This window comes from Python bivittatus, unplaced genomic scaffold (assembly GCF_059951505.1).
Source record: "Python bivittatus isolate LINGU-HERP-01145 unplaced genomic scaffold, Pbiv_v1 ctg000740_np1212, whole genome shotgun sequence".
In the NCBI taxonomy this organism is placed as follows: domain Eukaryota; kingdom Metazoa; phylum Chordata; class Lepidosauria; order Squamata; family Pythonidae; genus Python; species Python bivittatus.
In genome coordinates, this window is record NW_028277106.1 from 492,023 (window position 1) to 619,983 (window position 127,961).

A 127,961-nucleotide genomic window follows, 5' to 3' on the forward strand; every position below is an offset into this window, starting at 1 on the left:
TTCACGCATATCCGTTTTCTTCTTATGTTCCCTGGAATTTGAAAAGGCTCTTCCCTCCATCCATTCCCTTCCCCGTCCAGGGAACAGCTTCTGCTGGAAGTTCAGGTTGGACCGCTGGTCCAGGCGGCCTTCATCCAAGACAGGCCCCGGCAATGGAGCCCCAGGGACTGGAGACCACCGCCTGAGAAGGAGGAGAAGGAGAAGGAAAAACAGAAGGAGAAATAGTTGTGGTGGAGAAGGAGAAGGAGAAGGAGAAGGAGAAGGAGAAGGAGAAGGAGAAGGAGAAGGAGAAGGAGAAGGAGAAGGAGAAGGAGAAGGAGGAGCAGGCCTCCCGGAAGCACCCGAAGTGGAGGGGTGGGGAAGACGCGCAGCGCAGCCCTTGCGCCCTTCCCTGCCTTTCCCCCCTTTCCATGTGAAATTCCTGCCCCTTTGTCGCGGAGCTCGTCTAACCCCGTGATTGGGGTGAAGCAGCAGAAAAAAAATCGTTCAAATGCGAGGAGGGTGTTTGTCCCCCGCCCCTGCCCTTCCCCCTTGGGGGTTTTGCCCTTATAACTTCCAAACGTTTTGGAAATTTTCCCCATGCTTCCTTGCACACGCCCAAGCTTCGCAAGGTGGCCAGAACCCTACCCTCAGGGACTATTTATTTGTGTGAATGCCCACTTCTTTCCTCCCCTCTCCCACCACCTGTTCGCTGCTTTCTCCTTATTTCCACGCCCGGCTGCGTGAAGGGTTTGGCTTGGGGTCAGCCAAGAATCGCTCCTGGATGCTTTTGAGAGTCCGACACGCTTGTGTAAATAGAAGACGGAGGCACCAACGGGAGTGGGCGAAGAGGCGTCCGGGGTGGGGGAGAGGGCCGCGGGCCGGAGCCTCCTTCACTGCCGGAAAGGCCAAGGAAGTTTCGGACAGTCGGAGGCAACTCCCACCAGCCGGAGGGAGCGCAGGTGGAAAGAGACGACAACCCATATCCTGAGCACGCAGGGCTTCTGAAGGCCGATCCGACCAAACGCACCGACCGGAGCCAGTCTGACTCCGGAGCGCAGAGGAAAGAAGGAAAAGGGAAGCGAGCGACTGGAGCGAGTTCCTCCGGGGCACACGCTTGCTCTGGGGCAGGGTGGCCCCTTCGGTCTAGGCCGCCGATGATGCGGGAAGGCCGGCTCCGGAGCCAGAGGAGAGGAGGGGCTGAGCGCCGCAGGGTTCTAGACGGCAGGCTGGCACACCAGGCCAGCGCCCCCCAGGGCCTTGGTGCCCTTTCCTGGTGGCCTCGAGGTGGAGCGGGGCCTGGGGCTCCTGCTCAGCGCCCAGGCCTCGGGGCGGGAGGACTCCCCGGCATTGCGGCTGCCTTGAGAGCTTCGGCGTCCTGGGGTTCCTGCGCCTGGGAGACTCGCCCACCGCTTGCTTCGAGCCCCCCGAAAGTCCGGTCTGGGCAGCCCAGCGCCTAGAGCAGAAAGAGGAGGCTCCGCTCCTTCGCCGGTTCCGGCCGGTCCCCTCGGCGTGGACCAGATGCTCTGCGGGTTCGCCTCTGCGCGCGATCCAACCCCCCGCCGAGCGCCTGGACTGACCTTCCCTCCCCCACCGTGGGGTTCTCTCAGTCTTAACCTGGTGACCTACAGGTACTGGGTAGGGGATTATGGGAATTGAAGTCCCATGCCTGCAGCAAGCTGGAGAGGCGTTCTGGGTCAGCAAGAGCAAACGCAAACTCCTATATTTGGGCAGGAAGAGGAAAAGTCAACGGTATGAGCATAGAAGGGGCGGGGAGGCGGGTCCCGGCACCATATTTTAGAAAGGCCATTGGCACGCTGGAGCAGGTCCAGCGGAGAGCACCCACGACGACCGGGGGTCTGGAAATGAAGGACGTGCAAATGGCTGGAGCCCCCCCCCCCGTGGGTTTAGCTTGAAGAGGAGGCCACGGGGAGACGCGAGAGCTGTTTTCAGTACTTGAAGGGGTCCCAGGTACGAGGCACGGCGGGGGAGGGATTCTTCCGGGGCTTAAATTACAAGCGCTCCGAAGGGCCCCGCGCTGGAGTCAAAGCGGAACGAGATGCCTGGGTCGGCGTGGGGCCATTTCGCGCCGGGTCTGCCTCGGCCTCTGGCCCGGGGGTGACTTCCACGAGGCCTTCTGCCTGCCCCCGCCCCCCACAGTCAGCCGCCGAGGCAAGGCGCTTTCCAGCCCGCCCCTCCGTGCCCCGGAGCGGCCCGCCGCGCTTCCTCTGGCCCGGGTCGGAGACCGGAGGCGGCCGCTGACCCGCCTTGGCTTCTCGGCTCCTGGAAGCCCCGCGAAGGCACCGGCGCAGGCGGCCCGGGGAAAGGGAGGCAGGGCGCTCCGGCTGCTCTTCCCCGCCTCGGGGCTCCAGGTCCGCCTTCTCCAGAACCGAAGCCGCGGCACGGAGCGGCAGCTTCGCGGAAGGAGACCGGGGAACTCGCTGCTGGTGGATGGAGGCGATTTCAAGTGGGCCGGAGAGCCGCCCGCGCTCTGGCCCCGGCCAGCTGCCTTACAGAGGCGGGCAAGAGACGATTCCCCGGGAGCGAGTCCCCTTTGCAACCGGGGCTCCCGGGCTGTCAATCCCAGCCGCGGCGGCGGCGGCGGCCCGAAGAGAGCGCTGGTTGCGGGCAGACGAGCCGGCCGAAGCGGGGCCTTCGGTGAAGCAAGGCCCGAAGGGAGAGCAGGAGGAGGCGGGCCTCGGCCTCGCCTCCTGGCCGCAGGTGGAGGGAAAGGAGCAAGTGGGCGAGGATGGGACGCGGAGCTCCGCGCCCGGCTTTGGCGTAAGCGGGGCGGGAGAAAGCGTTCGCTTGCAACCATTTAAACGGAGCGCCGAACGGCTTGAGCTAATTTCTCTCATAGGGGTTTCTACTACTCTTCCCGCCGCCCCCCCGCTCTATTTTTTTCTTTTATTGTTTTTAACCTTGCTTTATTTGTATGCGTAGCAGGTGATTAACCGTCCCGACGGCCGCATCTGCCCAGGGACGCCTCGGGGACTCGATCCGCCTTGTTCTCCCCTCGCCCCAAATGCCGCATCAGGCAGGGCGCTTCGCCTTTCCTCCTCTGGAAGAGGGCCCGATCCCCGACTCGGGCGGCTCGGCAAGTCTAGCTCCCGCCCGCAGCCCCGGTGTGCTCGCCGGCACTCGCGTCTTCCAGGCTCCGGTGTTTCTCCGTTCAGCCCCGCGGAGCTTCGGCCCAGAGCGCCGCCGGGCGGGCGCCCCCACGCCCGAGAGTCCCCGCATCCTGGGCTGCCTCTCAGCTCTGGCGCTTTATCGCTCTTTCGTGGTGCTCGGTCGGCCGGGAGGATTTGGACCTGAAACGGGCCCGGAGCCTTGAAAGCACGCTCCTGGCCGAACCGGTTCCCGGGCGAGAAAAGCCTTTCGCGGGGTTGGGGGTGCAGATCCGCTTGGGCTGGGGACGTCCCTGGAAGACGCCCCTATCCACCTGTAGCCTGGTGGGGCTGACCCCCTTGGGGAGGGGGCAGACTGGGCAAGCAGGATCTTTCGTGGGGGCCAGAAGGGACGATGGGGGGGGAGCTGCCTGCTGGCTGATAAGAACTTATTACATTTATATCATTTATTACTGCATTTATATTGCACCTTTCTGTTCAGAGAAACCCTTAAGCCGGCCTCCCGGCCTTGTCTTCTCCACAAGGGCTTCATTTTGACCAGCTTCGAAATAAAACAAAGGCATTTTTGTTTTATTAAATAAAACATTAAAAAAATATTTGGTTTAAAATTCTGACAACCACTCCTTTGGGATGGCTGAAAAAGTGATGATTTTTAAAAAGTGAGGAAAAGAATAAAACACCTTTCTTTAGATGCGATGGCCTCCGTACCATTCACTGGGAAAATTAAAGACGTGTTGTTGCTCTGGTCAAAATGGCAAGAAGGTCTCGCTTGGTTAGTCCTGGGATGGGAGACCACGGGGAAGGCTAAGAAGTCGAAAAAGCATCCCAGTCCGGAAGAAGACAATGGCAAATCTTCTTTATTATTGCAAAAAAAAAAAAAAAAAAGCAGTTGGAGGTTGCCAGGAGAATCCAGGCTCCAAAGAGACTCTGCTAGACACAAGAACAGAGCAGCGCGAAGCAGCAAGAGAAGCAGGCAGGCAAATTTTGCCGTTTTGTGGAAGTGATACCCCACCCCCACCCCTTATAGTTTTGGGCACAGTAATATAATTTCTACAAGATTGGTTCTCCAAGCAGGTTCCCATCTTGGAAATTTAGTGCACAAATTTGGTCGGCATCACGATCGATCCGCATTTAGGGAAGCGGATGTGAAGTAACCGACCAGAATGGAAAAAGATGAAATGTTGATCTCCAGCAACAAAGTGGCTTCTCTAAATTCGTGTTTCTCGCCTTTTTCTTTTTTTAACCCCTTTTGAAAGGGTTTTGTTTATGCCTCTGCATTTTTCCTAACTAATAAAATCTGACCCCTGGCTAAACTCATTTTTGGATCTTTTTTTGAGGCTTCCCTTTTCTTGTCCTAGATATGCAACAGGGCTTTTTTGCAAGGGGAGCGAGTTAAAACAAGTCAATGGGAAGGTGAAGCTGAACAAACGAATCCAGAATTCTGTTCGATTTTGGAAGCATTTTAATGGGAAGAATTCTTTCCCCCATTTGGGTTTCAAGTGCGTCTCTCGGCCAGCAGCCCGCATAAAGACAGATATTATTCCACAGGATAAAGACAGATATTATTCCACAGGATAGCGGGGAGGGCCGTGCTAGCTTTCCTTCCCTTTGAACAGTGGCAAGTGGAAGTGCAAAGGAAAAAACCACCCCTGAGCAGAAGGCGCAGGGAGCCCCAGGCCCAGGCGAGTGGAGAGGGGCTTCTCCGCCTCAGAGGTGACCGAGAGGAGGCCAGTTTCCCCAAACCTTCCCAAGAAATCAACAGCTGGAAAGCTGCCTGGGACAAACGGATGACAACACCCCCCCCCACCAGGCCCCCAGCTGGTTGGGAAATGCCCGGGCAGGGGGGCTCCGCCATCTAGAAAGGCATCTGTGCAAAAAACAGAAAACTGAGGCTACCTCTGGCCTGCTTAGAAGGCACGAAGCCCTGCGTCTGCAGAACCAGCCTTCAGGAGAGGCTCTGCTTTTGACTCAAATACGTTAGTGGGAAAAGGGGCCACCGCCCGCCTGATGTTTTGAATCCCTGCGAGCCATCCACAGGATCCTGCGTTTCCCCAGGCAGAAGAGCACAGCAAAGCTCCTTTGAATGTTTTTCTTTGTACGTTTTTCGGACAAAAGCTTCTGCCTTTGGATAAAGTTGGTTAGTCGGAAAAGGTGCTCCCCGACTCCTCCGGATTTTTTGGCAGCCAGGAACTAACACGATTCTCCTCCCACAAGCACGAGGAGCAAGGAGGCCACGAGTTCTAGTTCTCCCTTCCGGCACGGAAAACGGCTGGGCGTCCCTGTCTCTTTGGAGCAGCGGGGAAGGGGCTGTGCTAGAGCGGGGAGACCCAGGATCGAGCCCTCGCTTAGGCGCGGAAACCAGTCGGGGGACTTTGGGCCAGTCCCTCTGGGAAGCCGAAAAGCATTCATCTGCCAACCCGCGCAGGGCCGGCGTGTTCATGAGGGTCCATCCCCTTCTCACGAGCCGGGTTGGTTGGGCCTGCGTAGACCAAGAAGGGGCTTGAGCAGGGGAAGACGCGGGCGAAGGGACCGGTAGGCTCCGTTGCGCCGTTCCAGGACCCTGAAGGAACTCGTTCGCGTGGCATTCTCCCGGCTCAGCCGCGCCGTGGAAGGAAGGGGAGAAAGAGCCCCCATCCGCTTCGGTCTGGGAAGAGGCGTCCTGAGGCCTGGATCCCCGAATAGCGGAAAACGGGGCAGCGGGGAGGGAGGAACCAGAGCGCTCGGCCAGGGCTGCTCCGACGGGCCCTGAATCTCGGAACGGCCACCGGGAACGCTCCGGCTCCCAGCCGCCCGTTCTTCCAGCCCGGCGAAGCAGCGCCGGTTAACGCGGCCGCGGCGGCAGAGCGGCTTTTCCCAAGCGGGCGAAGCTGACTGGCTTCGGCGAAGGACCCCGCCGGTCCCGGGGGGCAACAGGGAGAACGGAAGGCCACCGGTCGCCCTCTTCTTCCGCGCGGGGGAGGGGGGAGGTGTGCGGGAGCAGGACGGCGGTTCTTTGTTCGCCAATGAATGAACGACCAAGGCCCCGCGAGCAGGAAATTACGTGCGGGGGTGTAGCCGCCCGCCTGGCTCTGCTCCTTACCCGCATCTCGCTTCCCCCCTCCCCCAAGCTTCAGGGCGGGGGAGGCTTTCTTAGGCAGGGGCGGGCCGAGCGCAAGGGGCGGGCCGCGGTGGGCTGCTAGCCGCGAGTCCCCCCCCCCGCCCCCAGTCCCCCCCTCCCACGCCGCGGCCGGAGTCGCCTGGAGCTGGGGATCGTCCAGCCTGGACGGCTCGGCTGTGACGGGGGCGGGGAGGGAGGCGTCGCGGGGGAGGCAGGGCTTGCTCGCCTGCGCTCGGCTGCTCGGCCCTTCGCTCATCAGAGGGAGACGGCGCGGAGGCGGGCGGGAGGCAGGGGCGCAGCGCCGGGATGGAAGCGGAAGGAGCGCGCCGGCCGGCCGGCCGAACCGGAGAAGTTTGACTCGCGGAACCGGCGGGGGGAAGAAATGGCCGGGGGGCGCGCAGAAGTTTGGATCCCTGGGGCGTCTCGGTCTCCCGCCTCGGGTTCTACAGCTCCGCAATCGAGCAGAGGCTTCTAGGAGAACCCGGACCCTGAGACTTTGGCGGGGGCGGTGGTTAAACAAATCTAAGGGGGAGCCGGAGGCCTCCAGAGCGGGAAAGCTGGCAGAGGTTCGCCTGGCACCATGCCGCCCCCCTGGGCTTCCCGGTCCCCCATTGGCGACCCAAACTAGCGGGGAGGGGAAAGGGGGTCTGCAGCGAAAGCGCCCATGTCCCATCCCGGCATGAGCGATGCGGGTGGCGGCTCTGGCAGACGCGCCCCCTTCCTGGGCGACCCCGGCGGCGCCTCCGAGCGGGCGCGGGACAAGGGGCGCGGCGGCGGCGGCAGCGAGATCAGGGACCTGGCGGCAGGGACGTCGGCTTCCAGCGGCCCATCCAAAGACTGCGCCCCGGAGACCGGCAACCAGTCCCCCGCGGGCGAAACGGATTTCTGCCGCCGGATCCTGGTGCGAGGTAAGGGCCGGGAGCGTTGGCCAAGTCCGCGTCTGCCTTCGCTCCAGAGATTCCCAACCTGACAACTCCAGAGGTAGCCGGGAATTTTTAGACACCCCCCCCCCTTCAGAAGAAGCTCGTTCTCTATTTATCCCCTTTCCTGCCCCCATCTCGCCAAAAGCCCGTCCAAAATCTGCCCCGAGGTTTTTCACTGCCTCGCAGCCCCAGCAAAGCCCCTTTCTGCAAAACGAGGATTGGCTGTCCCCCCCCCCCGCCCCCCAGCCTTCTTCCTCTCCAAACTCGGCCGGTCTCTGCGACCCCCAGGCTCCCCTCTGAGAGACCCCCCAGCTCGTGCCCCTCCTTCTGCCCCGTCCGAGTCTGAGTTCCCCCTCCGGGCTGCCGCTGTCCGGTAGCCTTCCGTCCCCCGTCCCCCGTCCCCCGTCCCGCCCCGGCAGTTGCGGGCCTCTAGCTGGCTGCCCTCCCTACTCCAGGACCGCAGCCCTTTCTGACCGCGGCTGGGCACCTCCGACCTTCCTCCCGGCTCCTGCCTCGCGGGCGCCTGTCCCAAGCCGGTTAGGCTGCTCCCGCCATGGTCCCTTTTCAGTTGCCCTCCCCACCCCATTTCACACAGCGGCCGAAGAGCAGCCAGCCCAGGCGGGTTTTCTGCTGGTGCATCTTTCAGGGGGGAGTGGAGAGGGAGGACGGTGAGGGGGGGAATACTTCTCAGGCGAAGATTTTCCCGTGGGGGGGGGGCTGGAACCTCTCCAGCAGCTGATGGGGCGCCGTGCGTTGGGTTGTCTTTGCAGTCCGGCAAGGAAGGGGCGATCTGGGGAAAGCTCCCTCACCTGCATCTGCTCTCCCCACCCCGCCCTGGCTTTGGGGCAGGGGGCCTGGACGCGAGCGCGTCCCCGAGGGGCTTCCAAAGCAGCCTCGTCGCAGGGAAACCGCGTCACCGCAGCCTCAGCGAGTCCAGCGCGGGGTTCCTTGTTCCCACCTCTCTCGGACTCTTCCCCCACTTGCTTGGGATTCATCAAGAGAAGTGCCCCCCGCCCAGGTCATATGCCCCCCCCGGGCACAAACCGCCTTCCCAACGCGCAGCCTTTCGAAAACTCTTGCACCCCCTCCCCATCATCCTCAGCAGAGACGCCCTTGGCTCTGCTGGCTGGGAAGGATGGAAACGGGAGTCCGGCCCCCCAGCTTGCGGAGGGTGGGTGGGAGAGAGGGTGGTGCTGGCCGAATTCTTAACGGCCTGGCCGAAGGGGCTTTGCGAGGCACCTGGCAGTCGGTTCGGGCAGAGGATGCGCCTCAGAGAAAGGGAGGCGCTCCAGATCCAGCAAGGGGGAGGGGGGGCGCGGACAGGTCTCCTCGAGAAAAACGGCTTGGATCTGGCGGCGGCGGAGGGAGGTCTCTGGGCAGGGGGTCTTGGTCCCCTCGCGATCTTCTTCCCAGGCCCAGGTCGGTTCCTCCACCTGGGACTGTTCTCGCCACCTTTCATCCAGCCGCCCTTGAGAAGACAGATCTGCACTTCGCTCGGCCTGGCTGGCCCGCGGCCATTGTGCCCTTCTCCTTACCGGCTCCGGTGGTTTGTCTGGGCGTCCCTTGTGACCGACACCTGCCGCCTTCCCGAGATCGTCTGGCCGATGTTGTGCGCTGCGGGGTTAGGCTATTTGCTGGACAATGGAGGGATTACCGTGGACTGGCTGCCGTTTTGAAAGCGGGGCCCTCGGTCTCACGTTGCCCCCCAAAGCAGATGAAGGCCCTCTTCAGACAACGTCCTTGGAGGAGGGGGCTGACGCAGCCCTTTGCGCGCCGGGGTCACCCGGCCCCGCGGCGCTGGACTAACGTCTGTCTTTCGCCTCTTCGGTCGGGAACGGGTTGCCGTCGCGCTGCTCCTCCTTCGGCTCTGAAGTGAAATTCCGGGGGGCAGCGGCGGTCGGAGGGGCTCCTGGCTGGGCCCGGGCAGTTGCTAAAGGCGACGCGAAGGGCTGCGGAGACCGCGGCAGCGGGACCAGCCGAAGGGCGGAGGACGGCTCTGCGCTTCTCGGGCCGAGAAGTCCCTGCGTTGTCCTTCTCGGATGCCGCCACTTTCAAGCTCCATTTAAGTGGGATATTTAGCAAGCGGTTTCACTTAGAAATGCGAGTGCGTAGTGGGGAGGCTCTTAATTTTCTTCCCCGAACGTTACACCCAGTGGGGAAAGAAATCGGGGAGAACAGCGGGCTGAAAACACGCCCTTTGTGTATGGAGTACTGCCCGGGTGCTGAAAGGCAAGGAGGCGCCAGAAAGAAGGGATGATGATGATGATGATGAAGATGAGATGATGTATTAGCTGCTCAACTATAATGGGAAGGGAAGGGAAGGGAAGGGAAGGGAAGGGAAGGGAAGGGAAGGGAAGGGAAGGGAAGGGAAGGGAAGGGAAGGGACATGGAATTTCTTTTGGAGCGGCCCGTACGTGTCCTTTTGTATCTCGAACTGTTGCCCGCTGTTGCTTGTGCAAAGCAAAGGCGGCCGAAACAGTTGCTGCTCCGCGGTTTCCCAGAGCAAAAGGCCTCCTCCTTTCTATTCCGCTTCCCCCTCGGAATAGGGGAAAACTATACGGGGAAATAGATGGGCTCCCCTCAGAGGTTTTTTAGACCGACCTTCGGGTCTTCCCCTTCTCCTCCCCTCCCCCCGGCGATCCTGGTTTGTCCGGGAGCCGACAGAAAGGCTGGCGGGCTGGAGAGCGGAGCGGCGAAGGACAGCTCCGAGGCAGGCCCGCCCGCGCTGCTTCCGACGAGCAACTGACGACCGAGAGTCGGCGAGGGCCTTTTCCGCGCCAGCCTCTTCCCGGCCCTTCGGGCACCGACAGGCAGGATTCTGCAGAATTGCCTCGGCCGCCGCCTCGGCTGAGTCGCCGCTATTAGGCCTCGACCTCTCCCTTTCCGCCGCATTCCGCTCAATGTGCTTACTTGGAAGCAAGGGGCCTCGACTTCCGAGCGCCCTTCTGATTAAGGAGGCCTACGATTTCAGCGCCCGACCCCATTACCTCCAACGCCGGGGCGAGCCTTGGGGCAGGCGAGAGGAAGGCAGCGTTGCTAGGATCACCGTGAGAACGTCCTTGGTTTCTCAATCAAGCCCAAAGTGTGTCGTCTGGGCTAGATTCTGCTCTCTGCAATTTCCCCAGCTGTGCCTGATGTCCCCTACCTGATCGTTATCTAATTATTCTATGCCTCCCCTCGAAAACAATTGGTTTCTTTGATAATTTTAAAAACGTTCAGTCGACAATTCCGTGTTCTCGTTTCGCAGCGCTTCGGAGCCCATTCGTGGCTGAAATCTTGCAGCCGTTTACCTTGGAGGAAGCCCTCAGGCAGCCTCCGGGAATCCGTTCAGGGATCGGGCGGTTCAGCCCTTCGATCGATCTTCTCCTTGGTTTGGGTGGGACAGATCCCAGTCGTCGCTGGATCCAGGGGCAGCGCTGGCCCTCGGAGAGCGCGGCACTCCTGCGGGGGATCTCCTGGGCCGAGTCCTTGGATCGCCAGAACGGGGCTTCCTGGACTAGCAGGCCGCTGACGCGCAGGCACGGATCGGGCCCGGCAGTCTGGGCAGACGCCGCGCGCGAGTGTGTGTCTACAGCCGTCCCTTCCCTCCGTCGGTAGCGTCCTTGAGGTGCGCGGGCGTCGGCCTGTCGTGGCACAATTTCTTTTCGCATTAGCAGCTCCAGTCTGGTGCCAGGCTCTCCTTTCTGCAGCGTCAAGACTCCTCGGTTTTCCCCCCAAAAGGCCTCCAGCCCCGCTTCTTCCTTCCTCTTTCAAAATCCGGCCTTCCTCGCCTCCACTGCCCGCCTTCTTTCCCGGAAGAGAAGGCCGCAGCGCTGCCCCTTCTCGGCAAAGCAGCCGGCCGCCCCCACCGGCCCTCCAGCACTGCCCGCTTCTAAGCTGAGGCCGTGCCTTCCTTGCTCAGCAGGGTCCCCCTCTTGCTGGGCCCGTGGTTGGGGTTTTTTTTCCTTTTTTTTTTTTTGACTTTACATCTTTATGATTGGGTTATTATGAAAATAAAAATGACTTCATTTTTCATTCCATAAAATGTAGCAGTGTCCTATTACAGTTGCATCAATAAGGTTGTGTTTTGTTTATTTTTAATATAATTTTTACTAAGTTTTAAGAACAATAATACAACAAACTAAATTAGAACAAAAAAAAGTGAAAAAGAAAGAATAGAAAAAGCTAAAAGTGCAATAAGAAAAGAAAAGAGAAAAAAGAGAAAAAAGAGCAAGATATAAAGGAAGATATAAACACATGAAGAAGTGGCTTCCAGTATTCTTCACACCAGTTATAAGTACAATTATATTTTAGCCTCTCTCTCTAAAGTTACGCTCATAACTCTCTTCTTTCTATAATCTATCCTGTCTAATCATCAGAACATAAATCACAAGTTCCTTTTTTTCCTTCTTACACAAAAAGTCCATAAGGGGTTTCCAGTCACCAATAAGTGTAGATATTGTTTTTTTTCTAATCAAAGAAGTCAGTTTATCTATCTCAGCAAAATCTGTCAATTTCACCAACCATTCCTCCATAGTAAGTAATGCCGAATCTTTCCATCTTGTGCATATAATAATCTCGCTGCAGTAATCATATATTGAAATAATCTTCCATGGCTTTTTTCCTGTTTATTCATTAGTCCTAAACGGAAAAGTTCTGGCTTCAACTGAATATTAATCTTTAAAATCCTTTGTATCAATGTATGTATTTGAATCCAATTTTTAAAAAGTGTTTTCACATGTCCACCAAGCATGATAGAATGTCCCTTCAAGTTGTTCACATTTCCAACATACATTTGAAGTGCCTTAATACATTCTAATAATTTCTCTAGCATCATGTACCAATGCTACATTGTTTTATAAAAATTATCTTTAAAATCATAACATAATGTAAATTTAAACTCTTTTAACCACATATTTTTGCATTGCTCCATCTGTATGTTATAACCAGAATTATAGCCCACTTTATCACACATTCTTTAACCTGTTCTTCCTGTTTCAAATTAAGAAAAGTGTTCATATTTTAGCAATTACATGTTCATCATCAGTGCACAATTGTACCTCAAATTCTGCCTCACTCTGCTCCATACCATAAGTCTTTTTATCCATTTTGAATCTTTTTGATAACTGTAAATAGGAAAAACATTGACAGCTATATCCTTCTGCTATTAGCTGCTCTCTTGATTTAATCTTCAATCCTCCTTGTTGGTTTTCCAATAATTCCTGGTACGTCAACCATTTGTCTTTGCCTGCTGTTTCTCTTCTGTGGAAAGCTTCTTGAGCTGAGATCCACAGAGGTGTTTTCAGGCACAACCTGGGTTTGTATCTATTCCATATTTTCAATATGGCACATTGAATAAAATGATTTTCCAGATTAATTTTAACTTTATTGTATCGTAAGTTTCCATGCCATCCAAACCTCAGGTCGTGATCTTCTAACTCTAAAAGTCTCTTGTTTCTCAGCAACACCCACTCTTTCATCCAGACCAAACAACAAGCTGCAAAATACAATTTCAGATCCGATAAACCCAGCCCCCTCTTTCCTTTGCATCTTGTAACATTTTATATTTAACTCGTGATTTTTTTCCCCTTACCATACAAATTTAGATATATCTTTTTGCCATTATTTGAATGGTACATCCATTGTCAAAAGAGGTATTGTCTGAAACAAGAACATCATTCTAGGCAAAACATTCATTTTTATCACAGAGATTCTCCCCAACAGTGACTGTTTTACTTTCTCCCATCTTAATATGTCCTTCTTAATTTCATTCCATGTCTTAACATAATTATTTTGAAATAACATACAATTCATATTTGTCATAGCAATACCCAAGTGTTTCACTTTTTTCTCAATCTTAAAACCAGTTTCCTCCAACAGTTCTATTTGATCTGCTAATTTCATATTTTTGTTAGCATCTTCATCTTCTGATTATTAATCTTAAAACCTGCTAACATACAAAAGTCCTTTAATTTTCCCATTAAAGTTTCTACTCCCTCTAGTGGATCTCCCAAAACTAACACCAAATGCCCTTATCAGTTTCTTTTTTAATCTTAACTTGCATGATTTTCTCATCTTGTCTTGTATCTCTGTTCAGTACCTCAAGAACTAAAATGAACAAAAGTGGAGATGGTGAACATCCTTGTCTTGTCCCTTTTTGAATCTCACAAGGTTTTGTTAGTTCTCCATTAACAATTATTTGTGCTTTCTGTGAAGTATAAATTGATCTTACCTGTTTAATAAAATTATCTCCAAGGTTCCTCTGTTCCAGAACTCTAAACAAGAAAATCCAGTTCAAATTGTCAAAGGCCTTCTCTGCATCTAAGAAGATCAATGCAGCTTCTTTTTCATTATGTTGCTCCAAGTACTCCAGAATATCCAAAACATTTCTAGTATCTCGTCATTGTCTTTTAGGTAAAAACTGCATTGATCTTCATGAATAAAGCCCTGTAAAATATCTTCAACCTTTCAGCCAAAATCGCGATAAACAGTTAAGGGAGTTAAGATTAAAAAAGAAACTTGCCAGGGAACGAACCAGCCGACCCAGTCAAAGCCGTGCCATGGATCTTCGGCGGGTGTCATTGCGTGTAAATATGGGTGCTGTGAGATCTACGCACAAATGTGTGGGTTGGGGAAAATACATACTTTCAGTGTGTTTTTTCATTGCTGACACCGTTCAGAGAAGGGCAGTACCAAGGGGCTTTGCTTTGGGTTCTGCTGTATTCAATTTTTTAAAAATTTAGGCTCCTTTATTTTAGCTGCAAGAACCCGCAGAAAACGAGACGACAACCCGAGCTGGCCCTGGGCGCCGCCGAAAACGGCAACACTTTCCCCCAGAAAATAGACGTCGTGGGGTGGGGTGGGGTGGCCTGGCCTGGCCTTCCTTCTCGCTGACCGACACCCCAAGAAATGAGCGCTGAAGATTGTTGCTGGGCCCCCAGCCCAGCCCCCGCGGCTTTCGAGGCTGCGCTGGATCGGGGCTCCGGCCCTCGGCAGAAGGCTCGGCGGGGGGGCCCCTTCGATCCGAAGCCCACCTTATCTCCTCCGTTTTCCCGCAAAGGCTCGGCAGGGAAAAAGGCGATGCGGCGTGACCGGGGAGGGGCGGCTGTCGCAGCGAGGGTCGCCCATCGGCGCCCCTTCCTTGCGGCGGCCTCGGCTGGCCCTCCCGGGCCGAGTTCCAAGCTGTCCTCCCTCCCCGCGGGCCTCTCAGCCCTTCTGGGCGACCCCTTCTCGTGGTGGGAGGGTTCGTGGATGCCGAAGCCACTCGGAGTCTCCCCGGGCTCCTGAGAGAACCAGAAGGGCATTTCCGTTGCAGAAATCCGCGGCGGCATTTCCTTCTGGGCCAAGCACGCTTCCGCCTTGGCGTTTCTGGCAAACTTTAATTCCGTCTTGAGGTCCTCCCCCCCTCCCCCCTCCCCCCTCCCTATTCCGGGGAGAATCGATCGAGGCGCGGTGCCTGGGTTTTCCACCACTCGCGCGCCGGTTCTTCCGCCCCGCGTACGGCCCATCCAGCTCTTCCCAGCCGAGCCCCGTTCCTGGGGCCATTCTCTCGCGCAGCCGCCTCGAGGCTCGTGCGGGAGACCCCGCCGCTGCGCCGTTCCCAAGCGGCGAGATCCGCTTCCTTTCATATCCCGGCGCCATCGGCCGCCCTGGCCTGCAGCAGCGAAACGGGTGTCCTGCAGAGGGGCGGCTCTCAGTCGAGGAGGCCCCGCTCAGACTCGCAGTCCAGGTCCCAGTGAGCATTTGGGAACGGCCTTTTTTCTCTGGGAGGATGCTCGCAATTCTAAGGAACCTTTCATTTTTTGGACTCGTAATCCCCGCACTGAATATTTCCTGTCGACGGCTGGCGGAACGACGTCGGCGCTGGAAGGGTTTCAGCTGCGGCGGCGTTTTCTTTAAAAAGCGGGAGTCGACCCAAAACTGCGGGCGGCGCGCGGAGTGTGTGTGTGTGTGTGTGTCTTTTCATTTGGTACAAACAGTTGGTCCTTCCCCCACCCCTTTTTTTTTCTCGTGTTCTTTATTTCTTGTCTTGATATATCAATATATACGTACACACACGGTTAGAAAGATAGACTATTTATTTCTTTTATTTAGCGAGGAAATATGGCAGGGTGAAGAGAGGGCGGGAGGGGGGGGACTCTTTTCAGCCCCTCGCCCCGCCCTTGGGCGATTTGGAACTCTTCGATCGCTCATTTAGTTCTGATCGCTAATAAATGACGGCGGTGTCGCTAGATCGCGGATGCAGCGACCGGAAACGGGGCTGTCGCCCACCTCCCCGGTGGAATGAAAACAAAGGCAAGCTTATTACCCCGACCGTGCGCGCGGGTGTCGGTACCTGTCACCCGGGGCAGATGTGAGTGGGAGAGATTTTCCTGCCGAGGGTATTTCGGTGCGAAAGGCGCTCTTTTGAAAATCGATTGATTACATGCAAGGAATTGTCTGGTGTTTTTCAGATACGCAGATTCACGCACACCCACGAAAGATGTATACGTATCTGTGTACGTGGGTGTGTAAGATACGCCATTTACAAAGTGGCGTCTCGCGCACACATACAGAAGAGGCTCAAAATCGAGCGCCGGCTGTGAATCCGTCCGACGCGCCTCTCTCGCCGCTGCGTGCAACGGGCCTCGCTCCGGGTCTGCTTCGCGCTTTTGGCCTGGGGAAACCCGCCTCTCTGCCCGGCCGCCCGAGCCTTCGGAGGCCAAGATGGGCAGACTGCCGCACTCGGGTCTGAAATGGGTAAGCGGGATGCTCCGCTGCAGCCCGGGGCGGGTCGCGTGAAGCTGGTGGGCTCCGGTACTTCCGCTCAGAGAGAGAAGCAGCTGCAACCTGGGGCCAGGCTTGGTTAGTCCTTGGATGGGAGACCACGAGGAAAGTCAATTCCCAAGCCTACTTACTGTACAAGGGGCACTGGTCGCCCTCGGCCGATCTCTCCGTAGTGAAACGGGGCGCCTTTGACTGGCCCTTCCTGCTGGGCGGTCTCAGAAAAACCAGCCCCGGCGCCCTCTTCAGCGAGACGGCGCAGGACGGCAAGAGCCGCCCCGCGGAGCGGTTCCCTCCCGCCGTTAGTTACTGGCTTGAGGAGGAGTTTCTTACCTTGTTGGGACCGGCGGAGTCACAAACGGCTGCGTCTCGCTTCCTGGCTAACTGGTTCCACTTCTCCCTTGGCTCTAACGGGCCTTCAGCAAAGGCCCCCGGATGGGCCCGCAAGGCCAGAGGGCCACGGGGAGGGGCTGAGGCCAACCCCGTTCCTGCAGCGCCCCTTCACCCAGAGTCTCCCCGCTTTAGTCGGTCTGATTGGCCGCGCCTGACACGGGACTTCGGCGGCCCGGACGAGGAGACCCACTCGAGGGAAGTCCACTTGCCTTCGAAACTCCGGCGGAAGCTCCGCGCTGAGGAGCCTCTGGCCTCGGGCCCGCCTCCGTCCCGGACGCGCTGCCTCTCCGTGGCGGGAAGGCGGCTGTCAGCACCCAAGTCGGAATTATAGCTAGTTAATAACGGTTGTTAACAAGGATGGATTGATTACGTGCCATCAAGCCAGTGTCGACTCTTCGAGGCCACGTAGGTATAATACAGTACCAAACAGTTAATAATTGTAGATAATAACACCAGATAATGAATAACGTTTTATTCAATGATATTATAATATATAATAAAATAATAGTTTGAAGTAAATTATAGTATAGTACAGTAACCGGATAATTAATAAGAAGAAGAATCACTTCTATGGTGAGATGGGCGGCATATATAAATTTGAAAAATAAATAAATAAATAAAAATAACACCAGATAGTTTATAGTAATAATAACAACATATACTCAATAATAATAACATATAATTAATAATGACAACATATAGTTAATAATGCCAAATAGTTCTGGCTGGATTTGGTACTTTTGACTATCCGATCCTTCCAGCAGTCAAAAATATCAATCCAACGAGAACTATCTGTATGTAAATAACAACAGAAACAACAACAGCAGTAATAATAATACCAGTGTCAGGGAAAAACCACGTTAAACATGGGAGACGGACACACCAGAACGTAAGTCAGTTCAAAGTTCTAAAAGCTTTATTAAAAGTTAGTTCAATAAGCGAGTAAAATTTAATCAATAACATACAAGGTACTTACTCAGATGCAGCGCCAGGAAGGCCACCACCCCTTTCGGGATCCCGGCAGCGGCTGGTGGCTTCCAGGCCTGGGGCTGCTCCAAAAGGTGACCTGGGCTGTTTCCCCCGGACAGGTGTGCCCGGCCAACCTGCGTCACTGGGGGGGGGGGGTGGCAGGAAGAGGAATAGTTGCGCAGTGACAGGAAAGAGCAATTGGTGGGTTAGCTTCAATCTGCCCCACTCAAAGGACCCAGGGGGGTAGTTTGAGGGGCCTCTTTCAAAGGATATACGGAGCTCTACCACAGAACCAGCAAACTTTTAACTTTTTCCAGAAAGGTTCCTCAGGCAGCCCAACCTACCTCACAGGGCTGTTGCTGGGGGAGGGGAATGGAGAAGGACGCACTATGTACATCGCCTTGAAACCCTCAATGAAAGGCAGGGTATGAATCTAAGAAATTTAAAAAAAAATACAAACTCGGAGCCATGCACATCTGACAGCCAAGCTTCACCCTTGCACATTTCTTCTCCGTGCAAATGATGGCCTTTTTAAATCTGGTTGGATGGGGAACCACCAGGAAACCCAGCGCTGGGCAAAACTGAAAAGTGCAAAATAATTCCGTAAGGAAACAATGACAAGAAAACTGATGTCAAGAAAACATTGTGGCCATGAAGATCCCGGGAGTTGACTCGTCCAAGGTGACTTCAGATTCAGCTTCTCCCTGCCACGTTTCTGAGCCAAACTTTCCCCAAAAAGAGAAGACCACGAAGGGGAGAGAAAGGGGGTTGCAACTGGAAGGCAACATTTCTTCAGTCTGCTTCTTCGTTCTGTCCTTGGGGCACCTTGGTTTGAAACACCGCCTACGGCTGCTGTCTTGGAGAGCGTGAATCCGCACATGCAGCACTGGGGGCCGTGCAGGAGGAAGGTGTCCCTCAAAGGTGGCCTTTGGTTGGACTGGACAACAAGACCTCACACTTTAGTTCAGTGTTTCTCAACCTTGGCAGCTCGAAGATGTGTGGACGTCAACTCCCAGAATTCCCCAGCCAGCTTTGCTGGCTGGGGAATTCTGGGAGTTGAAGTCCACACATCTTTGAGTTGCCAAGGTTGAGAAACACTGATATACACTAACAGTGCTCTGCTGTGAAGGTATAATATCCGATGTAAACGATTCAATCTTCCACTCTGCTTCAAAATGCTTAGGTGCCCCCTTCTTCTTCCTCCCGCACAGTCTAACTACGTGCTAGATAGTTTAGGAACGCTAACAGATTTTCCTACAAGAGTTCACTCATTTTCCTCTTGCTTCCTCTCCCTGGCTCCGGAAGTTGGGTTCCTGGCTCTCTCTGGTGCGTCTCCCTCCGATCCGCATCCTGTCCTGTCACCTCTCCCTGAAGGAGCATCTCCAGCCGACTCCAGAAGAAACTACCCCCCCCATCTGCTCTGAGTTCTTTTAGCCTTTGTCCCTACAAAGCCCAGATGCCACGGCTACTTATTCCTCCCTTTGTTCTGTAACTGCCCGGGGGCCTAAGGTTGCATTTGACAGTCAGACCGGCCGAAGAAGAGAAAAAAGTTCTTGTTTTTTGCAGGTAGCATTTTTTTGTCTTCGTTTTAGGGCGGCTCATCCTTCCACGCGCCCCTTATTGCTTTACTCTGTTACGCAGAACGGAGCTTCGTGGGTGTAGGATTTTGCACAACGTGAATTGGCAGGTGAGGATTTGGTCACTCCTCCCAGGGAGACTGAGGACAATATTTCATTCTTCCTAAAAAAAAAACAAAAAAAACCTATGAACAATCTGGAATCATAAAACTGGGACCTATGAAAAATAGGCAAATGTGTTTCTAGCCCGCAAGAAGATTGTCCGCCATTTCTCGCAAACACAGCTGGAAAGCTACAACACGCCTGAGACGTAGTCCCTGTCATTCTTTCAGCCGTTCTGTGCTAAATGGCCAAATTAGCCCATATTCCAGTGGCCACTTTTGAATGACGGTCAGAGGAATTTATTTTGCAATTTTGAAAAGACCAACTGAGAAAACGTACAACTGTTTTTCCCCCCTTGTGGCCCAAGGAGATGGTTTGACGTCTTCAGCTGGGGCAAAAGGCTATTGCTCCTGCTGTCAATAACTGGGAAGTAAGAACAGACTTTTAAGTTTGATTTATACCCTGCCTTTCATTCAGAAGATAAAGGCAGTGAACACGCATAGTCCCTCTTCCTATTTTCCCCACAACAACCCTGTTGGGTACTTTGGGCTGTGAGAACCACTCAACAAGCTTCCATAGGATTAGAGCAGTGTTTCTCAACCTTGGCAACTTTAAGCTGTATGGACTTCAACTCCCAGAATTCTTGGAGTTGAAGTCCATAAAGCTTAAAGTCACCAAGGTTGAGAAACACTGGATCAGAGCTTGGGTTTACTGCTTAAACACTACTTCACCCTTGCTCTCCTAGCTGCTTAATAGGAGAAGCACAGTTGAGTTCAGTGGGACCAGCTACTACATAGAGGACGCCACTATGAGGTTCTTCTTCGCTTTGGAACTGCTTATCTCGCCCGACAGATCTTATGGGAGATTTGGAGAAGCTGCTGAAAAGACACGTTCCTTTGGCAGAACAAGGACTTTGGCCAATAGGAAGGTAATCCTTCCGCTCCTTGCGTAGCCGTGTGGCAAAGTCCTTCCAGGTGAGCTTTCATGCCAGAGTAAGGCTACTTGACCTTCACAGCCTCTTGTTGGCTTCTCTTGCTGGCAGTACTAATATATGTCTTTTAGGCATTTTATCTTTAAAAGGCTTGTGGCAACACCACAATTACCTCTTACCAGTGTTGCATTTGTATTGTATGAGTCAGTCTTCCCATTTTGGCTAGATGTTTCAGTAACTGGAGAAGGAGAGAGGCTGCGTTGTAAATCTGTTGCTGGACAATTAAAGCCAGGCTGAGCATCCGTGTTAATTGATGTGAATTAAAATGTTTTGTTTTGTTTTTATGCACACCAATTTACATATAAGCTGGGCATCTGTACAACAGTGCCTTCCAAATGGGTTGAAAGCAGTTTTCATTATCCTCAGGCAGCATCGCCAAAAGCTGGGTATCAGCCAGTAATTTAAGGCAAGGAGATGGGGGTGAGAATATCCTAGGAGTTTCCAGGTGAGGTGTAGTGCAGTGGGGTGATTGGGAATCCAGGCTATTTGGATGTTGGGAAAGGAATACACAGGAATACCTTCACAGCAGAGCACTGTTAGTGTATATCAGTGTTTCTCAACCTTGGCAACTCGAAGATGTGTGGACTTCAACTCCTGAGAGGGTTAGGGTTAGGGACAGAAGTGTTTCTGTCACTCCGCCCCCGGCCTCCCCTTGTTGTATAAGGGGGGGGGGCACTCCAAATCAGAGCATTTGTTTAATAGCCATGTGGCAAAGCTTGACCCTGACAGGGGATCCTAGAGCGAGTGGGGAACCGAGCAGTGGGTCTCTCCTCCCAAGCGTGGCGGGGGATGCGGCTGGGGCCCAGGACTGTATTGCTGGGTACGTTGGAGAATCGAGGCACCAGGTTTTGGCTTTATGGTTTCTTTGGTTTTTATTATTGTTGTGAGGCACCCAGAGTTGTATTACATAAGATGGGTGGCCATATAAGTCAGATAGAGAGATAGAGAGAGATAGGTGGTAGATAGATAGATAGATAGAGAGAGAGAGAGAGAGAGAGAGAGAGAGAGAGAGAGAGATGTGGAGGCCATGTCAGCTAATCTGTGGGCCAAAGTGTTTCTGCAATGCAGGATCCAGGGTGCCCCTGCGATGGTGGATCAGCCACGCAAACGGCGGCACGGGTGGGATGACTCTTGCTCCGGCTGCAGATGACGATTCACAGGCCCACGCTGCAGGGTGACCTAAAGTGCACATTTTTTTAGAAGCTGCTGCGAAAAGCTTCAGGTCGCCAAATGGGGTCCTTCGGAATCCCTTTTGTTGTTGAACTCGCAATGTGCTATTCCTGCCAGCAGATGTCTCTTTGGGCGAGGTGGGGAGCAGATTCGCCCCACACATCTGCCTGCCTCTTTCTTCCCTCTCCAAGGGCCGAGGCTGGAACCATAACCAGCTTCACGACTTAGCTGAAGACCCACCCTGAGACACACCCCGGGCCAAGTCTCTGTGCTGCTTCCAATGCCTTTTTGGGTAATGAAATGGCCCCCTCCTGGCCAGCCGTCCCAGATGGGGGGCCCACTAGATGTGTCAGACTACAATCCCCATAATTCTCACCATCATGAATCTGCTGGTAGGGAATGAAAGGAGTTGTCGTCCAGCCCATCTGAAGGACGCACAGTGCACTCAGCCGGATGTTGAGTAAATCCGTACTGAACCATGAGCTAAGCAGATGGGCTTCGTTTGCACAATAACGACGATGACATAACAATAAGAGTAACAACTGCTTCCTACATACAGCAGTAGCTCCATGTTTCTTAGGTCCTTGTTTAGAACCCAAATTATTGGAAAATACCCGGTCTAAAAATTGTGATATTCGCTGGGGGAAAGCAGGCGCTGGCTATCATGTTAAGTCATAATGTGATTTCTGGATTTGGGCATAGTGTGAATTTGGTAACAGTTTTATTAGCTTGGTTCAGTGTTTCTCAACCTTGGCTGCTTGAAGACGTGTGGACTTCAACTCCCAGAATTCCCCAGCCAGCCAGGCTGGTTGGGGAATTCTGGGAGTTGCAGTCCACATGTCTTCAAGTGGCCAAGGTTGAGAAACACTGATCTAGTTTATCATTCGGTGTGGTGCGTGAACCCAGCCTATCTGAACATCTTTGGAATTAAAAGTATTGGAGAAAATGTTGCCCTGGATTTGTCATGGGGAAGAGGGCAAAGGTTTTTATCTGCTTTAATCCAATATTTGTGGTGGATTTGAAAGTGTGCAGGTGCTATTACTTAATTTTGAAGTCCTCTTCCTTTTGAACAAAATTACAAAAAAAAAAAATTGCTCCAGGGGAACTTAGTCATACCAGACCTCAAGGACAGTAGAAGCAAAAGTGAATTCACACTGAACGTGGATGATTTGGTTGAGTTATATCACTCTTTGCCAGTCTCCCAGGTTCTACCAATGAAGTTTGGAATCCGCCAAGGCTGATTCCTTCAAGAATTTCATGGAGCTGGAACCCTTTTTCCAGATGTGCAGACATGCTTGCTTCTCCTGCGGAAAAGAAAAGTAGAGAGAAATTAGACAGATTTACTTTTCCAAAGCAAGAGGTTTCCTGAATTTAGGAGGAAAGGGACTTATGCCATCTGAAGCTACCTTTTTTCTGAAAGGATATCCCCTCCACCTGCTGAATAAAGCGATCCAACCTAGCACCAACTTAAGAAAAGGAATTCTTAGCGCATAAAATAATTCCCCTACACTGGTTTTGGATTGGCTGAATAAGGCAGCAACGAATGGATTGGCCCAGTTTTAGCTCTGAGAACTGAGCAGGGTGGACCCCTCGTCCTCCGAACCAGGACTGACGTCTCTGTCTTTGTTGGTTCCTCTAGATGCGAAGGGGACCATCCGGGAGATTGTCCTTCCCAAAGGGCTGGATTTGGACCGACCCAAGAGGACCCGGACTTCTTTCACAGCCGAACAGCTGTACAGGCTGGAACTGGAGTTCCAGCGCTGCCAGTACGTCGTGGGCAGAGAAAGGACCGAGCTGGCGAGGCAGCTGAACCTTTCCGAGACCCAGGTAAGAGAGAGACTGAGCTGCAACCCACCCTGGGCTTCCATGACGTGGATCTCTGGCGGCCTTTTCTCTGGAAGGGACCCCCCAGTGTCCTAGGCTGTGCTCCAAAGAAGACCCAGTGGTCTGGAACATCAGAGTGGCTGCAGGGGACCACAGATAGTGGGGGAGAAGAGAAGCTCTACTCCGGGGATCACATATGTTTCCAGTAGTGGCATCTGGCCCACTTTTCCAATAGCCACCGGTTCCCATGGGCAACTATGGGGACGGGGAGCAATCAGCCATTTCATGTGATGCTGGTATGTTCCATCAGGAAATGGGAAAGACCTGATCTTTTTGGCAGGAGATGCTGCCAAGGCTAGGTGACCGGGCTGGATCTGAGGGTCTTCGCATCCTATCCTTTCGAACACAAGTGTTGCCTTCCTGCCAGGAGAAGGGGAGCTTTCCCGGGTGCAGGGCTTTGAAAAGGATGACGGGGACGCCAGGCTACAGAAGGTAGTTCCATGGCCGAGCACGTGCCTTGCGCCTGGGTCTTCCTAGATTCCCAGAGCCGCTGGCTAGAGGGACCGGAGACCACATGGAACCTCCTACAAAAACCGGGCGAGTCTCTCCTGATCCGTGCGGCTTCTGCGTGCCTAAGAGGATGCTGGACTCCTAAAATCAGGGTTAGACCACAGCATCTTCTGGCTTTGAAACAGCAGAGTGTAAGAGGGCAGGCAGAGACACAAAACCGGCGGAGTGAATTACCTGGAAGACCAAGGAAACAAGAATGACCCAGATTTTAAAAAGGCATCTTGAATTCCAGTCTGGATAAAAGCATAATCTTGAAAACTGTAAGAGTAAATTCCCAGCCTCACTTAGAGTGAGTTAATTAGATTAGAGTCTCCCTGAAGCCCTTTCTCGCCAGGATCCCATATCCGGACTGCAGGGCCTCTTGTGCGCGGCTTCGCTCCCCACTTTTTCCAGCTCTTAAAAAAACTCATCCTGATTTTTCTTTTTCCTGTCTGTCTCTCTCCCTGTCGATGCGTTTCTTTGCTAGGGTTCATATGCTGTAGCAGTCAAGGGCTTGCGATACACTACAGTGTAGAAGCAATGCTCCTATCAAAATAAACAGAAAGCTTTCGTGGTTGGGGCAGGAACCTTTCGGAGTGAGGGAGGGGATACTTCTCACTTTCGGGAGTAGCCTTGCTGGCTGGCGTTCCGAGGCACCGCGTGGGGGCTTTGGAAGTGGGGACTGGAGCCTGTTGGTCACTCCTGCTGGGTTTTCTTACATTCTGAAAGGAATTCAAGGTCCAGGTTGGTTACTTGAAAACCCTAGAAAGGGCAAATGGTTTAGGATTGGCCTGGGGTCTAAGGAGGGTCCCTTCCCATCTGCACGTCTCCAGAGATGTGGTTGTGGGTGGCCTCTTCTGAGTCCTTTTCTGCTCTCAAGAGCACAGAGCTTGGGGATCGTATTTGGGGATCATAACCCAGCTCAGGCGAGAGAACCTAGCTGAGCTTTTACGAATTGAAGCAGGGTCCAGCCCTGTTCTTGGATGGGAGACTAAAGGAAAACTAAAACATTTTGGAAGAAGGCCGGGGCAAACCACTTCTGTAACATTGCTAAGAAAGCCACAAGGACTTGTCCCCAAAGTCACCCAGAGCTGAGCTCAGCTTGAAGAAGACTTTGCCTTTATCTTGGGGGTCATGAGAGACACCTCTTTCGTTCCCCTTACTCCCTTGCTCAGCCATATCGTTGTCCCCCACCCTGAAACCCTGTGGAGCTCAGGAGCCCTAAATGGCTCCAAAAATTATTTTAAGAGCAAAGAAGGGGTCAGAGGGAAGAAGGCAGATCAAAGCCTTCTGGTGGCAGTTCGGTTAACGTGCATTCAACCGTTGTGGGGACTTTCTCAGATGCCGAACGGTTGCAGCGTCCAAGCAACTCCTTGTAATAAAGAAAAATTAGGGGTAAAGGGCATTGGTTTTCATGCAGAAGGATGCTCAGTCTGCTTCTTTGATGCTTAAGAATCCATTCCTTTCAAGTCTTGGACTCTTAGCATGTTTTTGCTTCAGAGGCAGCCATAGCAAAGGAAAGGCAATGACGTGCTTGTGTCCAGGCTGGGGTGTCTGCAGGGTGTGGTCAAAAAAATCAAGATGGCGACTTTGATCACACCATCACAGCTGCCAGATGGACTTTTTCGACCATGCCCTGCAAACACATCTCAACCCCAGCCTGGAGAGAGTCACCCTTTAGCTGGATGAGTATCAAAAGAGCATTTTCTCCCCCTTTCTGACGCCATCCCAAGGCAGCCTCAAGGTGTATCCCGCTGGCTATGACTTGTCACTCTGTTCCTTGCAGGAGATCAGGGGAGGAGGGACGATTGGCAACAGAGGGAAGAGGGATGGGCTGCGCCCTTTCATGCAGGTGGAGTCTTCTGCCACCTGGCCAATGGGGGGAGAACACTCTGACTCCGCAGCGGGAAAGGCTGAAGATGGAATCACGGCTTAGAGAAAGCAAAAGGGTCCAACTTCACCCCCTCTAGGAGGGGAGATGGAGGCTGCATAGCCCCTGTGGGCCCTGAGTGCCTTAGGACCAACGGCATCACGGAGGCTGAGAGATGTTCCACGTCTATGCACACCATGGCTCATTTCTGGGTAGATAAGCATAGGATTTGGAGGGGGATTCTCAACCTCAGCAATTTTAAGACGTGTGGACTTCAATTCCCAGAATTCTCCAGCCAGCCTTGGTGGCTGGGGAATTCTGGGAGTTGGAGTCCACACATCTTAAAGTTGCCAAGGTTGAAAAGGACTGCCCTAAAGGATGTTCTAAAACATAAAATTGTGAATATTTCATAAATACTTAAAATAGTACACATTTAGACAATAAGCTTGAATAATGCAACTTCATACTGCAGCATTGCATTAGAGCAGTAAACTAAGTCTAGGTTAGATCTTTAAAAGTAAATTTTGAACATATTTCAGTTGCTCTAAGAATGTGTCTCCTCTTCTAGCCCCACATGCAGAAATCTAGGAAAAATGTTCTTTCTTTGCTTTTGAATTAGCGTTTCCTCCAATGCTCCGCCTTTCTGCTCCCTTCTGTGCTTCAGATACAGCCCATGAACTGTTTAGTTCAGTATTCACCGTGTCCATTTTAAAATCCCGAAAATCTGGTTTGGGGAGGAAGGGAGAAGTCGGTCAATGGGGACAGCGGTTTCAGCCAGGAGCTGCCTACAATTGCTGGATTTGGGTGCAGACAGGAGGCCATCCCACACACGGTGTCAGCTGCTGAAGGAGCTGGTAACACTCACACAACAGAGCACCCATCTGGGCTTCAGACACGGCTTCCAGCGCATTGGCCTGGCATTCCTCTCCTTTCCAACTCTTGTTCTTCTTGAAAAGGAGGAAACACCGACAGGCTGTGCCATGGACGCTTCTCTTCTCCCACTAACCCTGTTCCTCCCCCTGCCCCAATCTTCTTGCAGAGATCAGACAGTGACAGTTCAGACCAGATCCCCACGCCGTAATGAACCCGCTGGGTCTTGGGTCTTGACCTTAGAGCTGGGCATGGCTTGCAAATCAAGCCGGCTCCCGCAGGTTCAAGGCCCTGCTGAGCCCAGCTGTGCAGGGAGGACTTCTCCAGAGGCAGAAGGGGCGTTTCCACATCACCCCAGACTCAGTGTTCGTTCGGCTGTGGGCACCCCTCCTTTCCAGCAGCACCTCCCGCTTTGGGTCTTCCTCCTAGGACTCACCCAGCAGGGCAGTCCCTGAAGCCCCCAGAAGGATGGGTCACTCCGAAGCTACGCTTGTTAGGCTGGGGTCTCTCCTCTAGAACCCCAGAAGGGCACAGCAGCAGGTAAAGGGTGTTTGTGGGCGCACAGACACTCAGGCAGCTGAACTTGAACTAGCCCAAGGCAAGCCCGGGCATCCTCCCCTCCCCACCAGCAAACATCTCCTCTGAGCCCCTCTGCTCACCTAACCAGCCTTTCAAAGGCCATTCAGAAGGACCCGGGAGCCCTGCAATTACTGCCAGCCCGGCTGGAGGGGGGGTTCCCCCTTTTGTTTTTCCGGAGGAAAACGGATGCCACCCGTCTGGCTCTGGGCGTCCCTTGTGCACGCTCGCTTCCCCGAGAGGGCTGGCTGGTCTTATCCCTCTATCCAGGCCCAGTTAATTGAGGGGAGGGCGGGCTTGCTGCGGGTGGGAAATAATGACAGGGCCCCCAACCCCAAGGCCTAATTAAGTCTTCTCACCCCCACCGGGCGCTTTTGAAGCAAAACGCCCCGAGGGAGGGCCACCTCCCTTTGTCCCCGCAGTGAAAATAGGGGGGCAGCTTGACTCTGAAGCGCTTGGCTTAAAACAAAAGGCGGCAGGGGGCTTTCCCCTTCCCTGCCAGGCCCCCCAGGTGAGGCTGGAAACCCCAAATAGGATTTCTTTCTTTTGGGGGGGGGCAGAAGCTAGAACGAGGCGGAAAACAGGCCAGGCCACCAGGCGTGTTCAGAGAAGGAGCCGAGAGCAACGTCTGGAGCCCAGGAAAGACGCCCCGCTTGGCACAAGCCGGCGAGGTGGAGAGAAAGGCAGGAGATGGGGAGTCCTACAACGGAGCTGCTGGGAAGCGGAGAATGAATGAGCAAATGAATGAATGGGTGGGTGGGTGGAACAATGCTTGTGCCTGCATTTCCCCACGCACCTCCTCCGTCAACACCAGAATGCCCGGCCAAGCTCAAAATCGCCTCTCGATGACCTTATCATGCCGTCAAAGACTGAAAAAGTCTTATACTAGTCCAGTGTTTCTCAACCTTGGCCACCTGCAGATGGGTGGACTTCAGCTCCCAGAATTCCCCAGCCAGCCATGCTGGCTGGGGAATTCTGGGAGTTGAGGTCCACCCATCTGCAGGTGGCCAAGGTTGAGAAACACTGTGGTTGTCCTTTGCATTCTGGAAAATAAGCCCTCTTTCCTGCGTAAACTGCCCTGGAACTTTGGCACCCTTCCCCCCCACTTTCTCAGAAGGGTGTCCATGGGACCCGCCCCACTGCGATCAGCACAAAAGGTGCCTAAGGGTTGCCTGGATCTTAAGGAGGGGAGGTGCATACTGCATGGCGTTGGCGGACGGTCAGTCCACCAGCGTCCTGGATATGTTCAGCTCTCCCCCCCGGTGCCTTTGGTTAGCCGGACAGGACACGGAGCAGAGAAAGGGTTAGGGTTGATCCAGCAAAGGAAAGACGCCGGACCGATGCCACTCTTTAAAAGGGGCCAGATCGCGCCCCCACCTCCAGGCTTGAAAAGCAGGCTGCGTCTTCAGAGAAACTGTCTCCCCTCTACTGGGCTATCAAAGCTCTCTGGCATCACTTGTCCTTCTGGGAAGTGCTCACAATCCTCTTCAGATCTCGCTGAGCCACGTGGATTGGTGTCATCCGGGACCTATTTTTAGCATTATAAATCCCAAATCGGTGATGATTTTACGACCGACTGTCAGCCCTACTAGGCAGACCAGACCAGGCAGTCAAGCCACAGGAAGACTAGAACTACCTGCCCTGTGGAACAGGGAGAGGCTGTTCCACAGGGCAGGTACTGCAACCAAGAAGCCCTGCTTCCTAGGACCTGCCAGGTGACACTCCTTCACCAAGAGGACCCAGAGCAGGTCTACCCTGCCAGATCTGGTGGGGCAGGCAGAAACCATCAGGGATTTGGCAGTGTTCCCAAGTTGGAGCCCTCCAGATATGCAGCATCTCAACCTCCATCATCCCCAGCCATTGCAGACAGAAGAGAGAGGGTTGTCCAACTCGTACCTAGCCAAGACACAAACAGGCTGGAAACCTATTTTTCCTGCTGGGTCCCTCACCCCGCATCTCACCCTCAGCCCAGGAGTCAGACAAGCTTCAGTCCTCCATAGCTGTACCAGCATCAAAGTAATGTTTTCTCCCTTCTTCTGACGCCATCAAAGAGCAGCACCAGGATGCATCAAACCCACCAGGTTTTGCCATCCAGGACCTTGGAGAGAAGTCAAGGGACCCGTGGTCAAGTAGGGTTAAACTGTGCTTATGATTGGCTACTCTGTGGGCCTTCTCCCCCTCTCCGGTCCTTCATCAGCTTCATCCCTAAAGAGCTGGCTGGGAGAGCAGAAAGCAGAAAGAAAAGGTCTGGAGACAGTGCAACGGTACAAGGGTGGAACTGCCCTGCCTTGTAAACAGAGCATGGAGAAACCTGGAGGTCTGCGTTTGTAAAGAAAGAAAAGGGAAGGGAGAACAATCATCCACAAACGTGTTGCTTGTAACCCAGAACCTTTCTTTTCTTTTTAAATTTATTCAACTCGTGGCAGGACAGGAGGGGCCACAGGGGAAAGGCACAGAAAGCAGGGTCAGGAATCTTGGGGTCGACCCCGCCCCGTTCCTGCTGCAGGCCTGCAATTAGTGGATGGCTGGTGACACGTTGAAGAGGGAGGGCAGCAAGGCTGGAGGACTCCACCAATCGATTGGCTTATCACGTTCTGCACACCCAGAATCAGGACGGCACCATCCGGCAGCATCCGGGATTGGATGTAGTTGAAACAGGACAGGGGTTCCCCAATTCAGGAAAGCAAGTAGAACTTCTTTTGTGTCCCAAGATTCCTTCTGAAAACACAGGTGTTCATCGTGTTCACCTGTACCTCCTGGCATGATACAAAATCTCAAAATAAACAGTTGGGATTTGCAAGGAATAAACAAAGGGTGAACTTCGTCCTCTGGGGATGAAGACTCCAGAAGGATCTGAGTGGGCCCCACACTACAGAAATGGCTGAATATCCACCTCATTGTTGTGATGTGATGGTTTTGTCCAAGAGGTACTTCCCTTGGATGGTGACCCACTTATCTGGCAGAAGAGTGACATCATCCTGTATGGCTACCCATTCTGGGCTGTAGAAATCCAGAATGACCATTAGATAACAGCAAAAATCTCTACCTCTTCACTGATATCTAGTGGTGGTTTGGCTTTTTGCAGCCCAGATTGGTGCTCTTCAGTACAATGATGGGAGAGGAACTGAGTCTCCACTCACCCTCTGGGATCTTGACTGCTGTTTTCTCTTGCGCGAGGCAAACGTGCTCATTCCCTTGAGCTGTTCCTCAAAAGCCTTGGTCCTCCAGACCCCTTGTCTTCCTGGTAGCTCTCCTCTGCATCTGTTCTGGCCTCTCCATGTCCCTTAAGAGTGAAATTTGTACTGGAGAATGTAAAAATACTTGCAAAGTTTTGGAAAAGCTGTTTAATGCATTCTCTATTATTTTCCCTGTTGATTACTGTGTCGTTCTTGGTTGATTAAGTTGGGTTAGATTTATTTTAACAAAAAGAGATATACATAATTCTGTAATGGTTATCCTAGTTCATTCATATTCTCCTTTTCTGAACTTCACAATATCTGTGGTTAGTATAACTGCTGTGGTAGAGGGGATCTAATCTTGGATGGCTCCTCTTATCCTGCAGGGAATGAGCGGATCTTCTCAAGGAAAGCGGGGACCCTAGCTGAAAAAGACCCCAAGGAATTCTGCATACAATGGGTTAGGGACAGTGGTGGGCATGTGGGATTCCTGAGGGACCTGGTCATGGATGGCTTAACCTCTCAGGGATGGTATAATTGCTCTTCCTACACACTGCAGAAGGTTGTTCCTTGCAGACCCCCCAAAATCTACAGTTCTACGTTTGGGGCAAATGAGATGTAGGGACAGATGGAGCTGCTTTAGAGCTATGGATAACAGTCTGATCTGCAGGGTTCTCCTCAGCGAAAATGAGCCATCCGCCCACGCAGCGTGTCGTGACCACCTCTTCTCCTCTCACCGTAGGTCAAGGTTTGGTTCCAAAATCGTCGCACCAAGCAGAAGAAGGACCAGAGCAGAGATGCGGAGAAACACGCCTCCTCCAGCTCCGAGTCTTTTGCCACCTGCAACATCTTGAGACTCTTGGAACAAGGGCGGCTGCTCTCGGTCCCAGCCCCGCCGGCACTGCTCTCCCCGGGTCCTCACCCTGCCGGCGCCACGCCAGGAAAGGGGTCTCCTTCCCCAGGCCTGAGCAGGGCGGGCAGCCCTCCTGCCCCGGGGGGCTTCAGCCTGCAGGTCTCCTCCCTGGCCGCCTCTGCATCCTCACGACTCCCCACCGCCCCTCTTGGCTTCAGCAGCCCCCTCCTGGGAAGCCTGCACGAGTTACCCAGCGGCTATGGATTGGGGCCCTCCGCCTTTGAGCCCTACACACGGCTGGAGAGGAAAGACAGTCCGCTGCACAGCCAGAAGCCCAGCCCTTAAGCCAGGGACAGCTTTAACTCTGGTGCGAATAATGACCGCTGCAGGGAGGGTGCACGGGGTCCGAAAAGAACAGAAAAGGCCCCACTTGCTCTCCCTGCAGCCTCCAGCCCATTCCTTCCCTGCACTGAGTTTTCTATATTGCAAGTGGAAATTCCAACACCGTTTACCAAATGTCAGCAACGTGATGTGCGTGCGTGCATGTGTGCGTGTGCGTGCATGGATGTGTGTCCCTTTCACAGAAATTAAATGACAGCTACTGACAAACCTGGCTCAGTACTGTGACTTAGGGTGCGCCTGGCACGGGGTGGCGCGCGGGGTGGGAGGTTTTCCTTCAGCTGCATTTCCAAGCAAGAGAGACACGGGTGGGGGAGGGCGGCCTCGACGGCGTCCAGCAGAGGCCAGCTTTTCAAGCTGGAAGCACGTTTGAAATGTTGAGGACAGGTAGGGAGCCCACTCCCCAAACGGCCTGCAGAAAGACGTTGCCTTTTTTCTGCGTGGTTGCTGTAGGGGCACAGTTGGTCATAACGTTTACGGGAAGGTGAGCTAGCCCTGAAGATGCTCTTGCCCATCCCAGTGCCAGAGGGTGGCACACTATTTTTCACCATCTTAGCATCCTTCCTTCCTTCCTTCCTTCCTTCCTTCCTTCCTTCCTTCCTTCCTTCCTTCCTTCCTTCTTCCCTCCCTCCTTCCCTCCCTCCCTCCCTCCCCTCCCCTCCCCTCCCCTCCCTTCCCCTCCCCTCCCCTCCCCTCCCCTTCCCTTCCCTTCCCTTCCTCCCCTCCCACCAGACCCACCAGCCTAGAGAAGCCTGGGCAGAGTCCCAGACATGGCTGCTCTTGTTGCTGCTGCCCTGCCCGGGGGTGTGGCTGGTGTCCCCACTGGCTGGGGATGATGGGCGGAAGGGGGAGGACAACAAAGATGGCTGGGCGTGCCAGATGTGTCTCTCTTGGGATCAAGCCAGAAAGGGAATACGCTGCTTCAGAGCCACCAAGCCAGTTGCTTTGGATCACCAATGAGTGGTTTAGCTGGACATCCCAATTCTATCATGGCTTAGGGGTTGCCTGACCCTCTGCCTGAGTTGTCTGAAGCGAAGAGTTGGCTCACAGCAAGAGGTGATAAAAGCAAAACCTTGTTTGAGCTACTGTTACTTGGCAGAAACTCTTTGCCTTGTGTGCCAAGGGGGGATGCAATCCTTATGACGCTTTGATATCCCCTTAGAGCAGGGTTTTTCAAACCGGGCCACTTGAAGAGGGGTGGACTTCAATGCCCAGAATTCCCCAGCCAGCCAAGCTGGCTGAGGAATTCTGGGAGTTGAAGTCCACCCCTCTTCAAGTGGCCAAGGTTGAGAAACACTGGACTAGGCCAACCTGAAAATAAGGAGGGGTCCTGCTCCTCTAGCCTCTGCCCCCCACCCCGCTGCTACAGTCCTGTGCCTTCTCCCCAAGGCCCAGGGATGTCCTGAGGCTGCCCTTGGAGGGGGTCGGAGTAAGAGGGAAAGGCTGCTTGAAGACCTGTACAGCAAAGGATGGAAGCCTGTCTCCTTCCCGGGCTGGGGGTGAGATGGGGACTTGGAGGAAAAAGGGGGCACCGGGGCAGGTGGGTGCCAGACTTAGGGGCAAGTCCTGTTTTGCCCGTTCAACGGCTGCCTTAAGCAACAGGCTTCACCTGGCCGTAGCTCATCTTCTGCATTCTCAGAAATGACTGAGTCAAATGGGCTGAGTCCGCACAATGCACTAAGCCACCCCCCCCCACACACACACACAAAAAGGGGTTTCAGCATATGCAATCTCCATTGGAAGTACAAAAGGCTCCCTTGGTTTGATGCTGTCTTATCCAGGGCAGATTGCCCCGGGCTGCAGAGCCCAGATCCCACCCGTGGGAGCCTGGCTCTTCTCCACCCTTCAGTGGCTGTTTGGAGTTTTACAGTCAAGGTCTGGAAGCGCTCATTTTAGCTTAGGGTTGCAGTTTGCAGGATTCTTGGGGAAAAGGAAATGATTGTCAAGCCGGCCTGTGGCGTAAATAAACCATGAGTCAACCTTTTCCTGGGCCAAGCCCCCTTACTTTACAACCTAACTTTGTATTCCAACATGCTTAACCAGGTCAGTTAAAGACCAGGAGCTCTAGTTATGCAAATGCTGAGCCACTTAATTTTAACCTTGATTAAAAGGTTTGGGTTTTATGAATTGCTATATTCTGCCAACCCAGCCCATGTGTTCCTTTTTGGATCAATGCAGTGTAGAAGACCAGAAACATTAAGTGAGTGATGCAAAGATTGTCAATGAGAGATCGAGATGCTGACTTCAAATCTTAACATTGTGCATTCGCCACAGGTGGGTAACCTGTGACACCCCCCCCCCTTTGTACCCCTCCAAACCCCTTCCACAATTATCTGAAGTTTGGTAATCCAGTCTCCTACAGATTTTAGGGAGAAAACATATTAAACCTGCTGCAAAGAAAGTGTAAACACATTTCTAAAACAAAGACACAGACACAGACACAGAAAAAAAGGAGATACGGGCAGGATGCAGCTATGTCAACTTATAATTTTTTTGTCTCCCCTCACCCAAAAAATGGAGTGCAGCCCTCCCCTCTATCCAATAATTAAAAACCTCTGTCTGAGCACCATTTTAATCTTCAGAAAGGAGGAAACTTGGAAGTAAAACCACAGTCTCCTGCTCATGTTTGTACATTAAGCCTCCGTAAAGGCAGAGAAATTAGATGCTCTGAAAAATTACTGCGAGTGGATCTCAAAGCACACCGCTGGGAAGTGAGATTTCAGCCTGGAGACATTTGGGCTGATTCCATCCTCTTTTCTGAATTTGCAGTGAGCCTCAATCTGTAGTTGCCACTTTGAGGATCGTTCAGCCTTCTACATGCTGGCTGGGGAATTCTGGGAGTTGAAGTCCACACCTTAGAGTTGCCAAGTTTGAAAAACACAGAGTTAGTGGGACAAGACAATTACCTTCAGTCTGGGCCAAAAGCCTGGCTTTAATGTCCTTTCCAAACAGCCTCCTTGGTCAGGGAGGCAGAAGAGCTAAGAACCAGGATTTCAGAAATGTACTTGTATAGCAGGGGGTGGACTAGAAGGCCTCCAAGGTCCCTTCCAACCCTGTGATTCCATGATTCCTGATTCCATGATTCTAGGGCAGGGAGATCATGGCAGGCAACCAAGGGCAAAATCCGTTCTAAGGAGAAGCTCCGCGTTGTTGGGAAAGACCTGCGCAGCCCAGGTGAGGCAGGAACTTTCTGACATGCTGCCCAGCCCTGCAGCTGCCTCAAAGTTTACAGCCAACAGCCTTCTCTGTGCACAGATGCAACACGCCCAGGGCAGGGCAGGACTGCCTTGCCAGCCTCTGTGGTCAGCTGGGTCCGGTATAAAAACTGCCAGTTGGGCGCTCGGTTGCTCTCCCTTAACCCAGCTCCTTTCAAGGACATGGCGACCAAGGTGGAGGTCAGAGCCAGGGGCCCCCCAGGAACAAAGGAGCATCTCCTAGCCGTGACTCGGAACTACATCACCCACCCAAGGCTGAGTGAGTATTTCTTGGGGTGAGGGACAAGCAAAGGGGTGAGGTCCTCTCATTTTAGGCACTGGCACTAGTGGAGAGAAAGCGCCGGCCCTCGAAAGAGTAGCTCGCTCGTTTGACTGAGAGAAAGGAGACGGGTTCACGTTTGGGTGGCATTCGCGCACAGGCAGACCTCGCAGCTGCAATGCTAATGCCGTTGCTGGATTCCAAGAATATGTTTGCTTCTTGTTTTTCTGATACATTTTCTGCAAGCTGGACGTTTCGAAGAGGTATATGCCGGCAGAGTGGGAGAAGCTGTTTTCTGCAGATGTTATTGGATGACAGTTCTCATCATCTCTGGTTGCTGAGAACCATGGGCATTGGAGTCCACCCATTTCTGGAGGGCTACAGATTCCTTCTCCCTTGTGTAAGACAAGTCCCAGGAGCAGAACTAGCCAGATTTAAGTGAGGCTTTAATGCTCGCCTGGGTTAAATGCAGAATCTTGGAAATGGCAAGGGGCATTTCTCAGCCCCCTCGATAGTGATTTTGTTAAGGGGGAGTGTCTTTGAACCATTCCAAATGCCCCTTCCAGGTCTCTTGCCCCTGGCCTGAGTTGCCACTTATGAGATAAGCTCTGTTCCATGCTTCCCAGCCTCCCCACAATCTCCCCTTCCTAATTTGAAACCAGAACTTACAAACAGTGGGAATGCCAAATCTTACTCCTTGCTAAAACTCCATCCTTGCTTTCTTGAGCTCTCTTGCCTCGTAATCACTTGCAACCCACAGCTGCCAATGACCTTGAACGCTCAGAAACGGTTCCTGCAGCAGGGAACGGACGGATGGCGCAGGCGAGAGCCAGCCAGCCGGACACCATGCAAATGCCCCAGTTCCCTCCCTGGGGTTTATTATTAATCAACACAACAGCAAACAGAGGAGTCTCAGGTTGCAAGGAGGGCCAGGGCTGGTCTTCTTCTCCAGCTGCTCAGAGTGTTGAACAAACGAGTTGGTCATGGGAACTTACCTGGGTGCGCATCTCTGCAGGGGGGAAAGAGAATGCAGGATGGACGGACCAATTGTGGCTGTGATAGCTGGACAGCTTGATGTTTGTAAAACACTCAGAGTCGTATCAGCTGGACTTAAATGTATTTGTAAATTAAGGCTACCCCCCCCCACTTTAGGCAGCTGTCCATGATCTGTCTGTCTGTCTGTCTGTCTGTCTGTCTGTCTGTCTGTCTGTCTGTCTATCTATCTATCTATCTATCTATCTATCTATCTATCTATCTATCTATCTATCTATCTATCTATCTATCTTTACATGTATATCCCCCTAAAATCATAAACAGGCTGTCAATGGCTCGCAATAGCAATGAACATAAGAATACTACGAATGTATAAGATATATACATTACAAACCTCAAACGATATAACAGCTGGTATTGCACCCCAAAAGTTTCAACTTTTTCCAGAAGGCCGATAACTTCAGAGGCAGATAACGAGGGTTGACTGTATGAGTGTGTTGAGAGAGAGCGGAGCATAAGAACACCTGCACACACATGGACGTTTCCTGCTGCAAACCCAGCGAAGATCTAAGAGCAGGGACGAGGGAGCCCAGCCCACCCCAGTGAGAATCCTTCCCCAAGAAGGAATTTTGTCAAGATCCAGATTGTGCGGGTCTCCCTGTCACTATGGCGTCCATCTCTTTTGCGCCCCATCCATTGCATCGGTGGGGTGGGGGTAGTGGTGCCGGGTGTGGTCAAAAAAGTCACGATGGTGGTTGCGACAGTGCTACCCTCATAAAAACAAGAGCTGTCATCGCATTGTCACAGTTACCATCTTGAGTTTGCTGGCTGGGGAATTCTGGGAGTTGAAGTCCACCCATCTTAAAGTTGCCAAGGTTGAAAAACAGTGCATTAAACTCTTGGGCTGCCTGCAGATGTGAGAAGGCATGCAAGCGTTTGCTTTTTACAAAACCCTCCCTGTCCAGTTCATCCCTGGGTGCCGCATCCACCCTCTGCCCCCCCCAAGTCACATGACCATGCAGGTGTGTATGAGAACCCTCTGCTGCTGGCCCTAATTAGTGGCATAGTGCAGCCCCCCGCTGTGCTTTTCACCAGCCCTGCTCGGCTCGGCTGGCGATGTGTTTGACAACTGACACATCGCACAATAGGCAGGTTGCATGGGCGGGGGGGGGGGCGGGGTGGAAAAGTGGACACGATAGGGACCATCGGAAAAGTTTGTGACTGTCTGGGCGAGCAGGGATTGTGCCAAGGGGTAACCCTGGGGTGGGGCTGGGGGGCTTCCGGGACTTTTGGATTCCTGCAGAGCATAAACGTGGGTGATACTTCTTTACGCTGGGGGGCTGCCATCATGGTCAATATGGAATGGTCACCATCCCCTCCATGGATTGGCCTCTCATTCTTTGCAACGTTTTTGGAAGGAAAATCTGTCTCATTCCTGCCTGTCTGAGAAGCAAGGAAAGGAACTCAACTGGAAGCGTCAACCATCTCTGGTGTCTTCTCCAAGTTTTGAGACAACTCCTGGACTTCTCAGACCACTTGGTCAATCAACTTGAGGATGGCTGGGTTAGACCTACTTCTGGGGAGGTGAAGAAGAGTCTGTTTTAACTGGACTGTTGTATATATTCATTTAAGGATGTTCTATAACTGTTTTCTTAACCCCAAAGAGCTGTATATTCCTTTTGTAGAAGACAGGCAAAATCAATTGTGCCCAGGGGGCAGCCTTGACTCATCCTCAGCTGTTCTGGAAAAGGCAAGACAAGGTGGGACGTGCTTGGATGGAGAATCATCAGGGAATCGCAGCGCTGGAGGCTAGACTGGGTCATCAAAAATTATCCCGGAAAAACTTTTCAATATTGCTGCCACCTCCCCACCACCACTACACACACAACGTGGGTACATCCATGCGGTCCTGAGGACCTAAATTTAACTCAAAGGAGACTTTATTGATCTGATTCCACCTACACAACTTTAGCTGATCTCAGAAAAATGATAAAGGTTTGGATCTGGTGAGTGCTTGGATGGAAGATCACTAGAGCAGGAAGCCAGTCTGAGGAACTTAAAAATAAAACCCTTGGAAGAAGACAGTAGCTACTACTTCTGTATTGTCTGGGGAGTCACGAAGGGTCACTTTCAACTGACAGGTGTCTTTACCTTTCAAAAACTCCTTAACACCTAAGAAAATGTTTCCATGGGAAACCATGTCTGTACCAAGACCTAAAAATGTTAAAAATGAAGAAGGCCCCCTTTTCTAACCCTGAACCACGAGGACTACAGACTTGAGCCCATTGGGCAGAAGAACATCTGGTAATCTAGGGGTGTCTGCAGAGTGTGGTCAAAAAGGTCAGGATGGTGGCCATGATGGTGCAACTGAAGCTCTGCCCATTTTTTATGCGCACTGCTTTGATTGCACCGTTGTGGCCACCATCCTAACTTTCTTGACCACACTCTGCAGACGATCAGAGCTCCCTGGAGCTGATTCTTCAAGCAGCAGATGAGGAAGGAACAGCCCAGCCCAGGCCAGCAATGTAAACCAAGGCTGAGCTGATCCCTCCCCTGCCCCAAGTGGCTATAGCCCCTCCTGCGCTCAAGTGCTTTGTGGACACTGCAGAGCTGTTCAGCCCCAACAGTCGGGGGGGGGGGGGGAGAGAAAGTGAAGGGTGCTTAAGCCACATGGGTTTCAGTGGAGCTGAATGTTTTTGAAGCATTGTCAAGAAGGGTTCAACAAACAAAATCTCCTCCTCCTCTGGGAAAAATGGAAGAACGGCCTTTGTTTGCAGCGACATGCAAGAACTTTGAAAGATCCATAGCGTGATGTTGAACAGGAAGGCAGCCTATGACGTCTGTGCTGAATTTTTTTTTTTAGGGCATCTATACAGGCTGCAAATAGATACGCCTACCTTCCCTATATGCCCTCTCCGGAAGTGTTGGACTACAGCTCCCATTGCCCCCAGCCACCTTGACAACTGGAGCTGGAACCGACCTACCTTTCCATCATGTAAGGAAAGGTTCCTGGGGGCTATCTGTGTCTGTAATGACTTCACTGACAAATAGCCAGAGGATTTGGAAAGAATTTTGAATTCAGGCCATGCGAGCAAGATGCCATCATCCAGGTAGCTCATCAACTGGATCTTGAGAATTTGTGACAGGTGACATCTGCCAGATACATTTATTATCTGGAGGCATACAGGCTCTGGAGAACTGCAATTAGGAGAAACCAGGGAGGAAAAAGGACAGTGATGTTTCCTTCTTGCTGAGTGGTAGATCAGCCAGTTTCATCGTCCCGTTTCCTTCTAGGCCATTGTCAAAGCAGAGAGATAATGCATGGATATTGGAGATACGTAGGTGGATGGCCATTGAAAGAGGAGGCTGGGTTTCAAATCCAGGCAACTCATCTGCCAGCAACAGTCTTCTAAGGGGCCCGAAGTATTGCAGACGTACAACCTCCAGCCCCTTGGAGGTTTTCTGAAAGAGAGAGTGAAAAAGAGGCCTCGTCCTGGCTGAGTATTTCTGCGCAATGGAGATGCTGCAAAGAGGGAAGGAAGGACTTTGCAGAGGAACCCTTAAACTGCTGTCTGGGAAGTGGGACCCACCCGGGTAAGGAGGGGAGGGGGCTGGCGGAGGGGAAGCAATTAGTGAGTCGGGGTCCTCAAGCTGGTCGTCCTCTTTGTCAGCTGGGTCAATTTCCTCTGCTCCTCACCCCCTCCCTCTCCCCTCGGGAGCGCACAATTGTCAGGGTTAATTCGGGCTGTGGATGGCCGGAGCTGAGAGTCTGAGGGAGGAGGCGGCACGCGGGGCCAGGTTCAAAGCCCCGTCTCTCACCGGTGCCCTCTCTCTTGCGCAACGCACTCTTGCTTTTCATCTGCAGGCTCAGCCATCAGTGCCCAGGAGCGTGTGATCCGCCTCTTCCTCCAGCCCCTCCACCTGCAAAAGGACCCCTCACCCGACCACCCACTTGGCCAGGTCCTGCTAAGAAGCAGCGATAAAGCCCCTTTCTTCTTGATGTCCTTTCATGATCTGAATCTCTGGTGGTCAGTCTTTCTGTCCTGACATCTTGCACTCGATGATGATGATGATGATGGTGATGACAATCATGTTCATTACCTCTCTGAATTCCTCCCTCCCCCTGCACGGGCTGTGGCTTTGCACCCTCCAGGCGAAACCAGGCACAATTCCTTCTGGCAGCTGCAGGTGGCATCACTCGTGGAGAAGAAAAGCCAGCCCTGCCTGCCACCCAGGGCAGGGACCCGGTATCTCCTGCTGGGCAGCCAGGCCCAGGGCAGCAGGTGCCCTCCCTCCATCCCTCCCTTCCTTCGCTACGTCTGTAACCTGGTGAACTCTTACTCTGTGTTGGTTTTCTGGATTGGCTAGAGCAAGGTTCCTCAACCTTGGCAGCTTGAAGATCTGTGGACTTCAACTCCCAGAATTCCCCAGCCAGCCATTAGGTAGTCTGCTTTTTATTAGAAGCCGCTAAGGATAGGTGGGACATGAGTCGAGAAGAGGAACATAGAAGTCAGGTAAGCACAATGAACCCCTGGAATTTCCTTTCTCAAAATATGGAGAGAACCAGATATTATTGTTTAAGATGCTTTTCTGTGAAGGTCTGCATTTGGACAACTGGAGCTTCTGTGCGTAGAGGCAGGATCTCTCTAGATCTGTGGTACTGGATCTGGCTGACCACTGATTCCTAGGTCTTTGCATCGCTCTTTCTGATTTCAGGTCTTTGAGGTATGGCTCCTTAGTACTTGGGCCATGCAGGGTGGGGCAAGGCCCCCTTGCGCCACCCCACCCTGGCTGCCCTTCTTATTCACTGACTGTGCAGCAAAGGGCAGCCAGGATGTTTTGCAATGTACTAAGCTAACCTTTCACCCAGTCACTCGGCTGTCAAGGCAAATGATGTCTCCAAAATTCCTGGTGCAGCTGGGTGCGCATGTGTGTGTTGGGGGTGAGGAATGCTAATCCCACGTTAATTATACATGAGGCACTGTGGCCAATGGAAGGAGCAATCGGTAGCAGAGAAGGGGCGTGTGACCAGCTGTGTAGCCGTGGAGAGAACCACCAGGCTTGGCAGATCCATGGCTGGTTTCAGAAGGGGATGCTGTTGTTTTAGAACATGGCTGCTTTTTTGCAGAAGGGAAACAGAGAGAAATATCTCTTCCAGGCACCACAGAAAAATCAGACGCTGAGCATTTAGGACGCACAGGAGCCCTGGTCTTCCTGCCCTCTGCCCTCTCGCAGTGGGGGCCAGCGAGGCCCCAGAGCACAGATGTGTCTGCTGAGGAGGCCAGCCTTGCTGGAGCCCACTGAGCAGGTCACAACCTTTACAGAAATGGTGGCTGTGCATGTCAGACCTCATGGAGTTGACGCTAGGAGACGTGAGCCAGGCTGGAGGGGGAGGTGATGGCCCATGAAGAAAGGCCTCCTTGGGAAGCTGGCAAGGCCTGTCACTGGAGCTCTTTCTGATGCTCAGTTGGGACTTGCTGGTTGAACAAAATGGGAGGTCAGATAAAGCCAGTAGAGCTGGACTCAGAAACCATGGAGCGTGTACCCCCACAGGAGGGAATGCAGCTCAGTAGCTGGTTGGACAGTGCAAAGAGGAGGATGCAAAACCTTCCAAGGTGGTGGTTGAAGATTAAAGGGAGAGCAGAAGACAGGACACAATCTGTTGTCCTTGAGTCGGTCTCTGAATTGCAGCAGATGGCCAGCCAAGCATGAAGCTGGTCATTCCTTTCACAAAAAGTGTAGTGTTCTGGCCTGTTTCCATCATGGTGGCCTTCCAAAGCCGCTGAATGCTTTGCTGAAAGAGATTTGGGATGGGGGGGAGATGTTCCTTGTGAGGAGTGAATGAGAGATGGAAAAAAGAGAGAAATGAGGAAAGCAATTCTGGACCTTCTATCTTGATGGCCCTGAAAGAAGCCCAATGTTTTCTCCAACTTCCTCATTTCTATCAGGAGGGCAGGTTCTGAGGTGGAAGATCACTCAAATTTGGGAAAGCTCAAAAGGAGATCATTCACCTCATGCTAAACTACTGAATTATTAATTTCCACAAGTAAATCTATCTTTCCTCGTATAATGATGCAAAAGCAGGTCAACTGATTTGGCCTGTCAGTTCTTCATCCAAGCTCAGCTTTTGGCCCAATAAATGCAAACAGAGGAGTTTTCTTCCTCTCAGGTAATGTTCTGGAAATAAGCCTCCATGATCTGAGAAGGTCACTGAGCTTGTCAGATCCCCAAGTGAGATGTCTTGGCAAAGCGAAGCTTGAAATATTAACTTTGTATAATGGATGCTCAATCTCTAAAACCTTCAGCCGCCACCGGGAGGTCTTTGGCAAGGCCACAGGGCAGAACCTTGAGATGCCATGAAAGTGACACTCTGAGAAGATAACTATCTCGCGGCGGGGCAGCAACAGGGAAGACCACCTGCAAACAGCAGAGTTAAATCCACTGAAGTTTACCTGCCAGGTGATTAGGTGGCTTTGAAAGAGAATTGCTCAGCAAAATTTGGGACTTCAGTTGCCATCATCGTCAGCTACCAGCCCAGGGGAGGCACCTTTGGAACAGACCATGATCACTAGTCCTGATGGCTGGTCATGATCAGCCAGCTTCTGAAACCCAGCTGCTGGGGGAATCTTGTACTTGTGGACTCTTTTGGCCACTGTGGAGAAGACTTTGCTTATCCAGCTTCTCTCCCAATTCTAGATGGGTGACCAACCTAGGGCTATCCATATATTGTTAGACTGCAAGTACCACCAACCCCATCTAGAAGACCAATGATGAGGAACAAGGGGAGCTGCTATCTAAGAAGAGGGCTCAAGGTAGAGGGAGGGCAATAGGGAGGCCGTCCAAATCCAGAGGCCTAGAGCTGAAGGCCAGTGGGGGATTTTAGGCTCAGAGCTAGAACATCTTCACAGTTCCAGCTGGTGGAGGGAGGAAAGTTGAGCTTTTGTGCACTCCATTGTGGGGTTCCTCAGAACTTGACCTTCTCCCTGATCTTGTTGAACCTCTCCATGAGGACATCCTCCTGCATAGGGTGAGATACCATCAATATGTGGACGATACCCGGTTACACATCTCCACTCTGGGTCAGGCAGGAGATGTACTGGAGGTCCTGTCTCAGTGCCTGGAGGTTGTTTGGGTCTAGATGGGGAAAAACAGGCTCAGATTTAAACCCAACAAGATAGAGTAGCTGTGGAGTCCATAGTTAACTGATTCTGAAGAAAGTCCATCTTTAGCTCTGGACGGGATGATGCTCTCCCTGGGCAGAGCTGGTCCATAATCTTGGGGGTCCTCTTGGAGTCACCACTTCTGCAAGAACAGTAGGTGGAGGCCGTAGCCAGGAAGGCTTTTCCCTATTGGCATCTCATGTGCCCGTTGCAACTTTCCTGGACTGGGAGGCTTTGTGACTCAGTTGATGCAAGACTTCCCATGAGGAGCATTCGTGTAATGCAGCTGGCCCAAATGCAGCAGAACAGAGAATTATGGTTTGTCCATGTAACCCCTCTCCTAGAGGGGTAATTCCAGGTGCTGGTTCTTACCTTTAAAGCCGTATATGGCTTAAGGTCTGAGCATCTCCAAGACTCCCTGCTCCAGGCAGAATCTGCCTGTCTGGTGAGATCAAGGAGGAACGGACGCTAAGGGCCTCTCCGCCGACCAAAGGGGTGGACTCATCAGGGACACCGAGGTCAAGCTTTCTTGGTGGTGCCCCACCCCCCTGAATATCAGAACATTAACTTTGCAAAGAGCAGTGAAGATTCAGCTCTTTAGGGCTTTGGGGGAACGCAAGGAAGAGTCGAACCTACGGAGGCTAGAGATGCAAAAGATGGATGAAGTTGGCTTATTTCTGTTTTTAAATTATTATGAATTACACTGCATGGTTTTAACCTTAATTACTGCATATAGGAAGCCTGGTACATAGCTAAATATGCAGGCTTCTTTTTCCAGCCCAGAAGAACTGATGGCTTGTCTCTTCCCATCACAAGTTTGTCTCTGCCAGCCCCCTAATTCCCTCTTGTTTTCCCTTTGTCCACAGCGTACCGAACTGTGTGTGGGGTGAATGGACCCCTGGTGGTCCTGGGCAATGTGAAGGTATGTGATGGCAGATTTTTTCTCCCCAGTGTACCATAGAGAGGTGGCTTCTTGTGAAATAAATGCTTAAATCATGCACCGAGGGGTACAAGACATTTGTGAGACTGTAGATGTGTTAGGTAGGATGTATTTTCTCCCATGAGACAGATTCTCTGTGGAGAACCACTCTCAACTGTTTTGTTTGTAGCATTTATTTTATTTCCTTCTGTCTTTTCCCTGAATACTCAAGGCAGTGTATCCCCTTATTTTATCTTCACTACGACTATCCTGTAAAGTAGGTGGGGCGGAGAGAGAGAAATAGAGACTGCCCCAATGACTTCCGGTGAGTTTCCACAGCTCTGGGTGGATCAAGGCTTGTGTCTGTCCTGTCCTAGTCCAACTCCTTCCCACCTCCTGTAATGGGCTGTGAGAATAACCTTGAGGAACAAGAGGAAGAGCCGCAACCAAGACAAGGGTCGGATAAGAGAAACTGGAGTCTGGCCCAAAAGTGTAATTTGAGAAAGCGTCTCCAGTTCTCTTATAGGTAAAAGCGGGGATGGGGGGAAGCATATTCAGATTTGCAAGATTCTGTTACAGCAGCCTTGTGATAAAAGTAGTTTTAGTACTCATGAATTGGTGTCTGAGTCTGGGTCACCTTGAAGGGTTGACACCCCGCAACATTTCCAAGTCCTGTAGAGCCGCATTGTGGGAAGACCTTATTTCGATCCAGGCCCTTGACGATACTGGGTGAAGGCCACCGACTGCCTTGCTCTGATGGCCAGGGGATGTGGGAGAAGGCTCTTCCCAGTGATAAATTAAGGAAACACTGAGGTTCCCTCTTGGGCCTGCCACTGTCCTAACTTGGGGAACAGTTGGAGAAGGGGGAAGAGGAGAAGAAGGAACAGCTATTATTACAACTGGTCCTTCAAAGATCCAGTTGTAAAGCAGGGGTGACTGGGCGGAGGGAGGGTCCTAGATGGGGAGGTAGTCTGACCTCCCCCCCGCCCCCGCTTTGCTTACATCAACTCCTATTTCTACAAAGCCTCCTACGGGTGATAGTTGCCTACCTTGGCTGATTCCATCATGGACTCATCCTCACCACGCAAAGAGCACACGCTTGGGACATTTACTCCATGTCCTCCCCCGCCTACGCGGAAGCAGCTGAACACGGTCTTTAGGTTTTCCAGTTTTAGACTCAGGCCACCTCTCTCATCCGAACATGTTTTTGCCGTGGGCATGATCTAGCATGCTTCGCTGACCGCTGGTGGCCGATGTGGTCAAGGGCCGGGATCTGCACCGCTCCTCTTGGCCCTTTCAGGCTCCGCAGGGACAGCCCTCCGATCTGGTCACTGGGCACTGTCCTCTGTGGCCTCTTTGGCCTAAGCTGCAGAAGGGCTGCATCTGGCTTCAGCAGAAGCATCTGCTCCTACCGTGTGGGAGACGTGCCTCGGAAAACAGCAGAGGAGCGTTACAGGGTCTCCCTCTCTCTTTCTAGATTTTGTGGTCTTTTGAACCAGCACTAGACCTTTTTTTAAAAAACGAAAAACAAAACAGCAGGAGTAATACTCTCTGGAGAGATGGATTTAAACCCGGAATGTGATCTGGGTTCTGCTAGCGGCATGTTACAGGTTCTGTTAGCACGGGACGCACACTAGGGCCCCCACGGCTTCTGCAGATAAAGAATGTTGCGTCTCCCGGATTTTTATGGTTACTCGGGCTGTGCCATTTGGCCTATTCCACAACTACCTGGTGTACAGCCGGCCGTAGCCACTCAGTGCTAGCGTTGCCCGTCCCCTGAGCTCTGAGGAGGGGGCTCACTCACTGATCGCTCCACCCCCACCCACCCCCGTGCCTGTTAGCCCAACAGGAGTAGAGCAGGAGGAGGAACCCTGGTCCTCTTGCAGCGCTCCTCCGTGCCTGCAATCCATCCGGTGGGCTATGTCTGAACGGGGGTCTAGTGCTTCTTTGAAAGGGGGCCAAACCCATGTCCAAAAGCAGCCTGGCCGCCAGGTTGCACATGCAAAGAAGCGGCCGGGGATGCAGGGGCAGGGAAGATGCTTGCAGGCCCACAGCCTATCGGTCCTGCAACTTGGCAAGGTTTAACCCCTTCTTCCCTGCAGCCGCCTTCACTCACCCATTTCTGCCCCACTGCAGCTATGGGGAGGAACTGGTTCTTGTTTCCCCCCTCCCCCAGGAGTTACTCCACTTGGAAGGAACAAATGGAGAAAGTCTATCTATCCATCACCCATCTAGTCGCTAGGAGTCGAAAACGACTTGTTGGCACATAATCAGTCCGTGGGTCAGGAGACGCCCGCAGTGCCCAAGGCAGACGGTTGGCGATCGGGCGGCAGGAGGTGGAGCGGCCTCTAGTGGCCAGCGAGGGTCCACCGTTAAAGCTTCTCAGACAGAAGAGCAGATCTGCTTCTTGGTCGTCCGGCAAGGCTTGCTTGGGAGCAAAAGGTGGGAAGAAGCGAGGGGGTTGTGGTGGAGCCCAATACGTGCACTTGAGAATCGTGCTGATCTGGAGTCCAAGCAGCTTTCTAGAGAGTCCAAAACCTAACCTCAGGTGTGATTTGCCCCCCAACTTGTTCAGAATGAAAGATACAGTGCCAGAAACTGACCCTGACCCTGACCCTGACCCTGACCCTGACCCTGACCCTGACCCTGACCCTAAACATCGATCCACTAGTTGACGAGTTGGTGAGGTAGCTGAAGGGCTGCCCTTTTTAATGTTGGTTTCCAGTTCAGTGAAAAGAAAACCTGATTTCTGAGTAAATTATATGGAGGTCAGTCCAACTAGTGCCCACTCCTGAGATAATTTTGCCCCACTGCAAGGAACCATCTTTGATCAGTGCAGGCAGGAACTCGTCTGTTGTATTCCACGTCAAGTGCAGCGACACTCAATTCACCTCCAGTTCCCAGCTGAGGAGGAGTATTTTGGCTACGGGATGGACGGAGATGATAGAAGACAGAAGACAGAAGATAGATAGATAGAAGATAGAAAGATAGATAGATAGATAGATAGATAGATAGATAGATAGATAGATAGATAGATAGATAGATAGATAGATAGATGATAGATAGATAGATTGAAGATATATCTTAATTTTGGGGCATGGACAGAGGGAAAATCAGACGTACGTCCAAGCCTCCAACCTTTTTTGGGCAGGTGTCTAAGCTCAAGGTTCTTCCTAAAGCAAGGGGTTGAATTAAGATTTTAAAAAAGGCATTAAACACCACCCTAAAAGCACAAAATATCCAGAGGCAAACATAGGAATAAAACAATGGAGGCTTCTCCTAATCAGTTCCTGTAATAATTAAGAAGGGATATTTGAGCCCATGCAGAGGGCTATTTTGTGCTTCTAAGTTATCGCAGGTGCACTTGGGGGGACAAAAGGGTTTGTGGCTCCTCTCAACCCAAAAATTAGCCCTTAGCTTAAAGAACCCTGTTTAAGATCCTCGGTCGTTTAAAAAGACCATCTCAATTACATAAAATCCAAACAGCCGCCTGGCTGGATCAGATCAGGGTGGCTCCACCTGGTCGGTATTTGTTCCCAAGAGTCAGATGGCTCCCAAAAGGGCACCTGAAGGTTACACTCACCTCACTTCACTTCACTTCACTTCACTTCACTTCACTTTTTATCCCCTCAGTGGGAATTGAGTGGGATGCGCCCCTTCAACAGGGAGGTTCCTTTAGCCATTCAGGAAGGCAGGATGATAGCAAAACGGAGCAGGACGGATGCAGTCAAGGAAATTACTCCTGTTCAAGGAAGTTCCAAATAAGTCGGTTTAGGCTCGAAAGGGGTGGAATGGAGAACAGCTCCTAATTTGTATCAACGGTGCCCCAAAGTGTCCAGGTTGGCTGATCACCAAGTGGGATTGGTGGCCATCAAATGAAAACAGGCATTGCCCCATCCAAGCAGGTCTTCTCCTCCCAAACTAGCGAGTTACACTCCGGGTACCAGGAGCTGCATCTAGAGGGCTCTCCTTCGGACGCCTCCCACCGGCAGGGTTAACCAGAGGGATTACGGTGCTGGATCACAGACGCCTTTTTCCCCACTTGGCAGAAAGGCCTGAAATCCAAAGTACAGGCTCAGCAGAAGGGAGACAAGTTTGCGAGGAGGATTCCAGGCAAAATTCAGGAACGGGTAGATTCTGAGCAACAGGTAAAGCCTCCACCTGTAGAGGCAGTCTACCTCTGAGGAGCAGATTTCCAGGGACAAAGAGCAAGGATTGGGCACCATTGTCACAACAGGAACTCCTGCTGTTCGTTATCATTTATGACATTTAAATACCCCCATCCCCCCAAAAGAATTCAAGCGGACCCCGCTATTTCTCCCACGCTTAGAGGTAGCGATTTGTCCAAAGTCACCCAGGGAGCTTCTTAGCTGGTGCTCACCAGGTTGGTTTGTGACGCGAGCCGGGGGACGGCTGGAGGAAGGCTCTCGAAGGTCACCGAGGATGGATTTGGGCACGTGGATGATTAGATAATCTATGTAATCTAAGGGGCTAGATTGCACGGAATTGCACTGGGCAGCGAAGAACTGTGAAGAAAAGCATCTCAGTGAGATCAGGAGAATGAGCAATTAAATGCAGAATGCGAGAGAAAGGAAGAAGTGACGCCCATTTATGGCAACAAAATATTCACTGATTGTTGAAGCCTGAAGAGTGACACCCAGGCGGGGAGTCTGCAGGGTGTGGTCAACAAAGTCAAGATGGCAATGCAAACATAACACGCATAAAAGATGGAGAGAGCTCTGACTGTACCACCGTGGCTGCCATCTTGACTTTCTGACCGTACCTTGCAGAACCTGCTGCACGCAGGTGCGCCTGCATCCAGAACGCCAGCAGAAGGCACGCGGGTTCAGCCCCTTCCGCACCTGGCTTTTAGGTACTTTTCACCAGTGAGGTAGATTTAAGACCTTTCCTCGGTCGCCCCCCTTCCACTGTGGAGTCCAGACGAACGTAGCGGGGCTGGGCTGGCCGGTGCTCTGCCACCGAGCGGGAGGGCACAGATCTGCTTGGCTTCGGCCAAGTGGCCGCATCGTGAGCTCGCATGCCCATCCCAAACGTGGAGGAACCGTTGCTGGGGTTGAGCAGGTGAGGGTGGCGAGTGTCCAGGCGTGGGCATGATCTCGCTGTTCTGTCTGCCCTTGCAGTTCGCCCAGTATGCGGAGATCGTCAACTTCACCCTCCCAAATGGCACCCAGCGGAGCGGGCAGGTACTAGAAGTGGCCGGTTCAAAAGCCATCGTCCAGGTGAGCAGAAGGGGCACCTCGGGCGCTCCACCGATCTGAAGGGGTCGTGGTCCAAATCCAGTGAATCATAAACACCTCGAATCAGGCTCCGCAGGGGACCGGAGCTGGCTCTGAATGCTCACGTCGGAACATCGTGGCAAGAGAATGCCATCGGCACTGGGTGCCTGGCCAGTTCAGCTGGGCTTATCCTCCAAACAACCCTGCAAGGTCGGTCCACCCAATGTGCATTGCTGACCTAGAATGGGAATGCTGTTCAGGAGCCCAGAAGTGGGACCCCAAGTTTTGAATCATTCAGGAAGGGGTTGCAAAAGGTCATGTCTTCAGATATTGAAATTTTTGGATATTTCAATGCTGACTTGAAAAATTGCGTGGAGCAGCTCTGATCGCCGTGCTGTGGGCTTGGAAAGGTGCACGAGGCTTCTCTGTTTGCACAAGGGTTCACGCTCTGGGAGTGTGACGTTCTGTAATAATAATAATGCTCACACTCTTCTGAGGACCTTCCCTGGAGGAAAATGAAATAAATCCCCAGATTGTTCCCTGATATCACCAGGCTGTTCCCAGCCTTGCAGACTCACCTGCTGAAAACATGAGTTGGGCTTTCATGCGGATCAGCAGGGCATCTTTCTGAGTCTTCCCTGGGCTTCCAGGAACCTCCCCCAAGGCTCTGGAGAAGACGGGCACGAAGCTCACCCACCCACAGAAGAGAGCTGCAGCAGAGGCTTCCTTCAACTCCATCCGCCAAGGAAGGTCGCCTGCTGGGTCCCCAAAGGTCATGGGATGTGGGGAAGACACAGCTCTGTCCTCCTGTCTCTCGTTCCCCAGCTGTGTGGGAAAAGCCAATGGCCGCATGGGCTGAGGATGATGGGAATAGTAGCCCAGGGCACGGAGAGGGTATCGGGTTGAAGAAGAATGCCTCTTCCAAGGAGACCAGTTAACCTTTCGTGTCCTGGATGCCAACAAGTCAGCTGGCAGCTTTATAGAGCCAGTGGTATTCAGCACAAGGCTCTTGGCTGGTGGTCCCGTTGCCCTACGCATAAACTGGGTTCCAGGGACAAAGATACTGAGCTTAGACTCAAGCTGACATGTGGCCTCCTCTGGAAACGGGGCCAAAATTTCAGGGAAGATATAAAAGGGAAAGGATTGTCTTTAGACAGCTAGATCATGGAAGAGGATTTTGCAAAGCAGCTACTATCCTTGTCTGGTCTGTTACCTACTTCCCGCTTAAGCAGGGTGTCTGCAGGGTATGGTCAAAAAGGTCAAGATGGCACCGCCAACACCACCCATGTAAAAAATGGGCAGAACTTTGATCCCACTGTCGCAGCTGCCCTCTTGACTTTTGGATATACCTTGCGGACACCCTGCATTCAGGCTGGCACCGCACACCAAAATGAGAAGAGCAGCCTTGTGTAAATAGGTTTATGATCCTTGAGCCCCTCCATTTCTGGGGCCACCTAGAGCTCTTCTTCTCTCACTTCCATGATGCTTGTTTGTATTCTGAGTTCCAGCAGCCCCTTGACCTGTAGAAATTTGGAAGGGGGCATGGAGCTACATGGAGACCGTAACGTCATCTGTTAAATATTCATGCACCTCACTGTTAAGCCCACTGGAGTGCTGCCATTAATTTCCTAGGGTCACTAGGAGTTGGGCAGTGTATAAATTATTATGACTGGTTGCATAGTCAGACAGATGTTTTATGGTTGGTTGCACAGTCAGCCAGGTGTTTAGACTGGATTTGGCATTTTTATCCACCCATCGAGTCCTTCCCAAGGACCTGGGAGAGGCAGTTGCTGCTTGATGGGGCTAAAGGTATCGTCGCAAGATGTGAGCTGTTCCAAGTCAAGCTGCCTTTTGCAATTGACTGATGGTGATTTTGTCCATGCCAGCGGTGTTCAAGTGGTGCTCCAGATGTTTTGGGATTGCACCCAAGGCGCCTATAACTATTGGCACTATCTTTCTTTTGCTACAGTAGTTCTACTTCTATTTGTAGGTCTGCATTTTGTGATTTTCTCCAGTTCTTTCTCTTCTCTTCTGCTGTCTATATTATTATTATTATTATTATTATTATTATTATTATTATTATTATTATTATTATTATTATTATTCCTTAGCTTGTATATCTGGTGTGGAATTTGGTTCCAGCCAAACTGGCCAGTCTTAGCAACTACACTGTTTTGCTCGCACATGTGACTCACCTTCCTCCCTGCCTGAAGTCAGAACATTTATGCACGTGACATGACTTTGCAGCAGCCCATTTTCTTTTGGGGCTGCCTGAACATCACCCGTCCCTTGGCCCTGGGCACAACGGGTGAGCTGGTGCAGAAAAGAGGGCAACCGAATCCAGGTTGCCGAAATCCAGACCTGTGGAAGGCGATAAAGTGATACAGAAAAATCTGAGTAGTTGCTGCCCTTCAGACGATAGAGCCATTTGCAACATTTCATAGACAATCTTTTCCAAACTGCTGGGCAAGGAGAAAACGAGCAAGCCAGTCTATCCGCGGAGGGAGTGCTGGGGGAGCACAGGCGCTTCCTGCTCGGGAACTGATCTTTGAAAAATCTCTGACCTTTTGAAGCCCATCCAAAGGTCCAAATGTGGACACTGGGGTTGCCCCCTTTGCCCCGGTGTTTACCAGTGTCGAGGGTTCAAGGCAGCTGCATAGTTGACCTGCTTGGACCCTCAGCAGGCAAGCTGCCAACCTTCACTCCTCCGGTGTGGAGACCTTTGTGGTGCCCTTCTAATCCCATTAGGGAGCCAGCCTGAGCAATCCTCCCACCCCACACCTTGGGACAGAAGGAGCTTAGAGGCAGCCTGATCTGCACTGAGCTGGGCTGGACATGAGGTGGGGAGAGACCTCTCTCTGCCCACCCAGTGCCACAGCTGGCAGAGGTGTGAAGATTGTCTTGCAAGGGGCCACGCAGGCTGAATTCAAGCTGAAGCCTGCAGGCCAGGGAATTCCAAGGGGGTCAATAGGATTCTGAATGAGCGGCATTGGGGAGGGGGGTCCCTGGGCAGGAAGAGGTTCCAGAGAAAGCAAATCCAGACTGTCAGCAGCCTGTGGGTAAGGGTGGCTCCAGAACTTCGTGGCAGCTCTTGGCACCCTGAGATAGCACCCCAGAAATTTGACCCTGAATACGGTCAAAGCAGTTTTGGCTCAGCATCTGGGTTCGGGGGTGGTCCTAGGAGTGGGGATGGAGTGTCCCAACTCTGGAAAGTCTCCAGCATCCACTTCCACACTGACACCCCACCCCCACAAAAACATGGCCTTCCAGAAGGTTGGGAGACTGGCTTCAGGATTCTGAGCCCACCCTCAAATGTGGCTAACCTCAGGGGGCTGAAGGAAGCCCAAGTTCCCCCCAGTCCATCTGGGACCAAAGTCGCTTTCTGAGTCATCCCTCTGCTCTGGTGGGCTCGGGAAGTGCTGACCCACCCCCACAATCCTGGAGAATGGTTCTGATGCAGCCTGGGGGGGGGGGGTCCTGGGAGCAATCCACTCCCAGCAAAGCCCCTTCCCCACTTCCATCCCTTCTGAACCTTCTTGCTGCCAACCCTCCCTAATTGCCAGTAATTGGGTCCTTGGCCTGTGGCCTTCTCCCTGCAGGTGTTTGAAGGGACTTCTGGGATTGACGCACACAAGACATCCTGCGAGTTTACCGGGGACATTCTCCGCACACCCGTGTCTGAGGATATGCTGGGTAAGTAAGACCCCTTTGGGTAGTCAACAAATGAGTCATGATGAACAATTGCTCCAGTTACAAAATGACAGGAAAGGGCCCAGCTGCCAAAGGGAGAAGGAAGCCACCAGAGATGTCTTTTGTGGAAGAAAGCTAGAAAAGTTCCAGGCTGGCCAAGCTGGTCTTGATCACTGAGGCCAGCAGGGAGCCTGGAGGCAGGGAGATGAGAGCCTTGGGCTCAACCCAGGGGGAAAAACTCCCATGGAAATGAACAAGGGGAGTAGCTCTTGAGCAGGCTATCTTGGCCCATGGGATCCTGTCTTCAGGTGCGTCACTGGGGGAAGAAGAGAGAGCTACCTGGCGTTTGCATCTAGGGACCTCCAGGTCAAAGGCAGCAGGAACCTGAGGATGGGGAAGAAAATCTAAGGCCCTCTGGCTTATTTTGATAGTAATGTGACCCAACATCTTCCAAGCACTGCTCTTTTCCAGGAGAGATCTCCTGATGTGTGATGACAGAAGGAGCGCCATTGGAGAAAGAGTCAGTCTCGCCTTCAAGAGGTGACACAGCCTCTTTTCCCCTTTGGGGTATTGGTGAAATGTGCCGTCTGGATGCTCTTCTTGATGGCTTTGCTCATCTGGGCCAGAGCATCCTTGTGCAGGATCTGCATGGGAGTCCCTCCGTGGGGCTCTCCTGGCGTGATGCTCTGTGGTATCAGCTGCACTCCGCTTCTCCTGCTGGGGGGCTTGAAGTGCAAAAGGGCTTCATGCAAGATACTCTTTGAGTTGGGAAAGAAAAGACATTGGCCACCTGTTCAGGTGGGGTGAAATCAGAGTAAGGTCCAGGAGGGTCTGTAGGTTAAGGACAAAAATGTCCTGCAACACACATAAAAAATGGGTAGAGCTTCAGTTGCACCACTGTGGCTGCCATTTGGACCATACCCTGTGGATACCCCCGAATTATGACGTACTAACTGGAACCTTACCACGATCTGGACTCACCAAGAATGACACAATGCACCAGTGGTCTGTATTATCCGGTCAAGGGGTTGGAGAGCAATTTGTTCAAGGATGGATGTAAGAAACAATGCATTAAGGGGCTTTCCGAAGGAAGAGCCTGTCTTCACCCAAGACGTGCCAGAAGAGCCCTGCTTCATTCTTCCAGGACACCCCTAGGGTTGCAAATGCTTTTCCCAAGAAAGCCGTGGCGACAATGCCTTCCCAAAGTGCTGCCAATTTTTAAGGCGAGAGAGGAGAGAAGCAGTTGCAGGGAGAGTAATCCTATCTGTGCCCATGATTAAACGTGACATGCCTCCAGTTGAGTTTTTGTCCTGGCCACCCCTTATTTCTTATTCTGGTCATCCAACTTGAGGGAGTGTGGCCCTCAGCCTGAAAAAGGTTGGGTGTCTTTGCTCTAGTCAGTCAGGCCAGTGAGGGTTGCAGCCCAGTGGGCAATTTCCAAGGGCAATTTAGAACTGATCTTGGCTCTTCAGTGAAAAAGCAGGGTGAACAATAAAGTCCACAGTGAGTCAGGCTGGTTTCCTGGGACTTCATGGGCGCGTCCATTTCTCAAGAGTTTTCTTGAGAACAGCACAGGAGGGGTTGGCCTCCTTTAGGGGGGGTGTTTTTGGGTTTGTGTGTGTCCCTTTGAGTCAGTTTTTGACTCCTGGAGACTGCCTGGACAAGTCCCTGCAGTTTTCTTGGCAAGATTTTTGGAAGGGGTTTGCCCTGGCCTCCTCCTTCCTAGAGCTGAGAGAGAGGAGCTGGCCTAAGGTCCCCCAGCTGGCTTTGTGTCTAAAGCAGGACTAGAACTCACCGTCTCCCGATTTCTAGCCCAGTGCCTTAACCTCTAGAGCAGGGTTTCTCAACCTTGGCCACTTTAAGACGTGTGGACTTCAATTCCCAGAATTCCCCAGCCAGCCTTGCTGGCTGGGGAATTCTGGGAGTTGAAGTCCACACGTCTTAAAGTGGCCGAGGTTGAGAAACCCTGCTCTAGACCAAACTGGCTCTTCATTTTGTACCCTGGGATATTCAGGTGGTTTCCTATCCAAATACTTAATCAGATCTGACCCACTTTTAAGCTCAGCCAAGGTGGCCACTTGATTCAGCTGGAAATCAGTGGTGGCAACGTCCTTCTCCTGATTGCGAGGATTCAGTTTTCATCCATTGGGGCCCCCCAAGAGCCGCTGCAGACATCCCAGAGCATCTGCATAACTCCTCTGCCTTTCCCTCCCTCCCCCCGTCTCACCCCAATTTACATCCTACATCACTGTAGCCACTCCATTGCATCTGATGAAGTGAGCCGTAGCTCACAAAAGCTGATGCTTTTTAATAAAATGGGCTAGCTGGAAGAGATGCTCCCCGACGCCTTCTGATTTTTGCCACCATAGACTAACAGACCTCTCCTCCTACAATGAATTGTGCTCTATTCCCTAATTCAGAGCTCCAAAAACATGTACTAAAACGGATATAGCAAGGGGAACCCTGCTCAGAAAAGTGCCTTGGTGCAAGTCCACATTTTACGTTACATGATGAAACCACGTGCTCTCCCGGGTGGAATTACTGGGCTGCAAAGCTTCGGATGGCCAGAAGGTGGCAGCAAACAACTGGGGTTTTCGATGTCCCTTTGCTGCCATCTAGTGCTCTGCTCCTCGATTTGGCCATTTCTGTACATTTCTGCACACAAATGCTGATATAAGGGACACTGGGGTGCTGCTTGCTCTGAGTGACTTAAAAGTCCCAGAAGCAGGATGGAAATGGAAGGAGGAGGAAGGAAACCAGTCGGGGAAAAGAGAGGCAGGTGGGAGCAGCTTGAAGGAAGAGGGAGTGGGTGCGGCTGCTGGTAAGTATGAAACGAAGGAAGGGCTGGCAGAAGAGGAGTGATGGTAAACCAGCAGGGAAACATCTCCAGATGGGAGGATTCAGACTCAAGGCCCGTGCCTGAATTTTCTTGCCATCGCGAGCAGTATCCTCCATCCACTGGGCATCCTCCATCCGTTGGTTCAGGTCCTCCAAGTGCACGGGGCCCTCCAACACCCACAGCTGGCCCTCCTTCCCCTCTGCCCCCCCAACCTTCTCCCTGGGGCACCCCTTCCCAGAGTCGCTTCTCTTTGCAGGCCGAGTCTTCAACGGTTCGGCGAAGCCGATTGACAGAGGCCCCGTTGTGATGGCCGAGGACTTCTTGGACATTAATGGTGAGGCCCTCCCGGCAGAGGCCCCTGGGCGGAGTTGTGCGGGTGGCAGGGGGAGGATGGCACAGGGCACGCGGGGGCTGTGAATCTTGGCAGGCAGCGCATCGTGGGGAAAAGCCTATGGCGGAGTGGGGGAGTTGACCAACAGCTGAGCATGTTTCAGACATTAAAGTGAAAGGAGAGGAGGGCGCCGTCGGGAAGCGTGTCCAACAGCCGCAAGTTAAAGGCTGCTGTTCTGTTTTGCAACACAACGTTGGAGAAGGTGGAGTAAGGGACTTTACCCTAAAAAGAAAGACTTGTTGGTCCTGATTTAAAAAAACTTGAACATCCTGCTTTGGGTCCTTGGATTGGGCAAAAGCTTTCGAGAAGAACGTGACCCAAAGGTAGGGTCGGGGTGGGCCAGAGGACAGCCCTTTGAAAGACCAAATTGGGTTTCAGTCCTCCAGAAGCCAAGCCCTCCCACTGCCACCGGGGTAATTGTAAGCGCGCCAGGCGCTGTTCCGCTGCCCTGCCCAAAGTCTGGGCAGGTGTTTTGAGAGAGAGCGACGTCTTCCGCCTCCTCCTCTGTGCACACTGTAAAAGGGCTTGATTTCTTTGCCCTTCCCTTCAATGGGGGGCATGGCAGGAGGAGGGGGCTTTGAGCCAGTGCTGAGGACAGTTCCTGAGCTTCTCTGGGACCGATCCTGGCAGCGGCTCAGGCTTTGCACTCAAGCTGGGTTTGGACTGTGCCAGCTCAGGAAACGCCCCTGCACTGGGGGTGTCTGCAGGGTGTGGTAAAAGAGGTCAAGGTGGCAGCCAGAACGGTGCGATCCAAGCTCTGCCTGGTGTCTACGGTGTGCCACGATGCACATAAAAACACTGATTGCACCATCTCGGCTGCCATCTTGACTTTCTGACCGCACCCGGCAGTGCCCCTGGCCTGCATGGAGGGCCGTCCCCTCCTTCAGAGGAACACTCCCCCCCCCAAGAAGTGGTAGGGCTAGGAGCCGGGCTTCCCTGGCAAGAAGGACCCCCAGTCCCTCAGCTCTCCTGGGCATAATGAGTTTACGTTATTTCTTCTCCAGCAGCAGCAGACCTTCCACGCATTGGCACAGTAATGAGGGTTGTAATCCAACACATCTGGAGGGCACCAGTCTGGGGGAGCTGGCACGGAGGAGGGTCTGAAATGGACAATGCCCTTCCTTTTCTTTGCACTTCTGACTCCCCAGGTGGGGTTTAGGTCCATTCTCCTTCCTTTCCCACAACCACCTACCTCAACTGATCGCATGGTCCTCCCTCCCTCCCTCCCTCCCTCCCTTGCAGGGCAGCCCATCAATCCTCAAGGACGCATCTACCCGGAAGAGATGATCCAGACGGGGCTTTCCCCCATCGATGTCATGAACAGCATTGCCAGAGGACAAAAGATTCCGATCTTCTCAGCGGCTGGTCTCCCCCACAATGAGGTATGCCCCTCACAAGCCCCGTCAGGTTTTGCTCCATCTGTTTGGAGCAGGAGAACTCTTGTCACAGACTTCTGCATTCTTTTTGAATGCAAAAGTCACACACCAGAGTGGAGACCCCTGGAAAAGTGGAGGTGCAGAAGAAATGGAACCCGCACGTGGAAGCTGCCCCACAGGGACATCTGCCAGGGCTTGGGAGCTCTGCTGCTCCTCCAGAGTCACTATTTCCTTGCCTTATGGTCCAAAATCAGCAGCCGTCTGAGGAGTTTCTTTCTCAGAAGACAGGAGTTGGGCCATCTGAACATCACAGTCTGCTAGTGAAATCCAGGGAAAGAAGGAAAAGCCCTCTTCAGTTTCAGGAAGCTCCTCCAGGACTGTAAAATAGACTGGGAAATTCTAAAAAAATCCCCAAAGAAGGCTATGGCAAACTCTCACTAAATTGCCACCAAGAAACCTACAATAGAAGCATCCATGAAGTCACCAGAGTTCACCGCAGCGGGCACAGGAAGGGGCCTGTTGCAGAGACAGGAGTTGAATGGCCCCAAGTCTTCTGAATGCACGTTAAACGTAGTAAAGTTGTCAAAGCTGATGAGACCAGAAGCGGAGGCCGGGCCTGAAACCTCAGTTGAGCTGAATGCTGGGCCGGATAGCCTGGATCGCTAGATCATTCCTGCCCTTTGATGAACCTGAAATATCAAGTAGATTCACCCAGGAGGCATCTGGGGACAGGATCAGGGTGCATGACACGGAAGGTTTCCGAAGATGTTCACATGGACCACGAGTTGTTGATCCCAAACAGGAATAGCATGATGGATATGCATATATTTGAGATGATAATGATGATAGAGAGATAGATAGAGATAGAGATAGAGATAGAGATAGAGATAGAGATAGAGATAGAGATAGAGATAGAGATAGAGATAGAGATAGATAGATCTTCCAAAGTAGCCATGTAAGTGATTACTTTTCCTGATCTATATTTGTATACCTTTTAACACTTGTGGAAACCAGCATTGTACACCTGTAGAAAAGGGGAGGAGGGTTTGGTTTCAGAGCATATGAACTGGCATCTCTGCTGGGACATTTTGGAGTCTCTCAATTCTACCAAATTCACAATCTGCATGGCCTTTACATATTCATGTATGGTAATAAATGCAAATATTAAAAACCCTCCTTTCTTCTCTCCCATTCTCCAGAGCTGCTCAGAGTTGTCAGCAACTGGAGTGGCCTATAAGCCAGACCAGTCAATCAGTCAGTCAACCCATCCTTGCTTACCACTGAGGAGGGAGGAAAAATGGACTCGGGGATTCTGTTTTTCCAGGAGACTGTAGACTGCTATGAAACTTTTGGGTAGCCACAAATGACAGCAAAGACATTCCAAAAAACAACCTTGTGGTGCCATCTAGTGGTTGCTGGACTTTTGCAGCCCAGATCAAGTACCTTAGGACAGTGGTCTCCAACATGGGGTGCACAAGACAATCTTTTGGGTTGCAGGAAGAAAATGTCAATGTATATTTACCTATTTTATCTTCCTCTTAAAATTTCTTTTGGGGGCTATGTATAATAATGTACATGATATATTAGTATGGTAGTACACGAATGTAACTGATCAATTATTCATGCCTATATGGAGTTGGATACTCATTTTTTTTTTTTAACTGATAAAGGTGGGCAATCAGAAACTCTCACAGACCCCTGGACTAGAATTTCCTGATAACACAGACTAGAATAGATCCCTGCCAATTTCCTGACAACACAGAGCTGCAGTGAACTAAACCTGGCTTAGAGAGATCCCTCCTTGACTGTCTGATTCCTGCTGTTTCCATCTCCCACAGCTTCCCACCGTCTTTCTTTTCTCTCCATCTCAGATCGCAGCTCAGATCTGCAGGCAGGCTGGGCTGGTGAAGAAATCAAAAGACGTAGTGGATTACCACGAGGATAACTTCGCCATAGTCTTCGCTGCCATGGGGGTAAGTCTTCTGCTCTACAGCTACCATGTGGGTGGATGTAGACCTCTCTCTCCCAATCTTTCTAAAGGAACTCTGGAAACAGATGCTTGTTTCTGGGTGCTGCCCCACACCCTTGGCATCAATGCCAGAAACAGTGGGACTGCCCATATTTCTATACTAAAAGATCTTCAGCTCAAGTTCTTCTGCTGGGCTGATGTTCCTTCAAGGTATGCGCCCCACGTCCCTAGTCTAACATTACAGCCTGTTCCCAAGAATGGCCAGCAGTGGGGCCACCAGAGCATCCTGTTGGCCTCCTCCCTTGTTTGATGATCTTCCTCCTCCTCACTCTGGTCAAGTCTCCACTCAACCTCTCCTCCTTTCTCCACCTTTTGTCTCTTACTGTGAAGCCATTTACTCCCTTGAGAAAGACGTTGTCATTTTTAACACCACACAGTTTTCTCAGATGTCTGTTCTATTCAGTTATGAGCACCTGATTAGAAGCTAAAAATATCAGTCACAAAGAAGCAGTACATACAGACCACCTCCGTTCCCCGGGAGTTTTGCTACAGTTGACCGAGTGACTCAGACCATCTTTCTGCAGAAAGTTCTGCTGTAATGACTTAAAGTATCTTCATAGCGTCACCCAGCCATTGTTGGGTGGAATGACTTCCATTGAGAGGAAGTCTGTCCAGATTAATGTTATTTTGGCACAACGATGGCTGGATGACTCTTGTAGACGTTATAATCACAAATGCAGAAACGACCTCAGTCTTGGAAGCTGTTGCTACAGCCTCTGCCCCAATCCATTGCTCTCCACTGTAGATATAGTTTGAGGATAGGCAACCGCTACCATGCAGATGTTTGAGGCTTCCATTCCCAGCGACCTGCAGCCACACTAGTAAATGGCAGATCGTGGGAGATGTATTCCAAAACATCTGGAGACTACCAGGTAAATCACCCCTATGCTAGTTTAATTTTTTTCCAGCTTGGAGTTTCCCAAATTTTCAGAGCAGTGCAGCTGGAGGAGACTGAAACATGGAGGGTGCAGTAATGAGAGGATCCTGCCAGAACAGTTCTCCATCTACTGGCTATTTGCACAATACCGAATCCATCCCATAGCAAACTTACTATAGGTTCTTCGTGCCTTGGTCTTTTCCCAAGCAAAGGGAAAAGGGCAGATTTGCCTTGAAATCTGCCATATTACCATATTGTTGTAATACTGGGAACTTCAGCTCCACTTCTGCAGCCTGCAAGGTTGTCTGTTTACCATTGGAGGGGTTTCTCAGCGCGCGCGCGCACAGACCCATGGGCTTCCAGGGAGGGGGCAAGGAACCAAGTGGTGCCACAGATGTCACAACATCATCGTCCAGAGGTGCTGGACCCTTATGACACGTCTCTTTATGCTTATGTGTTTCACTTCTACAGTCTTTTTCCTGCCTAGTTAAGGGGTTTCCAGTTGTCTGATGTTTGTGTAGTTCGTTCCCAGCTGATCAACCCTCCGAAAAGCCTTCGTCACGCAGCCTTAGGTGTGGGGGGACTTCGACCTCTGTGTGGCGAGGGTTGGGTCTAGTAGCCTGGCTTTGCAGAAGATTGTTCCAAGTGCTGTAAAAAGTTGAAGGACAACACTCGTTGTAGAAAATAATGCAGTACCAAGAGATCTGGTCTGGGAGGTGTGACTTGTTCTGGCACTTATTCGAACTGATGAAGATTTCTCATAAGCAAGTGCCCAGTTCCATGCCAGTCTCCTTTGGCCATCTGTTAAGTAGAGGGGGGCAGTCAAGAGGTTGAGGAGGACAAGTTCCAAAACCGAACCTTTGGTCTCCTCTGAGGATCTGCAGTGAGGAATGGGGAGAGGCAAGCACGGGATGCTGACCCTCGCTTTCGCCCTTCCCAGCTCCCCAGTGCTAAAAGCAGAAAGGCCAGTTGTGGGGACCAATTGCAACCAAGCCCTGTGGGCTTGTGCGCTTCTCACACACACTTTACAGGGATCTAACAGAATGTGCTCTCTGCATCTCCTAAATGAATTGGGGTAGCTCTGGTAACAAAAAAGGTTCCAGGTCTAGTCCTAAAGACGCTTCCCTGGGAGTAAATCCCACTGACCATACAGGAGCTTTACATGGATAGCGTGGCATTAAAAGCCATAAATCAATCTTGCTTGCCCTGCAAACTCCGTAGGTCCAGTCTGCAATTTGGGGGGGGGGGGGCAGTAACGTTGACCCCACCCCACCTACCTGATAAGGTTCTTACTAGAAATTACAAGAAAAAAAAGGAAGCTGAGCATATTGAACATCCCAACACGCTATAGAAACCTGAAGTATTACTTTTCAAGTGGGCACAAAACCCTGATTCACAAGCTAGCCAACCCAGTTTAATGAACCCCTTTACCTTAGACTAAAACGAGCCTGTATATTAGTTTAAATTATAGCTGAACATGTTGTGTCAGCTCTAGAAGTTGTGGTTCAGTTCATCATGGTAGGAGACTTGGGCAAAAATGATATGCCTTAAAGTCATAGGATGCTGCCAGCCAGCCCTGCAGGACCAGAGATGTCCAAACTGAATCCAAGTCTGCATTTTTAAAAATTAATTTATTTATTATTAAATTTATATGCCGCCCATCTCCCCCAGAGGGTAACTGGGCGGCTTGCAATTAAAATCCGAAACAATAAAAATACAAATATCCACATTAAAATAACTATTGGGGAAAAGGGAATTAACCCTGGCAGAAATATATTCTGCTTCTACGTCACAGCATTTACATTGCATTTTGGAGAGAACTTTTGCAATCCTGACATACAAAAGTCATGTAAGATAGGTCAGTGCTGTTATCCCCAAAACGCAGGAAGAAAACAGATTAAGTGAGAACAACTTACCTAAGACCGCCAAGCCAGGTTTTTTTCTCTGTAATCAAAGAAAAGAGAGTGAACTGAAGACTTCTTGACTGTTAAGACCAGTGTTTCTCAACCTTGGCCACTTGAAGAGGGGTGGACTTCAACTCCCAGAATTCCCCAGCCAGCATGGCTGGCTGGGGAATTCTGGGAGTTGAAGTCCACACATCTTCAAGTTGCTAAGGTTGAGAAACACTGGTTAAGACTCCGACTTCCAAGATGAAGGACGTAATTTCCATCTCTCGCTGGATCTTCCAGGCAATAATTCACACAACCCCTGTTTTGTCTTCCATAATGGGATCTTTTTCTGATCCTGCCCTCATGTGGTCAAACTTATACTGAAACCTAGCTTGACGGAGGCCGGTCCTCTTTTCCTTTCCCACGGTGGTCTCATGCAGACGTTTCATCTGACTGCTGCGGCCTCCCTCTTGACTTTTTTGACCGCACCTTGGGACACCCACCAATGGTTAGCTTCGTTTTCTGTCAGCCCTTCCCAAAGAGAGCCTTGCAGCTTCCCACAGCTTCGGAGCTCCCCAGGCCTACCTCCGGCCCTGCCCGCCTTTCCCAGCGCAGGGGAGAGAAATCATGTCGGGGAAACCGCAAAACCAGCCGCCTCAAGATCTCCCACACGGCGTTAGCAGTTTATTCCTCCTCGCATTACTTTCTTTCCCTTCGAGCACTTTTGTCCTGTGTTTTGTTTGTCTGATTTCGTTTCGTTGTTTGATCAGCAGAATTTCCCAAAATCACGCGCCGCTGGCATCAGCTACAATAAAGCTGCAGAAAGCTGTGGTTTTGTTTTATTCGCCTCGTTGCTATCACTCGCTTTCAGGTCAAAGGCAACAAGGAGCCCAACCACCCTTAAAACAGCTTTAACAATTTAACAAAAAATGGGAGTTTCATGTCAGGACAGGGAACGCCACTGGGATGCTTTGCTTACTGCTGCTCAGAAGGGAAATTCAGAAACGTCCCTCACGGGGACCAGTTGTGTCCTTATGGGTCGGACCCAGCGGAATCCCTAAGCGTGTTTTTCTATCCTGCCTCTTCTCCAGAGCTATTAGAAGCACCTTTTTAGTGGGCTTCCCAGGACGTACGGACCTTTCTTATATTCAGCTACTGCTGGCTGACCAGTACAATCGTACATCTCTGGCCAAATTCTGTTTGCTGCCTTTAAGATGAGAAGCCAAACTCCGATCCAGCGAGAGAAACTCTTCCCCTGGATTTTTTTTTTTTTAAATCCCAGTTGCTGTCTGTCTTTTCCTGTTTTTGTTTTAGTCGGCTTTTAAACAACAACAACAAAACCATGTGTTTTCTTTTCCTTTTCTTTTCCTTTCGGTGTTTTGGTCTGTGCCCGTAAACTGAATCAATGGAAAATGAAATGAAATGATAGGGAATGGGGTGGATGGTCTTCTTCTGCCCCGCGGTTCCATCAGGGTCCTCTTCACTGGCAGGTGAACATGGAAACGGCTCGGTTCTTCAAGTCGGACTTTGAGGAGAATGGGTCCATGGAGAACGTCTGCCTCTTTCTCAACTTGGCCAACGACCCCACGTGAGTCCACGGCCTGGTTCCGGGGGCAGGACGGAGGGAGCCGCAGCCCCCGGGACTCAGCCTCCTCTCTCCTGCAGGATCGAGCGCATCATCACGCCCCGCCTGGCTCTGACCACCGCGGAGTTCCTGGCCTATCAGTGTGAGAAGCACATCCTGGTGATCTTGACCGACATGAGCTCGTATGCTGAGGCTCTGCGGGAGGTCAGTGGGTCGGTGCTGGGCCAGAGTCTCCTCACTGACCATGAGGGTCATGGGTGGGGCACAGGGTCAGACCTGGCCTCCTCTCTGCCCCATGAGGTCTCCCCTCTTGCACTTTCCTCAATAGGTCTCTGCGGCCAGAGAGGAGGTGCCTGGACGACGGGGATTTCCAGGCTACATGTACACTGACTTGGCCACCATCTATGAGCGGGCAGGACGGGTGGAGGGCAGGAATGGCTCCATCACGCAGATACCCATCTTGACGATGCCCAACGATGGTGAGGAAGGGCTGGAAGAGGTCAATCTCTTGCCAAGATAGCCAGTCCGCTGGGGAGAAACCTGTGCAGGGACTGGGGAAACAGTGCTGGAAAAGGGGAGGGGAGACTCTGGGAACAAGAATTACGGGAAATGCAACCAGGGGAGGTGGTGTTTACCCTACTGAAAAACAGAGACAGCATGAAGTCATGCCTAGTGAAATTGGGTGGAGTGATTCCCTGGTGGAATTTGCTTTTAGACCAACTCATGGGAGAGGACGATATATTTCCAGTGTACCCCCACCCCCTACCCCCAAGTGAGATGCTTTTTGACCTGAGGACCAAACAGCTCTGGCTTTCTTAGAGAAGCAGAATTCCTGCTCAGCCCTTGCACTCCATGATGTTGGGTCACCCTAGGCAGAGGACTCTCCAACAATCCTCCCACGTTACAACCAGGAAAATTACATGAAGGGATGCTCCCCTGGGGTTTGGCCCCCCAACTCATCAACCAGCAGAAAGACCTGGGTGGGATTCTGCTGTATTCTGGCCTCCCTTTCTCAAGATGCATTCAAGCAGAGCCTATCTAGATGCTTTGATCTGGATTTCTGCACTCTGGTCAGAAATCATTGGGCTGTGAGAATTGAGAACCAGGCCACCAGAAGCAGGTCTCAGTTCCTCCTCTGGGGCCCCAGAAGTTCTCCAAATTCTTGGCTGCTCTAAAATCGGAGAGGAAACTCAGCCTCCGCTATATAAATCATGAGCAGAGATGGGTGTTCCTTAGGAGGAAGCAGAGGGAGGGGAGATCCCCGGGAAACTTTGAAACTGCAAAACTGAAGACAAGGCTACTTTAGCTTCAAGGCTCTGGGGCAGGGGGTGGGGGTGGAATTTGTGCCCCCTTCCTTCCTGGAAAAATGATCAAGGCAGAGAAGAGGCCAAACTGGTTCCGTTTCTTGGCCTGAGAAGAAGCAATTGGGCTTCCCCTGTTTCGTATCTCCTCTCCACCCACCAAGGATGTCTGCAAGGTATGGTCAAAAAATCCAGATGGTGGCCACGGCAGTGGGATTGAAGCTTCTCCTGTTAAATGGGTGGAGCTTCAATCACATCATCTCAACCACCAGCTTGACTTTTTTGACTATATCCTGCAGACCCCTCCTCCCTGAGAAGATTCCTCTGTCCTTGGCTGGAGGACCAAGAGCTGCTGGGCTGGGTGTCTCAGAGTGGCAGATCCAGGTTTCTATACCAGTGCCTCTGCTATCATCTGCCTTGAGGTTCTTTTGATGAGCAAGTGAGATATGTAAGCAAAAGTAAGAAGCTTCCTTCGAGAAGGTCTTCACAGGAACATCTACACAGTTTTCTCAACAACAGTAGGGAAGTAGTTTGCTCTTCCCGTGGTTTGGGATTTTTTTTTCCAGTTTCCCAGATTAAGCCATAACCTGGGATTTCCATGGACTTTCCCTTCCAATGACCCTGGTTTTTTGGCCAACATTGGCTAAATGCTGCTATCTAGCTGGGCAAAACAAAGAGTTCAGCTCCCTCTAGAGTAGGCTTGCATGGCATAATTCAACCAGGCCAAGGACCCCAGTCATGTCTGCTCCAGTTGGGACCCACTCAGCACAGTCCCCCACCAATGTGGCTTCCACAGCCCTGCCAGCGAAGATCCTGGCACCAAATCAGAGATCTGCTTTGCCCTGTTGTGGTTGGCCCTGTAGTGGTGATGGAGAACAGCACAAGCAGGACAACAAGGTTGCTTTCTAAGGACACCATGCTAGGAGTTGTTAGCATTTTAAGGAGGGGGGGTTGTTTTGTTTTGTTTTTTGGTGCCTTCAAGCCAATCCTGACTCATGTTGACTGCCTGGACAAATCCACACCGTTTTCGTAGCAACACTTTCAGAAGTGGCTTTCCGTTGCCTTCTTCTTGGGTGAGAGACTAGAACTCACCATCTCCTGGTCCCTAGCCGATGCCTTTAACCACTGCACCAAACTGGCTCTGTTTAAGTTTTTATGATTGTACAAACGTACAAGTCCATTAAGGCCTTGTGCAGTGGGTGGAAAGCTGTCTCAACAAAGGAGGTTAAAGAAGGCTCTGAACTGTTTGGGAAGGGTGGGAAGGGAGGCCAGTGTGCCGATGGTGAGGACCCAGCGTACATCCTATGGAGGAGAAGAGGCTTCTGAGTTTGCTTATGGCTAATGACATCTCCTTGCAGATATCACCCATCCCATTCCTGATTTAACCGGCTTCATCACTGAAGGGCAAATTTATGTGGACAGACAGCTTCACAATAGGCAGGTAAATGGTCTGGGTCTTGCCTCCCAGCTTTGTGAGTTTCTGGGAAGTCCAGAAGTCCTCATTCCCACCACCTCATGGATCTCATGAAAAACTGCCACAGGCCGGTTACCGTGACCACCGGAAGGCAGGCACCATGTGCCGGTTTCATCCTCTTTGGGAACCATCAGATGCGCGTGGCCAGATCTTATTCTGTGGGGTTCAAATGCTCTACCGGGGATTGAACTCATGGACTGTCACGCTTTAAATGGCTACATACAGTACATTAGTTTTAGGAGCTATAAGGGCCATGGACCTCCTCCCCTCCCTGTTTCATCTAAGGCCCTTGGCTCCCACCGAAGCATGCTTGCTCCCCGCTTGCTCTGCCTTCGTGATGCATGCTCTCTTGGGCCACAGATCTACCCTCCCATCAACGTGCTGCCATCTCTCTCCCGCTTGATGAAATCCGCTATTGGAGAAGGCATGACGCGGAAGGACCATGGGGACGTTTCCAATCAACTGGTAAGCACTTGGCCTGCCCCAGATGGTGTGTCAGAGTTGTGGCGCTCAGACCCGGGAGGGGAGGAAGCGCGCTGCCCCTGCCAGCTTCGGGGAAAGGGAGCAGGGGAACCCTCCCCTCCGAAACTGCTGTGGAAAATGACCAGGCTCTCTGGACTGGGAGCGCTAAAAGGTTAATGGGGGGAGGGACTGGGTTTCGCTTCACTTTGGGATCGGAAAGCGGTAAATGATGGAGTTCTTTCTTCAGAAAAGCCCCCTTGCAGATGAAGAAGAAGTGGTTCAAATTTCCGGCACACGCACAGGCAGAAAGTTAGGCTTTAAAACCCCTGAATGTAGAGGCCAACCTGGAGTCACCGAAAAGAAAGGGCAGAAGTGCCGTGCATTGCTCACAGTTCACTGCGGGAGCCGGGACTGCCTTTCGCAAAGGGCCACAGGGCTGCCCACGTGGGGCCAGGCTCTGGTGGAAGGCCGCTCTGACTTGGTCTCTGGCAGGGGAAGGATGCGAGGGTCCACTCAGACAGAGCCCAGGTTCTCCCGCAACTCTCCCTCCTGGCCTTCGGGACATCCCCTTTGCAGCAGGGCGAACTCGGAGGGATTGGGGCACCACGTAGGTCCCTGTGAGCCCAAATGGGCTTGAGTCCCCGAAATGGCACGGCTAACATTTTTCTGCCTCGGTTGGCTGGTATTTTCAGTGTTTTAAGGGAGAAGGTGGGAGCAGGGCCTAAGGCTCCGTCTGGGAGACTTTGGGTCTACCCTTTATTGCTTGGGAGGCATTTAAGGGTGGAGAGGGGAACCAGAGGCTTCCCCGTCCCTTCTCCTTCTTAGAACCCTAGGGAAAATGCCAAACGTGGACTGGAATCTCACTCCCGTCCTGCCCTTAATTTTGAAAAGAAAAACGGTGCTGTCAGCATTTGATGCTACGCTCTCCATGGGCTCAGGGCCACTGGGCAGGTGCTGGGGTGGGTCAAAGGCCGAAGGCTGCTTTGTAGGCGCAGCCTGTGTGTGTGTTCTCCACAACAGGGATCAGCAAAGGGTGTGTTAAAATGCACAAAGCTTCTGTCCAGAGGCAGAGGTGTCTGCAGCGTGTGGTCAAAAAAGTCAAGTTAGCAGCTCTGCAACGCCCATAAAAACCAGACATACTGTACTTAGTTAGCACCACCATATTGATTTTTTGACATGTCCTGCAGACACCCCTGCCCAGAGGGGCTTCAGGGCCCCCCGTTTCTTGATGTGACCCAGGACAGGATTCTGAGTGATTCTCTTGCTCTGTGTCCAGTACGCGTGCTATGCTATTGGCAAGGATGTTCAGGCCATGAAGGCTGTGGTGGGGGAAGAGGCCCTGTCCGCCGATGACCTTCTCTATTTAGAGTTCCTGCAGAAGTTTGAGAAGCAGTTCATTGCACAAGGTATGTGGGGGAGGCTCTGGGTGAGCAGTTGCTCTGACCCGGGTCAGAACCTTGATTTTTGGCTGTGAGCAAGGAAGGGCTGGAGGTGGCCCTCCAGCAGCAGCAACTGACCCAGGCTTTCTGGAGATGTGATCGCCACTCTCTCATGAGCAAGAGGACGAACCCAGGCTGGGTGGAAAGTGGGAGGCATCTACAGAAAGGAGGGAGGGATTCCAGGGGGTCCTTTGAAGGGTGCTGAGATTTTGAGTTGGGGTTGTTCAAGTCTTTCCTCCTTGCACCGTGGTCATTAATTGGTTTATTGGTATGATTTCTGCCCTTCTCAGTTCCTGCAGACCATGAATGGCTTATGTCCACCAACAAGGATTCCAAACAGTAAAATAAAATCAGTCAGGGACAAGATGTGTCTCCAACTGGTGTTAGGCTAGTCTTCAGCATCCCCCAAATGCTGTCTTGTCTGTATCGCTCTTCAAGAACCCAGCAAGGTGTGGATATCTAGATGCAAGCTGTTGCACAGAAGGTGGGAGGAAGGCAATGCTGTGAAGGTTGGATTATGGGTCCCTCCAAATGACATTCCATCAGAGTGGGGCCCCTTTGCAAGCCTTCGCCTCCCAATCTCACCAGACGGGCAAATTCAGTTTGGGGAATGCAGTCATGAAGGCAGCAAATCCTTAACGCTTTAAAGGTAACAACATGACAGCTAAACAGCAGCCCATGAAGCCACTGCATGTTGCTCCAATGGAAGCGTCTGTGTGGTCTTCAAGGGCAGCCCCATGTAGAACAAATTGCAGTAGTCCAGTCATGAGGCGACAAAGGCATGAGTGTCTATTCATAATGCCTCCTGATTCAGGAAATAACATAACTGAACACCAGATGTAAGAATGCAAAGTCTGTCCTAGCCACAGCTTCAACTTGCTGCTTGAGCAGGAACTGAGTCCAGAAGGACACCTAGAATGTGAGCCAACTCTTTATGGGGCAGCATGACTCTCTTAGATCCTTGGGTGGCTGAGAAGACAAATCATTGTTTTCTGCCCTCCTAAAAGAAGATAGATAACTGTCTGTGTATCATCTCTCTTTCTCTATCATCATCATCATCATCATCATCATCATCATCATCATCATCATCATCTCTGTAATAAATTTGTGGCATCTGTTTCTCCCAGGTGCCTATGAGAATAGGACCATCTTTGAGTCTCTGGACATTGGCTGGCAGCTGCTCCGGATCTTCCCCAAAGAGCTGCTGAAACGGATCCCAGAAAGTATCTTGTCTGAGTATTACCCACGTGAGGCCAAAGGGAACCCAAACTCTGACACGGCCCTCTGAATCCCAGCCTGTCCAGACCCCAAGTCAGGGGAGATCTGTGCTCAGCCTTGGTCTGGCAGATGGGGGCACAACTCTCAGGAGGTGAAGACGCTGTTTCTTGCATGGAATCAGACCCGAATTCAGTTTTGCAAAGGTTCCTGCCTTCCATACTCTTCATTCTGTGCTTGTCAGCTCTGCAGAAACACTGCCCACTTTCTTTTCTTGTTGTGTAAGAATTGGTTATGCGTGGTGTCCTGATTCAAAATAAAAGTGAAATCCTTTGAACAAGCATCTGAGAACCTTTGTAAACCTTTGTCAGGCTGTCACTGGACTTTCTTTCATTCCTACCCTGTCACGTGCTTGGCAAGCTATTTCACTATTTCACTCAAATAGCAGCTTCTTTTAACTAGATTTATTGAAAGAGCAGAAGAAAATCACAATACAATAAAGATGCTGAGGCCCTAGAAAGTGTGCAGAGAACAAAGATGATAAAGGGTCTGGAGGTTAAATCCTATGAAGAACAGCTAAAGGAACTAGGTATGTTTAGCTTAACGAAGAGAAGACTGAAAGGAGACATGATAGCCGTCTTCCAATCCTTAAAGGGCTGCCCCAGGGAAGAGGGCCTCGATTGATTCTCCATAGCACCAGAGGATAGGACAAGAAGCAGTGGGTGGAAGCTTGTCAGAGGGAGATCCAACTTGGAAATAAGGAGGAACTTCCTGGCAGTAAAAATGATTAAGCAGTGGAACAGCTAACCTCCCAGAGTTGTGGGTGCTCCATTGCTGGAGGTTTTCAAGAAACGATTGGACAACCTTTTGTCCGAGATGGTATGAGGATTCCTGCCTTGGGCAGGGGGCTGGACTAGAAGACCTCCAGGATCCCTTCCAAGCCTACGATTCTATGATTCTATGAAAAGGTTACAGAAGACTCAGCAGCTGGACTGCTTCCACTTTAGAATCCGGTCGATCCCCTTGGTTGCTCAGATGGAGACTTCTCCAGTCTTTTACTCATAGCCTCTGCAAACTGGGCATTCTCTTAACTGATACGCTTCAGCTATCAGCTGGGCCAGTGTTTCTCAGCCTCAGCAACTTTACAATATCAGTGGTGAAACATACCGAAAGAAGAAGGGAAGTGCATGCAAGTTCGAGAGAAGCTAAGGGTTGTCCCACCAGGTCAGGACACTGGGTTACCTTCAGCCCTCACCCTTTTTTTTTTTTTGACCAAGAAAGGTGATGGGGGTGAGCCAGGACAGTTAGGGTTTTTATGGGCAAGGGCGGAAAATGTGTCCAATATTTACAAGTGAGGTTAGGATGTATTAGACAACCCACAGAGCACTTCCCCACGAGGGTTCAATGCCAGCTGGAAAGCAGCACCACTCTTCACTGAAGCCATAATGTCACTGTTGGGGAGCTGAGCCGGTTTATTTCTGGTTCAATAGTGGTGTAGCTGAAACCAGAGCAAAGCTGACCTTTCCCTTTGCAACGCTTTGCTAGAGCGTTTTCCCAGTTGCTTTCAAGCTGCTTTGGAGCGTCTGGAGTATCGAAATGGTGGCAGCGTGACAGCACCCACAGTTTCCATGGGTCACTGAGTGCAATGCTGTCAGAGTTGTGGTACTGATCTGTGAGAGGGTGTTAAGGAAAGACGCTGGTTTCTGGGAGCGAGGCTGGCCTTCCACCTTGCTGCAAAACTAAGAGGTTATGAAATTGACTGATCTGAAAAAATCCAGTGGTGAAATTGACTAGAGGGTGGGCATAGCCCTAACAGGCTGAGCAGGGAGAGATCAGCCTGCAGGAGAAGACTGGTTTCTTTTTTTAAAAAATCAAATATGCAGGAACGTTTGCAGAGAGGATATTGGAGTGAAAGCCATGGCAGCCCCTAAAGCCTGCCAAGATATGCAAATGGCTTCCAGGCCTTCTGAAGCTCTCTCACACCTCCTTCTCCAAAGACATGGAGTTGTACCCTCATGATGAATTCCAGCTTTGCTACCAAGCATCTAGGGCACGTTAGGGAAGTCTTGCCATCATGTGGCCTCAAGCATATGTAGAAGGCACTGCTGCTGCTGGGGGAATCTTTTCTTAGCCCTACTTGATCAGTGGAATCTGTTGCAAAAATCTCCTTGGCAATGAAGTTGCTGGAGCTCCATATCTCCCCTGGCCCTCATCCCTTCCTGGCCTAAATCTTGATCATTCCTTTGGGTAGAACTATGATTGTAGTCTTAGTAGCTGCCTCATTCCATAGACATCGTTGGTCTAACTAGCTCAGCACCACCTTCACCTGCAGGAATTCCCCAACACTTCTCGACCCTTCCTGGGCATCTCATGGGTGGAAGCCTGGAACTTCTTCAGGGGCTGGACCACAATCTGCCCAGCCAGCCTGGGCAAAGGCGATGGATGGGTTGAATGGAGAAGCAGACACAACCCTTTTGCTCCCCACTTCCTGCGCCCTTCAAATGCCCCAGAACCTTTTTGCCTCAACAAGAATGACTTTTCCGCTTGAAGGCTGGTTTAGGAGGAAGAGTGGTCAAACTAGGGTGAAGGGGAGGTCATTTTCAGAAAGAATTGTTGGGAGGAGGAAGAGTTGAATCATCACCAACACTGGCTCCTTGCAACAAAGATCTTGCATTTTCCTCATAAAAATGGCATCATCTACCCTCATAAAGATAAAATCTCCTCCAAGTTTAGCTTGACTCCTCGTTAAAGCGATATAGAAGCGGTCTGTCATTGCCTCCTTTGGAGATGTCTGGTCCACCTTCCCAGGCTAGCCTGCAACATTGCAATTTCCTGGCCTCACCAGCTTCCTGAGGTCATGTGAAATCAGCTGGGGGTTGATGCCAAGACAGGCCTCCACTGTACCTTTGTACGTAAAATGAAATGGGAGGAAGGACGGGCCTTGCGAAATTCGTAAAGAGTAACTTCTGTTTTTGTCCAAGATCACCATCAGCTTTGGAGTCACTGATCGGGGGCCTCGCTCTAAAAACGTAGGAGGGAACAGGAGAAAAACTGAAGTTGCAAGTCATCCCTTTCCAATGTAAAGTACATGAAATATAATGAAACTCGATTGCTCCCCATATGTTTAATCATGTTCTGATCCTGCCACATTATGGCTGGATGGAGCTGGGAGTCCTCTGGGGGCCTCAGCTTATGCCCCCCCCCCCACCCAGTGTGCAAGATGTCGCCGTTTGGAAACATTTCCATTAGAAGAAGAGAAAAGGGAGCTTTGGGCTGTTTGGGATGTGCCATGGAGAGGAATGGAAGGAAACACCCACGAGGCTCCCGGTGACCTTTCTTCCTCTGGGGAAACTAACTAAGGTTAAATCACACAATTAACACCAGGATGGGGGACCAGGGAAAGCTGTCTTGGAGCCCTTCCACGTTTAGACTTTGGTGACAAAACTCATCTCACCATTTTTGTGTCACCCACGCCCGTGGTCCTTGAGCCATGACAATTTTTATGTGCATCACCTGGTTTTTTGCTTGCTTGCTTGCTTGTTTATGTGGGATGCTTCAATTTCGCCATCATGGCCGCCATCTTGGCTTTTCCCACCATACCCTGCGGACATTCCTGCCCCACCCTTTAGCTTTGCTTGGCCGTGTTCGTTGACTGTGGAGGGGAAGCAAAAAAGAACCCTGCAGATCGCTGTGGGGGAGGCTATGGGGGGAGAGGCATCAAGGCATCTTGGCTGCTGGAAGAAGGAGGGGGTGGACTTGGGAAGTCTCCCCAATGGGACACCCCCACCCTCCTGTCCTGTAGCTCCAGGTAGAGCCCTGGAAGGAGAGCCAAAGCCAACATCACGGAGACATGCAAACAGTCTGAGATCAGTGCCCCTTTAAGAAGGACATAAGGCATGCTCTGCTGGATCAGGCCTCTGGCCCATCTAATCTAGCCGTCTGTTCTCACAGTGGACAACCAACTGCCCAAGGAAAGGTCCTGCGCTGACCATCCCTCAGCTGGAGAACAACGAACAACACAACCACACATCTGATTCTGCTCATCCTTGTGACGGGGACTGCTGTGGAACGGGGTTTCACTTCTGCAAAGCATGCACTGGGATCTCCTCGTGAAGGCAAGACCAGCCCAGCTCCACGGCTGCATGTGACCCTTTCTGGCAGGAAGTGCCCAGCTTTCACTTCTGATTGATAAAGGCCAAGGAGGCTCTTCCTGCAGAGACAGAGCTGTGGGGACACGCCAACAGGGCACAGCAGCAGTGGCAGAGAGGTCCGCTGCTCTCTGCCCAATGGAACCTCCAGAGGCTGATCTCACCCCACGTGGAGGTAAGATGGGCCATTCCCAAAGAGCCTCGCAGCCTTGAGGAGGGGGGCAGAGTCGGCTCATTCTTCATCAAAGGTCCTTTCCCACTACAATAGCTAAGCTGCTTGCTTGGATCAATCTAGAAGCGGTTTTGTGTTTTTGCCTGTCAAGACGTTTCTGATCTGCTTCTAAAGTTGCAGGCATTTTATTAGGATGTGTCTCTCTTCTGGATGGGGTCCTTTTTGGGGGGGGTGGACTGCTTGTGATCCCCTCTCTCCTCTTCCTCTTGCGCACATGCTCGTGTCCAGAACAGAAGAGTAAGTGGCTCCCAGAATGACAGTCTTGAGGACAAAGAGAGGATTTCAGCCGTAAGGCAACCAGAAGAAATGTAGCTACTGTGGTCCTTGGCTTGCAATTCCACCAAGCCACCCTTGAAGGTTTTGAGCTCTCAAAGGCCAAAGGTTGCTTAATTTAATGCAAATCACCAGCTATTGCCAAGGGCGGTGGTCACAACATACTGAATCGATTAATATATGAAGACAATCACAGTAAACCAACAGGAAGATGTTACATAGAAGTGGCACCAGCAGGGCCTTCTGATGTGGGATAGTAAAACATTATTTCCTAATATAATTTTTGATAAGACTGAAATTGAGCAATGCTCCCCTTTTATTAAATCAGTGGCTTTAGCGCCTGGAAAGGGAGCTGTAAGGCCCCAATCAGCAGACGCTCTCCTGCACCGGTCTCCCAAGGGCACCGCAGCCAGTTCCTCCCACGTCTCAGTTGGGCTTGTGCAGAACTTCCCACGCGACTCACTCCTCCTCAGTGTATGCCATCCCCACACAAGCACACCCTGCTTTGAGGAGCCCCGCACTTCCTGCGTGACACCTTTTTTTGTGTTCCACTGCAGTCATTTGGGAATCTGAGAGCAACTCGAGTTCGGAGGAAGATGCGGATGGCCAGGTAGGTGGGTCCCTCCAGCTACCTCTAGTGTTCCGTCTTCAGAAGAGGCCACCCCAGGCAGAATGCATGGACCGATCTGGCTCCTTGGGGGGTGCTCTGCCTCCAAACCTCACAGCGCAGAGCAACAACGCCCTCGCTTCTGCTCCTCCTGGGCTGAGATTTTGTAAAGAAAGCCGTGTGCGGCAAGAGCTCCCTTTCTGCTCTCTTATTTGGTACCAGAAGATACTTCCAATGTTGTACAAATAGACATCATGGTACTTGTTAGCTGCATTTCCATAATATGATAAACTTGGTTAGTTTTAATCCTGGATACATACACACATTTGCTGACTTGGAATCTTGTACAAACTCAGTCTTTGCTTATGCTTCTCTGTATTGTGCCAACCTAAACACGGTCAGTTCAGTAACCAAGGTAAACGGGTTGGGCAAGTCGAGCCTGGTGATTTGTGCCTCGAGTGAGAACTCTGGGTCCATTCGTTGTCATCTGGGCTGTCCACCGTATTCTCAGGAGTCTTCTCCAACACCAAAGTTCGAAAGTATCAGTCCTCTTCCTATCTGCTTCCACAGAGTGTCACACTCGTTCTTTAGTAGAACTATTAATAAAAATATATTTCTTGCTCTGACCATAGAGTTATCTATCTCGTTCTCCACTCTCTGGGGAGATTATAGTTGTTGCTTTTTAAGAAAACAAGCTTCTAGTTCTCATGCAGAAAGAACAGGAAACTTCATGTGGAGAAGAGTTTTTCCCAGGTCTGGTTTCCAGCCAAGGCGGACCATCCTGCCCTTGCAGTCGCCGCTTCACTCAACCTCTCACCTCCCACCCCAACCTTGACCTCCATTCCACGTCCTGGCAAGCAATCTAAATTTAGGGGAAATTGTATGAACCGCCGTGCTTAGCACCGCAGGCACTTCATTGCAGCAATTTATTTTTAAAAAGAAGAGTGTTTTAAAGAATATTTCAGTAGCAGACAAATGTGTAATTTGGTTCATTTTTACAGGAGACCCAGATTTTTCAGGAAATGGCTGAAACCAAGGAAAAAATTGCAGAAATTGAGCAAGGTACGTCAATGTGTACATGCAGAGAGAATTTTCCTTTTCCGCTTCTCTAGAGGGACCTGAGGACATGCCCTGCTGTCAATTCATGAGCTTCAAATCTGGTTTGCAGACATTGAAACCAGAGTATAAGAATGTCTACTGTAGGGTGCTGTTCTTTTCGTTGTTGAGGTTTTGGGGGGAAGAAGTACAACATGTGGGTCCAGGAGAAAAAATGAGCAGTTCAAAAGAAGTGGGTCATTTTTCCCCATCTAAAAATTCAGGCCAGCCGACTGATGTGAAGTGAAAGGAAGGAGCAGAAGCCCTGATTGATCATCCATTTTCCTTCTCCTGGAAAAGGTTCTCCAAGCCAGAGTTTCCACCATAATAGAAATGAGGCCACCACATGGTCTGACTTTCCAGACCAATCCTGTCACCTTGATCAATGCCATGATGACAGCCTGACATCCACATAAGGCCAAATCAGATACAATAGTTGGGTCTGAAGCTTTGTGTAGCAGTCAATCTGCACCCTCCCCCAGGGTATATAGGGGAGGAGAAGGCAATCCCTGAGCCAGTTTAGAGATCCGGCCAAATGTGAGATAAAATCAATTTATTGAGCTTCAAGAAGAGAAAAAGCTCTTCTGTCCAGATATATTAGTGCAGATAGAAGCCAGCAAGTTTTCAGAAACCATCACCTTCACAGCTTCATCCTTAAAAACAAGGCTTCCCTCTATCTCAAGACCTTGTAATCTTTTTGGTGAGTCCCCCCTTCAGGGCTCTCACATACCTTCTCCAAAGTCATCAAAACATGTCTCCATTCCTGCTGATTTGAGTGGCGAGGACCTCGCCCAGTTCAGGATGTGAGGGGACCCCACAACCATGGAACAGACGTCATCATGCTGGGCACAATGCTGGACACGTTGGCTACCCAGGAGACCACTAGATCACAGCAAAGAATTAAGATGTTCTGGGTCTCCTTTCTACCATCTGGTGGCCACCCAGAGCTCTGCAGTCCAGATATGGCAACCCAAGTTATACCATTTGACCACTGAGCAGTTCAAAACTTCTCTTTCAAAATGGCTTGAATTTAGTGATGTTCTCAGAATGGTCCCTACAGTCCACCTCCCCTTAAATCTCCGAGCAAGAGATACAGATGTGGCATAAAAACAGGCAGAGCTTGGGTTGCACCATCACAACCACCATCTTGATTTTTTGGGCCACACTCTGTGGACACCCCTGATGAGGGTTCCTAGTTTGAGGGCCACTGCTCTAATCCACTTGTCTCACTCTTTCCATTCCCAGCTTCTCAAGCCCTCTTAGCCGAGTTGTCCGCCATGGAAGTGGAGTACGAAATTGAGAAGAAGTGCCGAGAGCGGGCAGAAGCCTTTGCCATCCAGGTGAGCAGCATCCCCTCCAACTGAGCGATGCCATTTAGTTGGAGAAAAAAGGCTGGCAGATATCTGTGAAGGCCCTTTAAGAGTTTCCAGCCAAGTTCACCACTGAAAGTCTAGTTCTGTGGGCATCTCCTCACTGGCACCATTTCCCTTCCCCAGTCTCTATAAAAGGCTTTGAAGGAGGCTCTGGGTCCTCTCACATCCACTGGGCCCAAAAATGTTGAGAATAGCCACCGGTAATATATTCAGGGCACCCACTGCAAATGAAGCAGCCCAGCAGCTGAAGGCAGACATTGGTGTGAGAGCACAGAGGTCCACAACTGGTTTTGGGGTGTGCCCCACAGCAGGGCTTCAGTTTTCCTGGGGTAGTAATTTCCCCCAAGAGTAGGCAGAGAGTCCATTTCCTTCTAGTAGAGTGGTGATGGCGGCGGCTTTTATGTGCCTTCAAGTCAGTCGTGACTCCTGGCGACTGCCTGGACAAGCCCCTGCAGTTTTCTTGGCAAGATTTTTGGAAGTGGCTTGTTCTTGCCGTCTTCCTAGGGCTGAGAGAAAACATAGGAACATACGTAGCGTTCCCCAATGGTCTGTCCTCACAATGACCCACCGACTGCCCAAGGAAGCCCACAGGTCTCCCAACTGATGGTCTTCAGAGGCCGTCCCACTGCCATCAAGGCTAAGAGCCATCGATCTCCATGACTTCCATGAATTGGACTAGCCCTTTCTGGAAACCAGCCAAGCTGGTAGCCAGTACCACATCTCGTGGCAACCAATTCCAAAGTCCAATTACACATTGTGTAAGAAAAATTCCTTGTGTCCGTCTTGATTCTTCCAGGATTCAGTTTCAATGGGTGACCTCTGGTTCTAGGTTTTGGGAAGGGGAGGGTAGCTTCCCCGCGTCCACTTGACCCACCCCGTGCACAATGTTGTGCACCTCCCCTCTCATTCACCTCCCTTCAAGACTAAAGAGCCCCCAGTGTCGCACCTCTCCTCGTAGGGAAGCTGCTCCAGCCCCGGGGCCATCGTAGCTGCCCCCCCGAGCCCTCTCCAGCTCCACTGCAGCCTGTCTGAGTGCAGCGACCAGCACTGCACACAATCGAGGGGGCCTGGCCCGGAGCCCCCCAGCTGGCTTTGGGCCTATGGCAGGACTCGGACTCACACTCTCCCGGCTGCTCGCCCGGTGCCTGAACCACGACACCAGGCCGGCTCTCGGCAGAACGGATGTGTTAAGCGAACGAACAACAAAGCAAACGTGTGCATTACAGAAGTAATTACGTCTAAGAGCAACACTGCACCACACCAAGATCCATGATGGTTTTCTTCTTCAAAGGCTCCTCCTGCCTCCTCCACTTCCTTGCACCTTAATCCTGGGGCAGACCTGCCGGAAAAGGGGCCTGGCTTTCAGGGTGCAAAGAAGAGGCCAAGGCGGGCTCAGGGGCCGCCTCATCCCTGGTCAGGAGGGCTGTGCCAGTAATTGATTCGGGGCTCCGATTCAGCCTGATTGACTCCCCCAACTGAGTTGGCAAGTTATTTGGATGAGGTGTTTCGCCCCAGCTGAGATCATTTTGACAATTTCAGCTTCCACGCAGAATTGGTTCAGAGGTCCAAACCATTTTGATTTCAAAAATTCAGTTCAGATATCCGGCTCAAATCCAGGCAGGTTTCTGAGCTGAACTGGGTTACCTGTCCGAATCGATCTGGGCGCTGGGTTTGGATCTGGTCTGAGTCGCGCCTCCCTCCAAAGCAGCCAAGGAGGGCAGCATCTCTCGTGACACACGCGAAAACTGGTGGGGCTTTAGTGGCACCGTTGTGGCTGCCATCTTGACTTTTGTGACCCTGCCCGGGGGACACCCCTGCCTCCTGCTCTGACCAGGTCCCCTGCGGGCGGGCGCTGGAGGCGAGGGCCTCCCTGCACCAGGGGAGGCTCCTGTTTGGAGCAGGTCCCTCCTCCCTGAGACCCGCTCTTCACCTCGACAGGTGAGCCGGGAGAATGTGAAGCTGAAGCAGATCAGCGGAGCTCAGATGCCCGGGCTGGGCCTCCCCTGGGGGGACTTTGCGAGCGGGGGCAGCGCAGAGAAGGACGCTCAGGAGTCAGCCCTGGACCCCATGGGCCAATGCCTTCAGCAGATCAAAGGTCAGCCTGGCATCGTGCCTTCTCCTCCCCAAGGCGGAAGAGCCTCTCCTGGCGGTCCTGCTCAGGGGGCAGGTACCAGGGGGGGCGGGGGCCTGGCCGATCCATTGGCTCCCAGGTGGGGCCTGGGCCAGGGTTCCACTCGCCCTGCTTTCTTCAGTGAACCTGGGTGCTGGGAGCCCACTGAGGCAGAGAGGGGTGGGCTGAATTCAGACAACATGCCAGGCTCAGTGGAGGTTGGCTGGAGAGCGTGCCAGGGGGTCGCGGGAAGGTGCATCTGGAAAACGGAACAGGGAGGGAGGGAAGGAGGAGAAGGAAGACAGACCTGCTGCTGGGCGATTGCGAGAGAGCCCAGCCCCTTCCCCAGCCTAGGACGATGCAGCTGCTAGGACGGGGCAGCCACAATCGGGAGGTTTGCGGGGCGGGCAGAGGGCGAGTGCGCTGGAGCCGGAGAGCCACAAACGTCTCCGCTGGCCGACCCACCGACCCACCGACCGGCCGCCCGAAACCCGCGAAAGCCGAAAGAAGCGCAGCCCGCTCAAGGCTCTGCGAGCGCCGAGGCGGCGGGGGGGGGGGTGGCGGGGGCGCGAGAGCTGCGCTGGCGCCCTCGTGGGACGCAGGCAAAACTCTTTGGGGGGGCGAGAGGATGACCCCCCCAGTATTCCCTGCCGAGGGAAAAAGGGAACGCTGCGGGCCCGCGAGCGCCACCTCCCGGCCTCGGCGAAGCGGCGCAGAAAAGGAAGCCGAAGAGCGCGGGCGCCGCGACCGGAGCTGAGCCGCGGAGGCAGAATGGGGGAGACGGAGGGTTTCCGCAGCAGCAGAAAGGCCTAGAAATAGAGAGGACATGGCACTGAAGGCGCACGGGGTCATAGCCTCGGGACGACGACCGTCGGCACAGGAATTAACCTTCCTGGCATCAAAACTTCTACTTTCCGGAGCCGGCTGTATTTTTGTCGGGAAAGTAGAGGAACGAGGGGAAGATCCTGCTTCCCCTCATTTTTTTGAAAGATGCTCGATTCTTCAGGGTGAGAAGAGGACGTCCACAACTGCAAAGCGGCGCCCGCCAGCCTAGCACCCGCTTGACCTATGAGAGGGCCCCCAGAGGAGGTGGCCCCCATAGGCCCCCAGATGTTGTTGGAAGACAAAATGTTCTTCTTTTGCCCCAGACCTTCAACTCAAGGTGTCTTGGCTGCTGGAGGAGAAGAAAGAATTGGCTGCCCAAGTGAAGGACCTCCAGTCTCACGTGGAAAAGCTCCAGGATCAGGTATTGTGCATCAGCGCCTAGAGCAGTGTTTCTCAACCTTGGCTGCTTGAAGAGGTGTGGACTTCAACTCCCAGAATTCCCCAGCCAGCATAGCTGCTGGGGAGTTCTGGGAGTTGAAGTCCACACATCTTCAAGTGACCAAGGCTGAAAAACACTGGCCTAGAGGTTTGTGGGGTGAAGAGCAAAGGAGGCTTTGGAGCAGAGTTTCTCAAACTCAGCAACTCTAAGAGGTGTGGACTTCAACTCCCAGGATTCCCCAGCTAGCATGCTGGCTGGGGAATTCTGGGACATAAAGACCATACCTCTTAGAGTTGCTGAGGTTGAGAAACCCTGCTTTAGAGGTTCAGGGAGACGAGGTGTTCTTCCATCAGAAGCGAAGGTGACTTGACCCAGACAGGCTTTTGATGAATTACCCGATTTGCTTCTCAAACAGATCTTACACTGGTGGTGAATGCTGTAATTTCCTTCTGGTTAATGTGGCCTCATTTTTTAAAATTATAACTTAGTAACTTTACTTACTTTTGATATATCTTCTGAGTGGAAAATAATGAAAAGAACCCCCTTTTTTTGAGCATAGCTAGAAGAGGAGCGTGCCGAGAAGCAGTCCCTGAGAGTTTTGAAGGAACACAACCAGAAGATTTTGAAGAGGGTCAAGCAAGGTGAGTGACTGAAAGGGGCTCAACTCTCTAGCTGGCTGGCTGGGGAATTCTGGGAGTTGAAGTCCACACAGCTTAAAGTTGCTGAGGTTGAGAAACACTGCTCTACCTGTTTATCCCATACCTGTGCATTCACTGAGCAGGGGCTTCAGCCTACAGAAAACCTGTTCCCTGTGCAAAGTTGATCTGGAATGGATTTTGTGCAGAACTTTCTTTTCTTTTCATTTCTTTGTTCAATTTGCTGATTTTGCCCGGTACTGTCCACATCCTTTGCTATAAAGACAGGTGAGCCTCACATTTGCAGAGCTTGTCGCTTATCTGAGAGCTGGAAATTAAAACATCCAGAGCTGGGAGAGGGGGCTTTTCCTCAAGCCCAGTGAGGTGGTAACAGGAGTGAGCAAGGGATGGACCTCTGTGGCCATCATTTCCCATGATTCGGGGCCAAGGGAGGGTGTGGCTAAGCTGGATCTGGGTCTAATCCTGCAGAGCAATTCTGTTCTTTGGCCCAAGCGCAGACTCCAGTCCACTTGGTGCAGCTCGCTTCTGCACACGTCTGCATGGGTGCTGTGTAAATTCGCTCCTCCAGGAAGGGAAAAGTTGGCGCTCCAATGAAGTTTGGTTGCAACATTCAGCAGCTCCTATTCACAATGTCAGGCGTAATCTGGGGGTCTTCCTGGACTCACGACTCCTGCTCGAAGAGCAGGTGGCAGTCGTGGCTAGGAGGGCCTTTGCACGACTTCATATAGTGCGGCAGTTACGGCCCTTCCTGGATCAGGAGGCCCTCCGCACAGTCACTCATGCCCTGGTCACCTCCGGGTTGGACTACTGTAATGCGCTCTACATGGGGCTACCCTTGAAGAGTATCCGGAAGCTACAGCAGGTGCAGAATGTGGCGGCATGGACAGTTCTCAATGCCCCTAGGAGGGCACGTATAACACCACTGTTGCGTGAGCTGCATTGGTTGCCAGTTTGTTTCCGGGTCCAATTCAAGGTGTTGGTCATCACCTTTAAAGCCCTTCATGGCACAGGACCAGGTTATCTGAGGAACCACCTCGCCCCGGTCATTTCAGCCCGCCCCACTCGGTCCGGCAGAAGGGGCAGGTTGCAGACCCCACCGGTCAAGGAATTTCGATTGGTGGGGTCTAGGCAGAGGGCCTTTTCTGCTGCAGCGCCCGCCCTATGGAACGTCCTTCCTCCTGAGGTCCGGTGTGCCCCCTCCCTCATGGCCTTCAGGAAAGGGATCAAATCCTGGCTCTGCCAGAAGGCCTGGGGGCCAGAGGGGGGCGCGCACCTGTGGAGATGGCTGGTGGGGTGATGGGTTTGCCCCCCCCCAGCATCTTGCAAGTTTTTAGGGCTAAAAACATTATAGGAGGTTCTTAGGACATTTTTAATATATGTTTCTTTTTAATTATTTATAGATTTTACCCCATTGTTGGAGGGACTCGTGTTTTTTTCCCCTTTTTTATTATTGTGAGCCACCCAGAGTCACCCATTGGGGGAGATGGGCGGCATACAAGTCTGAAAATAAATAAAATAAAATAAAATAAAATAAAATAAAATAAATAAATAAATAAATAAATAAATAGTTCAGCACCATTCAAACTGAACGAAGCTTGGGAGACTGAAAAATACTTCTGGGGAAGCACAACGATGCCCATTGGTGAATTGGCAAAAAAGGGGTGTCTTGCAAACTGGAAATATGTCAGCAAGGAAGCACCCGTGAAGGAAATTCAGCCCCAGCACAGACACCCCTGGGAAAAATAACAATAGGAGTAGGCATTAGGACTCCTTGATCAGTGTTGGAGAGAGAAGAGACCTGATAAAAGCTTATTCTGCTAGAATTCCTTTCTGTGGGAAGGGATGGATGGATGGATGGATGGATGGATGGATGGATGTATGGAAACTACAGGGAAAAATGCATGGAACTTCTATCTTTTTAAGAGGTCTGTACCCTAAAAAGCCAAAGAGTTCCTTTAGGTTGGATCTGACCCAGGTAGACGCAAAGGCAATGCCTGTATCTTCTGTAAACCCTGCAGCGTCCCGCTTGGTCACCGAGGAGTATGGCAAGATGTCGCTGCAGTTGGATCTGGAGGAGAAACTGAGGCAGCAAGCAGAAACCTTTGCTCATCAGGTGCGACATCAGTTCCGGTTGTGCACATCTCTTCTCAGCCTCTGGGAGAGGAATTTGGGGCTGTCTGAAAACTCTCAAGGGTGCGAGGACTCTCCCCAGCAAACCGTTGAGGCTGGTGGAATTCAAGGAAAGGGGACAGGGAAGTTCTTAGGTCATTCCCACTGAGCTCCTTTGCCCCCTTGCCCCTAACTTCTCTTCAGCGCCACACCCCTAAGGCGCTGCTTCATCTTCTTCAAGCCCACCTGGACATCCACAGGGGAGAAGATGATGTCACCTAAGGTGCAAATTCTGTGACGACCTAATCGGTGTCCTTGGCCCCAGGATGCCAGGGTGGCCCCTGTCAGACGCAGATGCCAGCCCATGAGCGAGGCAGCCTTAAGTGGGTCCTTAGCGAGCCAGTGTTAGATTAGCGTTTCCCACGTATTCCAACACCCCTGGAGGGAAGTTGAGGACTGGCCACGATCGGAACAGAAGCAGGAGGGGGATTGGCAACGAGGGCCACAATTTTGTGCCAGAAAACCTTTTTGCCGACTCGATGCTGGGTGGGGAGCTCTTCCGCTGCGCAGCGGGGAAAGGGCCAAACCAGGGACTGTAACAAAACTAATAAAATAGATAAGGAAGCAAGTAAATACGCAGTAACGCCACCTAGGGCAAAGGAAGGATTTGTCTTGAATGCAGTGACCAAACGAAAAAGGGCTTCCTCCTTTGAATCTCGCACGGGCCAGCTCACTGCCAGTTTAAATCTGGCATCAGCCCAACCTCTCTGTGTGCCTGATGAAGTGAGTCGCAGCTCCTAGAAGCTGATGCCTGTTAATAAAATGTGTTAGTGGGAAAAGGTGCTCCCAGGCCCCTCCTGATTTTGGGCTCCCATAGACTAACGCAACATCCTCCTGGAGCTGTGACCTGCGGGGAAACTCCAAGGATGAGGTCTGTCCCTAGGTTGCCCCATTGCAGCTCCCGCTCTCTCTGAGACCTGGGTTTCCTCCTGGGCCCCTTCACAGATGCTGGTGAAGCAGAAAGAGGCCAATCAACAGAGCCTGATTCTGATGCAGTCTGTAGGAGTGGACGGTCAGCTTCTTCTGGCCTTGGAGGAAGTGGCCAAGGTGACAGGGCAGCTGGAGAAAGCCAAGCTGGAGCACGAGGCCAAGGTGAGCCGACGGACCTTGAGTTCCTTCCTTCCTTCCTTCCTTCCTTCCTTCCTTCCTTCCTTCCTTCCTTCCTTCCTTCCTTCCTTCCTTCCTTCCTTCCTTCCTTCCTTCCTTCCTTCCCCCTTCCTTCCAAACCAACTTTCTGTAGCTCTTGCCTTTAGCAGAAAAGCACCCGGTGGGCAGAAGAGGCCCCTGAGAGGGGAGCAGGATGGCCAGTGTTCAGAATGGGCTGCAAGGGGAGCTGAAGGCCAACTGGGAACCCTCCGGCGGTCTCCCCATGGATTACAAGCTGCCTGAATCTTCACTGGCAAACCCTGGCTCGGATGCTCTGAGCAATAGCAGCAACGGGGCTCTTCTGTCCTCCTCTCCCGGGGCGATCTGGAATCGGGGGACATTTTCTCCCGGGGATTCAGCAGCTGGTCCTCTGGTTACTCTTCCAGGTGAAGGATCTGGAGGCCCAGTTGGTGGAACGGCCACCGCCAGAAGAGCTGGCCAAGTTGCAGGCTGCCCTGACCACAGCAGAGGAAGGGAAGGCCTGCCTGGAAGAGCAACTGCTCCGGGCAGAGGAGAAGTGCGCAGCCCTGGAGCAAAAAGGTCAGAGGTTTTCGATGCAGGCACTGCCTCGTTCATTAAAGCCTGTGGCGGGCGGTTGGTCCAGACCTGGCTCCTGCTTAGAAGGCACCATCGGTTTTCACCTGATCACTATTTGGTCTCTAGCAAGTGGGACTGTAGGAAGGTCAAAAAAGTCAAGATGCTGGCCACCGCCTTGCAAAATCAAAGCCCTGCCCCTTTTCAAATGCATTGTTATGGCCACAATCTTAACTTTTTTGACCCCCTTCCTGCAGAGGCCACTGGTCTCTAGCATCCCCGGACTCCCTCTTTGCTTTCAGATGACCAGGGACTGCCCCTGTGCTAGACCAGGTCCTTCCAGGTGCAGCACCCTCAGTCAAAGGCACAGGGCCTCCCGAACGCTTTCCTGCTGGTGTTACATGAAGTCTGAAGAACTTCAGGGAAAGGAGGTGGGAAGAGAAGGCCACCACTGGGTCCTCCTAAGATGCTGAACCACAAATTGGCCAACAACGTTTGAGCCTCGCCTGTTGTGGGAACTCAACATCATGCAAGCCTAGAGTTCAGGCTCCATTGAGTAAACTCTGGCTCTGATAACCATGGATAAGTGTCTCGAATGTCAGAGACTTGGCCAGCGAGGACAGGTGGACCTCCATAAATTGCTGCGAATGAGATGAGGCGGCCTCTTGTCGGTCCTAATCCTATAGAAAGAAATGCGCACAGTGGTTGGCTCCTGACCTCTGCCTTCTCTTGCAGTGAAAGTCCTGGAAGAGGAGGCCAAGACACCTGATGCCCCAGAGGAGCTCCCAGGGGTCCCCCTTCCCCCTCCACCCCCACCCCCACCCCCTCTGCCGCCTCCTACCTGGCCTGCAAAGATGGAGTAAGTGTCTGACCCCAACCCTACAATGTGGGGTTGGCTGCTGTCTCCCTTCGGCCCAGCCACGCCAGCTGGGCACTACAGAGTGGTCGTCCAACACATCTGCAAGGTGGCGACTTCGGTGACGCTGTACCGTAGAACGCTTGTCTTTAAGATCCCAGAATGACTGACTCCCCCCCGGCAAGGTCGGGGTCTTCAGAGGTTTGGGTGGAGGTGTTGCTGGGCGTTTAGTCTGATAGGTGGGGGGGGCGCCCTGGCTGGGCGGTACCACTTCGGATGGGAAGCTCCCTGCCCTGGGAGACTCAGCACGCCAAGGGGAGGGAGGACTGGAGGCTTCCTCTCTGAACATCGTTTTCACATGCAGGGGGCTCGGCTTCCCAGTCCCTCGAATCAGAAGCAGTGGACCCAAGAGCTGCCCTGGGTGGTCCTGAAAGAGGAATGCCAAGCTCTGGCATCGCCATTTTAGAAAAAAAGTCACTGGGTGAGGGGAAAGCTCCCCCCCCAACTTGACAGCTTCTGCCAGTCCACCTTCCCGGGTTACAAGGAGTAACATTGGCCTGGGTGCCCAGTGACAGCCGGGAGACATCCGTGTTGCTTCTTGGCAGTCTGGTTTTACTTTCTTATGGCAGGTCCCCAGCCTAGCCTGCAGAGAGGGTTTCCTGGTGGTCTCCCATCTGCTCCTACAAGTAGTTCACTTTTTGAGAGCAGCCAGATGCACCCAGGGGCTGCCACCCCAGGGCACAGATCGCAAGGAGAGCTTGGCAAAGCCGTTTGGAAGTGATGGGAGGGGAAGAGGCTGCCGGACAGGGAGGTAGGAGCCCAGCTGGGGGGACACGGAGAAAGCTTGACTTCCCTCCTTTCCCTGCCGTTGCAGCCCTCTGATGGCCCTCCGAGAGAGGAAGGGCACGCAGCGTCCGAAAAAGGGTAAGTGGACGTGGGGGCGGCAGGACCTCTTGCAGCAGGCCCAAGGCCCAGAGGGGAACTGGGCAGGGTGGGCCTGTTCCAGAAGGTTTCCCCCCACAGAGTCTTCTCCTGCTCTCACCACCTCAGAAACTGAGCCACTGGGGCTGTCCAAAAAGTCAAGATGGCGGCCACAACCACACGACACGCATTAAAAAGGGGCAGGGCCTTGATTGCACGGCCACGGCCACCAACTTGACTTTCTGGACCCCTTTCCCTGTGAGACCCCTGTAAGTCACTCAACTCAGCTGGGAAAGGATGTGGCCCTCCAGATGTGGTTGGGCTACAATACCCTTCGCCCCCAGCAGCTGGCCACGGGGTAGCCGGAGTTCCACAGTGACCAAAGGATTCACCCCTGATTGGCGTAATTCGGGACAGATCAACAGAAGCCCCTTTCGCACCCCATGTTTGTAGCCGGAAAAGGGGTGGAACGGGGGAAGCCCTATCAGCGCTGCCACCAGCCTCACCACCTGGGGCTGGATGAATCAGGATAGAATTCCCATCATCCCCAGCCAGATGACCAGCACCCAGACCAGGTGGAATTGCATCCCAGCACATCAGGAGGGAGTCACGTTGGGGGAAGCTGCCTCCGAGGATCGCAAAGGCAGGGCAGGGTCATTAACGGAGAGTTTGATCAGTGACTATTCACGACCATCCGGTTTTGAAGTTAGAATGAATGAATGAATGAATGAATGAATGAATATTATAGAACTATGGAGCCTCCATGTTCAGAGGCAGTATGCCACTGAAGGCTCATTGCAGGGGCGGGACTCTTCCTGATCAGCCATTTGGCTGCCCTTTGCAGAATTCACAGGCTGCCGATTCCACTTTCTGGGGCGTTTTCAAAAAAGTTCTTTCCCTGGATTGCTCCATATTTCATATCTGAAGTATAGATCACAGAATAAATAACGTCAGAATGCTGGCATTGATCTGTTTTGGGCTCTGTCCTGGATGGAACATAAACTACAAAATGTGCAAAATGCATCGTGGCCTCGTCATCATTGTAATATATCAGGAAATGCCAGTTTACTAGTAAATTGCACGGCTGACGGCAAAGCCCCCGAGCGCTCCCAGGGCCGAGCAGGCTCTTTCAAAGGCTCTTGGTCCCTTTTCTTATGGACAGGGGACCTCTGTTCTGACGATGCCACAGCCAGAGCCGTGGAGGAAATGATGGTGCGGATCAAGAGCGGAGTGGTGCTGCGGCCAGTGAGAAGGGAGGCCGGGTCCTTGTCCCAGGTAAGCGAAGCCACGGGAGGGGAGGGGAGGGCTGGAGAGGAAAGGCCTGGGGATGAAGCAGACGCTAGTCCCACAAAATCCCACCTGGGATGGACAAGTATTCCAAGCCCTCTTCAGCACGCATGGCTGAGTCACTGTGAGCTGGTTGCACTCAAAGCCAAGTTTCAACCATGGATTGTGCAACAGACCAGTCCTGCTGCAGGGTGAAGTCCCCAGGGGAGTTTCCATGGGTGCCTGTTCCTGTTCAAAACAGCGTCTGAGCAGACGGGAGCAAAGCACCAGCTAATGGGATTTTCCACCTGTATCTTCTTAGCCGTCGTCTGCTGCGGCGAGCAAGCGCAGGAGCACCGCAATGGAACTGCAGGGCCTCCTGGTAAGACTCCCCTTTATGTACGTGTGCGTGTGCAAGCCTACGGGACCTTGAGGGCAATAGCTCATATGTGACATCGGCACAGTTCCATGACACGTTCCCTTGGGTCAACGGGGGATTGAGGCATCACGGGACTTCGCAAGAGGTTAACTGACTCGGTCAGGTAATCCTACCAGGCTGCAGGGTGTCCCCCAAAATATGTTAGGAGAATCCAAAAGCCCACCCGTCCGTCCACCAGCGTGCACCCCCAGGAAAAGAGTGGCCAAAACACTGCCTCTCCATTATAGCGGCATTGGTTGCTGCTCCCAGCGCTGATTGGCCATGAGAGCCAAGCCACACCTACTGCTGCCTGATTGGCCAAGGGCTAATGATGTCATGAAGCTTTGCCAGCACTCTCTAACTCCATGTTTTTCAACCTTGGCAACTTTACCATGTGTGGACTTCAACTCCCAGAGTTCCCCATACCAAGTCCACACATGGTAAAGTTGCCAAGGTTGAAAAACACTAACTATTGGAACTGAGGGGTTACTGGAAAAAGTAGGCGTGTGGGCAAACGGTGGACTCTGCTTAAATTCTTCCACACGGAGCAATTCACCATCGTTCTCAGCCGTTCCTCTGTAGCAAGGCCATCCAATGACAAAACAAACCTTGGTTTTGTACACACACTGTGACATTGCACTTATTTACGAAAGGGGAGGAGCTTGGCTGCAAAGGTGGGATGCTCGTTTTGTTATCTTGACCAAAGCATCGGATCTTGCTGGGGTACACGGTGAGTTGTGCTGCATCACAAACTCTGCCTTTTGGCTGGTCAGGGTGTCTGTGGGGAATGGTCAGAAGGTGCGATGCACAAGGAACAGGTGGAACGTCGAGCGCCCCATCGCAACTGCCCCTTTGACTTTTTTCACCATACCCCAGGGACACCCCTGGTGGGGATAGTTGTGAAAACTCAGCATCCTTGCTCACCGCCCCAGCTCCTTGTGTGAATCCATCTTTAATTACCTGAAAACTAGAACCCGCTCTGCAGGAGCCACACGTTGAAATGATGTGTCTGGAACCTGTTTGTGGGACTGTGTCCACTGAGCAGGCCGTGGGCTCTCCTGCGCCTGCAGGAGCAGACAGCTTGGTCTGCTCACACAAGACGTTTGGGTGCTCCTCTGACGTATCTCTGGGGCGGATGGATGCTCTGTGGCTCCATCCATCCCGCCCTGATGTTCTCATCCCCAGAGTGCCACAAGGAGGCCAGGCTGCCGATCCAGCCGACGCAAGGGCAGCCAGAAGAAGCTCCAGGTGGACAACCAGCTGGAGTTGCTCTTGCAGAGGCGGCGGCAGATAGTCGACCGCCCAGCCCAGACGCCGGCCCTGCCAGAGCCATCTGCCCCAGCTGCAGACCAGAGGCTCCTGGCTTATGGCCCCAGGGCGAGGGAGGGAGACCACGCAGCTTCAGCAACACGCTCCTAAGGAACCACCATCCCAGCGGGTCAGACTCCATGGAAATCAGCAAAGATCTATCAGGTAGGAACCGATTTGCTGGACTACCCGCATGGATTGGATTACTTTTGCTACACGCACCTCAATCTGAGGCCTCTTCTTCCTGCAGAAGACAGTTGTCCAATCTCCCAGTGTCCCAGGACGCAGATCCATGGGTTAACCTATGCACCGTAGACTGTGACTGAGCTGGGTGGTGGCTTCCAAGTATTCTGCATACCTCCCTGCTCATTGCTGAAAATTCAGGGCGAGAGTATTTCCTAGGGGCTGGGGGGTGCAAGAAGCATCACCTTTTTATGTGCAACGTAGGCAAAAAAGGGGGGGCTCTGAATCCCACGGTTGCGGCTGCAGTCCTGACTTTTTGACCTACTGTACAGACTCCTGCAGGTGGTACGCAAAATATTTCAAATTCAAAACAGCCTTTGTGAGCATGCTGCACCCAAAACAACACACACGTTAAGGTTGGAGGGAAAAAAACAGGCTCATTTGCTCTAATTCCTAAACAAGCTTCGACTGTTTCAAGCGATGTCATTTTGATATTCCGGTCAAACGGTCTCAGAGCAGTCCACTTCCATCCAAATGAGTTGCTTCAGCTTCAGATGGTCCGTTATGAGTTTCCTGAGCTTGAAGCAAAGCACGTCTCCCGTTGGCCTAGCACCCCCAATGGTACCCTCCCGGCTTTCCGGAAAGGACTAAAGACTGCTCTGCCAGTGTGCGTGGGGCAGCAAGAATCCTGACCAATCCTGGGGGTGGCTGGCGCCTGATGACGCTCTCTGAGCTACTTGCCAAGGAATATCAATTCTTCGAATGTATTTATTATTTATTCAGGACCATTTTATATTGTATTTTTTATTGATTTTAGCTTCTCTGTAAGCTGCCCAGAGTTGTTTTTCAACGAGATGGGCAGTGACAAATTTGATATATAAATAAAATAAATAAATAAATACTGCAAAGGATCCGTGCTTTTGCTTCTGAGCCCCACAGGAATTGGATTTCCTCTCACTCTCTTGCCCGATCCGTTTGCCCTAGTCTCACGGAGCGCTTCTCTCTTCATTTCCTAAGGTGATTCCGACGAGCCTGCCGCAGAAGCCCCCCTGCATCCCAGACCGAAGACCCCCGCCGTGGCTTGGCTTTAGCCAAGGGCACACCCTTCTGGCCAGCCAAAGGACCTGCCCCCACCAGGAGCCTCGCTCTACACAGGGGAGCAGCTGGGCAGTCTTCCTGCTGCCAGGATCCACTTCCCACCCCAGTCCGCGAACGGCTGAGCCCCTCGCAGAAGCAAAGCCCGAGGTCCTGCTGGTTCCACAGCTGAAACGACAGATGTGCCTATCAAGGAATCCAGTGCTGGCTTCCATCGTTTCAGCAGAACGTGCACATGAGAACTTCCTCCTCCTGGGCTTGGAACAGTCAGCTCCCTTTCTGGATGGGAAGATTTTGTTCGTGCATGATGCACCATTGCTATGAACTGCCAGACACCCATGAAAAATTCAAGAGACACTAACACAGCCGCTCCGTGGGCTGTGAAAAGCTATGATCTCACCCTCACATTCCTCTAACTGCAGCAGAAACATGCTCCACTGGTCACTTTTTTCCACCTGTCTCTGCAGCTTAAAATTGTTTCTTGCCAGTTTTCAAGTGGTGTTTTCCCTCTCGTATCCCTCCGTAAGCCCTCGAGTCGCATGCTTTGTTGCAAGGGTGCTCAAACTGTTTAAAAAAGAGGAAAGCGCTCGTCTTATGCTGCCTCCCGGGGGGTTGATTTCAATCAGGAAGGAATCACAGCATCCTAGGCTTGGATGGGATCTTTCGAGGCCCTCCAGCCCAACCCGTGCCCTGGGCAGGAATCCTCCTGGGCCGTCCAGCCTTTCCTTGAAGACTCCAGCGATGGAGCGCCCGGACTCCAGGCGGCGGTTGTGCCCTGCTCCCTCGGCCAGCTGGGTTCTGCCACCATCTGTCCCAAATAATGTTTTTCTCACTGCTTTTCCTGAAAGGGGCTTTATGCGGCCATTCCTCTGACCATTCCATTACGAGGGGGCATGGCCAGCTGCCAGGCCGCTTTGCATCCCCCCCCCCCGCCTCTGGGCACTGCCAGCCGCGATCCCCCCGCGCCAGCCTCGCAGCCTTGCCGAGGGGAGCGAGCGCGCCCGTTAACGTCCAGCCGCGATGCTTTGCCACCGGCTGCCGCGCGGCCCCTCGCGCCCCGGGCCTCCCCACCGTCCCTTCGGGCGACTCAAGCGGCAGCTCAGCGCCCCCTCGCCCGCCCCGGCCCGCCCCGCGCAGGAGGCGATGAAGCGGCGCCCGCCAGCCTCGAAGGAGCTCCGGGCCCGGGCCGGGTCTCCCCGGAGCGGGCTGGCCTGGAGCAGAAGCGGGGAGGGGAGGGCTCGCCTCGGCTGGCGCCCGCGGGAGGCGCTGCGGGCCCGGGGAGCGGAGCCTGGCCCCGGTGCCGGGTGAGGTGGTGAGCTTCGCCGGCCTCCAACCCGGGCGCGGCAGGGATCACCCGGCTGGAGCCGCCAGTCGGCCGGTGCCCGCTGCTGGGGAAGGAAGCCCGCGGGCAGGGTCAGGCGCGGAGAGGGCCGCCGTGGAGGTCGGGCCGGGCATCTCCGCCGGATCCAGACCATGACTCCGACCCAGCCGCCTGCCCGGGTTGGCGCCGGCAGGTTCCCGCGACCCGCTCAGGCTCAGGCAGATGCGGGCCGCGCCGGGCAGGGAGAGAGAGCCAGCGGGTGCCCGGCGCGCGGGCGTTGGGGAAGCAGCCCGAGAGAGGAGCGTTCACACGCCGCCCTTCGCCCGGACCTCGAAAGCCCTCGGGCTGCAGGCGGATGACGCGCCAGGCTTGGGGACTTCACGCCTTGGTTGGGGGGGATGTGCTTCGCCCGCCGTATGAATCCAGCCCTCGGGGGGTCAGTGCGCTGCGGTCACCAGCTGGGGCTCCTTCCGTGCCCGGCCTCGCGGGTCCCCGTGGGAACCGGCCTCTCCGGCGGCCCCCGGGTTGGGCGAGTCCGGACAGAGCCTCCGCCTCCCTCCGCCTCCGCCTCCCCCGCGCGCGAGAAGCCCGTCCATCACGGGGACTAAGCCCGCCCCCGCGGCCTGGGCACAGTTGCCCGGCAACGCCTTGACCATGCTGCGCGGCTGCCCGGTGCACCAGTCCTCGCGAAGGTGGGTGGCGGCTCCGTCGCTCGAGACGCCGCTGGCCCACCGCGCGGGGACCGCCCGCGCCTCCACCTGCAGCGCCCCCTCCTTCGCCGCCGCCTCCACCGGCCAGGGCGGGCGGGGACCACAGCGCCCATCCTCCCGTCCTCGCGCGGCGCCGGCGTCCTCCGGCCGCTTCCAGGGGGTTTCCAGCGGGGGAGCCTCCGCGGCCCAGCGCGGGATTCGTGCAGCCCGGGGCGGAGGGTGTCGCTTTTTGTCCTGCTGGGGGCTCCCCCGCTGCCCCCTAAGCCAGGGGGCGCTGCTGGACCAAGCCCCCTCCCTTCGCCTGTGTCTGGAGATGCTGGGAACTGGGGCTGACGCCGGCCTTCCGCCTCAGCTAGTGTGGGGGGCAGAGGTATCTGGTGCAGAAGGCCAGAGGCTCCAGGCCAGGGAAAGGCCGTGTCCGCATGATTCGCATCGCACGATTTGCATCGCCTGGTTCCCAAGGGACGCCCTTCTGCTCCCCGGACCACAAACCGCCTTGGCGGGTTAGGCTCACGCCAGGAAAAAGCCGACCAGGATGGCGGCTGGAGCTTCATGTATTGCGTGAAAGCAGCCACAGAGCTGGGAGGGACCTCGGCGGTCCTCTGAACCACCCCCTGCCTTTAGAGCAGGCCTACTCTAGGCTTAATTTTATTCCGATGATCTCAGTTGCTCCATCCTTTAGGAAAAAATCAGGAGGCGTCCAGAGGCCCTTTTCCGACGATCCCATTGATTCCAAGGCAGAAGCTTTCGTGAGCTGCAGCTTCTACCTTGGAATCAAATGGGATCGTCGGAAAAGGGGCTTCAGGACGCCTCCTGATTGGGGGCCCCCATAGCCTAACCGACTCTCCTCCAGCCCCACCCGTCCTTGACCTCCATCAGCTTTTCCAAAAGGGGCAACAGGAGGGACTAATCAGCCTCTCTGCCTTGCGTTTTAGCACCGTCAAGTCTGCCAAGCATGGCGGCACCAGGTACCGGTCGCGAGAAGGACACTACGCTGCCAGCGTGGGACACACGCAGTGGCTCCAGATCACCGTGCAGAAGGCTGAGAGCCCGACCCAGTCAGATATTAACGTAAATGCTCCTTTGCTTCTGGTGGGAAACGGCGTCCTTTTTCTAGTTCTGGGAAGTTGGCTATGGCCGCCGATTCCACACCACTCCTTTGGTTGGTTGGACGCTCTGGGAGGAGGGAGGGTGTCTGAATTGGGAATCGGCCGGAGTGAAGAAGGGGGCCAGCGGTGGGTTTGCAAAATCCCTGAAGGGAAGGCGGCCTCTGACCCCTGGGGTCCACCATGAGCAAACGAGTCTGTGGGAAACAGGGAGGCTGTTCAGGGAATCTGAAGTTCACTCCCTGGAATCCAAGTCTGCCTGTGAGTGGGCCCATCTTCCCAAGCTATAATCCCACATTGGGAGGGTGCAGCCATAGGAAGCCCCCTCGGCTCTGCCATGGGAAATCAGCTTCTTTGGAGATGGTGCCCCGAAGGTCCATAAAGTCTGGCTGATCGTCCATCCAGCCACTCTCCGCTTCTCTTCTCCACCAGGGCTTCTCCACGCTGCACACTGCTGCGCTGCACGGACGGCTGGACTGCATGAAGATGCTGATTGAGAAATACAACGTTGATGTCAATCTGGCCAGCCTGCGGGGCTGGAGACCCATCCACCTGGTGATGGGCCAGGAGAGCAAGGACATGGCCATGCCGTGCCTCCAGTACTTGCTCAGCAAAGGCGCGGACGTCAATGTGTACGTCTTGTTCAGCAGCATCGCTGGGGGCTGGGGCTGGGGGTCGGATTGTATCCCTTGATCAGAAGCCTTAGGAAGAACCTGCGCATGGCAGGAGTTCAGTTAAAGGATGAGGGTAGGATGGGAAAACCCAACAGAAGTTGTTCCTCTTGGCTTCCTAGGGTGCGTTTCTCGCTCAAAAAGCTAAGCAACAGCTGATTTCAATTCCTTTATAAACCGTAGCCCCAACTGTCCCCAGATCTCCAGCTGACCAGGTAGAAAGCCGCTGCAGTGCTGCATCGTTTACATTTTCTCTCTAAAAATTGGCAATTGAATGGTTTAAACCACAAGCAAACATGAATGTTCCCAAAGGGCACATGTTCCCAAGGGGCATACCAAGGGTTGGTATGGCCAACATAGTTTCCGCCAATGTACTGAAGGTTTCAACCCATCCTTCAAGCTTGCAGGAATATAATCATTGGGCCTTGTCAGCTTTTGCTAAACTCTGGCAGGCTGGCAGCCCTTCAGGCCTCAGAGATGGAGGCCTCCAGGTTGGTGTGAGGTTATTCATTGATCCGCGTTCTCCCTAATTGCTTACGCTTCATCTTGGAAAAGCGTTGGAGGACTCTTGAAACCCATTTGAGCCCCATGCCTCCCTGAAAGCCCGCATTCTCACTTCTCAGGCAGAATCAGACTGGAGTATCTCCGCTTCACAAGGCTGCAAGCGAAGGGCGCGAATCTTGTCTCCAAGCTCTGATTGATGCTGGGGCTAACGTCCATGCCCTGGACAACGAGGGACAGAAGCCCATTGATCTGTGCAAAATGTGGGGCCACAGGGCCTGTGCTAAGTGAGTACGTTGTGTCAAGGCATTGTGGAAAAGAATCATGGAAAGTGGTTCGGAAGCAGCCTTAGAGATCAGCTACTCCGACCCTCTGCCCAGTGCTGGAATCCCCTGCTTCACGGCGTCCCCCAAAACGGCCACCCAACAACACCGAGTCCAGCCCATCGCTCGCCGTGGTCCAATCGTTGCTGAACAACTTTTGCCACTTGGAGAAGTAGGAATGGCATCACCTGAATTCAGCAAAGCCAATGGATGTAGCATCCAGTTAAGGAAGGGCTGGGTGGCCCATCCTGCTTGTCTGGAGAGGTTCTCAGTGTGCTCATGATGGGATAAAGATTTGGCATGCAGGACTTTCCAGCACTTCCATGCGTAGCTTGGATGAAGAGAGGGAAGATGCAGTTACCACCCTGCAGTATGTTCGTATCTTGGAAAGCCAATCCTTGGGTAAAACTTGCAGTGTTTCTCAACCTTGGCAGCTTTAAGATATGTGGACTTCAACTCCCAGAATCCCCCAGCCAACCAACATTGAAAAATAATCCACCCTCAAACTGGTCCTGTAGCAGATCTTCTGGATATAGCTATCACTTTGTCCTTACCACTGTTTCACTTCTAGTTTAGCAATTAACAACTGTAGGTCTGGCTTTTAAAGACACGTGTTCCCACCTGCCAATTTTCAGAACTGTAAATGCTGGCTGGGGAATTCTGGGAGTTGAAGTCCACGCATCTTAAAGCTGCCAAAGCTGGGAAACCCTGGGTTAAAATGTTCCCACAAGTTGTCACGTGCAGATACCCAGCAACACGCACAGATTCGGTTATGTTTCAAGTTCATTCTTCCCATAAATGGCACTTGCATATTTTTATGGCACTTTACACTAAGCTCCTCCCAGGGTAGGGTGATCTTTTGCCTGTTCCTTTCCAGTGTCAAGGCAGGGGAAAATGTAGGAGAATCCCAGTTCTAGAATGTAAAACCCACGTGTTACAGGTACACAATATCGTAAGGAAAGGGGGTACGGCAAGAAAGGTGGAAATGTTTAACTGCTCTGCTCTGCCCCCACAGACGTCTCTCCCACGCCATGTGGAAGGCAGACAAGAAGCACAGGCTGCGGGAGATGTGCAGACTGGAGGCCATTAAACTGGAGTGTGAGATGAAGCAGCAGGAATTCATTGAAAATGAACAGGTAGGTGACACCGGAAAGCAGAACAGAAGGCGAACCTGCCCCTTTGAGCATGGAAGTTACCAGGAGGTCTAACAAGCTGCTTTGTGAGAGGCAGAGTTTGATGCTTTCGGGGGGGGGGGCATGATTTGAATCTGGTTGGGAATTTAATGCGTTGCATTGATAGGGAGGGATGGGGGTGGAGGTGGGGGTGATGGCAGGGCAAATCTGGGGAAAAGAGGCAAAACCATTCATTACCTCCCGCTTGGGGATAGAGCCAAGGTTCACAGCCAGGGTGGTGTTGTGCAGAAGGCGTCGGAATGGGGAGACCCAGGTTCGAGTCCACCCTCCCCAGGGTGTGTTTGGGCCAACCCTACTCTCTCTCAGCCCAGCCTACCTCACAGGGTGATTGTGGGGAGAAATAGGAGGAGGGAGCACTATGGGCATCCCCTGGACATCCTGAATAACCGATAGATCAATGACAGGAGTGTCAGGAGGCAGGATTAAATCCAGGACAGAGCGCCGGTCAAGCACAATCTGCCTAATGCCTGCCTGGGCCTGAGTCCATCCTGCTGCGTCCTGCACTCGGGAGCGAGAAGGAGCCTCGGGTTGCTTTGCTGTGACGCCTGTCAGGTGCCGGGAGAGGCTGAAATGGGCTTCCCAACTCAGCCACTTTCAGATAGGTGGGCTTCAACGGAAACGTCCCCCACCCAATGGTGTTTCCTAAGGGCTAGGCGTATGCAGCCCCCTCCGTCTCCCCAGGGAGTTTGCAGCCCTCTGAGCCCGCTTCGGCCCTTCTCTGCGGCTGCTACGGTTCCTCTGAGCCTCTCTTCAGGTGGGGTGCCCAGAGCCAGACAGCTTCAGACAACACCCGGTTGTGTGGGTCTGCGCGGCAGTGTGCAATCCATTACAACGCCAAGGTCCTGTTCACGCCTGTAGGCCGGGCATCCTCCATGTGCAGATTTGACCGCCTTCTCCTGAATAAAGGACTTTGCATTTATATCTCTTGGCATTTGTAGTTCTTAAATTTCATGAAGTTTATCTATCTCTCTTAAATTTCATTACATTTCATTCTAGCGCAGCAAAATAATGTTGAAAGTTACATTTCTGTCTTCCAAATCTATAGCATTCGCTTTCATTTGTCTTGCTGGCAAAGTCGCTAAGCCTTTCCTCCCCCTTTTCATCTCCCATTAAGGAAAACGTTGAAGAGCAGCTAGAGATCTCCGGCTGGTGCCTGCTGGGGTGGCCAGCGCCAAAGAGGCCATCAGCTTGCCTTTGGTAGCGTTGCCCACCGGCTAGTGTTAAGGGAAGCCGCCTGCTTCTCCTTTAGATTCCAGCGTTACCCTTGTTTTGTGTGGGTTCATCTTTTGCGGGGGGGGCGGGGTCAGTCACGATCCTCTTAGCTTGAGTTGGTAAATGCCTCGGCGTGTCTGAATAATGCAGGAGCATCCTTGAAAGAGCTCAGCACTTTGGCAAGCGGATTAGCGCCGCCGTTGCAAAGAGATCATGTCTCGAAAGAAATCTTAGCTAGTAAGTGCAGCTCTCTAAAAGTGGGGGGGGGGGGGCTGAACGGCTCACCTTGGGTCTGGGGAGCCAGTCTTGGCTCCTTCACCAGCGCGCGAAGGAGTGAAATACAGGCTAGGTCTCGGCAGCATAGGATGAGCAAACCAGCTTCTCTGCCTGGGCTCAGGAAACACGTTCCACTAAATGGGGGTTTTGTTGACTTGCATTTCTATATTCGTTCATTTATTTCAATTTCTGCGGTCACCCATCTCAAGTTCATGGCTCTGTGTCGCTAAACGAAGTCCTTAAGGCCCCATGAAAGGCCCACAGGGTCGGGGCCATCTAACCTTGCGGGGATGATGTTCCAAAGGGCGGGCGCCACGATTTGTGCCTCCGCGTGCTGCAGGATCCCAATGACGGGCTGGTTCTGCAAGCCAGGGTTAGCTTCTTTGTGCTTCCATTGCAGAGGGAGCTGAATTTCTGCAACATCTTGGCGTTTGAAAATTGGCTCATGAAGAAGGGCCTGCCGTTGCCCACTAGAAGCGTCCTAGACTTTACACTCTTTCGGCGTCAGTCGGTGATGCTCCGCAAGGTGGCTGGGGAGATGGCCAGCCCGATCCCCTCCCTCAGCCCCCTGTTCAAGGGGGGGGCCTCAGAGGTGGCCCTCAGAGTGCTCTGGAAGTACCGGCGCCAGAAGCCATGGAACCTCAGCACCAACCTGGCCTCAGAGCCCGCCACCTCCATCTACCGGCCACCGCTCGTCCGGCTGGGTGTGGAGCCAGAGAAGCCCACGGAGCACGACTTCACCTCCTTCTTGTTCCTCTTCAAGAACGCTTTTGGGGAGCCCGTGATCCAGATCGACAACATTGGCAAGGTGAGCTCCGTCCCTGAGCTGCCCTACGAGGACATTAAGAAGAGCCTCTACCCCCACATCAAGGCCACCCGCCTGGAGGTCCCCAAGGATTTCCGGCCAATGCACATCTTTAACCTGAAGCACCGGCGTCCCGTGGGCCCGGAGCACTGGTGGACAGACCAGATGGCCCTGAGCTTGCGGGAGACCCTGGACCCCATCTTCCTGAGCACGCTGAAGACCCACTTCTCCACCTACTGCAGCTCTCAAGCTCCAAGTCCAAGAACGGCCGCAGTGGAAGAGCCTCCCCCGTCCCAAGCAGATCTGCCAGCTGTGAGGAGGAGCCCCCTGCAGGCCCTTTCCACTGTGCCCCCAGAGCAAAGGGGACACAGCGGAAAGGGATTGCCCCCCCACCTCAGAAGTATTTGATGGGGATTAATTTGCAGTGCTCCATTTTCTCGTGCGATTGATAGAAACACTCATTAATAAAAGGGCCTTATACCAGCTCCTCTCCCGCGTAAACCATCATTCCTCAATCTATAGGAGGAATTCAGTGCTCCAAAGTACAGGCAATTTATCAATCAGTCAGATGAATGAATAAAGTGCCTCCCTTTCATGGTCTGAACAGACTGTTCAGACCATGCTGGAAGGATTGGAGTTTCAAGCAAACCTATTTTTTTGCTCAGGACACCTGTTTCAAACATGTAAAAAATAGGCAGAGCTTGGGTCTGACCACCGTGATGACTTTTTTGACCATGCCCTACAAACACTCTGCAAGCCAGCTGGGGAAAGCAGGCTGCCCCCCTGCGTAGCTCCCTGATGGACTAGGACACATAAAATAAAGATGGGAAGACTGCCACGTGGAAAAACGTGGAACAGCAATCAAGCGCTGATAAAAGGGTGCATATGCAGCATCTGAGGTGGCCTCTGGCCTTGATACAAACACCAAATGCTTAGCCTCGTGCTGTGGGGCGCTTGTGCCCCCTGGAGGCCCAGGAGGAGCATGAAGCTGAAGGCCAAGGTTTGGGCAGGGGGCGCTGGGCTCTGCCGGGCCTCCCTGGGCGCCCAAGGGTGAGCAGCGGGTTCAGAGCAGAGCCGGCCTAGGAAGACTGGCAGGAGCAGCCCTTTCGTAGGCCGGGGTCTCACAAGGCCTGGAAATCCGCAAACAGCAGCACCAAGCGAAGGGCTGATGGGAGGGAAGAGGCAGCGAGCAGCCTGGGGCACACAAGAGTCAGAACTGCCAGCTCGCTTGGTCCAAGCTGCCGTCTTCGGGCAACTGCTGGAGTAGAAGGAGCCGCGGGCATGCCAGTGAGGGATGGCTGGCATGAGGTGACTGAGTGAGGGAGCCACGTTGTAAGCAGTTACGCTGTGCAAAGCCCTCCAGTCTATTTACAAACAGCTCAGGTCTCCTTTACTGGAGGAAGAATGCGAGCCACAGCTGCCCGCCCATTACCTCCTCTTGCACCTAAGTGAACGCCTGGCCTAGAAAAGCCAGCCCCACCTAGTGACATTGCACATCTGGGGACACAGATGTTCCCAGTTGCCTCCCAGCAAGAACCAATACAGGCTTTCAAAATAAATCAGTAGGGTGCCAGTGGGGAGGGAGGGGCAAGTAGGACCTACTTGGCAACTGTGCCCTCCAGGAAGTCCTCCTGCTATTTATGAATATACCCAATTACACTAGATGCCATGGAAGAGAATCAAGGTAAGAAACAAGAGGGGGCTCTCGAAGCTGATGCTCCAATTTTAAAACCCAGGCCAACCGTTCCCCCCCCAAAACCCCAACTCTCTCTACCTCCTGATCATCAGAATGCCCACCTCACAGCACTTGGCACTAGATCAGAAAGCTATTTTGCCAATCTAGGAGCTGCGTTTTCAGGCCAGATCCAACAACCCAATGGCCGGCCGACCAGCCTATTCTTCGTGCCTGTTTGTCACCCCTAAGACGGGGAACGCAATTAAACAGTCGAGTGAGACAGGCAAAAATGGGCATAACCCAACCCCAGGGCTTCAGGAAGACACCTCTGATCTTTTTACGTGTTAACTCTTACATTTTTACAAGCATTTTTCTGTCTGTAAGCAGCCTGGAGGAAGCGTGCGTTGAAAGTGGGTCAAAAAAGGAAAAGAGGGTCAAAAAGAAACGGGAGCAAGGAGAACGTGGATTGAATACAACAGGAGTGACCCAGGACAAAGCAGAAAGTTGAGGAGGGTTGGACCTATAGAGTAGTGTGTTTCTCAGCCTTGGCGACTTTAAGATGGGTGGACTTCAACTCCCAGAATCCCCCAGCCAGCTTGAAGTCCACCCATCTTAAAGTCGCCAAGGCTGGGAAACACTGCTACAGAGAACAAAGACTGAATTGCAAAACAAATGCCTGAAGGCAGAGTAAGCAGGTTGCAATTGGAAAGAGATCTTTTGATTAAGATCCTCAAAAAGAAAGGAAACAAAAAGCAGGTTAGGACACACGGTGGGTAATTTGCAGAGAGGAGACAGTGAATGGGGTCGCAGCCTGAAATGCTGTTCACTTCTTTCGCTCCCTTCCCTTCTTGCTGCGCTTAACACTGCTTACCCCCAAAGGTACACCCTGTGTGCGCAGGTATACCCTGAATATTCATATCCAGTTAAAAAAAGGTGGCAAATGAGTCACATAAAGAAAGTAGGGGAGGTGAGAAGAGAGTCGTTTGCTTGTTCTGTTGTTAAACGCATCATAGAACGCCTTTATTGAACACAGGCTGTGTGCTGAAAGAGAAACCCAACTTCCATCAACTTCAGGCAAGAGCAAGGCGACAGTCGGGAACCTCTGCGGTCCTCTCGGCTGGCCAACCAGCTCCAGCAATTCCAGAGCAGAGGCAGGGCTGCCCAGCCGAAGAGCCGGGTTCTGTGTCCGTGGCAGCGACACAGGCTTCCTGCATTCCAGGCACAATCTCGCCAACTCTTTGCAAACGATTTGTTCTTTCCCCAATCTTCTGGTATTTGTCCAGTTTGATTTTCGCTAAATGTGGGCAAGCTTTAAGTCACTAAAGTCTTTGGAACAGGGAGACGCCAGCAGTCTTCTGCGCTAAACAGAGGTTTCCATTCACGTACACCAAATGCTGACCTGGGAAATTTGTGCGAACAATCATTTCCGATTTCCTTTTTTTAAAAAAAAAGTTTACCAAGTCTCTGCAGCCTCCTCAAGAGGAAACTCCCAGCAAAACGAGGGAAGAGACTCTTAATTCCTGGCCAGAGACCATGGGTCATTTCGGCAAATACGGAACGCGGACTTGTCTCAAGTCCACGCTGTCCCTTGTCTCTCAACAGATTCCTCTAAAGAGAAACTCTGGAAGAAGTCCGGCAGTGGATCAGCTTGTTAACTCTTGCAACCCTTCCTACCGCGAAGGAACGAAGTACCTGGCTTAACAGACCACGGGCTCCGTTCAGAGGGTGGGGGGGGGGCCCTCCTGCCTTGGCCTCTTCCCCTTCGCAAACCGCCTAAAGGAAGGAGAGGGATCTAAAGGGCCGGCTCCCCACATGGCAGGGGCTGCCAGCACCTTTCCCAGTTTATTCATCCCAAACAGATCGACATAAGGGCGAGGGGAACACCGAGGCTCAGAAATGTCACCCTCTTTGGGAGGAGGGTTTGTGTGTGGCCAGAAGACAAACTGGGGGGAGGGGCGGGGGGGCGAGATCAGTACATCTTCTGTCGGCTGGGCAAGATGGCTTCCTTGATGAAGGAGAAGACGAGAAGGATGCCTGAACGCTTCCCACGCTTCCCTTTCGTGAAATAGTTGGATACCACGTCGTCTGAGGAGACATTGCAAAAGAGACAAATGAAAGCCAGCGCCGACATAACAAGATAGTGCCGGGGACAGCGCCTTCCACCCCTCCTTCCCCAGCATTTGCTCTGCCCACTGTGAAGAAAACGCTTCTCCCCCACACCCCACGGGCCCTACTAAGGCAAGTGCCTGGTTCCTCAAGGGGCAGCTCACGGAAGACACGGAAACCCGCAGGGCAAGAGAGAGCCAAATGCCAAGCACAGCCACAGTCCCTTGATGCCAACCGCCACAGCCCATAGCTGCTCTCCTCCTCTCCCCTCCCCTTTTGGAGAGACTCACAATTAACTCTGAGGATAAGTAAAATGACTGCCTATTTGTGCTGGATGGGAATTCTGGGTGGGGCCGCCACGCCTTCCCTGGCACAAGGGATCTGCCTACAGAACTGACCTCCAGGCTGCACCGTGGAAGGCAGCACGTTTTCGCCAGCCGACAAGGAAACGAAGAAGGCAAAGGGGATGAGCCAGAGGCAGAAAGTGAAATAGGCGAGAACCTGGCGGGGGCGGGGAGGGAGAAAAAGCATCAGACAAGCCACAACCAGCCCCTTCCCAAGCGATCCCAGCCACCACAGCCCCCATCCTAGAGAGCCACCTCCAAGCCCACGGCCTTTGTGACCAGCCCCTCAGCCCGTCGATGAGCCACCACCTCTGCCACAGCCACAAACGTCAGGACAGCTTGGGTGACTCCATTCTGTGGGCCCCCTGGTTACAGGAAGTCAGGCCCACTTTCGCTTAGTGTGGCAAACAAAGGGTGGGGGAGATGGGATCTGAGATGCGCGCCTAAGCCTGCCTCCCCAGCTGGACCTGTACTAAACTGTCCCCCTATATTGGTGGGAAAAGATCAGCCGCTACTGATCTCAGGGGCTTCTGGGCACGGGCCAGGGATCTGAGCAGCTCAGATTAGCATTGTCCCTTGAGGCCCCAGGAAAGGGGGTTTTCTGAAGTACAGAAGAAAATACAGCACAGATCTTCCAAGGGGCCTCTTTGCAATGGGGCTCAGAGATCAACCTTCAGAAGAGCAATTCTTGTGGTCTACAGTAACCCTCCCTCTCCCTACCCCAGCCGAGACATCTCTTACCTCTGAGAAGGGATAATACTCTTCTGCAAAATACTGGAATGCCAGATAGTGATTCAGCACAACCAGCACTGCCAAAGGGGAAAAACAGAGCAAGTGCTTACAATTCTGAGCTGCTCCCGTCAGCACACAAAGGAATCTGGGACATCCCTTAGATTCCAAATCACTGCAGGAAGAGAACCGTGTCACAGAGACAGCGGCCTACGAGAGCAAAAATTCAGGAGGGCTCTGCAGCTCACAAAAGCGTATGCCTTATAATAAAGTTTGTTCATCGGAAAAGGCGCTACCAGACTCCTCCTGATTTTTAGATTCCAAGGGATCTCTGCTCTCTTTAAAAGAAAGTGTGTTCCTAGCCCTGATTGCAACAGAACATTTGACTACCTGCAGCATGATACACTCTCAGTCATACCCACCTTCTCTGCCGTCCCTGTTACCCCTGCCTCTCAGACAAACCCCGTAAACATTACAAAGTCTCTGAAGCAAGACTGAGAGAAGCAGTCAAGCGATGCAAAAACAAAGCAAGGCAAAGAAGTAACAGCACTGAGGCAGGGTCCTTATTTCAGTAAATCTGATGTTTGCAGAACTATGGGTCCTTGCTCCAAGGCGCAACCAGTCTAAATTTCGGGGGGGGGGGGAATGGAAGTGACTACTTGTGCTCCCTCAGTATAGAACGAGTGTCCCACTTGGAAGAAGCCTTCCTCGAGAAATGGATCTCGCTCTCTTCCCCACTGCCCTGCTGCAGGGCAGCAGGCAGGCTTAGCTCACCTATTTTAGCATTTGCCCTTCCTCAGATTAGTGGGAAATCTCACTGCCCACCACTCTTGATTAGTCAGGGAATCTGGATGGTGAAACAAGAGCTGGGGATGTGGGGGAATTTCCCCGCCCCAAACAGAGGAAGGATTATATTGCTGTTGGATCTCATCATCCAGCCTTCAGGGCCATCACAAAAGCTCTGGGCAGTTACACATCTCACGGGGGGACCCCCCCTTCCCCTCAAGCTGTCAAGACTTTCTGTCTCCAGCAGAATTAATCTGGTCCTCAAGAGGTGACCTTCTCTCGTTATCGGAAACAACAACAGAGCCTACATCAGAACAACAGCAGAACAGAGATCTGTTTCCTGGGGCTGGGGCAGAGTGGGGAGCAAGCACCAAGGGGCTTCGCTGCAGCTGGGTCCTCAGGCAGCAGAGCAGCAAACCTAGTGGCACAACCAGAGACTCTCAACACGCTGGCAAGGTGCAAAGGTGCAGCTGCCCCCCTTAGCACCACAGACGAAGACGCCGAGGCACTCACCGCAGGACAGGATGAAGTTTGGAGAGGTCAGCATGATGAAAGGGAAGGTCTGCAGTAATCCAAAGTACACCAGGTTGGTAAAGAGGCCCACGCCTACCACGAGGCCCGGGAAGTGCTCAAAGAGATACAAGCCAACCAGCACAGCCGTGGAGAACTACGAGAGGGAAAGCGAGAGGCACTTTGATGAGTCAAAGCCGTTCCCAGACCACACGGCAGGGGAAGGGAGGGTCAGCAACTCCCTCGCCCACCACCTGCTGCCTTCTTCTGCCACCTCTGCCCGGTCAGAGGCCCACGTGAGAGGCAGGGGAAGCTACTCCCTCCTCAGTATTAAAAGGAAAAGCAAAAAGAACGAGACAAGCGTTCCCCTAGATCACTATTTTTCAAACTTGGCCACTTTAAGATGTGTGGACTTCAGCTCCCAGAATTCCCCAGCCAGCATGGCTGGCTGGGGAATTCTGGGAGCTGAAACCACACATCTTAAAGTGGCTGAAGTTGAGAAACACTGCCCTAGATATCTCACCAAAGTCTACAGAAGTTTTCCCCTGGAAAGGGGAGATACGGCCATGGAGATGGCAGCTCGAAGACCCAAGAAGCAGGTGCTCTCCCGGGTCACGAAGCCCAGCTGAGCTTGAGAGAGGCTTTCCGGGCACCCCGCCCCTGCTCCCGGCCCCAGACCACAGAGAAGCGTGGAGAAGGCCCCAATAAAAGGAAGGCCAGGGCTTACCCAGATCATGTATTTGATGATCCGGCTCGTGGCCACCGTGTACTCCTCTATCAGCTCCGCCAAGTAGTACAAGCCAGCCGCTGGGGGGGGGGAGGAAGAGGAGAAATGCCCAACCGTTAGGCTGTCCGCCACACCGCCCAGCCACAGTCAGCTGCAGCTGCTGACCCTCGGGGGAGGCCGAGCTCCAGTTCCCCCACCCACCCACCCACCTCTCCCCCGGGCAGAAAGGCAGAGCATCCTCTGGCAGGGCTCTGCAGAAGAACAAGGAGGCAAGATCGAACTGAGAAAAAGACTGAACTCCCCCCAGATACACTAACCATGCAACTATTATTACTATTAGATTTTTTCCCCACCTCGATATATATACAGGGAGTCCCCAGGTTAAGAACGCCCGGTTTACAGACAATCCATAGTTAAGAACGGAGCCTACTGTAGCAAAATTCGAGTTAAATACACAATGGTTCAAGTTCATTACACAAAACTACTTATACAGTGTTATACAGTAATACTGTTCTGACTTACATACAAATTCGACTTAAGGACAGACCTTGGAACAGAACTCGTTCTTAAACTGGGGGCTACCTGTATAGGCAGGATATCTATCTATCTATCTATCTATCTATCTATCTATCTATCTATCTATCTATCTATCTTTTTATATATTTATATTTCAAATCTGTCACTGCAGTGAGATGGCCGGTGACAAATCTGACATTATTTATTTATTTATTTAGCGTATGGCATCTCATATAAATAAATATATGACATATACATAAATAAATAAAGATAAATAGACAGATAGGAGGAGGGCAGGATAAAAATCTAATCATAATATTACATATATAACATGCACATTTATATCATATCATATAAGCCTAGTTCTCCTGCCTCCACTTTTCCCAACAACAACCCTGCGAGGTGGGTCGGGCTGTCTGCCGTTGTTGCCCCAGCAGGGGCTCGTCTTCTGCGCCCAGGACACAGCCTCAGCGGAGGACCGACTCTCGCGGCCTCCCCCACGTCCCCGCCGGGCACCTCCGCTGCCCCTCCGCCCGGCCGGGTTCGTTCAGCGCCGCGAGCCAGCCCGGGGCGGCAGGGCGGAGGTAGACTGCCCCTGGACGCAGAGGCTCCGTGCCCCCGCGGCGGCCGTCCAGGAGGGGGCGATACCACGGCGGCTGGCGTGGGAGCGGGCGGGCCGAACCACCGCGGTCGCGGGGGGAGGCCAGCGTGGCCGCGGCCTGCGCGAGGGAGCGGCGCTGCGGGCGACGCCTCGGCCCTCCGCCGGCGGTCGGGCGGCTCACCGATGCCGAGGGTGACGAAGGCGGCCTGGATGAGGAGCGCGAGCCAGCTCAGCGCGTACATGAACCACATCGTCGTCCGCGCCGCTGCGCCTCACCGGCGGCTCGGCAGCGATGGCTCCGCCCGGCACTTCCGGGCCAGGCGGAAGCGGTTGGGACGCCACCGCCACCGAGGCGCGCCGGCAGGAGGGCGCGGCGAGCGTGCGGACGCCACAGCGGCCCCTGGCGGTCGGAGGCGGCGTCGCGCGCCCCGTGCAAGCCCGTCGGAGGCGCGAAAGAGGCGCTGGGCGGGCAGCGCGGGTCAGCCCCTCTGCTCGGACGGGCGTGAGGGGGTCGGGGTGGGGCGGGGCGGGGGCTGCGGGGAGGCGGGCAGGTACACTGCGTCTGAGCGGGGAAGTTCGATGCGCGCGCGGATGATCACTTGCTGTGAATCTCAGTCGCGGGACTCAGTTGTGCCTTTTAGCCCACCCTGCAATCAGTCTATTGGATTTCAGCTCTGGCATAGTAGTCTTTGGGAAAAACTCATGCTTATACTATTCAGTGTAACACTTTCACTGCATTATTTCATTGCATTTCTGCTTTTAACGTTTTTGGTTGAATTTGCAATCCACCTAGAGAGCTTTGGCTATTGGACAGATTAGGTCAGTGTTTTTCAAACTTGGCAACTTTAAGATGTGTGGACTTATGCTTTGCTGGCTGGGGAATTCTGGGAGTTGAAGTCCACACATCTTAAAGTTGCCAAGTTTGGAAAACACTGGATAAGATGCACCCATAATCTACTGAACCGAGATAACAGAAGACATTTCTGAAACAGTTGATTAATCCAGCTATTCCATCGCCATAACATCACACCATAATGTGATTTCTGTGGTCTGACCTTACCCTGACGGTGAACCTAGCCACTGTAGTTTGTAGATAATGGCTTAGGGCTTCCCACGTCACTGTGATTTGATCAGCTAGTGCAGAACGACAATGATGGTGATTACGTGCCGTGCCACATTGCAACCACGTAGATCGGTTTGGTGCTAAGCAAATCACAGCTTGATGCCCTCCGCGGAGCCAGACAGTTGCAGCATTCACAGAGTGTGCCCAGCACGGCTGGCTTCCTTGTGGTCTGTTCAACCCTCCAAAGAGGCCAGGCTCACCCCACAACTAAGCCGCCACCTATATTATGCCTTTGACTGTTGGTTGAACAAATTTCTCGGGGCTGCTTCTCCGCTAAACTCCAGAGCAAGGACAAGGATCCTGGGGTGAATTCTGCAGACTTGGTCAGGGTGCCAAGTTGAACGCCATCGAAACGCCCCTGAGAGGCTGGGCAGAGCTTCCATCACGTTCCTATCCGGCCACCTGATGCCACCCTTCAGGAAAGTAGAACTGGAGAAGGGGGGGGGTCTGGGACATGTCATTTTAGGGAGGCGGAGGGCTTTGAAGCGCATGGAAGTAAAGACCTTCATCAGTAAGACTGTTGGCGACGTCAGGGTCGCTCTGCTCGGTGATGCAGGTCAGCTGAGCGGGGAGCAGAAGGCGCAGGTGGGAATGCCCTTCCTACCAAAGGTTACCCATTCCTTCTCGCAGTTGGGCCTCCTCCGGGCACTAGCCACCCCCCCCCCGCTGCTTCTGCCAACGTCGCCGAGGGCCCTGCTGGCCTCCCATCTTGAAACCCATGTAGAGCAGAGCAGTCAGCCCACTGCAGAATTCCTTGCCCTGGAGATGGGGAGCACCCCCGAAGGCAATTCCTGAGCTCGGTGCAACAGAAGGGGAAGCTGCCGGTTGGGTTTTAGCAGATTTGGGGGGTGGGGAGAAAGCCCTCTTCAGACCTTGTAAAAGTGCGTCAACGGCATAAACGAGGGAAACAGGGACAGATACGGGACCTCCCATCGGCTCACCGAGTCGCCTCCATCCGGGGAGAAAATCCAGATTCAGTGGCAAGGAAACTGCCTGGGGGGTGGGAGGTGTTGTGTGTGTGACTAGAACCACCATGGGAGGTTCAGCCCTGGCATGTTACCCCCGTGCCCCCCCCATGCGTAGGCGCTCATCAGCCCTTGCGTCAAAGGAGGCGAGAGCTGCTGGATCTTGTAAAGGAGGGTTCGGATCAGGGGAGGGATGTGAAGGGCGCCTGGAGGGGAATAACCTTGGGGAAGGGGTGCAGGGACCATTAAGGAAAGCAAGAGGCAAATCCACGCTGGGCAGGAGAAGGCGTGGAAAGAAACTCACAGTCACTCTGCCCTGAGGCTCTTTGGTAGAAAGGGGGCCGAGGGAAGCTTCAGCAGGCTGTGGAGGTTCAGTTATTACGCCCTTTTACAAGACAGTAGCGTTCCGAGAATCCTTGCGCTCTCTTTCTCGACCTGGCCTACCTTGAAGGGCTGACGTGGGTAGAGGAAACTCTGCCTCCCTCCTAGCTTCTTTCGGGCAAACCTGTAGTTAGAAGAACGCTGCTGCCCCCGTGCCAGCAAAGGATTCCCGGCGGAGGAGGAGGCCCATCTCTGGGGCAGCCTGGCGGTTCGGCACCTTGAGCGCCTGGGAGGGGCTGACGGCCTCGGGCCGCGGGAAAGGTGCGCCTTGGCTTTCGCCTTTGCGGGGCAGCCCAGAGGCGAGAGGCAGGATGGGGAAGGAGGTGGCAGCCAAAGCCAGGGGGGGGGTTGTTTGTGGGGAAGAGCGCGAGCGAGAGATGTCACGGGCCCCCTGACACTCTCTTGCACTAATGCAGTCTGGCACTTCTCGCACTGACGCCAAGTCAGGAGGCTGGCCTGGTGCTGCTGCTCACTGACCGTGCGCTGAACCTGGTTTCCTTTGCGCCTGCGCAGCAGTGGAGGCAAGGCGGCCCCGCGTCCCGGCCTCTTGGGCCGCTCCGGGGCATCCGAAGAACCAGCTGAAGCCGGGCAGCAAAAGCACATCCAGGAGGCACGTTGCAAGCGTCGGCTCAGGAGCACCCAGCGGCCTCCATCTTCGCGCACGCTGATGGTGACCTGACCTTCAGGGCTGGGTCGAGGGGGCAACGAGGGCACACCCACCGCGCCCTCTTGCACAGCTCCAGGTGCAGGGAGCCTGCAAGGAAAGTGCTTTTGTGCTCCTGGGGAATTCAAGCAGCCACCATGGTTGTTCCTGGCGGTTGCCTTTGGCACAGGAGGCAAATCGCCCTCTTTTTCGGCACATCTTCTCCCACACTGCCCTTTCTCTGCCCTCAGCCAGCGTGCGGCATTTTAGCCAGGCTGACCTACGGCCCTGATTTGTGCCAGGGAGATTTTGCTTTCAAGGTGCACGGAAGGGCCCGGCTGGAAGCCTTCCTTTTTAAAGAGAAGCTGTCCCCGGGGCCGCTGTGCAGCTGGGATATTTTCTGGCAGGGACACGGGGACAGTGCACAATTCTCCGGAAAGGGCACCCGAGAAAGCTGCCATTCCCTGAGAAACGTGTCCCAGTTAGAGTTCGGGATTTCCATTGGTCCGCAGCGGACGTGAGGTACCAGAAACCCGGAGTCACCGAGCGGCATGGCTGGGTTCACACGAGGCCCCAGGCGCAGAGCAGCATCTCTGGCCTCCCATGCGTCTCGCTTCCCTCACAACCTCGTCCTCCCGTCTCTTCCACAGGGCTGGCAGCCGAGTAACCCTGGTGGGCTGGGCCCGAAAGACCAGCCGGCGTGTGGGGGACCCAGCTCGAGCAGGGCCTCCGTTTCCCCATCGCTAGGGAGCCCCCCGGAGGCCTCTTCCCAAAGGATGAGGGGCTGGCCGGGAATCCGAACTGCGGAAAAAGCTCAGCCCACCCGGGAGGCGAAGGAGCGCCTGCTCCCTGGAGCTGCCGATGGGCAGGAGAAGGGAGGGCAGGGCTCCCCAGCGGCCGTTCACCCCCACGTGCCAATCGGGAGGGGAGTGAGGCTGAAATCAAAGGCAGGTGTGAATTTGGCCAGGGAAACAGCACATTTCCATCTGCAGGCTTGCTCTCGTCCTCTTCTTGACTCCAGACAAGGTCCCTGGGCAGATCTCGCGGGAGCTTCCTCGATCTGCCGAAAGAAGAACTCGAGCGGAATCAGCTCACGGCTTCAGGGGAGAAAATGCGCATGGAAGTGAAGAAGGCTGACCCCCCGGGGATGGGCACAGGGTGGGAGAACGTCAGTGCATCTCGTCCTAGAGACAGCTTGAACTCTTGCAGCAAACTCACCAGACCCCATGGCAATTTAAAAACTGACGCTTGGTTATGGGGTGAGCCTGTGGCAGGTCTAGCCTATGAACACGGTGGTGCTACCAAGGCGGGCAATGCAGATGGGGGGGATGAGGGCCCACCCCAAACTTACTCACAGACGTTTCTGACTTGCAAGGTTCTGTTAACGTTATCTTACAATAAAGTGGAATTAGCTCATCTGTTCATGTTTCCTGTCTGATCTACCTGGGAAGGCTGACATCAATCTTGCAAGTCTGAAAGTACTTTCTCCCCCGTCCCCTTTACGGCCCAAGAAAGTAGGCAGGGTCCCTTGTGAGCTTCTTGTCCCCTCCACATTCCTGCTGCAGGCTAAGCTGCCTCTTATCTGACCATGTCCTGTCTCCCAAAGACAGTCCCACCTATCATCACAGCATCTGCTTTTCAGGAGAGAAGTGACCAGAAAAGCCTCCCCATCTGGCCGTCTCCCCAAAGAACAGGCAAAGGCATGGATGGGGGGAAGAGATCTGTGGCCCACTCACTCTCTTTCTCTGGGCAGGGAGAGCCCCGTTTCCGGAGCGGGACAGCCTGGCCTCCTGGACAGAAACAGAGTGATGTTCCTCGAGTCCATCAAGAACCAGAGCAAGGTTTTGTACCACCTGTCCATTTCGGCATCCCATGTGCAAGAGGTTTTCCCAGGGTGCTCCATCTCGCTACCTCTGATCTTTCACCCACGGTCTCTTTGTCTTTCCAGCTTCTCAGTAGCTCAGAGGAGACGCTTTTTTCAACAAGGCACTTCTGCCTTGAAGAAGACATCATGGAACCAGGGGAGAAACCAAACGCGCACCATTTATGCAAATTCATATTTCTTATTTGTCTTTCCACTGTGTGATATTCCGGCCTTCCTGATGCCTTCCACAGGCACTAGCAAGACAAAAGAAAATGGATTCCTCAGTTTGGTTTTACCGTGTCCCATCCAGATGTTAGGAAAGAGAGGAGAGGAGAGGAGAGGAGAGGAGAGGAGAGGAGAGGAGAGGAGAGGAGAGTTGTGGTTTCCACTCGGATGCATAGAGAGCTGGGCGTTGGATCCTTCGAGAAATCAAAATCCATCTTAAAAAGTTTACTTCCAAGTATAGTAAGGAGAAGGCACCCACCAGGCATCTCCAGCTCCAGGCAATCAACGCTCCGCGCTGTCTTCTGGTACAGAGCCGCCTTCCCCAACCAGATGTCTTCCAGATGTGCTGGGTTTCAGCTCCTAACATTTTCAGCCAGCATGCACAGTTTTTAGCTGGGAAGGATGGGAGAGGAAGCCACCGCTTCTGGAGGGCACCAAGCATCGTTCCTCCAGCCCCTGAGCTACCCCATCAAGAGGACTTCAGAGACTGAATCCCACACGCAATTGCTTTGCTCACGCTTGCCCCAAGAGTCTCCCCACAGGTGCACTTCTTCAGGGGACATGGGCAGAGGTGTGCAAAAGGGGGTCAAAAAAGTCAAGAAGGTGGCACCACATGCAATCAAAGGCCCACCCCTTTTTTACCTGTGTGGTGTGTAGGCCTTTGATTGCACGGTTGACTTTTATGACCCCCCACCCCGGAGATGGGTCTGCTTACCCTTGGCTGAGGGGCAGAGTTTGCGCAGTGCCAGGCAAACTCCCCCATCCGTACCCTGTGAGTTTTGCAGGACCACCACCAGGTAGCCCTTCTTTATGCATCCGTGCCTTGATGCCAGCTGACACGGGAGCTGCATTTGGTGCCTCACACATAAGTGATCTGAACGGCCTGCTATTTTCGTTGATGCTAATTTGCTCCGTGGTTGCAACGGTTCGTGGCTCGGTCAGCCCTGCCTGATACTATATTCCCGTTTGTTCCGCTAAAGGTTTCTCTGTCAGTTCAGCTGAGCCTCGCTGGACTTTGTGAACCGTGAATGCACCGTGGTTGGGGACCGGGGCACGTGGGCGGCTGCAGCCTGGAACAAGTGATGGGGGGGGATCATGAGCCAGCCAAGCAGGAAAGGAGCCTTTGCTAGCCCCAGTGCGGAGGAGACGCCCAGGAGAGGAGACCGAGGGAGACCCTGGCCCTCGCTGGCTGGACGGAGGCCAAAGGATGGTCCCAGGGCTCAGCCTCCACTGGGGGACAGCCAGGTGCCCCCCGACCTGGGTGTCCCTTCAGTGTCTCTCCATGGCTGAGCAGCTGGAGAGCCTCCTCTCTGGCCCTACGTTGTGCAAAGGCGTTGACCAAGTCCTCAAGATGTCCATGCCAAGGACGCGGCGCAAGACCGTTTCCACTGGCAGCAGGGCAAAGGCCTGCCCCCCCTGGGGGCATGGGCATGACTCAGATTTGGAGAGCGTGTGGCAAGCACCGTCACCAGTGGCTGCCCCAGAGAAAGCACCGAGGCGCGGTCCGTCACAAAACGCCCACCTGTAAGGGGCAGGGGGTCTGCAGGGTGTGGTCAAAAAGGTCAAGGTGGTAGAATGCCATGTGTGGGCAACTTCCGCCTGGTTTGTTTTTTGGGGGGGGCATCGCTGCCACTCACAAGAGCTTCTGCCTTCCGACTGAATTTGTTAATCGGAAAAGGTTGCCCGGAAGATCGAACATAGCAAAGGAACCCCCTGCTTGTGGGAGCTACGAATGCGAGACGGAGGCTCAGGAGGAAGCAGAGTCTGACCCCACTTGCTTCCCCACCTTTGGGGGGCCTTGAGGAGACAGCTGCCTCTCCTGGGGTGGGGGGGGCAGAGGCCTGGCCCCTTGGCCCTCCTCCCTTTTTCCAGGGTCTTGAAAGCCAGACACGCCTGCGGCCCTCCTGATGGTGGAATTTAACGGGGTGTCCGCAGGGTGTGGTCAAAAAGGTCAAGATGGGACCATGATGGGGCCACAGGAGTTCTGCCCGAGACACCCATGAAGTTTCCATGGCCCCGTCATGGTGCCATCTTGACCTTTTTGACCACACACTGCGGATGCCCCTGGTTGGGCAGACGAAAAAAGAAAGAGGCCCCAAAGAAACTTGGGAGCCACGCCACGCTTCCTCCGAAGGAAGGCCAGGCAGAATTTAATCCGAAGGAGAAACTCGTCAGCGTCCGTCCCAGGAGGCTTCGGTGAATCCAAAACCCTCCTGCCGTTTTTCACGTCGCCTTTAAACTCAGGCCCTCCTTTCAGGTCAACGCCAGGACCCGGGAGGGAGGGAGGGAGGGAGGGAGGGAGGGAGGGACAGACCCGCCCAGACCGGCGACTCGGGAGACAAGCGAGGAGCCAGGCCGTGGGCCCTGCTGGCTGGGCAGGATGGGAGTAGTAGTCCAACGCGTCTGGACAGAGCCGAGGAAGGACCAGGGTGGCAAGGCAGATGCCCCTTCGGAAGCTCTGGGCTGCTGATGGTCCCCCGGCCTCCCCAGCAGGGCTCTTCTTCCTCTCTCCCCCTCCTCCTTGCCTGAGCCAATCTTGCTCTCTCTGGCGAATCCCAGGGAGCCGGACGGCCGTGCTTCACCCCCTCGCGGCCCACAGGCGAGAATCAGGGCCCCCACCTTGCAGCGGCTTCCCACCGAACAAGGTGGCCTCAGAGGAAGTTGCGGCACAAAGGAGGACACCGGTGGGTGAGCCGATACAGGGAGCTGCCTTGGGTGTCCGCAAGGAAGGCACGGTGACGGCGGCGGGCAAGACTCAGCCCGGGCACCCCCTTCCCTGCTCCCCGTCCTCTCCTGGGCTTCAGTAGCCCCTCGAGCGGCCCACTCCCCACCCTGGTGCCCGGGGTCCGATTCTGGCCAAACCCACACTTTGCTGTTCCTTCCCAGAGAGAGGTTTTGCGGAGCTGCAGCGCTCTGCGTGTGCTCAGGGCACAAGATCTTTCCCGGGCGGGGAGCACAGCCAGCGGTCCAACGCAGAGCCAGCTCCCAAGTCAAACTGGGCCAGCTTTCAGCTTTCCCATGGACAGCTCCCTGTGGCACAGGGACTCCAAGGGTTGCGAGAGGACGCGTGGAAAGCAAGTACAGGTTTATTTGTGAATAACCAAAGCACTATGCACCAATATTTTATGTCTTGGAAAATGGTACTTTACCGCTTTGGGACTGAGGATAATGCACGCTTACTTTCAGGCAGGCATGCAGAAGGGGGCCGGCTGCCACGCTGCCCTGCCCTTCGCGAGCAGAGAAGCCCAGCAAACGCCTCCGAGCTTGCTTCTTCCACGCAAGCCGCATGGGATTGCGCTGGCCCTTCTTCGGTGCCCCTTCCCGCCAGAAGCAAAGGCCCACCGCCTTTACATGCAGCTGTAGATAAGCAGCAGTTTGACAAACCCGCCCCGCTTGCACGCCCCCCCTTCCAAAAGGTCAGGCCTGAACAACGGAGGGTGAGGAGGACGACCCAGTCCCCACGTCCTCGGCCTCCCCTCTGCCCCCAGAGCGCCGACCCAGCCACGAGGCAGAGATCTCAGCCTCCTCCCTCGAGAGTTGGGGGCTTGCAGCTCAGAGACCTCAATGCCTTCCCCAACACGGACCCTGGAATCGCTCCGGGGCTGGGCTGCGAGAGCCGTTGGCGACTGTCCTGGAGAGAGGAGGGGGGAGCGCCGATTCCTGGGTGCCCACAGAAGCCGAGGGGCTCAACCAGCTTTCCCACTGAGAAGGTCTGCGACTCCCACAAACCTGGGAGCTTGTAATCCAAAATCTCTGGAGGGCGCAAGGTTGGGGAAAGGCTGCGATGTTCAGCTCCAGACCACGGCTCCCAGCAAGGATGCCATTCACTTGGAAATCCACTTTGTGCCACTGCTCGCAGCCGAGGCCCCTGCCTTCCCCCAAAGGTTCTGTGCGGCCCTGGCCACCCAAAGCTTGCCCGCCCTTCTCCTGCATTACAGGAGGAAAAGGGGCATGACAAGAGGGCAGAAACCACCCAAAGAAGTAGGTATGGTCCAGACCAGGAGCTACAGAGCTGGGTCAGGTTGAGGTTTTGGCAAGGATGGATGGATGGATGGATGGATGGATGGATGGATGGATGGATGGATGGATGGCGCCAACTTGCCCTGATGAGGTTCCTCCTCCAGCCACTCTCCCCCCGCAAATATTTCTAGACAGGCATTCATGATTACGTCCTGCAGAAAAAGCAACCAAATTTTGCAGCCCTTTTCGGGACCTTTCTCCAATGGCGGGTAAACATCCTCCCCACTCCTCCTGGAGCCAGCATAAAATTAGAGCAGGAGCGTGAAACCGCTTCCCACATTTCCAGTCCCTCCCCTGCCTTCGTTCCCAGTCGCTGCCTGTCGTCCCGACTGCCTGTGTGCGCAGCGCGTGGTAAGCAAAGCGATTGGCTGAGTCCACCGGCTGGGCTGCCCTCCCTCTTCCCCACGTGACCAATCGGTGGGGGACATTTCTGCAAAGCTGGTTGCTGCAGCAGGAGAGCAGCGGTGGGCCTGACTTCTCCATCTTGGCCCCCTCCCCCTGCACCCCGCTCTGTTGTACCCAAGTTGCATCACAAGGACCAAAGATGAGATCAGAGTCACCAAGGGAGCTGAGTCCAGGCAGCTGTTCCGTTATATACCCAACAAGTGCCAGTCCCGGATTCCTCCTGCTCTATTCGGGAAGCGGGGGGGGGGGGCTCATCCCACCATTGTGCTCTTTCAGCCCTGCGCTAAACCAGGAAGGGCCACAGAGTTAAAGTGGTGGCTGGGTCTTCTTACGGTCTTTTGGTCTGCTTAATGCAGACGCTCAGGGGCCTCGCCTGCTGTTTGCAAAGACCTTCGCAGAGCTGAGGAAATCATTCTTGCTTGCAGACAGAAGCTATGATTAGCCCAGTTTAGGAGCATCTGGCCTTTTACTTTGCATCAAGCGCGGGTTTTCCCGTGGACCCAACAGCAAAATAAGAACGCCAGGCTACACCACGCTGAAACGTTGCCTTTGTTTCTTCCTTTGCTGCGAAGATTTGAATGCCTCCTGACTCCAGATCACTTTTCACCGCTCGTCTCCTGCTGTAGCGCAGAGGACAGGCCGGGCTGCCGGCTCCAATTAGCTAATTGCCTGACACTTGCAAAGTGACTCCGTGGCGGAGTCCACGGGGCGCAGGAAGTCTCCCCCCCCCAGCCGAGAGGAGTCTAATTACACTTCGGGGAGGAAAACAAACTGAAAATGAGCAAATTAAGCCAAGGGGCTATTGCCCCCAAGGACCCCCTCGTGCGCTGAATTACACCACATTAAAATCTCTTTAGCTGGATGGCAAGCAGCCCCCCCATCCCTCCCCCAAGGAGAAAGCGTGCCAGAAGTCTGAACGCTTCTCCATGTCCTGCCCTTCAGACGGGGTTTACCAAGCAACGTCTCTGCAGATGGCACACCGGCTTCTGCTAATCCGATGCCCGGGAGCCGCCCGTCCTTCACGGGGCTCCTGGCAGGCCCACGGCTGATGGGACTTGGGGTGGGGGTGTGGCAGGGGTCCGCAGGAAATATCGACCTAGCCGGGACGTGGAGGAGAGGGGAGCTCTTCAGAGGCTGTCTGGGGAGAGAAAGGAACAGCAGAGGGCGGGGGTCAGGGACGGACATTTTAACGTGGGCAACGGTCTGAGTTTGATCTGCAGAGGGGGTCAAAAAGGTCAGGTTGGTGACTGCGGCTGCATGTAAACAAGGAGCAGAGCTTCAATCTGGATGTGGGCACCTTCCTGACTTTTTTGACTCTCCCTCCAGATGCCCTTCTAAGAAGGCCTCTAAAACGGCCCCAAAGAGGAGGAAGAAGGGAGGCGGCAGGCGGAGGCTGGCAGAAACCTTTCAGTCCCTCCTGGACCTCCGGCCACCCGTCTCTCCAGGCACCCAAGCGCTTTGCACCCCAAGGGTGCGGCTAATAGCCCCAGTGCCCAGGCAGGTGCCTGGGAGCCTCCTTTCCTGGCGGGCTGGCAAACAGGTGGAAATGGAGCCCCAACCTCTAGGAAGGGCCAGGTGGCTCTGAAGGCAACGCTGAGGGGGCCAGAGCAAAGGCCGCTCGAAGGGCCACGCTGCCCCGGAGGCTGCTAGGGCTTCTGAAAGCGGGCAGGGTCACCCAGCCCCACCCTCCACTCGGGCAGTGCTTTTTGCAAAAGGCTTTGCCAAGGTGACTGGCCCCCTGGCTGGGGCCCCTGGCCCTGTTTCTCAAGCCAAACTCCCAGGGAAGAGGGAATTTCAAAGGCCCCATAACCAAGCCAACCAGAGGAGTGAAAGAGGAAGGGGGACCCCCAGGGACCCCTCCCCAACCAAAGGGCTCACTGAAGCCCAACTGGTATGGCCAGCAACCCAGAGGGCCCGGCAGGGTGGCATCCGGTGCCACGTCCTACTTTCCTGCATCCTTTGGCCACACTTCTCCCCAGCGCAAGTTCAAGGCGGACAATCAAAGGTGGCTGATGCACAATTCTACCCTCCCCATCACAGGGGTTTGCCGGTTTCCCCCCCATGCACAGGTGGGCAGATGCACCCCTGGATCTCCCTTCTCGCGCTCTCTCAAAGGCACTTCCTTTTGCTGATTCCTCCTTTTCAGAGCCAGACCAGTTCCATCCCGTTCTGCCCCAGCCCCTCCCCAGCTGCCAAGCCCCACCTCCCCGGGCCTGGCCTGGCAAGGGAGATCCTTGTGCCGTCGACCAAGAAGCAGGTGGGAGATGCAGAGGAGAAGGGCTCCCCAGCAAAGCACAGCGAACCCATCTGCAGCCTTGCACCCTCCTCTTGATACTCTCCTGATAAGAACAGGGTTTGTTTTCAGCTTAGCCCAACTTGGCTCACTTGCTCGAGCCTTCCAAGCAATCCCGAGGGCAATTTAAAGAGCCTTCTGTCCCATGGCCACATTCCTACAGGAGTATCAGAAGAGCCTTGACGTGGACTCGACCAAAGACCCACCTCATCTAGCATCCCCTTCCCAAACAAAACCCTCCAAGCTGGCAGGAACCCACAAGCCGCCCTCCCCACCTCCAATGGATGTCCCCTGTGGCTTGTCCCAAGGACCCTGCACCTGGAAAAGCAGCGGTCAAGGCCCCTTGGTCTCGGGGAAAACCCCATTTGCATGGCCAACTGTTCAGATTCAGCGCTCGGGTAGCAGCCCAACAGGGAGGGCATGTGAGAGGAGAGGCCAAGCCCATTCCAGGCCCTGCAACTTGTGAGCCTTGACCCCGGTCCGAGGGCGAGAGGCAGAGGCGGGTCAGCGTCCAGTCGGAGGATCTGTTCCTTGAGAGCAGGACGCCAGGAGGCCTCAAGGGCGGGAGGTTGGACGTTATTCCCAAGAACCTGCAGGAAAGCTGGGTCTGACCAATGAAATCCCACCCCAGCCCCAGCCGCGGCTGCCCTCTTGGCTTCTGCAGCCTCTTGTTCTCGCTTGCGCAGCCATGTGCAGCCACACGAGGGCACCTGTGTCCTTTAGGGACACTGTTGAGGAACAGCTGGGACGCTGTTTCTGCAGATGTGCATGGCTGGGCTGGGCTGGGGTGGGTCCCTCAAGCGCCAGCCTTCTCTATCCCCCTCTAGGCAGAGGCCACCCTGGGGGCAGAACCAGCTTCTCCCAAAGGTGCCACGGCCTCTGTCTCATCATCTGCTTAATACAGGGCCCATCAATGCCATGGCTTCGGTGGGGCCAGCCTCAAACAGGACTCCAACTTCTGGTTTCCAGATGTTTACCATCCCCGAACACAGAGGTTCCACATAGCAATCTAGCCAAAAGTCTGAGGTTTGCCCTCCTACCCAGCGGTCCCACATCTGGGCACAAAGCCATCTAGGCTTGGCATCACGTCTTGGGGAGGCAGTTAACTGGGCACTGAACAGGAAGACAGGATGACTCGTGAAGCAACAGATTCTAGAGAAGAAACTTCGGCAAGCCTGGAACATTTCACTGAGGAAGGGCAGAGGGGCACACTTACTAGTAATGCAAATAGTTACAAAAAGTGTAAAAAGCAGGAGGCTCCATCCTGAAGGCTGCTGGATCAGTTTCCCTCCTATAGGGAGAGAGGGCATGGCTGCGAAGCCAGTGCCAACTGCCAGAAATGCCACCTTTGGGTAAAAAGAGAGGAACCCTGCTTCCTGGGCCCCCCTCCCCCTGCAAAGCGTAATGACAGCTAATTTACAAAGCAGAGAGGTCCAGAGCTGAGCAACCTGCCACATGCCTGTGGAAAGCAAGCGTGCGCCCCTGATGTGCGTGCACTGCGCCGCCCATCCACTCACTTGATTAGCGTTCCCTGGAGTGGCTGCGGGAACCTCGTCTGGGGTTGTCCGGAATAAGGTCTGGTTTGGGGCTGTTCTATCTGCCCCGGAGCCCGCTGGCCTCAGAATCCGAATGCCCCGCAAGAGCTACAGGGGGCTGTCGAGCCCTGCGGGCACGAGGATGCCACTTACCCGGTGGCTGGTGGGGAGCGGATGGCGGACCGAGGACTGGACCAAGACCGGGAAGAGATTGGAGAGGAATCCGGGGAAGACTGGGCTGCTGGTGGGAAGTCTCCAGGAAGCCTGCTGGATGTGGGGAAGCTGGGAGGCTGGGTGAGCCTGGGCAATCAGCACCCGCTCGATCCCAGAGGACCAACCCAGACGCTGCCAGGGCCGACATGCATTCAGGCGCCCTTTGGGGAAGGACGGGGGAAGAGTCCAGGTTTTCCTCCAGGGACGGGACCTTCCCAAGGAGAAGCTCAGTGGCTCCACACGCTGCAGCCAGCAGCCCACGGCCACGGAGTATTCCGGAGCAGGACAAAATAAAACGTCCCAGGTGGAAAACTCACTACCGTCGCCTGTTCGCCTGGCCACGTAAAGGAGCTGAGCTGGCGACAGTGCGGCGAAGGAAAAATCCAGTCCGGGAAAGAGAACAGTTTCCTCGTAAGCCAAGGGGATCGCTGCGGTTGCTGTCAACGGTTTTATAACGAGGAAAAATAAAACCAAGCAAAACAGACGCTTGTAAGTAGAGGTGCAGCAGATCCATGCCCGGAGTGGCGGAAGTGGACAAAAACACTTTTCTTTCACAACTTTAACCCATAACTGTAAAACCAAAGACCATTCAGTACAATGGAAGGATGGGGGAAAGGAGAATATCCAGACCTCCTTGGAGTTGCATTTAGGAGCAAACTGCATAACATCGTGGCGGTGGACAATAATGACCTGGGTTCGGTTGGCGGACCATGCGTCTGGTGGTAGCAGTTAATCTGGTGACAGATAAATGGAACCTCCTAGCTCCAATGAAGTCTACCTCTGACTCTCAGATGCAGGAGGGCTACTGCTGTCGTGTCCCGATTGCCACAGGGCTGGAAACGTGGCTGGCTGCTAGAAAGCCACTACGGCGCCGGCTTAGACGGTTCCTTAGTCAGGTTCAGCAAACAGCCGCAACTCCACGCTCCTTCTCCCTATAACAAGCCGTCTTCTCCGGATCCTCCGCTGTGAGATTTCGACTTGGGCGCTCAGGGAGTCCAGTTTGGCTGGAAACTGACCAGCTCAGCTAGAAAATGCTAGTCCTTGAAGTCCTTTTGTTTGCTAAGCCCAACTCAGCAGTGAAATCTCAGTTTAATCTGGGCACATTCAGAGCACTGCCCAGCACTGGGGACAGAAGACAAGCCACAACTCTTTGTTGCAAACCAACATGAGTTTGGTCCTCTTCCGAAGATTTGTAACCTTTCCTGGACTTTTTTTCCGGGTTTCCCACCCTGTTCCCTTTAAGATCCAATTCCAAAAGCTCCTTTCTTTCAGAGGCCACCCACCTTCAGGCCAGAGGGGAGACTATCTTCAGCCCTCCTTCAAAGCCCCCCATTGACGGCAAACCAAGAACAGGCTGAGATGAGGCCAACGGGCAACCACCGCGACAGAGAGACCTTCCGGGTCCCTGCCTTCGAGCAAGCAGTCTGGATCTGGGATTTGGAGCTGGCCCTAGCCCCCCCGCCCAAAAAATTTGGCTCTCGGTGGAACCCACCATTCATAGCCGTAACCATTTTGGCCCCAGAAGCTTCTCAGTTCAGGTCTTCCAGCTTTCATCCCAGTCCTGGAACAAGACACAGCCCTGAACGAAACAAAGACCGCAACTAGAAAGAACTCAGGTCCAAACCATTTCTTCCCCTGTATCGTTCGGAAGCTCAGCCGGTCAAGGATTGCCCTGCCAGCGCTACAGCCTCGTCTCCCCAGAAGCAGCATTGCTCTGGTTTCAACCTGGCTTGCATAACCGCGGGGCTCTCCTCTGTTCAGCACACTCTCTGGGGGCGGTGCCACAACCGTATTTGGGTCACCCAGCACCACTCGGTGACCCCCCAGAATTGTTTGCACCCCGCTAGTCCTCTTCCATCTTTGCAAAGCTGGTGACTTGCTGCAAAAGCACAGGACTCGAGCCGTCCAAGTTGATCCAGATGATGGCCAAGGGTTGGATTGTTTTCGCTGCCTTTAATGCGGTGCGTTCCTCCATAGCATGGACTCATTAAATGGGCAGGCACGCACACGCACACAGCCGGCTTGCTTCATACACCTCTCTGTGAAACAGCATTTTATTTTCATTGTCTGGGATTGCACCTTCCAAAGCGAATCAACAGCCAAAGAAGCAGAATTGTGCATTTGCAACTAGAAGGATGTCTTCTAAGTGGAAGAGATGGAATGCAGGAAATAACCTTTCAAACGTTCCCCCGCAGTTTGACCAAGGTTTTCTATTATCCATTTTAAGAGGATGGGTTTCATTAGGCATCCTGTTTCAGCCTCGTTGAATTGCACTTCTGCGCCACGCAGCAGAAAAGCAACAGAACCTCCACCCGGCAAGACCACGCGACTCCAGGGAACCGATTGCTCATTCTTCTGCCAAGATTAGAAACCCAGGATCTTTGGTGAAGGTGATTTATCCAGAATATCTGTGGCATCCACTCAAGCACACCCATGGTCTACAGTGAGGTTCACCGATGAGATGTTCCCAGCTAGGTCTAAATTTATTCCTCGAAGGACAGGCATCGAAACACCCAGAGCTTAAAAGCTGCAAGGATGATACGAGATTTGGAGGTAAACCCTATGAGCAAAAAACCTGAAGAGGCCAAAAAGAAAATGAGGAAATGCAGAAATAAAAACGTAAAGTAGGGAGACGCATATATGATCGATTGTGAAAAAGGACCTTCATCAGAAGAAGGGTGGAGACAGAGAGTAGCTTCTGAGGAGCACTGAGAGCCATCTCAGATATGAACCGCTGATCATGTATGGAGGGCAGGTGGGCAGGTGGCCTCTTTTTAGGTTTGAGAAGGAGTTATATTTTCATGAACCTGTTTGATTTAGGAAACAAGCTTAGAAGAGGTTTGTGGTGGTGCTGGTGACCTTAGGAAACCCTTGGCAAAGCCGTTTCAACCTGCTTAAGGACTCTTCTCCGTCTCTAGGTGACCTCGCTCCTCTGTTGTCCCAAAAAGAAAGCCATGCTGCGGCACCCGAAAAAGTAAAATGTTTACAGCAGGGGCCACTGTCGACTTTGCCAGATGGGTGAAACTGTGGAATCCATCCATTCCGTGGGATGCAAAGCAGAAAAAAAAAAAGGGAAAATTGAGAAGCAGGATTAATGTGGGATTCTAACGTGTCCCACAGCCAGGGGAGAGGCCTTCCAATGGAATGGGTGAACTTTTCCACCACTCCACCCTGTGGACTATGGAGAAGACTAGAATGAAGGGATTTTATCCATGGGGTAGCAGATCCAGGCTGAGAAGTCCTTCCTTGCTGTTGTTGGTAGATCAGCCTCTAAGGGGGGGTCATGGACTTTCTGTCCTTGGAGGTCCAAGCCAGGGTGGGGAAAGGCCCATTGGGGAGACTTTACATCACGCCACTTCAGGGTTCAGGAACATACCAGAAGAGCCCTTGGATTTCTCTTTCTGCCCCATAACAGTCTGACTCTAAATGCCCCCTCGGATTGCAAGGACATCCCCTGGCAGGAGGGCAGAGGTTCCACTTCCTAGCCCGCCCCCCTGCTGCCCCCCAGCACTCCAGAGAACCCAGAAGCTGGGCCAGGGACTCACCGGAGTTTCTGCTCCTCGCCCTCTGCAGAGCCAGACTGAGCCTGGTCTCAAATTCCGGCAAAAGAGGGGTGGGAATGGAGTCTCCTTGGGGCCTCCCCCTCCTGGAGGTAGCCCTGCAGCCTGGACAGACCGGCTGGTGCCAAAGCCGTTAGGGAGTTAATGAAGCAGAGAATTTGGTGGCGGCTGGATGGCTGGACTCTCCCGGGGACACCCCTGGTGTTCTTCCAGAGCCAGGCTGCGTTCAACCCTTGCCTGGCCACAGCTCCTGTGCGCAAAGTAGGGAAAATGCCGTTACCGAAAGAAGCAGACAGACGCCTGCTGGGAACAGAGAGGGTTTCTCTAGACTGAGCGGCTGGGCTGTGCCCAAACGTCTTCACCTCTGAATTTTAGAACTACCCAGCGCAAACAGACCAGTGGACAAGGGCAGGAAGCAGGAGACCCTGGCCAGGGAACTGAGCTGGCTATGGGGGGGCAGAGCCTCCTGGGAGCTGCTCTGGTTGCAATCCAAGGGTGGGCTGAGTTCGGAAGCTCCAGAGGCCCCGAGAGCAGAGCTAGCAGTGACCCAGGGTGCCTCTTCCACATCAGCCTCCTTCGGTAGCCCAAGAAGGCAGCTGGTAAGAAGAGGCCAAGGCAGGGCCAGCTGACTACAGAAACCGGAGGAAGTCCAGCTGGTGGGCGGAGAGGAAAAGCTACCAAGGAAGCCCCAAGAGCAAGAGGCTTGAGCACGGGGGGGGGGGGCAGCTCACCCTCCATGGGGCAGCCGTGGTCTCTGCTGTCATTATTTTGGACCCCCCGAAAAACAACCACCAGAAAGGGCCTCTCCATCTCACTGTGATTTTGAACAGGAGAAGAACCTCAAAAAGGAAACAGACCCCCTCCCCAAGGCCCCAACAGCCTGAATACCCAGCCTTGCCCACCGGGGCAAAGTTACGGTCTCCCTTGCCAGCCTTCCTTCTCCTCTGCCAAGCCTGGTCCCTCCTGGAAATCCCTTCCATGCCTTCCCGACAGCCTTCTCCTGTGGGCAGTGGTGGAAGACCCCAGAGGGTCTGCTAACCTTGCCAGATAACAAGCCATGGGGAAGATTTAGCTGAGGAGGAGGAAGGAGCAGGGCCGTTGGGGGAAGAGGACTATGCAGGGCTGGAGTCCTTGGGGGTCAGATGTCACCAGGTGTGCATCTCTGATTTTCCCACCTACAAAGGTAAGTGGGATTCTTAGGGCAGGAGAAGCTAATGGGAGAGATGGCTCATGATGGGTGGGAGTTCCTAAAAGGAACATGCGAAAAGCACGCTTGTGAAACAGTCGTCATAGAAGGTGTTGGGACTAAGGGAAAATGCTTGTTGAACTACAGCGGAGAATCACTGAAGCCTGGCTTGTTCCTGGCCTGGTTACGAGATGAAGGCGATGCCACTGGGGCAAAGGAGGGACAGCACAGCTGTTGCCAAGGAGCGACTGCGCCATGCTTAAGTGCAAGTGGGGACATGACCTCCGTCTTCTCCATCGAGGGGGATGCGTTCCTCCAGTTGCGAAGAGCAGGTGGAAGGTTGAGGTAGTTAGAAGTATGTCCAGGGCAGACCCGTTTCCTTTGAAAGACCGTGCGCACTCCCCAAGAGCAGCAAGTGTGGCTTTTTCTCGTGGCCGCGCTCATGTGCCGACTCCGGTCTGTGGGGCTGGTGCTGTCGTCACAGAGTTAACGCCAGACAAATGAAAGAAAGCAACTGGCGGATTCCCCGCTGGTGGGAATAACAGCCATCATTTGCTGTCCTTATAGAGGAGGCAATGGCTAAGCTAACTGTCAAACCTAGTCCTGACCTAAAAGATCCGGCGGGGGAGGTAGTGTCAGCCCTTTGAGGTAGGCCAGGTCAGAAAACAGCCACTGCTGTGGAGGGCTCCAGGGATGCAACTTTATTGCTGTAAGGTATAACAACAGAAACTTGAAAGCCTGGCAGAGTTTCTCTCTACTCCGTCTTATACCAAACAAAATCGAGGCAGGGTTCTTGAGAGTTTTTCTTACACTCCCTTCGGTGTCTGGACCAATGTTTCTCAACCCTGGCAGCTTGAAGATGTGTGGACTCCAACCCCATGCTGGCTGGGGAATTCTGGGAGTTGGAGTCCACACATCTTCAAGCTGCCAGGGTTGAGAAACACTGGTCTGGACTGTGTAATCTCTTCTCCAAATTCCCCCCTTTCTTCCTTACGCCCTCCCTTCCTTCCTGGCTATCTCATCTTTCCCAAGGTCAGCTCTCAATTCCTTCCAGGTAGGCTGCTTGATTTACAAGGCAGAACTCATCCTGTGGTGCTGCTTCGCATCATGTTCTCTGCTTTGCTGGTTTGGTGGTGGGTTGCCCCCCCAATTCTCTCCCCCCCCCCCCGCAGTTGTCTCTTTTCCTCCCTTCTCTTCCCAGTCTCTGAACCTGAGCTCAGAAGGCGAGCAAGAAACACTGGAGAGATCTCGCAGATCTTTCCATGGGAGTCCAGGAAATCATGGAGAAAGGGGAGGGGGAGGTCAACTCTTTAATTGTCAGTTGTCTAACTCTTTCCAATTGTCAAGTGTTGTTTAAACAGATCTTTGTAGCCTTCCAGAATATCTGTCCCTAAAAACAGCTCCACCCAGCCCTTTTTCTGGCCTGAAAAATGGGGGGCCGGCATTTGGAAGTTCGCTCTGCCAGGGCAATGCATCTTCAATGGACCTTCAGTGGACCTTCAAGGACATCCTCTGTACTCACTAAGGAAGGCAGGTGTCCCATCTCTCCTAAACTAAAATGGCCAAGGAGGGCGTGGAGGGCAGTGCAGAGTGATCTTAGGGATCAACCCTCAAAAGCAGCTAATAGGAGCTTCGCACATCTTGGCCCCTGCATTGTGGTTTGTTCATATAGCAAGACCTGTACTGGAGAAGAAGAAAAACCTCCTTTACCAAGAGAACATGTAAATATGCCAGTTGAGCGTGTGACTGATTGAGATTTATCCCTGCCTCAGTTTGGAGAGACTTTAGACAACTTTCATCACAGGCTGGGAATGAGACGACGACAACAGTGGGATTTCACAACGCCTCTGTGACATGGCTAGCAAACCATGAGGAAGAGTCCCCAATGTCTTCTACAATTAGCCAACCGTCATTGTGCCAGAAGAACCGTCACCAGTTTATCCAGTACTGAATTCTGGTAACCTTCTGGAGCATGTCAAAACCCGATCCTGTACCCAGCACGAAGAATCATTTCCAGGCACGAACAAGGCTTTGTCAAGGACGACTCCAGCCAGACAAAGCTCATCCCGTATTTTTATCGAAAGTAGCTTCCTTAGTAAACTGTGGGGAGGGTGTTGAGTCAAGGTATCTTGCTTTCAGCAACATACTTGACAAATACTCCACGTGGTTGCAGTAAGTGATTTAGTAAGTGTGTGGTGGAAGGCCTAACAAGCGAGCGGATTCGCAGCAGGCTCAAAAACTGTC

At 53.1% G+C, this 127,961-nt stretch overlaps 5 protein-coding genes across 5 annotated transcripts; 4 read left to right on the forward strand and 1 right to left on the reverse strand.

The window, feature by feature from the left end:
- Positions 1 to 6,345: 6,345 nt before the first annotated feature.
- VAX2 (ventral anterior homeobox 2) lies at positions 6,346 to 31,388 on the forward strand. The gene is made up of 3 exons (XM_088128756.1): positions 6,346 to 7,112; positions 22,711 to 22,898; positions 30,679 to 31,388. Exons 1-3 carry the CDS (start codon positions 6,869 to 6,871, stop codon positions 31,132 to 31,134), a joined length of 888 nt encoding a protein of 295 aa, XP_087984882.1. The 5' UTR covers positions 6,346 to 6,868; the 3' UTR covers positions 31,135 to 31,388.
- A 12,298-nt stretch (positions 31,389 to 43,686) lies between these two features.
- Positions 43,687 to 69,879, forward strand: ATP6V1B1 (ATPase H+ transporting V1 subunit B1). The gene is made up of 13 exons (XM_007430830.3): positions 43,687 to 43,737; positions 48,876 to 48,974; positions 52,571 to 52,664; positions 55,757 to 55,834; positions 57,134 to 57,273; positions 59,139 to 59,240; positions 63,553 to 63,650; positions 63,728 to 63,851; positions 63,976 to 64,126; positions 66,307 to 66,389; positions 66,783 to 66,887; positions 68,161 to 68,290; positions 69,451 to 69,879. Exons 3-13 carry the CDS (start codon positions 52,658 to 52,660, stop codon positions 69,609 to 69,611), a joined length of 1,179 nt encoding a protein of 392 aa, XP_007430892.2. The 5' UTR covers positions 43,687 to 43,737; positions 48,876 to 48,974; positions 52,571 to 52,657; the 3' UTR covers positions 69,612 to 69,879.
- Positions 69,880 to 73,749: 3,870 nt separating this feature from the next.
- LOC112540952 (shootin-1-like) lies at positions 73,750 to 93,451 on the forward strand. The gene is made up of 16 exons (XM_088128776.1): positions 73,750 to 73,861; positions 74,749 to 74,801; positions 75,800 to 75,860; positions 77,139 to 77,233; positions 79,205 to 79,361; positions 80,525 to 80,622; positions 81,200 to 81,281; positions 83,315 to 83,409; positions 84,411 to 84,557; positions 84,998 to 85,151; positions 85,881 to 86,004; positions 86,876 to 86,925; positions 88,085 to 88,197; positions 88,511 to 88,570; positions 89,792 to 90,079; positions 91,115 to 93,451. The coding sequence occupies exons 1-15, from the start codon at positions 73,825 to 73,827 to the stop codon at positions 90,023 to 90,025; spliced, it is 1,560 nt and encodes a 519-aa protein (XP_087984902.1). The 5' UTR covers positions 73,750 to 73,824; the 3' UTR covers positions 90,026 to 90,079; positions 91,115 to 93,451.
- On the forward strand, positions 92,869 to 99,882 carry ANKRD53 (ankyrin repeat domain 53). The gene is made up of 6 exons (XM_088128763.1): positions 92,869 to 93,037; positions 93,984 to 94,294; positions 94,762 to 94,961; positions 95,624 to 95,788; positions 96,840 to 96,960; positions 98,906 to 99,882. The coding sequence occupies exons 1-6, from the start codon at positions 92,869 to 92,871 to the stop codon at positions 99,716 to 99,718; spliced, it is 1,779 nt and encodes a 592-aa protein (XP_087984889.1). The 3' UTR covers positions 99,719 to 99,882.
- Positions 99,883 to 101,964: 2,082 nt separating this feature from the next.
- On the reverse strand, positions 101,965 to 107,633 carry TEX261 (testis expressed 261). The gene is made up of 6 exons (XM_088128777.1): positions 107,486 to 107,633; positions 106,188 to 106,267; positions 105,464 to 105,617; positions 104,177 to 104,244; positions 103,490 to 103,592; positions 101,965 to 103,070 (listed from the first exon to the last, which is right to left on the reverse strand). Exons 1-6 carry the CDS (start codon positions 107,553 to 107,555, stop codon positions 102,955 to 102,957), a joined length of 591 nt encoding a protein of 196 aa, XP_087984903.1. The 5' UTR covers positions 107,556 to 107,633; the 3' UTR covers positions 101,965 to 102,954.
- Positions 107,634 to 127,961: the final 20,328 nt, after the last annotated feature.

Bases quoted from the DNA above. Each gene is read 5' to 3' on its own strand.
- VAX2 (XM_088128756.1), top strand. From the start codon at position 6,869: ATGTCCCATCCCGGCATGAGCGATGCGGGTGGCGGCTCTGGCAGACGC. The intron at 7,113-22,710 runs GTAAGGGCCGGG...TGGTTCCTCTAG, and splicing joins CCGCCGGATCCTGGTGCGAG to ATGCGAAGGGGACCATCCGG. The intron at 22,899-30,678 runs GTAAGAGAGAGA...CTCTCACCGTAG, and splicing joins TGAACCTTTCCGAGACCCAG to GTCAAGGTTTGGTTCCAAAA.
- ATP6V1B1 (XM_007430830.3), top strand. The intron at 57,274-59,138 runs GTATGCCCCTCA...TCTCCATCTCAG, and splicing joins CTGGTCTCCCCCACAATGAG to ATCGCAGCTCAGATCTGCAG. The intron at 63,852-63,975 runs GTCAGTGGGTCG...TTTCCTCAATAG, and splicing joins ATGCTGAGGCTCTGCGGGAG to GTCTCTGCGGCCAGAGAGGA.
- LOC112540952 (XM_088128776.1), top strand. From the start codon at position 73,825: ATGGAACCTCCAGAGGCTGATCTCACCCCACGTGGAG. The intron at 77,234-79,204 runs GTGAGCAGCATC...TCACCTCGACAG, and splicing joins CAGAAGCCTTTGCCATCCAG to GTGAGCCGGGAGAATGTGAA. The intron at 86,926-88,084 runs GTAAGTGGACGT...TCTTATGGACAG, and splicing joins CACGCAGCGTCCGAAAAAGG to GGGACCTCTGTTCTGACGAT.
- ANKRD53 (XM_088128763.1), top strand. From the start codon at position 92,869: ATGACGCGCCAGGCTTGGGGACTTCACGCCTTGGTTGGGGGGGATGTG. The intron at 93,038-93,983 runs GTTGGGCGAGTC...CGTGAGCTGCAG, and splicing joins GCCTCTCCGGCGGCCCCCGG to CTTCTACCTTGGAATCAAAT. The intron at 94,295-94,761 runs GTAAATGCTCCT...CTTCTCCACCAG, and splicing joins CGACCCAGTCAGATATTAAC to GGCTTCTCCACGCTGCACAC.
- TEX261 (XM_088128777.1), bottom strand. From the start codon at position 107,555: ATGTGGTTCATGTACGCGCTGAGCTGGCTCGCGCTCCTCATCCAGGCC. The intron at 105,618-106,187 runs GTAAGCCCTGGC...TCCCTCTCGTAG, and splicing joins TCATCAAATACATGATCTGG to TTCTCCACGGCTGTGCTGGT. The intron at 104,245-105,463 runs GTGAGTGCCTCG...CCCCTTTGGCAG, and splicing joins AAACTTCATCCTGTCCTGCG to TGCTGGTTGTGCTGAATCAC.